This window comes from Mauremys mutica, chromosome 1 (assembly GCF_020497125.1).
Source record: "Mauremys mutica isolate MM-2020 ecotype Southern chromosome 1, ASM2049712v1, whole genome shotgun sequence".
NCBI classification, from domain to species: domain Eukaryota; kingdom Metazoa; phylum Chordata; order Testudines; family Geoemydidae; genus Mauremys; species Mauremys mutica.
The window spans coordinates 63,402,563-63,518,009 of record NC_059072.1 but is presented as its reverse complement, the minus strand read 5'-3'; the positions used below and the strand labels follow the sequence as shown (position 1 = coordinate 63,518,009).

The 115,447-nt window shown below is 44.7% G+C and overlaps 1 protein-coding gene across 2 annotated transcripts; it reads left to right on the top strand.

Annotated features, from left to right (window-relative positions):
* The first annotated feature begins 52,208 nt into the window (after nucleotides 1-52,208).
* WIF1 (WNT inhibitory factor 1) lies at nucleotides 52,209-114,754 on the top strand. 2 transcript variants are annotated; one of them, XM_045002462.1, is made up of 10 exons: nucleotides 52,213-52,550; nucleotides 52,989-53,128; nucleotides 89,240-89,348; nucleotides 97,066-97,206; nucleotides 101,743-101,838; nucleotides 103,151-103,246; nucleotides 106,031-106,126; nucleotides 109,864-109,959; nucleotides 110,964-111,059; nucleotides 113,959-114,754. In XM_045002462.1, exons 1-10 carry the CDS (start codon nucleotides 52,409-52,411, stop codon nucleotides 114,078-114,080), a joined length of 1,134 nt encoding a protein of 377 aa, XP_044858397.1. In that variant the 5' UTR covers nucleotides 52,213-52,408; the 3' UTR covers nucleotides 114,081-114,754. The 2 variants fall into 2 exon arrangements, with proteins under 2 accessions (XP_044858398.1, XP_044858397.1); XM_045002463.1 differs by lacking the exon at nucleotides 106,031-106,126 and having other exon boundaries at nucleotides 52,209-52,550.
* The last annotated feature ends 693 nt before the right edge of the window (nucleotides 114,755-115,447 follow it).

Genomic DNA, 115,447 nt, shown 5'->3' with positions numbered 1-115,447 from the left:
AAAGTGCTGCAAGTGTGGCCACACTGCAGCGCTGGTAGCTGTCAGTGTGGCCACACTCCAGCGCTGGCCCTACACAGCTGCATGACCAGCGCTGTAACTCCCAGCGCTGCAACTTGTAAGTGTAGCCAAACCCCTAGGCCAGAAGGGATCATTTTGATCATCTGTGTTATACAATCCTGTGTAACACAGGTTATAGAACTTCCCCAAAATAATTCCTAGAGCATATTTTTTAGAAAAATATCCAAGGTGGATTTAAAAATTGTCAGTGGTAGAGAATCCACCATGACCCTAGCTGAATTGTTCCAATGTTAATTACTCTGGCCATTAAATATATATTTCCAGTCTGAATTTGTCAAGCTTCAACTTTCAGGCATTGGATCCTGTTATACTTTTCTCTGCTTGATTGCAGAGCCCATTATTAACTATGTGTTCTCCCTATAGATACTTATAGGGCTTGGCTACACTTGAAAGTTGCAGCGCTGGGAGTTACAGCGCTGGTGTGTGGCCACATTTGCAGCGCTGTTGGGAGTGCTGCATTATGGGCAGCTATCCCAGCATTCAAGTGGCAACAACATGCTTTTCAAAAGAGGGGGGTGGAGGGTGGTGTACTGTGACAGGGAGCGGGGAAGATAGAGAGAGTGGATTTTTGGAGCCAACACTGTGTGTTAGCTTCCTGGATTGAAAAATCACAAAATGTTCGCGAACCCTTAGTCTTAACTCTTAATTGCAAACAGCCTGCCTCCAACACGGACTCCCCGCTGTTTCACTCACTCCCTGTGGTGTACTGTGACAGGGAGCGGGGAAGAGAGAGAGAGTGGATTTTTGGAGCCAACACTGTGTGTTAGCTTCCTGGATTGAAAAATCACAAAATGTTCGCGAACCCTTTCTGTCTTAATTGCAAACAGCCTGCATCCAACGCTGTTTCTCTGTCAAGCAAACATTCATTCCCTGCCTCTCATTTGATCATTCACAGCCAGGTACAGATAGCTCCTGTTTGCTGTGATCAGTGTTTGTTTTTTTAGATAAGCAGTTCAACGGAGCTCGATCGGAGTTCACAACAAAACAAAGAGAGGCTGCATAACAAAACAAAGATAGTAATTTAGTTAAAAGCATTCTGGGATATCTCCTTATTCCCTGGAGGCCAATAAAAGCGCTGGTGTGTGTCCAGACTTGATGAGCAGCGCTGGTGATCCAACCTGACCAGGTGTACAGCCAGCGCTGCAGCCAGGGAGTTGCAGCGCTGGATGTGCCTTGCAGGTGTGGACGGTTACTAATTGCAGCGCTGGAAAGCCTCTACCAGCGCTGCAACTTGCAAGTGTAGCCAAGCCCATAGACAGTAATCAAGTCACCCCTTAACCTTCTGTTTGTTTAGCTAAGTAGATTGAGTCTGTGAGAGGGAGGGAGGAACTGCCTGCAGGACTCTTGAGGCCTGGAGCAGGCTTGCTAAAACAGCCAACCAGAGGCACCACCTGGCACAGGGAGGGAACCTCAAGCATCTGGTTTCTTGTAAGAGAGCTCTTGTGGAAGAGCTGAGCCTGGGAAGTCTGCAATGGAGTCAGCTCTGAGTAGGACAGTGGCAAGCTGAATCCCAGAGTGGATCACCTCTTAAGAACTGAAAACAAACAAACAAAAAACCCTCTTGAAGGAATCCTTTTGCTCAACCAGGCTCTCACGTAAGAGCCATGCCTGGGACAGATTTTTGGAACTTTGAGTTTTACTTTTGAGTTTACTTTGTCTGAATAAATCCAGATCCCTAACAAGGGTGGTGACTGGTTCAGTAAGTGTGTGGAATCTGTGTAAAAAGGCCTGGAAAAGGGAGAATCAAGAGCACGGGGCAGTGCAAAGACACTGCTGGCTGTAAGGGGGTGCATGGGACAGTCAATTCATTTACAGAGGGTATGGCTATACTTGCAGCTGTACAGCACTGGGAGTTAAACCTGTCTTCGTACAGCTGTGTAGGGAAAGTACTGCAGTGTGGCCACACTGACAGCTACCCGCACACTGTCATGGCCACATTTGCAGAGGTGTTGGGAGTGGTGCATTATGGGCAGCTATCCCACAGAGCACCTCTTCCCATTCTGGCGTTGTGGGAAGGGGGCGGGGCATTCTGGTTCCTGTCCCAATGCCCCGTGATGCATCGCTTCACATCCCAGCAATCCCTGTGTTTCCGTCCACATTTGGCGCCATCTTTCCACGGTTTCTGTGCAGCGCGATTCTGTGTTCCGTTTCGGTCTGCGGGAAATGGAGCCCGAACTGCTAAGGAGCATGCTGACGAGTCTCGCCAGCACATCACGTTTGGCAGTTGAGCTATTCCTTAAGATCCAAAGTGACAGTGAGGAGTCCGACAATGATAGTGAGTCACGTAATACGTACGACACGAAATTGCTTGTGGCATTCACGGACATGCTCAGCACCGTGGAACGCCGCTTTTGGGCTCGGGAAACAAGCACTGAGTGGTGGGAAAGTCGACCGTTGGAATCATGTTGATGCAAGTTTGCAAGGCAATTAATCGCATCCTGCTAAGAAAGGCACAAGGCAAAAAGCTTTGGGACGGGGGGGGGGCTGTGGGGCAGCATGGGACTGCTCTGCCTGCATGGCTACGATAGCCTGGAGAGAGTCCGCTTGGCGTGACAGGATGTCTAGCAGCTGGTTTGTGCTTTTCCTCTTTGCCACAGCGTTTCTATGCCAATGTCTCTGGCGGATCATGCTTTCCTTTTCTCTCCACTCCTGCAAGGCTTTACTCTCTCTAGCAGAGTGAGCAATAACAGTTTTCAGCATGTCTTCCTTGCTCTTTCGGGGATTTTTTCTCAAATTCTGCAGCTTCTGTGCTGTGGTACATCTGGTCAGTCCAGCAGTCAAGGTCACTTTAGAAAGGCAGAATTGACAACATTTAACAGGGAAGCATTGTGTTCATTATCTCCAGACTGAAATTCCCACACACTGAAGGAGTTCTTAGTCCTCACTTTAGCATTCTTTTACCATACACATAACACAACAGAAGCCACAAAATGGTGAGTGAGGGGTGCTTATAGAGGGAGAAGTGGGGCTTGAGTGATAGAGGGGTGCTGGTTGCTTCGGGTAAGCTGCAGTGATAGAGGGGTTGAGTGAAGATGCAGCTGCAGGGGTGCTCTTCACTATCTCCCTATCTTTATCACTAGCTTCACTAAAGAGTCTCCCAACATTTTTCACAGGAGTTAATCCTGGAAGATATATCCCTGCTGCGAGTCACTAGGGAACAGCAGGAGGCTCTTCTACAGCAATGTGGATTCCGCCCTGGACCCTATGCGGGTTGCCTGTGTTCAGCAATGGTCCCCCCACCCCTCGCGGCACAGTGGCGCGGACGCGTTAGCCTGACTGGGACAAGGACAACAGTGGCTCTCCCTATAAACCTGCGCAGGCATATTGCCCATGCTCTGGCTGAAACATTTGCTGAGATTACTGCAGCCGATTACCGCGACGTGATAGACCACATCAATGGGCTATTCCACATCTAGGCTGGCATGCATACAGCCCTAACCCCCATTCCTCTCCAGAAACATTTCCACCCAGAAAATAAAAGCCGCTTACCGGTAACCCGCTGCTCTGCTTGTCCTTCTGCAACTGCTGGCTGCTGCGATTGGGTACTTTCCTCCTGGCTTGAGAAGAGCTCCTGGCTGCATGCCTCCTGGGACTCTGGGGTGTCTTCCCCCATCCCAGTAGCTTCACTCGCGTTTTCCTCCCACCCCCCCGCCGCCTCCGCCTCCTCCTGTCCCCCACCCGGCTCAGAAGTGTCCATCATGGTCCTGGGATTGGCAGTGGGGTCACCCCCAAGTATCGCGTCCATCTCCCTGTAAAAACGGCAGGTCGTGGGGGCAGCTCCGGATCAGCAATTACCCTCGCGGGCTTTGTAATAGGCACTCCGCAGCTCTTTAACTTTCACCCTGCATTGTAGTGCGTCCCGATCATGGCCCCTATCCAGCATGGACCTTGATACCTGCTCAAAGATATCGTAATTCCTACGGCTGGAGCGCAGCTGGGACTGCACAGCTTCCTCCCCCCAAACACTAATGAGGTCCTGCAATTCGCCAGTGCTCCATGCTGGGGCTCGTTTGCCGCGTGGAGGCATGGTCACCTGTAAAGATTAACTGATTGCACTCCACACCTGGCTGCAGCAAACAGGAAGGAGATTTTTAAAATTCCTGGGGCATTTAAAGGGCGGGTCACCTGAGGCAAGAGCAGTAGAGTGCAAACTGATGAGCAGAGTGGCTGAACAGGAATTCTGGGATAACTCCTTATTCCCTGGAGGACAATTAAAGCGCTGGTGAGTGTCCACACCTGCTGAGCAGCGCTGGACCACCAGCGCTGCACTCCTTATACCCCAACCCGGACGGGTTTTCAGCCAGCGCTGCAACCAGGGAGTTGCAGCGCTGGTTGTGCCCTGCAAGTGTGGACGGGGTGTAATTGCAGCGCTGGAAAGCCTCCACCAGCGCTGCAACTTGTAAGTGTAGCCAAGCCCTAGGAATATATGAAATTGGAGTTGTAATCTGCTGTGAATCTTACTGTCATTAAAAGTGAACAGGTCTTTTTGACCTTTTCCCAGGGTTGGCTTGGGAATTCATAAGGCTGTAGAATCTCCTTCTGTTGTTGCTCACTATAGTCTCTGCACACCTTGCATTGCCCCAGGTATGTTCTCAATTGGGCATTCATATGCGGCCGGTAAATACATTCCCTGGCTCTTCTTGGGCATGCCTTTATCCCCAGGTGTGAAGCATGTGTCAACCTCATGATGTCAATGCTTAAATCTGCTGGGCTTACTGCTCAGTCCCCTTTAAATAAAATCCTATTTTGCACTCACTGTTCTTCCTTCACCTGGTAGCAGGAGGGTAATAACCTCCTGTAGAACTTGCTCCTTGCCATCTAGCCAATTCTGGAGTCTGAATTGTTTTACTGCCTGGAGCACCCCATCCTATTTGGTGCTTTGTTGATTTGCTGGAACCCCTATCAGAGCTGTGAAGGCATTGTAGCATTTTGACAGATTCCATCTCCTGTTCCAGAGTCATTTGTGTTGTACTCTACTCTGCTCAGGGTACTGCTACCAGTAGTAACTTTCCTGGGCAGTACCTTATCCTCATACAATAGCACTGGAGTCTCAACATGTGTTGTAATCATTTGGCTGCTCCCACCAGTGTCTTCTTTATAATGCTTTCTAATGGTTTATAATCAGACTGCATGTCCACCTTGTGTCCAAAGGTGAACTGATGGAATCATTCCCTTTCAAAGAACATAGCCAGTAACACCTTTTCTATCTGAGCAGACCCCCTTTCTGTATCTGTCACGGCACTACTAGCAAATGCTATGTGTTACTGGCTTTGCATCAGTGCTGCTGCAAGGCCTCCTTCTGAGGCACCACACTGTCGCTGTAGCTGCTCTGCAGAGTTGTAGTACTTTAGGACTGGTGCCTTGATTATTATTTTCTTGACTTTTCAAATGCCTGTTCTTTGGTCTCTGATTATTCTCACACTGCATAATTGGGTGTTAAGTCTCACTAGGGTTCACAGGCTTCTGATAGTAGGGTATCTCTAAAGATTGCTGGACTTCCTTTACATCCTTTGGTCTGGGCATTTCCTTATTGGCTCTCAGTTTCTCAGGGTCCCTGAGAAGTTAACAGCTGTCCAATGTAGAGGACCTCAGCTCTAAGAACATAAGAACGGCCATACTGGGTCAGAACAAAGGTCCATTGAGCCCAATATCCTGTCTACTGACAGTGGCCAATGCCAGGTGCCCCAGAGGGAGTGAACCTAACAGGTAATGATCAAGTGATCTCTCTCCTGCCATCCATTTCCACCCTCTGACAAACAGAGGCTAGGGACACCATTCCTTACCCATCCTGGCTAATAGCCATTAATGGACTTAACCTCCATGAATTTATCTAGTTCTCTTTTAAATCCTGTTATAGTCCTAGCCTTCACAACCTCCCCAGGCAAGGAGTTCCACAGGTTCACTGTGCGCTGTGTGAAGAACTTCCTTTTATTTGTTTTAAACCTGCTGCCCATTAATTTCATTTGGTGGCCCCTAGTTCTTATATTATGGGAACAAGTAAATAACTTTTCCTTATTCACTTTCTCCACAACACTCATGATTTTATAGACCTCTATTATATCCCTCCTTAGTCTCTTCTTTTCCAAGCTGAAAAATCCTAGCCTCTTTAATCTCTCCTTATATGGGACCCGTTCCAAACCTCTAATCATTTTAGTTGCCCTTTTCTGAACTTTTTCTAATGCCAGTATATCTTTTTTGAGATGAGGAGACCACATCTGTATGCAGTATTCAAGATGTGGGTGTACCATGGATTTATACAAGGGCAATAAGATATTCTCCATCTTATTCTCTCCTCAGCTCCAACTTGTCTGCATTCAGCCGAATATTCTGTTCCCAGCATCTGTTTAGGAGTTGTAGCAGCTTGGTATCATGGTTCTGGATTGCCTCTTCCTTGACCTCTCCTTCTCCTACAATAAAAATATCATCAGCTATAATCTTGATGCCACGGAGTGCCTCTAGTACCTAGTTCCATTTACACTGGAGCACCTCTGTGGCGTAAGCATTTGTACCCAGTGGAATATGCCAGAAGGTGTGGCAAAGGTTGCCAGGTCTCTGGATGGCTTGTCTAGCTCAATATCCCAGAACCCATTATTGACATCACAAACAGTGAACACTTTTACCCTGGTGTGACAAGGTGCACAAACCCTTCACCAGGCAAGAAGGGGTTAAAGAGCAGCTTTGGGTTCAGGCAGCCCCGCCCCACTGCATCTTTGAGGTATACCAGTCTTGAAGGATGAGCCTTAAAAAGGGAAAAGCTCATTCAGAAGAGCCCAGCCTGGGGAGATGGACAGATCTCTCATCCTCAGCTCCCAGAGAGGAGCACAGCAGAGAGCAAAGCTACCTTCAGTTGCCTGTGAGTGCAAAGTAGTGGGACAGAGGGCTGGAGGATCCTGGTAGGATTAGAAAAGCTGGTGCTGCTCTTTATTTCTGTTAATTTGGTTTTCTTTCCTTTGTTACATTGAGATCTGAGACTAGGGCTTGAACCCCAGGAAGACCTCTGGTGAGAAGATGAGTCCCCTGAGGAGAAGGTGGGCTGATGTAGGAAGTAGCCCAGGGAAGAAGCAAGAGGTCTGAACAGAGAGACCTTAAACACTTGCTATAAGGGTCCCAGGGCTGGAAGCCAGGGTAGATGAAGTCCCTCCATTCCTCTACAGCCTCACAGGGAAGACCAGTGGGAATACCCTGGACTGTTCAGTCTGTACCAGGAGTGTCAACCTGTTGTGAGGTTCTGGGACTATTAGGTGAAAACCCTGGTTTACCCTGAAAGAGGTAAGGCCAAAGGTGAGCTGGCTGGAGGGTCAAGTCACAGGGCAAAAGTGGACCACCACCGGCAGAGCTGGTTGGCAGGACTATAGAGAAAATACCCTACAATGCCACACCTAGCCAGAAGGTGGCACACTAGCTGGTGAATCAGTTTGTCCTCAATTGTTGATAATGAGTATTGACTTTTTTTCAATGCTCTGTTAAATGGTTGTGGATCTGTGCAGATCCTCAGTTTACCTGAAGATTTTCCTACCACTAGTAGGTTGTTGATCCATTGTGCTAAGGTTTTTGGGGTTTTTTTAAATGAAAACTCAGATTCTCCTGTAATCACCTGACTACAGACGGTGGGCTTTAAAAAAAAATCACCAAATATCATGAGACTTCTGATAAAATCACAACAGTTGGCAACAATGGGTAAGGCTTGACAAGAGGTAAGAAAGGAATAAGGAAAAAAGAACTTTCACAAAAACACAGTTTCAGAAACAGACATTTTTATTGAGGTCAATCCTAAAATTGACCTTTGTTTGGGGGTGCTCTCCAGAAACACCTCAGCTGTAGTAGAGGCCCATGTGTGGAATTATATTTTTGTAAAATGAATGTTCTGAGAGGTGTTGGGTATAAGTCCCAACCATGAAGACATTGAGAAAGAATGGAGACACCATAAGTGAAAACCAAAATATATAATCCAAGATCTTGGTGTCCATCCTGGCCCCTCTGTGTCACTCCAGCCTAAATTGCACCTAGAAATAAATGTTGTTGCAAAAGTAGTATACAAAAGAAGAGAGACCTAGTTAAGGCTGGGTTGACAATCAGGCCCAGAATATTTTTATGGATTGGACATGAAGGGAGGTGGTTATTTAAATATAGTTGTAAGAAACAAACCGTTAAGCTTTATGGAACCAGATCGCAGCCTCCACCCCAAACACAGGCACATGTGGGCAGAAGGGTCTTGGTGGTTATTGTTTTGTGAGGGTTTGTTTGTCTGTGACAGAAATGCAGGGAAGCAGGAGAAAGCATCAGAGAAGCACAGGTAGAAAAGCCAATGCCATAGAACAAGCATGAGAAAATCTAAGAGAGCTTTTGAGCTAAGTGCTGCCTGGAAATGTGGCTTGGAACTGTAAGCAAAGGATACTGTCTCTTCTTGTTTGAGTTCTGCTGTGTTCAGGTGAACAGGACTTTGTACATTCTGTGTAAATACACAGGATTACATCAAAGAAACACCTGACTCCATCAATTCCTCCTCCAAATGGAAACAACCCGCAACACCCTGCTTTTGGCTAATTTGTCAGGTCAAAAAGGGGAAATATATATTCAAAGACACTACCACTGTAACAGATATCAATAGTACTGAATTTAAATTTGAGCATGGATAAGTGAAACTGAGCTTGGTGGTCTTTGGAGATATTTTTTCATATCACCATGTACCTGGCTTTAGCTAATGCTATTGTGTTTGGAGTACTAAAATTTATCTAATTGAAAAAGTTTAAAAGAAATGTTTTCCCATAATATAGCAGGAATAAAGTTAATATCTTTATTTTTATATTTTAAGATTTGGTGTGTAGTATACAAGCTTCTCATACCACAAAACTCAAATTTCAGTTTACTCCAAGAGTCAAGAAGCCAAATAAAAACACACAGTAAATCAAAATAAAATGAATGTTGCGGTATAAACCAATGAAAACAAGGGAATTCAGAATTAGGCCTGCCACTACACACTTGACTCATGTCAGTAGGCAAAGCAGTCCATTCAGTGTGTTGCAAGATATCATTATTATTTGTATTACAGTAGCACCTAGAGGCCCAAACCAAGGTCAGGACCCCATTATGCACGGCACTGTACAAACACATAAGACAATTCCTGCCCTGAAGAGTTATACACACCTTTGTCACCTCTCATCTGGATTACAGCAATACAATACATCTGGTCCTGAAGCCAATAAGCTCTTAGGAAATTCCAACTGCAGCACATCTCTTCAGCAACACAGGCTACCAAGAGCAGATCATACCTGTCCTCTCTCAGCTTCCCATTGAATACTGAGAGCAGAGACATACTGCATGGCAAACCAGGCTGTGAATGAACAACACACCAACTAGCAACGCACTATTAAACTGTGTGGACCCTGCTACCAGGTTTCATATGCTTGTAGCACACTTTGACATACTGCTGTTTCAAACTTAGTGTGCGGCAGGTTAATGAGCTGTACATTCACACCTTGACTTGCTGTGCAATAAGGGTATGTCTACACAGCACACTAAGCCTGGGCTCTGATGCAGGTTTAAGCCCAAGTCCCCCTTCCATCCACACAGGAATAAATCTGACTTAAGCCAGAAACCCTTCTAGACATGGGCCCGTGGACACTGCTAAGGGGTGGTCATAGCCAAAGCCCAGCTCTGACACAGTTCATAGCCCAGGTATTTTGCCATATGGATGCAGCTCATGTCCATGTTGCCAGACTCAGGTCTGGAGAGTCTGACAACACTATCCCACAATCCTCTGAGGTTGTGCTGCCCAGCCGTTCCATCCCAACACTTCCCACTTGCTTCCCAAGAACCAGAAGCAACTTCCTGGTTCAAATGTAGCTGCTCGATGTTTAACTTTTTATTTCCATGCAGACTGCTCAACCAGATACACAGTTAGCCCTTGTGTATTAGCAGGGACAGCACTGGGGGTGGGGGCTATAGCCACCCCAAAATTTGCCTTAGCCCTCCCCCCTGTAGCAGCTGCTGCTCTCCAGCCACCCATCTCTGAAGGCAGAGCAGAGAGACCAGCGGCTGCTGTCCGGGCATCCAGCAACAGCAGAGAAGTAAGCCCGGGCTGGGGGCAGGGGTGCCCAAGAGCAGGCCCCAGCCCATGTCCCGGCCCTCCAGTGCACACCACCCAGGGCAGCTGGAGGATCCAGGACTCTCCATAGAGGCCCAGACTGACCTACTCCAGCCTGGGCTCCTGGCCCCTGACACCCCACAGTCACTGCTCTCCAAGGGCTCTGCCGGCCCTGGAGCTGGGTCCCCCCCGCCCAGGTGGCTCTTACCGGCTGCAGCTTCTGGCTTCCGACCTGGCCAGGGGGCGGAGTTTCAGGGGGAGAGGAGGAGCAGGGGGCAAAATAGGATCATATGTGTCTCCATGATGCTAGCAATTAGGTAACCCCACTGACAGGCTGAGGACAGGATGTCATGATGATATGCTGATTTTCAGAACTCAGATGTGAAAAACAAAGTCATTTGAACAAGAACAAGGCTAGTCAGCCTTCTGGAAGAAAGTCTCTCGTTTGCTTCTTGAGGTCAGGGAGGATGAGATGAGATGAGCTGGGATGGGATGCAAGGTGGGACAGGAGCTGAAAGAGGGAGGGAGAAAGAATGGAGTTTTCAAAGTCTCTTTTTTTGGTCTGGATATCTTGCACTTGGTATAATGTTCATTGTGGTAAGCAACTTGTTTTTTATGTAACTTCCACATACAGTAACTGCTTGCTTAACATTGTAGTTATGTTCCTGAACCATGTGACTTTAAGTGGAACGATGTTAAGCGAATCCAATTTCCCCATAAGAATTAATGTAAATGCGGGGGTTATACACAGTATAAGTTTTAAACAAACAATTTAATATTGTACATAGCGTGGTTGAGGTGGTGGAGTCAAGTGGGATATTTCCCAGGGAATGCCTTACTGCTAAATGATGAACTAGCACTTAGCTGAGCCCTGAAGGGTTAACATGCTGCTAATGTAGCCTCACACTCTACAAGGCAGCACAAATGGAGTGAGGGGAGACAGCATGGCAGACAGAGACAGAGACACACACCCTGTGTGTGTGTGTGTGTGTGTGTGTGTGTGTGTGTGTGTGTGTGTGTGTGTGTGAGAGAGAGAGAGAGAGAGAGATGCACATTGCTCCTTTAAGTACGCTGACCACACTCTAAGTACACTTCCTTTTTAGATCAGGAAGTTGAGACAGCAGCTGCTGCCTGCAAGGTCCCTCTGTCCTGAGCCCTGTTGTGTCCCCCCTGCTCTATGGAGACCCACGCCATTCCCTTATTGTACTTCCCTAATGCCATGTAGGATTCAAAATGGACACCACAGATGAGAAAAAAAGTTAAACAAGCATAAATAACACGAAATTTATACTAGTGACTCACTGACTGTTACAAGGATGGGTTGGGTCTCCACAATTAACAGCCTCACATTTAATAATCAATCTAATAAAAAATCAACCATGCTTGCACCATCCTGGACCACTTGTAAAGTGAGTCCCAGAGAAACCTTGCTGTTCTGAGTACAAATCAAACCAGACTATGTATTTGGTCCATAGCTGGTTTAAATATGAGTCCAAATTATAGTGAGGATGGCTGTCGGTGTTATGAGTCCCCATGGCTGGCAGTCATTTGGGTCTGTGGATGGGCAACATGCTTGGAAGGAGGCTACACTGCATCTCCATGCTATATCAGCATCTTCCTAATTTTTACCATGAATTTTCACCCCTTGCTGGCTGGTGATGAAAGAGAATTTAACAGAATAGTTATTCCACATGGTCGGTTATGTTCCAATGCAGAGCATACTTATTAGGGCTACCTCCATAACTCACAAGCCCCCTCCATTCTGTTATGTGCTAGTTGGTTGCTAGACTCCTAAATATCTCCTTAGCCTACTCCTGTTCTTTTTGTGGATACAGACTAACACAGCTGCTACTCTGAAACAGCCTAGAGGGATGATCATCCTCCTACTGACCTGGAATAGAAGTTCATGCTTCACTCTTGGACCTCCTGAATATCATTATTCTCCAGAGTTTATCCTGAACAGACTAAAAAAAAAAAATAGCTAGTGAATAGACCCCTCATGAGTATTCCCTGCCTCCTGGAAAAAATGAAGGGGATCTAGAAATCATTACAATTGAATTTTGTATCTTTATCTTACCATGATGTATGCAGGGGCACCATTTGCAGGGGGCACTTGCCCCCACCCCTGGGGTTTCCTACAGGAGGTCTGCTCACAGCACATGCCCTAGTCCCAGTTTGAGTGTGATATGTGATGAGTTCTGTGCTGCTCCCTGCTTCAGTCCTTGGGGCAGGGAGTTTGTTTATAAACAAAGGCAGAGTGATTAAGGTAACAAAAGGCTTGTCATTAAATTAAATTAAGGATTGTTAGATGAGCCTGAAAGCATTTCCAGGCACTTCAGTTAAAAGATAAGAAACAAAGGCTAGGACTAAATGGTCAGTTTTCAGAATGGAGAGAGATAAATAGTGATGTCCCTGATGTCTGTACTTGGAGCAGTACTATTTAACATATTCATAAATGATCTGGAAAAAGGGGTAAACAGTGAGGTGGCAAAATTTGCAGATGATACAAAATTACTCAAGATAGTTAAGTCCAAAGCAGGCTGTGAAGAGTTACAATAGGATCTCACAAAACTGGGTGACTGGGCAACAAAATGGCAGATGAAATTCACTGTTGATAAATGCAAAGTAATGCACATGGCAAAATATAATCCCAACTATATGTACGAAACGATGGGGTCTAAATTAGCTGTTCCCCGTCAAGAAAGAGATCTTGGAGTCATTGTGGATAGTTCTCTGAAAACATCTACTCAATGTGCAGTGGCAATCAAAAAAGCTAACAAAATACTGGAAATCATTAGGAAAGGGATAGATAATAAGACAGAAAATATCATATTGACTCTATATAAATCCATGGTACACCCACATATCAAATACTGCTTGCAGATCTGGTCACTCCATCTCAAAAAAGATATATTGGATCAGAGATGTTTGACACCAATGATTAGGGATATGGAACAGCTTCCGTATGAGGAGAGATTAAAAAGACTGGGTCTTTTCAGCTTGGAAAAGAGATGACTAAGGCAGGATCTGATAGAAGTCTATAAAATCATGAATGGTGTGGAAAAATAGAATAAGGAAATTTTATTTACTACCTCACATAACACAAGAACTAGGGGTCACCCAATGAAATTATTAGGTATCAGATTCAAAACAAACATAAGAAAGTATTTCTTCATAGTCAATCTGTGGAACTCTTTGCCAGGGGATGTTGTGAAGGCCAAAACTATTACAGGGTTCAAAAAAAGAACTAGATAAGTTCATGGAGGATAGGCCCATCAATGGTTATTAGCCAGGATGGGCAGGGATGCAACACCATGTTCTGCATGTCCCTAGCCTCTGTTTGCCAGAAGCAGGGAATGGGTGACAGGATGAATCACTTGATGATTGCCTGTTTTGTTCATTCCCACAAAAGGGGGCAGGATAGCTCAGTGGTTTGAGCATTGGCCTGTTAAACCCAGAGTTGTGAGTTCAATCCTTAAGGGGGCCATTTAGGAATCTGCAGCAAAAATCTGTCTGGGGATCGGTTCCCCCTTTGAGTAGGGGGCTGGACTAGATAACCTCCTGAGGTCCCTTCCAACCCTGATATTCTATGAAGCACCTGGCATTGGCCACTATTGGAAGACAAGATACTGGGCTAGAAGGACCATTGGTCTTACTCAGTATGGCCATTCTGATGTTCTTATATAGAACCTAGATGTATCTGCTCCCTGCTGTAACCCACTAGCCCCCACTTCCCTCCTAGTGCTGAGAAAGAAGCCAGAAGTCCTGATGGGGTCTCTCTCTCTACAGAGTTAGTAACAAAGTAAGAATATACATTAAAATTTTATACTTAACCAGTGTCCCTTAAGTGACTTGCCACAAGATGTCAGAACATGTTAGTATTAGAGCTGAGTGGGTCTAATATTTATTTACTTTTCTTTCTTTTATATAGGAATTAGACACAGTAGTCCTGTCAGCTGATTGCTAAGTTATCTGCCAAAAAACTAGAGCTTTCAAGTCCATAAGTAGCCCCTGGAATCACAGTTAAAGGTCCCCTCCCCCCACCCCAATCTGAAATGGTGCCCCTGGATGCACGATGGCTTTTAGCACTGCTATAAAGGACATCTGAAGTAGCCAGTGTTTTTGTGTGAATATAATAAAGCCCATTGATTAAGTATCATATTTTGACTTTGAGTTAAAACAGCCCCTTTGATAGCATGGAAAATGTAATTTTTTTATCATGGTCAAACATGGTCAAATGCACGTTCATTTCCTTTCAAGGCCCTTCCACCTCAGCAAGGGAAACACACGGCAGCAAAGCCTGGAGAAGCAGACCTACTGACTGCAGGTAAGGAGAAAGAGAATCTGAGATGAGTTGGTGGAAGATTCTAGATAAAACAAATCAGCAGATAGAATTCCAAAAGGACCAGATTGAGTATTAGAAGGTAAAGATGCAAGAAGGGTGGAAAGAGCAAGCTAGAGAGGCTGCACAGCATAAGGAGAGATTGGCCGAGAGCGTGACTGCAGATTGAGGAAGGAAGACAGAGCTCAGAGCTCATGACTATCAGACTGCAGACTCCACTGCCACCTTCAGCTCCTGCTGCAGCCCCACACCCTAGTCCTCTCCACTCTATTGTGCCCTGCAGACTATGCAGCCTTTGTACAACTCAGGGACTGGCTGGACCATGTCATAGGCAATGAAGAGCAGCACATGGACTAGACAAGTGTACAATATGCATTCATTCCCTCCAGTGTAGTCAGGGCCCACACATGTAAAATACACCTGAAAGGCCAAAGAGAACAGAGGGGCTGGGGTCACCCAGAAACCCGTCGGTCATGCCAGGTCCGCATGAGAAAGTGATCCTACCATGTCATTTGGCAAAATATACCTTTCACTGTTTTGGCACTGAGTTTGGTGATTGTGTTGTATGTTTTGATGGCAGCTGGTCTGCCTTTCTGGTTCTTACATGGAAATACATGTGTAAAATAAAGTGTTGAATTTGCGCCACGGCTATAATAGCAAGTTTTATTGTATGCAATGTTAAAATTTATGAAAGTTTGTGCCATTTTTATCACATGCCAGTTCTCAATAAACTTCATAATAAAAATTACAAACTGTCATTGCAGTAATCCATAAGCTGTGAGTTGCCGTACATGGCCAATATTTATAATAGCATGACATCGCCGTACATTTCAGGGAAGTGTTTACAAAATTCGTAACACCAACACATTAAAAAAAATTCCTACAGTGACCTTATACACAGCACAACTTTGAATACCATTTCATATCCCCTCATGCATGGGAGTGTGCAAACCCATTTGGTGGGTGCACAAAGCAGCCCTGATTTCCATTGAGAATGTAGATCCAGCACTAATTATGAGAGGTGCACTGTCTGCCTGAGTGTACTGGTTCAGAAATCCAGCACTGTCTTGAGTCCACACCTGGCAAAATGGTTCCCCCTTCGCCTCACAGACATTGTCCAGAACATAGCAGGCCACAATAATGTGGACTGCATTGACAACATTGGCATCCACACGGTTTTTCAGGCAGTGCCAACAGGATTTCAATCTGCCAAATGCACATTCCACCACCATCCTACAGCTACTGAATGTGCAGTTGAACCTTCTTTTGCCAGGTGCTCTGAAATCAGAATATGGTTTCATAAGCCATGGCAACATGGGGTAAACAGGGTTCCCTGAAATAACAGTGGGAACAGTATATATAACATTTATAACAACATAATTCAGTGAAATAATGTCCCAGCTTCTCCATGAAGATAAAGTCTCAATCTGCGGAACTCCCTGACATCATGCATGCTGCCAGTGCAGCCCATATTAGTGTCCATGAATCTGCCCTTGGGTCAACTAGGGCCTGTATAATGGTGGAGTAATACCCTTTCAAGTTTATGTACTCATGTGCTCTTTGTAGAGGGCAAACTATAGGCAGATGAGTTGCATCAACAGCCCCAGCAAAGTTTGGAAAGCTCATCTCTCGAAGCCAGCAATTATTTCAGGAACATTTGTAATGCCCACCATCTTTGTGTACTTTACAGTCATAAACTTGCCATTACAACCCCCACAGTTGATTTGCCAACTCCAAATCATGGACCTGTAGCAGTCTAGGGTAGCAAGCTTCTAGATGGCTATAGTGACCCACTTCTAATGACACATGAGGTGTCGGGGCACTGGAGGGTTGGGTCAAGCTGATCGCAAACCTCAAAGAACGTCTGCTTCTTCGTGCAAAAGTTCTGAACCCACTGTCGGTCATGCCAGGTCCGCATGACAATGTGATCCCACCACTGTATGCTTGTGCCCCTGCTCCAGAAATGCCAGTCTACATATGGGGAATCTGTGGCTAAGGTAACAGATATGAGTGGCATCAGCTGGGTTGCACTGAAATGTCAGAACCCTCTTCTGAGAGATGCCTTTGGCAGTTCAAAAACTGCTGCTGAAATGTCTGTTTCCTGAAATAAGACTCTGAAGTGGAGAAGTTCTTCCAGCGGTTGGGAGCCATGTTGATGGCTCCAGCTGCTGGCAGTGTGAAGACGCAAAATGGCTCAGTTGGATGTATTGCAGACTAAAGCCCCTCAACACTTCTGGTCAACTCACACAGGGCAGACAGACAAGTTCTTCCACAGCCCACTATGAACCAAGCCCTAGAGTGGCAACAGCAGGCAAGGGCACTGGGAACGCTGGGAAATGATGGTATATGCAGATAGAGGCTGAAGTTTAGCTTAGGTCTGTATAGTGCAGTTGTAAGGCCCAGGTTTCTAAAGGGAGTGTGGACACTGAAGTGGAGGCTTGGGCCTTGTCTACACTACAAGACGATTTCGAATCTACTTAAGTCGAATTTGTGGATTCGACCTTATGAAGTCGAATTTGTGTATCCACAGTAAATACACTAATTCGAATTTCTGAGTCCACAGTAACGGGGCTGGCGTCGACTTTGGAAGCGGTGCACTGTGGGAAGCTATCCCACAGTTCCCGCAGTCCCCGCTGCCCATTGGAATGCTGGGTAGAGCTCCCAATGCCTCCTGGGGGAAAAATGTGTCGAGGGTGCTTTTGGGTAACTGTTGTCATTGAACCATCAATCACGCCCTCCCTCCCTGAAAGCTCCAGCGGGAAATCTGTTCGCGCCCTTCTCTTGTCGGTTACAGCACGTACGCCACAGCACTGCGAGCATGGAGCCCGCTGCGATCATCGCTGCACTTATGGCCGTTGTCAACTCCTCGCACCTTATCGTCCACCTCTTCCACAGTCAGCTGCTGAGAAATCGGGCGAGGAGGCTCCGGCAGCGCGGTGAGGACAGGAATTCACAGAGTGGCGCAGACCTCTCACAAAGCAGGGTACGCCGCTACGTGGAGATCATGGTGGCAATGGGTCAAGTTCATGGTGTGGAACGGCGATTCTGGGCCCGGGAAACAAGCACGGACTGGTGGGACCGCATAGTGCTGCAGGTCTGGGATGAATCACAGTGGCTGCGAAACTTCAGGGTGCGTAAGGGCACTTTCCTTGAACTCTGTGACTTGCTGTCCCCTGCTCTGAAGTGCCAGGACACCCGGATGCGAGCAGCCCTGAGTGTGCAGAAGCGAGTGGCCATAGCCCTCTGGAAACTTGCAATGCCAGACAGCTACCGGTCAGTAGCGAACCACTTTGGCGTGGGCAAATCTACCGTGGGGGTTGCTGTGATTGAAGTAGCCCACGCAATCGTTGAGCAACTTCTCTCAAAGGTAGTGACTCTCGGAAACGTCCAGGACATCATAGATGGCTTCGCCGCGATGGGATTCCCAAACTGCGGTGGGGCTATAGATGGGACTCACATCCCTATCCTGGCACCAGTCCACCAGGCCAGCGAGTACATTAACCGAAAGGGCTACTTTTCAATGGTGCTGCAAGCACTGGTAGACCATAGGGGACGTTTTACCAACATCTTCGTTGGGTGGGCGGGCAAGGTTCATGACGCGCGTGTGTTCAGGAACTCTGGTCTGTTTAAACGCCTCCAGGCAGGTACTTTCTTCCCGGACCACAAAATAACGGTTGGGGATGTGCAGATGCCTACAGTGATCCTCGGGGACCCAGCCTACCCGCTAATGCCCTGGCTCATGAAGCCCTATACAGGCGCCTTGGACAGAGAGAAGGAACTCTTCAACTACCAGCTGAGCAAGTGCAGAATGGTGGTGGAGTGTGCTTTCGGACGTCTCAAGGGGAGATGGCGGAGCTTACTGACTCGCTCGGACATCAGCGAAAAGAATATCCCCGTAGTTATTGCTGCTTGCTGTGTGCTACACAATCTCTGTGAGAGCAAGGGCGAGACCTTTTTGTCCGGATGGGAGGTTGAGGCAAATCGCCTGGCTGCAGTTTACGCTCAGCCAGACACCTGTGCCGAGAGAATATCCCAGCGGGAAGCGCTGTGTATCCGGGAGGCTTTGAAAGCAAGTTTCCTCGGAGAGCAGGGTAACCTATGACTCTCCACTTGCTTTCAAGAGAAACTGACCCTGGGCCTGTGTCTGTGTGTGTCGATTTCGATCTGCGGTTACATACCCCGTTCTCCAAGTTTCCCCCACTTCCAAAGCACGTTTTAAAGCAAATTAATTGTAACACTCATTATTAATAAATCTTTGTTTTACTTTGCATTTCTGTTCAGGTGTTGAAACATGGACGCATACTGTGCTGGGCACGGTGTGCACTGATGTACAGACCGCTTGTTCCATAGAGGAATGACATCCTCCTGCTCCTACATAGGTCTCTGGGGTGGGGGACGGTTGCAAGTGGTTGTGCATGAAGGGAGGGTTTGCAGGAAGGGGTGGGTTTGCTGGATGGGGTGGGTTTGCAGGAAGGGGCGAGTGGTGCCTTCTTTGGATAGGGGTTTGGATGACGGCAGTGGGCTGCGGGTTTGGGCGTAGGAAGGGGTGAGGGGTGTGGGGGAAGGGTGAGTATCTGTCCGTGGATGAGGGCTCTTGTTGGGGCTCAGGGCAGGGGAGAGGCTCGTTGCTACAGTGGAAGTGCATGGTAAGGGCAGCGTGCCTTAACATTAAGGGGGTGGCAGGCGCTAGGACCCTGGACAAGCATACACATCACAGAATGACCCGGGGCAGCATACACCACACAGAGTGACCCTGGTGCCTACTGACTGCAGTGTGTGTGTGCCCTGCAGTTGATCATGGCCCCAAGTCTGTACCCTGGTAATGTAGGCTATACCGTGCAATTATAAATCCCCTCCCCCCCCCATACACAAAAAAATCCTCTGACACGAAAGACGTGACCGAAACAGTGAATAACAGCAAACAGCTTTTAATAATCTAATACACACTGGGGGGATGAAACTTGGATTTGGGACTGGGTGAGCCTGTAAGGGAAGCACTTCTACAAATTTATAGCGTGAGAGGTGTGTGGTACATTAGCGCTATGCAGTGGTGCAGTGACAGTTCTCACGGCCCCTACTGCCCCGCCGTCTTGTACTTTTGGGTGGGGGGGGGCAGGACTTCTTGGCGGGGGAGGGCGGTTGCAGATACACTGCAGGGGGGCTCTGTCCTCCTGCCTGCGGTCCTGCATAACATCAACAAGGCGCCGGAGCGTGTCCGTTTGCTCCCTCATTAGCCCAAGCAGCGTTTGAGTCGCCTGCTGGTCTTCCTGCCGCCACCTGTCCTCCCGTTCGATGTGTGTGCGATGCTGTTGACATAGGGTCTCCCTCCACTGTCTCTGCTCTGCCGCCTCGGCTCTGGAGCAAGCCATCAGTTCCGCGAACATCTCGTCCCTAGTCTTTTTCTTTCGCCGCCTAATCTGCGCCAGCCTCTGCGAGGGGGATGCCGGGGCAGTCCGGGAAAGAGCCGAAGCTGTGTGATGGGAAAAGTAACTGATTTCCTTGAACAGATACATGTTTGCGAACAGTGAACACAGTCTAGTCAGTTTCTCTGAACAAGACCATACAGGGCAACAAGTCTCACGAGATCTCAGGACAAGTTCGAGACTTCGGAATACGCTCTCATTGGCTGCGGCATTGCACAGGAGAGCGGACAAGTGGGGAGAGACAGCTGAATCAGTCTAGCAGACAGTCCTGGTAAGCCTTACAGTACATTCTGCTTATCAGTTAATGGATAGCTGTGCCCTCCCGCTAAAGGCAATCTGGAAATCATATACTCTGACCCTTTTCCAGCCACTCCCGCCAGTGCACGGGAAAGATCAATGTATGCTTTTCCTATGTGGCCTACAACACGTGGCTGTTAAGCGAGGGTCATTGTTATGCAAAGTAAAAGTCAACCATTCACAACAGTAACAATACACTAATTGCCCTAATTAGATGCAGCATTTCATGAACGAGATCACCCTGATGCGGGTCCCTCGGAGTCACAAAGAGCGGATGCTAAGAGAAGCCCTGCAGAGACCAGGACCATATGCGGCCATGCTTGTGGAGGCGATGATTCCCATCTACATAAGGATGTCCTGGCGCGGAAGAGTGTGCTTCCACGGAGCACCCAACAAGGCACCTCTCCCCAGGAACCTCCTGCGGAGGCTTTTCGAGGACCTAAATGAGACTTTTCTTGAATTGTCCCTGGAGGATTATTGTTCAATCCCTATATGTGTGGACCTACTTTTCATAGTTTTTCATTGAAAATTTTATATATAGTATTTCTATTTTTTATACCTGTTTTATAAAAAATAAATGTTTACATGTTTATAGCACTTACCGCCTGATCCTTCCCCTGATTCAGAGTCCGGGTTAACGGCCGGGGAGGGTTGGTAGGGGATCTCTGTGAGGGTGATGAAGAGATCCTGGCTGTCAGGGAAAGTGGTATTGTGTTGGCTGTCGCCTGCGCCGTCCTCCACAGACCCTTCCTCATCTTCCCCATCAGCGAACATCGAGGAGGAACTGTCCAGGTTCACTATGCCATCCACTGAGTCCACGGTCACTGGTGGGGCAGTGGTGGCAGACCCACCTAGAATGGCATGCAGTGTCTTGTAGAAGCGGCATGTCTGGGGCAGGGCTCCGGAGTGTCCGTTTGCCGCTCTGACTTTTTGGTAGCCTTGTCTCAGGTCCTTGATTTTCACGCGGCACTGCATTGCATCCCGGCTGTATCCTTTCTCTATCATTGCTTTGGAGACCTTCTCGAAGGTCTTTGCATTCCGCTTGCTGGAGCGCAGCTCCGACAGCACAGACTCCTCGCCCCACACACCGATCAGATCCATGACTTCCCGGTCAGTCCATGCTGGGGACCTCTTTCTATTCTTGGATTGGCCGGACTCCTCTGCTGGAGAGCTCTGCATCGTTGCAGGTGCTGCGGAGCTCGCCCCGATGTCCAGCCAGGACGTCAGATTCAAAGTGCCCAGACAGGAAAATGAATTCAAATTTTCCCGGGTCATTTCCTGTATGGCTGGTCAGAGAATCCAAGCTCCGACTGCTGTCCAGAGCGTCAACAGAGTGGTGCACTGTGGGATAGCTCCCGGAGCTACTAAGTTCGATTTGCATCCACACCTAGCCTAATTCGAGCTAGCCATGTCGAATTTAGCGTTACTCCACCTGTCGGGGTGGAGTACCAAATTCGAACTAAAGAGCCCTCTAGTTCAAATTAAATGGCTTCCTGGTGTGGACGGTTGAGCGGTTAGTTCGAATTAACGCTGCTAAATTCGAATTAAAGTCCTAGTGTAGACCAGGCCTTGGAAACAACAGGTCTGCACAGGTGCATGTCACACAGATCCAGGCTTACTATGCTGGGTGGGCATATCCTTTGTCTCCAGGTAGACAAGCCACGAGTTAAATTCAAAGTCTTGGTCCTTATCTTGAAGATGCTCAATGGTCTGAGCCTCTCTAAAAGATCAACTAAAGCTCTCTGATGAAGACTATGGGCGATAACTCCGCTCCTCAGGCACAATGGAACTGTCTACTATAAAGACAGACAGAACCCTTTCTTGCCAGCCGATCAGAGACCGTGGAACAAAGTACCACAGAAATTTAGGACCATCACAGACTTTACCACCTTCCACTCCAGACGCAAGGTGCACTTCTTCAGCTTTGCCATCTCTAACACAAACCTGTGGGCTCATGTACATTAAAAAACAACCAAACCAACCCCAAAATAAAACACTAAATTACAGACAAAACACATGACAGATGTTAATCATTTTTTACCAAATTTATTTCTAAAGTGACTTCAAGCCTCTGCTGTGGCACTGATAATGTTGAGCAATATCAATAAAACAAAGATACAATACAATAAAAAGCACAAACACTAAACTAGACCAAAACATGTCTTGATTTTGAACATATCTTTATCAATGCCCTTCCTCTGTGCACCTGTGACGGAGTTTACCGCCCCTTCAAGGTTCAGCCAGGAGGTCATAATCTGAACAGTCTGGAGATAATCAAACAGTCTCCCTACTATGCCCTAAGACTGAACTATTCAAACAGGAACAGGCAAGCTGAGTATGAGAGAGGAGACTGAAGCCAGCCATCCTGATAAAGGCGGTGATCTCTCTCCAGCAATACGAGGCTAGCCTGTTCATCCACAGAGACTTTGAGTTTGGGAGCACTGAACCCAGGTCCTGAGGTAAAGGGCCTTAGAACTGTTACTCCACATGTTCCTTCCCCAGGGTGCCATTAAAGAAGATATACTTCTATTGATTAGCTTATTGTGCTTCTCATTGCTCTGATCTGTGCAAGTGGATTTTTCACACCCAGTTGAGGGAAAGCAAGGTGGAGCTCCCCTGCAGTGCTACAGCTGGCCACAAAGAGGTGCATAGGGTGGCCCACCTGTTTCTAGCCCCAGTTTTGTGCTCCTTTAATCCATCTTTAGATTCATCTGTAGCTATTCTAGCTTTTTAAAGGACCACATATGCTGCACACACTTGTTCTTTAACCCCTGTGCTCCTGTGGCTTCCATGCCTCATGAGGCAGAACCCATGACCACTCAATTATTTTGTGTTAATGCCCCAACAGGAACTCTTGTAGCTGCCAGACTAGGTACTAACTTGTCCCTATAATATTTCATTGACTCTTTGGCTCTAATCCACTGGCTTTGAGCACTTCCTGTAGTAGCTGCATTTTACGTAAGCCAGGCTCTAGCACCCATTACCTTTGTCTTCTCTCCCTACAAAGTTGTTTACTATGCAGCAAATCAGCATTTCTTCCTGTTGACTCCCATTTCCAGGGCTGGTGCCATGTTAATGGAAGGTATTGTCTCAGATCACCACATCAGCAGTGGAAATTTGGACCCCTCTAAATTTGCAGTTGCTTGGTGGAATTTTCTGGAGAGGAGCACATCCCAAACAAACAGTGCCAAAGATGTGTCAAATGTATACATCTGAGCACTTTCATTAGCTAGCTATAACTTCCATGTGATACATCAACTCTGCTGCCATCTCATATTGTTTCTTCCCCTCTTGGCATCTGGTAGTGATCTGGTATTATAGTTTTTTAATGGATGAATCTCTGGGGGTCTATACATATTCTGAATACCCCATCACTTCCCTCCACTGAATCCACTTAGTCTATGAGCTTCTTACTGGGTTTATTACACTTTGTTTAACCACCCTTTTTAATTCTTTCTGTAATTACTGTCAAGGCCACCAGTATTCACTTTACAGACAGCATGTTGTTAACTTAAACAGCATGGTTTATGCAGTATTACCTGCCCCAAAGGACAACATTAAAACATGACCAGAAGTGCCAAGAAATTGCAGTTCTCATTCTGCTGCCTCTGTGGTTTAATTTGATTGCAAAGCGGAGAGCTCTTGTATGCGCTCTGTCTGGCACTTCTCTGTTGTTGTTTGTTTTGGTTTCTTAGCAAAGAGTCCTTCTCCAAGTGATAGTATTACAAAGAGTTAATGTTAATCCCTTTTTAAGCAATGTAGTCTTTGCATTGCAATCAGCTGCCTGTTATAGGCAGTACTCTAATCCTAAATTGTTCAGTAAAGTGCCTGATTTCTATAGCAAACCCGTACTGAATTCTGTGGTGATTCTGCAGCCCTGTTGACTGATTGCAAATTAATCTTCCCAGGATTTTCAGTTTTACTGACACAATTCTAAGATGTACCATTCAGTGAACATGTAACAATAGTAATACTATACATTCTATAATGTATAGTACACTTAATGCTATGCACCTCACTGCCTTCTGCTGCTCAGATCCCCCATGATCCCTGAATGTACTACTCACTTTCCACCTCATCCTAGTAACCCTGCATGCTTGGCATCTTTTCCTTCAACCCTGATTCTCCACATGTGCCCTGTATGAGTCAGTTCCTTCTCCCTCTGTCTGCACCTGCTCTAATTCTCTGCATCCACCTCCAAGTGCAGGACAAACCCATACTGGTGGCCTTGACAGTAATCACTGATCCTTAGTAAAAGGTGCTAGGGCAGCTGGAGGTTGTACAATGAAAACATTTAATTCCCTCTTATGGGGAATTGAAGTTTAGCACACACAAGATAAGCTGGAGGCAGAAAACAAAAGATGACACCCAACAGCAGGACAAGTGATCAGAAAAATTGGATTTTCTATAGCAGGAAATCACTTGTAGCTGGAAGCATAGCACTCAAATGGCTGGGATTGTAGGTTTCATTATTTCTTTGTGAAGTTTGGTATAGTTTCGTTCTTCCTGATTCCCCCAATGTGTTCAGTTTTGCTTCTCTATCCAGCTGTACTATGACTCTTGTGCCTGTTACAGCATGGTTGCTATAGCATGTCCTTACTAGAGTGCCACCTTGCAGCACTGTGTGGTGCAGCAGCCACTCACACCCAGTTTTCTCCAAGTGCCTTTCTGCTGCTCTGCCCAGCCTCCGCTTCTGGATAGCAGAGACTTAACCCTCCAGCTAGGTCACTTACAGTTCTACCCCTTCTGAGGCCTAAGAGTCCACATCAAGTATGAAACAAACACTCCCATTCCTCCAGGAGATCTGCTAGGTGCCAGTCCTTCCCCAGTTCCTGGCTATAGACAGACTTCTCTCCCAGAGTGAGAGCACCATATCTACTCTGTCTGCCTGCTCCCTTTCAACTGAGCCCATCTGTCTCCTGCTCCAGGTGTCTCATTTTGGGAGGCTTGTGGGTCCCTTTCTAGTGGTATAGTCCTTTTGTTTCTGATTGATCTGTTTTGTGTGGCTTCTCATATATGCTGCTTTATCTACTTCCCATATAACATCACCTATGTGTCATCAGCATTGTCTATAAAATGTACCTCAGATGCGTCTCCTAAAAGACATCTTCCCTATATCTTTGGGCTTGGCTACACTTGAAAGTTGCAGCGCTGGTGGAGGCTTTCCAGCGCTGCAATTAGTAACTGTCCACACCTGCAAGGCACATCCAGCGCTGCAACTCCCTGGCTGCAGCGCTGGCTGAACACCTGGTCTGCTTGGGGTGTAGCGAGTGCAGCGCTAGTGATCCAGCTCTGCTCATCAAGTGTGGACACACACCAGCGCTGTTATTGGCCTCCAGGGTATTAGCAGATATCCCAGAATGCTTTTAACTAAAAAACTCTTTGTTTTGTTATGCAGCCTCTTTGTTTTGTTGTGAACTTGGAGCTTCGGCTCGGGTGCTCTGGGAGCTGCTTATCAAACACCTCCTGTTTGCTGTAATCAATCTATACCTGACTGAACAATCACAAAATGAGATAACCCCTGTGAATGAGGCAGGCAGGGAGTGAGTGTTTGCTTGACAGAAACAGCGGGGGCAGAGGGGAGAGAGGGAGTCCATTGGATGCAGGCTGTTTGCAGTTAAGGGTAAGGGATCGGGAACATTTTCTGATTTTGCAAGGCAGGAAGCTAAACACACAGTGTTGGCTCCAAAAATCCACTCTCTCTCTCCCCCGCTCCCTGTCACACTACAGCCCCACCCCACCCCCCTCTTTTGAAAAGCACGTTGCTGCCACTTGAATGCTGGGATAGCTGCCCATAATGCATCACTCCCAACAGCGCTGCAAATGTGGCCACACACACCAGCGCTGTTCCTACACAGCTGGATGACCAGCGCTGTAAACTCCCAGCGCTGCAACTCTCAAGTATAGCCAATGTCCACATGGTGGGGAGAGTAGAAAACCCAGAGAAATAACTAAAGGAGACTCACATCAAGCAGAAAGACTGGAAAAATGTGACCATTAAATTATGTGGGAAAAGGAGGATTAGCCAGGAATGGGAAGGGAGGAGCCGACAGCCAGTCACTACTCAGCATGCCACCCCTCAGACAGGCTAATGGCTATGTAAAACCAGAAATTAATCAGACTTGCTGGAAGCAGCAATAATTGCTCTTCCACATTTTCTGACTTCCACTGGAGGAATTACAAAACACAATCTATGGCCTAGAAGACAATGACAGCATTCTAATAGCTATCTGTGCTGTCATTTTGAGAGATGGGAAGCCTGGAAGATGCACAATGAGAAACTCCATGGAGGGAATCCTGGCCCCCTCAGAAGTCAATGGGAGTTTTGCCACTGATTTCAGTGAGGTTAGGATTTCATCCCATGTGTCTGGCCTGGATTCATAGGAAACCCTGGATTTAATTGCATGAATCCCTGGCCTCTACTCATGTTCATGGCCCTGCACCCGGGCTGTTCTGCATCCCCACTGCTTCCACAGGAAAGTGGGGAGGAGAATGCAGCCCAGCAGCTGCACTTCAAAAGCCACATGATGTTTGGATTATTTTGTTCTCCTCCATGCAGTTTTATGCCAGAGCGGAACATATGGTCCAAAGTGATTTTTTTTCCTTTGCCGTTAGCATACCCTTTACCATAGTTAAGTATTGTTTCCTGACATAGCAGCTGCAATCTTTTCCCTGTCCATTCTTTTCCACCTTTCTCGCTGCTGGGCGTGCAGCCTGAACTCAACTTTTCTGCTCCTATGGCAGAGTCCCTACAATTGGCTTTTGAAGCATCGGCTACACTCTTGCAGCACCTTTGTAAAATACTATGATGCATTCTTTCTATTACTTCAAGGGATTTTAATTATATTTTGAAGTTTTAATTTTCACTCTAAGTACTGAAAGTATTCCCAAACCTTATTGCTGTGTGTGATGGGGTGACTACCCTACAGTCACCCTGCAGGGTTGAATGCAGGCTAGATGCAGGGCCGGCTCCAGGCACCAACTTATCAAGCAGGTGCTTGGGGCAGCAACTCCAGAGAGGGGCGGCACTTTCAAGTATTCGGCGGCAATTCGGCGGAGGGTCCCTCACTCCCGCTCAGAGCGAAGGACCTCCCGCTGAATTGCCGCAGATTGTGATTGCGGCTTTTTTTTTTTTTGCTGCTTGGGGCGGCTAAACCCCTGGAGCTGGCCCTGGCTAGATGGGCCAATTAACCCAATAGGCAGCTGATTAAGGACCGTCAGCTTAGCAGGAATAGGCCAGGCTTATAAAGCCCAGGAGCTGAAAGATGAAGGGGCTGCTTGGAAAAGGCAGACACTCCCAGGAGAAAGGAAGGAGTGGGCACTGCACTGCACTGCCCTGCAGGCAGAAGCGCCACCAGCTTTTTTGGCGCCCTAGCCAGCAGAAGGTCCTGCCCCCGAAATGGCACCCCTGACAGAGGCAGCAGAAGGTCCCGCCCTCAAAATACCGCCAACGACTGCAGCAGCCAAAGATCCGACCACCACGGTCGCCGCCCCCCAAATGTTAGTGCCCTAGGTGACCGCCTAGGTCACCTAATGGGTTGCGCCGGCCCTGCTTGCAGGCACTCCCTGGAAGGAGGCTTTGGGAACTGGTAGGCCCAGGAAGACAAGGGGAACCTGTAGTAGGAAGCAGCCCAGGGATAGATCAGTGAGGCCAGAGAGAAAAGGCCCAGACTGCTGAGCTGAGGGTCCCTGGGCAGAGGTGAAAGTAAGCCGGTACTGGCAGGTACGGAGAACCGGTAAGAAAAGGAGACTGGTTGAGTGGGGGAGAAGCCTGCCCCCTGCATAAGAATAGTTTAAACTCAGCTGTTCCCTGAGTGGTTCAGCCCTTGGGGGTTAGGAGCGGATTCTGGCATCCTTGTTAATTTCACTCACAGTAGCTGGGGGGAGTGGGGAGGGTGTGTTTGACTATGGCAGGGGCAGTCCTTGTCTGCCTCCCGGGATGAGGGGATCTCTCTCCAATACTAATATACACAACAAATACAAGCATTTGGCTGCACAGCTTAAATCTAGAGCTAATAAAAGCAGGTGGAAGGGGAAAACTCACTGTCACATTGGTTTCTCATCTCCTCTCTCCCCCTCCTCCAGACAGGCTGCAGACAAGGCTCTGCATTCCTCCCCCACCCCAGCAGGGGTTCTCCTCTAGGCTCTAGCGTGCAGTAGGGACACTGGCTGAGATTCCTGCTGCTGCCCGCATAAGAACAGTTTAAACTCAGCTGTTCCCTGCACAGTTCAGCCCCCAGGGTTAGAAGCCGTTTCTGGCATCCTTGTTAATTTCACTCCCAGTTGTTGTTGGGGGGAAGAGGGGGGAAGGGTGTGTGTGACAATGGCAGGGGCAGTTCTTTTCTGCCCCCAGGATGAGGGGATCTCCTATACACAAAAAACACAATCAAAATCAGGAACCATTTCCAAGTTCAAATATATCTCATTCCCTCCCCAGCAGAGGATCATGGTTGTGATGTCCAAACTGCTTGCAGATCCTCTTTGAAATGTTATTGAACCGCACAGGGAACAGCTGAGTTTAAACTGTTCTTATGCAGGAGGCAGGCTTCTCTCTCCCTCAGCCAGTCTCCCTGTTCCCTGCTGCAAGCTAGAGGGAAGCCCCTGCAGCTGCTGCTCAGTGCCAGGCAGGGAGAAAGCATGGAGCCTAGTGTCCGCAGCCTGGCTGGAGGAGGAGGGAAGACACGGAGAAAAATGTGACAGTGAGTTTTCACTTTTTTAGGCTTATTCCAATAGTAAAGTTTTATTACAGACAGTCCTGGTAGTAGTAATAGCAGCTTTATTTTCTCTATCTATGTCATGCAATGGGAGGGATCCATGAAGTACGTAGGAGAGGTGGGTTGCTTGCGATTGGACCATATGGGTAAGAAATGTAAATTACTTTCACCCCTGCCCAAACCCCAGGGCTCCCAGCCACCTCTGCAGCTAGTAGCTCTGGGGGTAATTTAAAGGGCCCAGCCCCTAGCTTCAGATGAATCCCCAAGCCCTTTAAATCCTGATTTAAAAGCCCTGGGATTTAAAGGCCCCACCTCTTTCTGGTTGAGGCCCCGCCTCTTCCAGTTGAGGCCCTGCCCCCTTCGCAGGACTCTGGAGTACTGGCAAGTCCTTTAAGTTACTTTCACCCCTGCCTGGGCTGGAATCCAGAGAAGAGGGTGGGTATGGGTTCCCCTACTAGCCATTGGGTCAGTGGCACAACAGAGGCATTGCCTAGGACTACTGAAGAGCTAAACCTCCTCTGGAAGAGCGGGAACACGGATAGTGACACAGCCAGAGGGCTGAGCCACGAAGAGGATGCTGTGGTTCCTGAGGCTGTGAGAAGGGCTGCAAGTGGACAGCGGAGACAGAAAGATGTGCCCCATGACACTGTGCAAGTCAGAGACTTTGATTTGTTATCAAAGAAGCTTGCATGACCCCATAATTACAGTACTGAGCTTTTAATCTTGTGTGTGATTATAATAATCAAATGCCTTTGTGAGCTGCTACATTCAGCAGCAAATTACCCAACATATTTCCTTTATTTCCAGTGAGCAATATGTATCAAATTTGCTCACTATGATGTTGAAATTAGGTCACAGTCATCTCCCCAGTTAATTTAAATGCAGGGTATATTTCAATTGCCCAAACCTTTGCTATGTTACAGTCTGTTGGTACTGGTTCATTGTTAACAAATGCACAGTGATGAACATTGGAGTGAAAAAGTTAAATTACATGTGCAACATACAGGGTTCTAAGTTAGCTATATTAATTCAAGCAAGAGACTTTGACATCACTGTAGATAGCTCAATGAAAACCTCTGCTCAATATGCAGCTGCAATCAAAAAAGCAAACAAGATATTAGATTGAACAGGAATGGGATGGAGAAAAATACTGAAAGTATTACAATCTCATGATACAAGCTGACAGAGTGACTTCATCTAGAATACTATGTGTAGTACTGGTTACCTCCATCTCAATAAGGACATCGCAGAACTAGAGGGTGTCCAGAAAAGGACAACAAGAATGATTAAAGACTTGGAAAAACTCTCATATGAAGAAAGATTGAAAAGACTGGAACTGTTTGCCTTAGAAGGGAGACAAGGCAGAGGGGACACAATAAACATACATGCAATGAATGAGCTAGAGAAGAGAACAAGAGATATTCAATTAAAATATAGCTGGGAAATTAAAAACCCATAAAAGGAAACACTTTTCCACACAATGTGCAATTGAACTGTGGAAGTCATTGCCAAAAAAAGTCACTGAGACCAAGTACTTAAGATTCAAAAAGAGTCTGGACTCATGGATTTGAAGAATATCCAGCATTATAATTAATGACAATTTTTGGAAGGGATATTACACATGCGTCCAGATTTAAGCCCAACTCCAAATGATAGATAGCAGAACAAGACCTAATATAGGAGCTGGGGTAGATAAACCCGCATCTCCCCACTCTGGGGTTCTTACATCTTCCTCTGAACTTCTAATTCTGGCCACTGTGAGAGACAGGACACTGGACTGAATGGACCATGGTTCTGAAACAGTATTACAATTCTTATGTTCCTGTCTAATGTTGTGACACTCTGTACCTCAGAGTGGCACCCTGGAACTCCCATATTCACCACTGTCATATAATTAGGATATGTTTTGTACAAAGTATGTCTTGTGAGGTATCATTTAAAAAGTCTTGATCTGTTGAACATTACTGCCCTCTTTGATTGTATATGCTATCATTGTATGTGAAGTTATGAAATTTTGCTATGTGTGTGTTACTGAAATATATTGTGAAGTTGGGATCACCCACAACCAGCCTTTCAGGTACAACAATGGAGTAGCCAGACAGAGATTAGTGGCTATCAACAACCATCAAGGAAAGAATCCACTATCCCAGAAACTGGAGACTTCTCAGAGAGAACATGTAGACAATGAAGATTGCTAGACCAGTGGGGCCAGACCATCACATTACAAACATAGATCTTTCCATCAAGCTGGAAGAAACTATAAAAGAGGGGAAGTGACATCACCACTTGACCTCACTCTCCCCACAACTCAACACCTGAAAACACATCTGGAGGATAAAGATTTTGAATTGGAGGAGGGTGGACCCAGGCTGGAAGGCAGTTCCAGCCTGTGTATTGAGGATCTGTGACCTGTTTGTACCATCTGTCAGGGTGAGACACTTCTTCATTCAAATCCTGTTTAGTTTGTAGAACTCAGACTGTGAATTTATTTTTGTTTCTTAAGTAACCAACTCTGATTTCCATGCTTGCTACTTATAATCACTTAAAATCTATCTTTCCATAGTTAATAAATCTGCTTTATATTTTACCTAAAACCGTGTGTTTTGGTTGAAGTGCTTGGGAAATCTCAGCTCAGTTTACAAAGGATAGTGCGTGTCCTCTCCACATCAAGGGAGGGGGCGAACTGGGTAATAAACGTATACTGGGCAGGCTTCTGACCAGTGCAAGATGGTACAATTCTGAGGTGTAGGGCTGCAGCTGGGTGGAATTGGCTGGAGCCTCCCTATTGATGGGCCAGTTAACCGTCATGAGTGGCTGAGAGATCATTCATATAACTCAGCTGGGTGTGTCCTGCCTGTAGATGTCTGTGTAGGTGCAGTACCTGCCAGAGGTTTGTGTCTTGACACATCATCACAGTGTGAGAGGGATACCCCAGCTTGGTGGAACGGAGGGCTCAGTGGTCCCACAGTCCAGGATGGATGTGCAGTCTGCTGTTAAACACTGCAGTAGCAAAATGAGCCCAGAGGAAATGACATTGTTTCCCATATTAACTACAAAACAGCCTGCAGCACTATGGAAGCTTCATAAATTCAAACTTCAAATTCTCTCATAAGAATTATTTTATCCTTGCCCCTATATTTTCAAGTATGAATAATTAAATTTATGACTCCTCCAGGAACTGTGTAGTTAAATCCCTGCATTCAAGTTTGAAAAAGTATGGATAAATTTGCTAGTCTGATTGTAAAGATAAGTAAACCTAGCTGTAGTAAATTACATTCAAAGTAGTACTATATTAAGTTAATTTTAGCTATTTAAAGAATAGAATTATAGTTTCTGCTTGTTTTATTTGGGATTTACTTTTCATACAGTCTGATGAACTGAAAATTTGAAAATCAAATTCTGAGAAAGTTGAAACAAACAAGTTTTCTATATTTGTGTAAAAATAGCCTATTGCACTGAAGATTAGTACAGATTAAGGTCCATAATCCTTTAGAAAAGCATTACACTAACAATACTGAAAATAAAAGTTCTCTGTATAATGGAGAAGGCCCTGTATATTCCACAATTATGCAGCTGAGGAATTTGCAGTGCATTCACTCTCTGCCACAGAACTGTGCTCCAGAATCTAAGATTTCTCAATATTTTAAAATTAGGTTGATAACCTGTAATGGGTCAGACTCACCCCTGCAGCGCCTCCTACTGGTTGCTCTGGGAATTAGCTCTGTTCAGCACCAGAGCGCCCTCTGCAGGCTGGTGATCCACCTGTTCTCAGGCCCCCGTGTCCCTCCCTGGACCCAGTGCCCCTTTTCTCCGGGGTGCTGCCCCCTGGCAGTAACCCCTTTTCGCTCTGGGCTTCCCCTTTTGTCTCAGGGAACCCCCACCCTCTATCCCCACCTTGCCTCACTATTTGGCTACTGCCAGTCATTGTCTAGCCCCACACTCTGGGGCAGACTGCAGTATCAGCCTACTCATCACTGGCAAGGAGGGTTTGGACCTGCTGCCTTGGCCTACCCCTGGGCTGCCCTCTGCAACCCCTAGTACCAGTTGCCCTATGCTAGGCCGCAGCCTGGGGCTTTCTAGGCTGGAGCTTCCCCAGCTCCTCAGCCTTCCCCAGCCCTGGGCTTCACCCTAGGTACCTTGTCTCAGCTCCTAAGCAGCCAGGCTCTTCTTCCTCTTCAGGCAGAGGAAGACTGTGTGAGCTTCTGGCTTCCCTGGCCTTTTATAGGGGCCAGCTGTGGCCTGATTGGGGTGTGGCCCAGCTGCAGCCACTTCCTCAATCAGCCCAGCTTTTAGAGCCACCGCTCTGGAGCCCTGCCAGGCTGCTTTTAAACCCCTCACAGCAGGCGCAAGGGTTCACCCTGCTACATAACCCCTAGGATTGTAAAGAACACCTACTCTAAATGTGAAATGAGTATAAACCATTATATTCCTGAGGTTGCAAGACAGCCTGAACGATAGTTCTATAAGAGGTGTGAACTGTGCTATTTATCTTGATGGGTTGTTAAATCTGAAACCTAAATATGGTGCTGTTACCGCCCTTCTTCCCAGGGTGAGTTTAGGGACGCAATGTGGCAAGGTGCACATTGACCAAGGGGAGTTCCAGGTTCGATGACTGGGATCAGAGCTGGAGAAATCAGGTGTAAGGAGATCACTTACAGGATGAAGAACAAATTAGCTTTTATTATCTACAGCTGTCTGGCACCTCGGGACAAGCCCTGGAAGCAGCATCAAAACAAAAGAAAAGGGGCTGCTCACCCACTGTTACAACTGTTGGCTCACTTCACCAAACTGCAGCCAGCCTCCCCGGGAGCCTGCTATCTTGCAGCCTTTCCCTCAGGATTACCACTGCTAACAGCCATAGCCCCCACCCCCTTCCCCTGCTTTGACCCTCCGGAGCCAGCAGCTGAAAAACCCTTCAATTTGGCCAAGAAGGGCCAATGCCTCTGGAGCGGGAAACCATGCCCACTCTGACTGCCATAGAGACAATCACTCTGTGTCTGCTCCAGACCTTTCTTGAATAAGCTGGTGGTCTTCCTGCAGACTCTGTCTCCATACTACACAGTTCAAGCTTGTTACACCCATTTAAATATCAACACTGTCGGCCATTTCTCTTTGAATTGTTTCAGTAGAAACATCCAGCTAATGTTCTTATTCTATAATCCTGAACTGTCTTCTATGCCTTCCTGTGTGCCAAAAGCTCCAAATGTCAGCATCCTAGCTGCCAAAATTCTGATTTTCCCCTGACACTTTCCACAATTCAGTTATGTGTCATCAATAGAAAGATCTGCAGAAGAAAAATAAACAATTAAATACCAGTGTACGGTATTGTATTAGAGATTGTATTATCCATTTTCATATTTCATTCAATAGAAATGTCCTTTTCTGAGTCTACCTGAAGCAGTTGCAGAATTTCCAGTTGGTGGCACCAGAGTGAACAGCAACTAGGGAGCCTCGTTGCAGGTTTACTCCAGCTAGCTGCAAAAGCCAAAGGACCTTGATTGCAGCCACGGCTCTTGCAAAATTCAAGATATCACAACCTACTATGCCTCAAGTTTGTTTTGGAAGAGTCACCGTAAATGGTATAGAACTGTATTTCTGAACAACCGGTCTGTGGACCAGTGCCAGTCCCTGAGATCCCCCTGAAGTGTAGGGAGGCAGCAAGCCAGTCCCTGGTATCAAAAAGATGGAGAAACACTAGTATAGAAGATAAATTAATCTCCATTCTCATTCCGTTCTTGGTCCCTCTACTGAGACTATTAATATAGGTGATAATGTAAATCACGACTTTGATTTTTGAGATGTGGACGCTTGTCCACTAAGAAGGGGATCGAAACCACCAACCCCTTTCACACTGGCACTGAATAGTTCAGTATTTTACATAGAGAAATGTAGTATAACTGTTGTATTTAATGTCCCTATTCACAACAAAATTAAAAACATATTTAGTTCACATAGATTCTATAATTTAGTCCATGTGACTTGTCCCACACATCCTGTACATAATTACTATGTAATTACATTACAGTAGTGCCCAGAGGTTCTGATTAGGATTAAGGGCTCAATATGATAGGTCCTGAGTAAATGGGGCTCCATCATGCAACGTGTTGAGTAGAACTGGGCAAAGGATGGAAATTCCATTTTGCAAAGAATTTTGAAATTTGACTTCTTTTTGAATCAGGAAGAACCCACACATTTCAAAATTCTCCGCAAAAGAATTCTGAAAAATGTCTGTTTTAGATCAATCAAAACATTTTGTTTAGATTTTGAATGTTTTTATTTTATGCTATAATACATAATAAAACAGAATTTAAAAGATTCAAAATGACAAATTGTTTCAAAACAAAATTGAAAGGTTATGTTGAAATGGGATGTTCTGACATTGTTGAAACTTTTTTTAGTTTTTCTCCAAAGCCTCTTGATTTTGACATAATTGCATTTTCCAATGGAAAAACTTTAGTGGAACCATTTTCCAATCAGCTCTAGTGCTGAATACTCTGGTCCCAGTCCAGTGAAGCACTTAAGCATGTGCTTAACTTTAATCACTTGAGTAATCCTATTGAAACTGGCCTACCTCTGTTCCCAGTGAAGTCAACAGGAGTGTTACTCTTGACTCAAATTTAGGCCACTGCTGAGTGCTTTTAAATATGCCACCCTCAAATCAGAAGACTCCACCTTAATTAAGTCAGGGACAGCAATTACTTTATTAGCCACCAAACTTTACTTACAGAGCACAAAGCAAAGAACGATCAGCAGCAACTAACAACCTGTGTGCCTGAAAGGCAATATCAGGTGAAAGCAGCGAGATCCAAATTAAGCATCTCAGTCCAGGATTGTGCCTATTGTATACTCTTTTCTTGCCTCCTCTCCTCCTATGATACTGATCAGGGCCGGCTCCAGGCACCAGCCAACCAAGCACATGCTTGGGGTGGAACCTTGTAAGGGGCGGCCAATCTTGGGATGGCAGGGGGCGCTTGGGGTTTTTTGGGGGTTTTTTTTGGTTCAGCGGGGCGGCGCTCAAGGTTTTTTTGTTGTTGTTTTTGTTTCGGCCGGGCGGTGCTCGGGGGGGGGGTGGGTTGTTTCTGTTTCGGCGGCGCGGCGCTGGGGGTGTGGTGTTTCGGCAGCATGGTGCTGGGGGGGTGTTTTGGCGGGGCGGCACAGCTTGGCACTCAGGAGGGTGTTTCGGCAGTGCGGCGCTGAGGGGGGTGTTTCGGTGGCGCGGCACTGGGGGGGGGGGTGTTTTGGCAGGGTGGAGCTATTTTTTTGGCTTGAGGTGGCAAAAAAGTTAGAGCCGGCCCTGACACTGACCAAGGGGACCCAGCAACCAGTCACCTCCTGGGTTACCATATCCCCAGCTGGATGTAGTGTTGTTCAAATTTTTCAGACATCCCAGGGTGGTCATCAAAGAGATTTAGTCAGCACAGCTAGTAACCTCCAGTGCAGTCTCATTCCAACACCACTATACTGAGGAACTCAGACCTGGTCTACACCTAAAACTTTGGTCAACTTAGCTACATCGTTCAGGGGTGTGAAAGATTCACACCCCTGAGAGACGTAGTTAAGCTGACCTAAACCCTGATAAGAATTCTTCCATTTACCTAGCTACTGCCCCTCGAGAGGGGTGGATTTACTACAGCAACAGAGAAACCCAAGTGTCTACACTACAGCAGTGTTGCTGCAGCTGTGTCTCTGTGGCTCATGGAGTGTAGACATACCTTCAGCTAACCAAAGGACTCTGCAGTGGAGCAGGGCAATCTCTACACTAATATTAGTCACATCTTAATCCCAGTGGAATTCAAATACACAGTAAGCATACCCATTCAGGTCTCATACAGCTAGTACAGGTCAAGTGTATATGGACACACTTTCTCTCTAGATAGACAAACACAGAGAGAGTACTCTATAGAATGGAAATATCCTTGGTAGACACTATCTGATTTTATTAATACCTGCAGAGAGAAATCTTGTTACTGTATTCCTTATTCAGAGGTTATAAAGGTATGGCTTTTGGTTCTGATCCTATCAGTTTTAATAATTAGTTAGGTAAAGTTATAGGAACTGATGATCTACTATACAGCATTCCTGCACGCTCAGAATGATACCTGCCATTTACAAACACTAAGAAAACCATTTCAGTGATAATGACAGAGAAATGCGTCTCATTTTATAACATCTCTGGGCTGGGTGCCTTTTTTACCATCTCTTGAACTATTTAATAAAGTAAATTTTATTCCCTCACTCAATTTTTAATTCCTTTTCAGGTATAAAATTGTCTGCATTTTTATATGTGTGATAGAGCCTTCAGTGGGCTCTTTCTCTGGGCTACTTCCTACTAAAGTTTCATTTGTTTAGGGAGTGGCCCCTCTAGTTTAGTTACCCTGCAGTTGGGGCTTATCTGCGAGTTCCCCTGGGCAACGGGAAGGCTTACTTGTCTCCAGTGGCTGCATTGGCTGGCAGGTTGCTGCTCTGTCCCTTTAGGCAGGCAAACAGTGAGCTCCTGCCTCCTCGCCCGTCAGCACCTGACTAAGCCAGGCTCTCTTCATGGCCTGCAGCCAGCGGAGAGGGACATGGTCAGTGATAGGGTGAAGTTTGTGCCCAGAAGATAATAATGGAGTGAGTCCATAGCCCATTTTACCGACAAGGCTTCTCCCTCAGAACAGCTTTCTGCTAATGTATAGGATGGGGTGTTCATTGCCTCCCACTACCTGGGATAGAACAGCTCTTAGGCCGATGTCCGAGGTGTCCGTCTGTAACAAGAACTCCTTGGTAAAGTCAGGGCTATACAATCTGGGTTCCTGACAGAGCTGGGCTTTCAGAATTTGAAAAACCTCCTCACAATCTTTGGTACACTGGATCCTTTCAGCACTCTTATTCTTGAGGAGATCAGAAAGGAGGGCCACATTGGATGAGAACCCTGGGATAAAGCAGCGGTAGTAACCAGCCAGTCCTAGAAACCAGTGTACTTGCTTTTTTGAGGAAGGAGGAGGGCACAGCTGGAGAGCCTGGACTTTGCTAATCAAGGGTCGGACTTTGCCCTTTCCCAACGTGTACCCAAGGTAGATGGTCTCATCCTTCTTGAGGTGACATTTAGCAGGGTTTGCCATCAGGCCGGCCTCCTTGAGGGACTATAGCACTGTGGTCACATGTTTTAAATGGTTCTGCCAGTCGTGACTATAAATCACCATGTCCTTTTGGTAGGCAGCTGAATACTGGCTATAGGGGTGGAGAATGCAGTCCATTAGTTGCTGAAATGTGGCAGGGGCCCATGCAAACTGAAGGGCATGGTCTGGAACTGGAAAAGCCCGAAGGGAGTGGAGAAAGCTGTCTTTTTCCTGGACTCAGGTGTGAGGGGGATCTGCCAATATCCCTTTGTTAAGTCCACGGTGGTGAAGTACTCTGCCTTTCCTAGCTGGTCAAGCAGCTCATCCACACGTGGCATCAGGTATGCATCAAATTTTGATACGGCGTTGACCTTGCAGAAGTCAATGCAAAAGCAGGTACTTGATTGGGCTTAGGGACCAGTACCATGGGGCTTTCCAGTCACTGAAAGACTCCTCAGTCACCCCTAACACTAGCATTGACTGGAATTCCTGTTTCATAGTCTCTCAGTTCCTGGGGAAGGGACCAAGGGTTTTCTCTGACCTTAACTCCCGGTTCCATCTGAATATGATGGGTTATCAGGTGAGTCCGCCCTGGTCGAGTCAAAAAAATGGAAGAGAAGGCAGTGATTAGTTGCTGCACCTGACTTCTCTGTTCTGGGGTAAGGTTGTCACCAACCTTGACCACTCCTGCAGTTGAAGCCTCCACAACCTGTGGGCTTAGTTCAGGCTCTGGTAGGTAGGGAGCTATTAGTAAGCCTTCCTGGGCTTTCCATCATTTTAAAAGGTCCACATGGTAGATTTGTTGTACTTAACGTTTGTCGGGTTGCTAGATTTCATAGTTCACGAGTTCTCACATGTCAGATTACCCTTACCAGCAGGCTAGGAGCTTCGACTCCAAGCTGGGCAGCAACAACAGTACCTGACCACCAGGCTGAAACTCCCAGAAACAGGCCCATTTATTGTAGGCAGCTTCTTGGGTTTCTTGGGCATGTAGGAGGTTCTCCCTGGCAAATGAGCCTATAGCCTCAAGTTTCTCCCGCAGGCTCAAGACATACTGTACCACATTGATGGCTTGGGATGGTTGCTCCTCCCACATTTCTCAAACTAGGTCCAAAATCCCTCAGGGTTGCCTCCCATATAAAACCTCAAATGGCAAGAAGCCAGAGGAAGACTGAGGAACCTTCCTGACTACGAACAGGAGAGGAGGGAGTAGCTGGTCCCAATGTCGGACATCTGTCAGGACAAATCTTCAGAGCATAGCTTTTAGGGTTCTGTTAAAGTGTTCTACCAGACTGTCTGTTTGGGGGTGGTCTACAGCTGTTCGTAGAGTCTTGATTTTTAGTAGACGGCAGAATTGCTTGATCGTCTGGAACGTAAAATTTATTCCTTGATCTGTCAAGATTTCCCAGGGCATTGTGACTCGGGCAAAGATATTCATAAGTTCCATTGCCATCCCTTTTGGCATTCATGGAACGTAAGGGCACGGTTTCGGAGTACCAGGTCCACTACAGTAAGAATGAACCAATATCCAGTAGCACACCTCTTCAGAGGGCCAACTATGTCAACTCCAATCCGCTCAAAGTGGATAAGCCCATAAGCGGGAGGGAGATGAAGGGGGCTTTCTCAGCTGGCAAAGGTGCAGTGAGCTGGCACCCTGGGCAGGAGGCACAGAAATCCGCCACCTCTCTGTAGATCCCTGGCCAAAAGAACTGGGCCAGAATCCAAGCTAATGTCTTTTCCCTCACAAGGTGCCCAGTGGTTTGTATAGCATGGGGGAGTTGCATAAACTCCTTCCAGTAGAGGCAGTGCACCAAGAGCTGATGTTGGCCCTCTTCCATCTGCAGGTCTTTCTCTACATGGTATAGATCAGGGGTCGGCAACCGGTGGCTCGCGGCTCGCCAGGGTAAGCACCCTGGCGGGCCGGCCCGGTTTGTTTATCTGCCGCGTCAGCAAGTTCGGCCGATCGCGGCTCCCACTGGCCGCGGTTCGCGGTCCCAGGCCAATGCGGGAGGCAGGAAGCGGCGCGAGCCGAGGGATGTTCTGGCCGCGGCTTCCTGCCTCCTGCATTGGCCTGGGACCGCGAACCGCGGCCAGTGGGAGCCGCGATCGGCCGAACTTGCCGACGCGGCAAATAAACAAACCGGGCCGGCCCGCCAGGGTCCTTACCCTGGCGAGCCGCGAGCCACCGGTTGCCGACCCCTGGTATAGATGGTCACTCTGAATCTCAAAATGTGAGAACCATCCCGCTTGATGGGGTTCAACGATCTCCTCATTTACCACTGCCACCTGGGCATATGCTCGACTCAGTGTCATCAGCCCGTTGCTCTCCCACAAAGTCCAAGAGGAGAGTCAAAATCTCTGATTCAGGTCATGGGGAGGGTTCCTATTCCAGTTGGGAGGAGGTCTGATCTGGCTGGGTTGGAGCTGAAGACTAGGATGTCCCTTCACCAGGGTCTCCAACCTTCTGCACACCTGCGAGGATTGCCGCTTCAGGTCAGCCTGTGGCTGGAGCTAGGGGCCCCTGGCCATCGGAGGGGGTTCCCACCAGCTTGGTTAACAATTCTCTAAAGTAGCTCCAGTCCCTGCCTAAAATAACTGGGTAGGCAAGTGTCGGGGTGAGACCAACCATCAGGGGCTCTTCCTGTCTCCCCACCGTTAAAGTCACTTCTGTGTGGGGGTAGGCCCTCACGTCTCCATGCACACACTGTAACATGACAGTGCCCTGAGTTGGGCCTGGATTAGGAACAACTGCACTTTGTACAAGGGTCTAGGCACACCCCAAATCTACCAGCCCCATCAGTTTGGCTGGGTCCCCTTGGTGTGCTCGTGTCTGCAGAGTCCAGATCTTCCCAAAGCTACATTCCACATAAGGACAGTTTCTGGACCAGTGCCCAGAACGGCCACACATGACACAGTGATCTGATCTTGGATGGTGCATGGGGTTTTCTGTTTCGGTACTTGGTTGGTCTGGTCCCCATGGGCCTCCCTGAGTTCCAAGCCAGGGATGTTCCCTTGATGTGCCACTGGTGGGCCTGTGGTGTCTCGAACTGAAGTATGAGTAAACAGCTCTAGGCTTCTGGGGTGGGGAACCCTGGCACCTCCTGATCCTCAAGCCCTCTGGGGCTCTGGTAAGGGGGGAACATGTCTACATTCCTCAAGGACCCGGGGTTCGCAAGTGGTTCCGTCCTTTGGCAGCACAGGGCTCTTGGTCCCAGATGATCCCTGTGATGGGTGTCATCACAGGAGACTTGGCAGCTAGGTAATTCTCAGTGAGCTGGATGGCATCCATCACTGTTTCAGGATGGTGCTGCAATACACATTCTCTTCCCCCAGGGGGCAGGATCTGAACAAACTGCTTTAGTAGGATCAGCTCAGCGACCTGCACTCCCATCTTTGCTTCAGGTTTGAGCCATCTTCAGCACGAGTCCTGCAGCTTCTGAGCGACCAGGTGTGGTCAGGCTCCCGGAGGGCAGTGTTCTCTCTAATTTTTCCCACCCATCTGTGGAATCACCTCCATATTGGTGCACATAACAAATTACATGTGGCGAGGTGGGGCCGAGGGGTTTGGAGTGTGGGAGGGAGCTCCAGGGCAGAGGGTTGGGTTGCGGGGTGGTGAGGGCTCTGGCTGTGGCTGCAGGCTCTGGGATGGAGCCAGGGATGATGGACTCAGGGCTGGGGCAGAGGGTTGGGTGCAGGGGGGTGAGGGCTCTGGCTGGGGGTGCGGGCTCTGGGGTGGGGTTGGGGATGAGGGGTTTGGGGTGTGAGAGGGGCTCAGGGCTGGATCAGAGAGTTGGGGGGCAGGGAGGTGGGGGGGTGCAGGCTCTGGGGTGGGGCCAGGGAAGAGAGGTTTGGGGTGTGGGAGGGAGCTCAGGGCTAGGGCAGAGGGATGGAAGGTGAGGGGGGTGAGGGCTCTGGCTGGGGGTGTGGGCTCCAGGGTGGGGCCAGGTATGAGGGGTTGGGGGTGCAGGATGCCCCAGGGCTATGGCGGGGAGAGAGGACTCCCCCAAGTTCTCTCTCCCTGCAGTAGCACCTGGGCTGGGGTGGAGGGGCACCTCTCCCCAGACGCGGCAGCACCAATGGGGCTGGGCCAGACTGGGTCAGAGGAAGGGCTCCTCTCCCTGGCAGCTCTGGAGGGGCCAGGCCGGGGGATCTGCATGGCCCTAAATAGCCTGCTGCGCGGCCGCACAGCTTACAGGGAACCTAGCTAGTGGGTACTGCTCCCTCCGGAAGCATTGATGAAACGTCTCCTCAGAGATTTCTAGGGTGTCAAGGATCACTGCCTTAACTCAGGCACATTCCTGGGTGGTGGCGGGGTCTAACGCATGATGTGTGGTCTGTACTACCCCAATTAAATACAGGGCCAACACTGCAGCCCATTGGTCTCGGTGCCACCAGGCTACCATGGCCACCCGCTCAAAAATTTCTAAAAAAGGCTCAGGATCATCATCAGGCCCCATCTTGGGAAGTGTGATGGGGCAGGGTTAGTCAACTCTGTTGGAGCACTGGCTCACAAAATGGAGGCCACTTGCTGAACCAGCTGCTGCTGCCAGGCTGCCAATTCGTGAACTAGCTGTTGCTGCTGCATCACCATCTGCTGCAGGAGTTGCTGCTGTTGCTGTTTATAGTGGGCATTTTGTTTGGTCATCCACTTCAGCAGCTCTTCCATCTCCATTCAAGGTTATTTTCTTCTGTTGTTTTGGGCTCTCTCTCTTTTTAAAAAAAAAATCCCCTTCAGCAGGGACTAGGGCATTGCTCACATTCTACACCACTTGTGATAGAGCCTTCAATGGGCTCTTTCCCTGGCTACGTCTTACTAAAATCTCATTATTTTGTGGCATGGCCCCTCTAGTTACCCCACAGTTGGGGCTTATCTGCAGGATCGCCTGGGCAAGAGAAAGGCTTACTTTTCTCCATTGGCTGCGTTGGCTGGCAGGTTGCTGCTCCATCCCTTCAGGCAGGCAAACAGGGAGCTCCTGTCTCCTCATCAGTCAGTGTCTGACTGAGGCCTGGTCTACACTACGCGTTTATACCAAATTTAGCAGCGTTAAACCGATTTTACGCTGCACCCGTCCACACAACAAAGCCCTTTATATTGATATAAAGGGCTCTTATAACCGATATCTGTACTCCTCCCCGACGAGGGGAGTAGCGCTCAAATCGGTATTGCCATGTCGGATTAGGGTTAGTGTGGCCGCAATTCGACGGTATTGGCCTCCGGGAGCTATCCCACAGTGCACCATTGTGACCGCTCTGGAAAGCCATCTGAACTCGGATGCACTGGCCAGGTGGACAGGAAAAGCCCCATGAACTTTTGAATTTCATTTCCTGTTTAGCCAGCGTGGAGAGCTCACCAGCACAGGTGACCACGCAGAGCTCATCAGCACAGGTAACAATGCAGTCTCCTGAGAATCGAAAAAGAGCTCCAGCATGGACTGCATGGGAGGTACTGGATCTGATCGCTGTATGGGGAGAGGATTCCATGCTAACAGAACTCAGTTCCAAAAGACGAAATGAAAAAACATTTGAAAAAATTTCCAAGGCCATGATGCAGAGAGGCCACACCAGGGACTCAGTACAGTGCCGTGTGAAAGTTAAGGAGCTCAGACAAGCCTACCAGAAAACCAAAGAAGCAACCGGAAAGTCCGGGGCAGGGCCAAAAACATGCCGCTTCTATGCTGAGCTGCATGCAATTCTAGGGGGGTCCGCCACCACTACCCCACCCCGTCCATGGATTCCGAGGTGGGGGTGGTAATCGCAGCCATGGCTGAGGATTCTGCGGATGGGGAAGATGAGGAGGAAGAAGAGGAGGACGAGCTCGTAGAGAGCACACAGCACTCCGTTCTCCCCAACAGCCAGGAGCTTTTTCTCACCCTGACGGAATTACCCTCCCAGCCCTCCCAAGCAACTATCCCAGACAATGAAGCCATGGAAGGGACCTCTGGTGAGTGTACCTTGTAAATATAAGACATGGTTTAAAAGCAAGCGTTTTTTAATGATTAATTTGCCCTGAGGACTTGGGATGCATTCGCGGCCAGTACAGTTACTGGAAAAGTCTGTTAACATGTCTGGGGATGGAGCAGAAATCCTCCAGGGACATCTCCATGAAGCTCTCCTGGAGGTACTCCAAAAGCCTTTGCAGAAGGTTTCTGGGCAGCGCTGCTTTATTCCGTCCTCCATGGTAGGACACTTGACCACGCCATGCATGTAGCAAGTAATCTGGTATCATTGCATGACAAAGCCTAGCTGCGTATGGTCCCAGTGATTGCTGGCATTCAAGCAACATCCATTCTTTATCTCGCTGTGTTATCCTCAGGAGAGTGATATCGTTCATGGTAACCTGGTTGAAATTCAGGAATTTAAGTAAGGGGACAGAGATGGCCATTCCTACTGGGCTGTTTGCCTGTGCCTTAAAAGAAATCCTTCCCTGCAGGTAGCCAAGCGGGGGGAAGGTCGGGGGGAGGGGGGGGCGATTGGCACTAAGTTTTTCCACGTTTGGCTAGCAGGGATCTTTCCTGCTACTAGCCATGCGGTTGGGGGGGAGGAAAGGGGGGTGTTTAGCAGTGATCTTCCATGATGCCAGCCACGGGGTGGTTTATGCTGCTGCACGTTAAAAGGAAAGAAGCAGCACTCAACGGTAACACCAAAGCTGCAGGCACTCAATATTAAGATGCAAAATGCGACCTTGTAGTGAAGACACATGTGCTATGTAAGGTGAATAGTGTTGTTCACCGTGAAAGAGTATGATCATTGTTCTCTAAAATGTATCTTTTTAAATACTTCTCTCCCTTTTTTCCCTCCCTCATGCAGCTGCAAATTTTTCAAGCCCCCCTACTCCATCCCGAAGGCTATCTCAGATAAGGCAGCGGAAAAAAAAGACGCGAGAAGAAATGTTTTCAGAAATCATAGAAATGACCCGCAATGAAAGAGCTCATCTGAATGAGTGGAAGGACGTGGTAGCAAAGTACAGGAAAGATGCCAGTGACCGTGAGGACAGGAGGGACCAATGTGAGGACAGGAGGGACGCTCGAGATGAGAGGAGAGATGCTCGAGGTGAGAGGTGGCAGCAGGAAGATCAGCGGTGGCGGGATGCAACTCTGGGGCTGCTGCGTGATCAAACTGACATGCTCCGGCGTATGGTGGAGCTTCAGGAACAGCAGCAGGATCAGAGAGTGCCGCTGCAGCCCCTGTATAACCCCCCTCCCCCCATACCATGTTCCTTAGCCTCCTCACCCACCAGACGAGTAAGAACTCGTGGGGGTAGGCTCCGTGCACCCTCCCACTCCACCCCAGTGGACAGCCCAACCAAAAGGCTCTCATTATTATGAAATTTTTTTAGTGGCCTTTTCCTTCCCTACTATTCTCCTCCCAAACCCTACCCGGGCTACCTTGTCAGTTCTCTCCCTCTTTTTATAATTAAGTAATAAAGAATACATGATTTTTAAACGAGAGTGACTTTATTTCCTTAGAAAGCAAGCTGTGATCGAAGGGGGGGCATGACTTACAGGGAATGAGTCAATCAAGGGGGGAGGGTTTCATCAAGGAGAAACAAACACAACAGTCACACTGTACCCTGGCCAGTGATGAAACTGGTTTTCAAAGCTTCTCTAATGCGCACCGCTTCCTGGTGTGCTCTTCTAATCGCCCTGGTGTCTAGCTGTGCGTAATCAGCGGCCAGGTGATTTGCCTCAGCCTCCCATCCCGCCATAAAGGTCTCCCCCTTACTCTCACAGAGATTGTGGAGCACACAGCAAGCAGCAATAACAATGGGGACATTGGTTTGGCTGAGGTCTGAGCGAGTCAGTAATGTGTGCCAGCGCGCCTTTAAACGGCCAAATGCACATTCTACCACCATTCTGCACTTGCTCAGCCTGTAATTGAACAGCTCCTGACTACAGTCCAGGCTGCCTGTGTATGGCTTCATGAGCCATGGCATCAAGGGGTAGGCTGGGTCCCCCATGATAACGACAGGCATTTCAACATCCCCAACTGTTATTTTCTGGTCTGGGAAGTAATTCCCTTGCGGCAGCCGTTTAAACAGAGTAGTGTTCCTGAAGATGCGAGCGTCATGAACCCTTCCCGGCCATCCCACGTGGATGTTGGTGAAACGTCCCTTGTGATCCACCAGTGCTTGCAGCACCATGGAAAAGTACCCCTTGCAGTTTATGTAGTGGGTGCCCTGGTGCTCCGGTACCAAGATAGGGATATGGGTTCCATCTATCGCCCCACCACAGTTAGGGAATCCCATTGCAGCAAAGCCATCCACTATGACCTGCACATTTCCCAGAGTCACAACCTTTCATAGCAGCAGCTTAGTGATTACTTTGGCTACTTGCATCACAGCAGCCCCCACAGTAGATTTGCCCACTCCAAATTGATTCCCGACTGACCAGTAGCTGTCTGGCGTTATAAGCTTCCACAGGGCTATCGCCACTCGCTTCTCAACTGTGAGGGCTGCTCTCATCTTTGTATTCTGGCACTTCAGGGCAGGGGAAAGCAAGTCACAAAGTTCCATGAAAGTGCCCTTACGCATGCGAAAGTTTTGCAGCCACTGGGAATCGTCCCACACCTGCAACACTATGTGGTCCCACCAGTCTGTGCTTGTTTCCCAGGCCCAAACTCGGTGTTCAATGCCTAGAACCTGCCCCATTACCAGCAAGAACTCCAAAGCGCAGGGGCCCATAGTTTGACAGAATTCTGTGTCCATGTCCTCATCACTCTCGTCGCCGCGCTGCCGTAGCCGCCGCCGCCTCGCCTGGCTTTGCAGGTCCCGGTTCAGCATTGACTGCACGAGAATGCGCGAGGTGTTTAAAACGTCCATGATTACTATCTTGAGCTCAGCAGGCTCCATGCTTGCCGTGGAATGGCATCTGCACAGTTCACCCAGGAAAAAAGGCGTGAAACGGTTGGTTGCTGCTGCTTTCACGGACGGAGGGGTGAGGCTGTACCCAGAAGCACCCGCGACAATGTTTTTTGCCCCATCAGGCACTGGGATCTCAACCCAGCGTTCCAATGGGCGGGGGAGACTGTGGGAACTATGGGATAGCTATGGGATAGCTACCCACAGTGCAACGCTCAGGAAATCGACGCTAGCCTCGGTACATGGACGCACACCGCCGAATTAATGTGCTTAGTGTGGCCGCGTGCACTCGACTTTATACAATCTGTTTTAAAAAACTGGTTTCTGTAAAATCAGAATAATCCCATAGTGTAGACGTACCTGAGCTAGGCTCCCTTCTTTTCTACCCCCTCCAGGCATGGCATGGGGCAGAGCTACAGGTTTTCTTTAACTCCTGATGTGCAAGGCAGCAGTTTCTCTGCTCCTTCACACGGTGTTAAAACCAGCTTAGCAGGTAAATAGGAAAGAATTTTCGATCACGGTTTGGCTGCTAAAGCTTAGTACTTTTTTAACTCTTGTGTCCACCTTCTTCCACAGATGCCTGACTATTGGACAACCCCACAGCATATGCATAAGAGTTCTTTTTTCTTTGGTACAGGGCCAACAAACATCAGAGGATAAGGCCTTTAATTCTGTGCAACCTGATGTCCAATGCATTTTGAATAAAATAACTTCAGATGTACAGAAGCATTGTTAATATTATGTAATATGCTCTGCCACTGGGATTCTTTAAAGGGCTTTGATAAATCCTATCCCATGCTTTCACAGAGAACTCCAGACTTGGGGCTGGTCTACACGGGGGTGTGTGTGGGGGGGGAAATTGAGCTAAGATATGCAACTTCAGCTATGCTAGTCGCATAGCTGAAGTCGAAGTATCTTAGTTCGACTTACCTGGCCGTCCTCATGGCGGCAAGTCGACTGCTGCGGCTCTCCCATCAACGCTGCTTACTCCTCCTGCAGAGGTGGAGTACGGGCGTCAATTTGCGGATTGATTTATCGTGTCTAGACGAGACGCGATAAATCAATTCCCGATAGATCGATTACTACCCGCCAATCCGGCGGGTAGTATAGACGTACCTTAAGTAGACATAGTGGACATGGGCCTGAAGAGTTTATGAAACATGTCTAAGGTCCCAGTAGTTCTGGGGCTTCTCACAGACCAAATTGCCATATTAGCAAGTGTCTAAGGGCATATCCAAGTGTTTAAATTCAGTTGGAGCTGTCTGGAGCAGAACTCGGGTAAATATTTTCAACTGCCCTACAGTTTTCATGGCATGTTGTTGTGGGGGAGGATAATAGAGGGGCTCTGGGAAATACTCTATGAGAATTTAAACCCTAGGAATGTCTACATTGTCCCGTAGTTCGGACCTACTGGGTGTGAATAGCAATGTGCACCAAAGAGCTGAACTGTAACTCCCCCATGTGGGCACCTTGGGTGTGACCTAAACTGTGGGGCTGCATAGACATGCCTTCAGTTGTATGTACTGCCACTTCACTGACAGCTGCAGGTCAGAACATTACTTTAGTGTTAGAAAAGGGCCAAAATTCTCACCACTGACTAATTAGGAAATCCATATGATCCCCCTGCTCAGCCAGTCCTCCAAATTATAGGTTTGTTCTCACTCTGCAAGTCTGAATTGCTTCAAATAGATGCTCTTGCATGATGGCAAGGATGAAATTGATACCTCTTTGCTAGGGTAGCCCAGACCCTTCATGCAGTCTACTTGTTTTTCTCCACTGGAGAAAAAGAGCAGCTGAGTGGAAAATTGGTTACATTAATACACATTCAATTTCCACCAGTGTGTGTATAAAGATATTAGCATGCTGGAAATGGTTTGATATCTCTGACATCATGAGCACATAATAACAATTTTGTAGGTCTGGGAGCCCAAACCTCTCCTTGGGGATTTGGAGTCTTTTAAATGATTGTCATGGCATTGACTAGAGACCCATGGGAAGGATCCAATAATATTATTATATTTTCTAAAATGGAGGGATTATACAGCTAGACTGTTTGGAATATAGAGGAGCCCAGGCAGAATATTGATTTTTATTGAGTTAACTCTTCCCCACAGGCTCAGGGAGAGAGCATGCCACACATTGTATCACTATTTGAGAGTATAGAATCTAAGTTTATCTTCAATCGGCCTATATCCTTAACTGATTTGTTAATAGAACTCATCATAGATTTAGGCTTTTGCGAGTGCTGTAATGCCTCCTGAATTATAATTGCTTACTTTGTCAAATTCACATGACACCTACAATATTCTATAGAAAGCTTGTCTCCCTAAATCCAACAGTTCTTGCTCCACACGTGTTGAAAGATATTTATAGGGTTATCTGTTGGAATTAGGTCCTATTTGATCATTGAAGGAGTGATCCATAAAGTACCAGGTCTCGTGTTTTAACTAATGTTTTACGGGGAATAATTAGATTCTTGCTGGAGAAGCATAACTAGTATAGTGCTTAGAACTATGCCATAACAAAAATACTGAATTGGCATCTATTCACTGTCTTTTTGGACAGTGTCATGTAACATATATCAACAGATGGAAGAACTGGCAAAACTTATATTGGTACCCCCACCAACTGAATGTACCCACCATTTGTAACACTGATAAGCAACTTAGTTGTGCTGTTACATCCTGGGCTGCTCTTGGGTGCTGTAGCTAAGGGCACTTTTTTCACCTGCCTGTGGTGAGAATTGTTTTTGTTTGTTTGTTTCTTTTTGGGTTTTTTTTGCTTTTTATGTATATCTTACCACAATTTTCCATGCCTTTGTCATCTCAAGACTGTAGATCAGTGGTTCTCAACCAGGGGTATGCAGAGGTCTTCCAACATCAACTCACCTAGATATTTGCCTAGTTTTATAGCAGGCTACATAGAAAGCACTAGCAAAGTCAGTACAAACTAACATTTCATACAGACAACGACTTGTTTATAGTGCTCTATATACTATACACTGAAATGTAAGTACAATATTTATATTCTAATTGACTGATTTTATAATTATATGGTAAAAATGAGAAAGTCAGCAATTTTTCAGTAATAGCGTGCTGTGACACTTTTGTATTTTTATGTCTGATTTTTGTAAGCAAGTAGTTTTTAAGTGAGGTGAAACTTGGGGTACACAAGACATATCAGCCACCTGAAAGGGGTACAGTAGTCTGGAAAGGTTGAGAGCCACTGCTGTAGATTACTGTAAGGAACTCAATACCTTGAGACTACTGAGAAACTTAAACTAGTGCAGTATGCAGCTATCTGCTCACTAATCGTTCATGTTGGGAGCACATTATACCACTGTTTTAGGACCTGCAATGTCTTTCAGTAAGTTTCTGGGTGCAATTCAAGATGTTGGTGTTAACCTATAGAAGACTCAAAGGATTTGTGTGACATGGTTATGTGGGGGATTTGGAGGGGTGCTGCTCTAACTTGTGGCAGCTGGCCCTTTCTTCTGGTCCCCCCAGAAACACTTACTGTCCCCCAATATAGTCAAATAATGGCTGTGTGTGTATCACCATGGTGACTGTGGAAAAGATTCCTGAAAAACCACAGCCATGGTAGGGTTATTTCTTTTGCTGTCTGATTTGGCGTTTACAGAAAAATGACGGCTGTTTTTTGCATGAACACCTTCTTCAAAGAATGCTATTGGCACTGGGATTAGGGAAGACAGATTTTCAGCTTTCCAGGCCAAAGGAGTAGGATGGTAACATAGCTGTGTACAAGGAAAATAAACAGAAAAAAATAGAACAGGAACTTCTGGGGCTGATGTCTCGCTGGGGTCAGGCACAAAAAGGAGAAGCCATGCTCAGATGCCAGTGGGCTACAGTCACCATTGTTAGAAAAAATGGTCTGAAAAGGTTCTGCTGCTGAAGAGAATATAATCATCCTCCAGAAAGCCCCAATAAAAATGATTTTTGTTTTGTTTGATCATAATTTGATGCGTTATCCTTCACTAAACTTTTGGAAGAAGATTCAGTTCTTCAGCAATTTGCTATTGATCAAATCAGCCTGTAGAGGGCCTCCTTGCACTGAGAGCTTTTGTTATTACAAAATCCTGTTAAAATGATAGGTGCAGAAGGAGGGGAGTGGAATACTATCCATGCTTTGGTTATTTTACAAAATCCTTGGATGTCAATGGCCATCATTTGTGAAAATTAAGATTAAATACTTTAAAAACATATAGTTTATCATAATTTTAATGTTCACCTGCTTTAAAACTATAATGCTGCATTTAGTTTATTCACCTTTATTCTGAAAGCATCTTCAAGCAAAAATGTAAAACCATGGAAAATTCAGAGTAAGAGTACATCTATTAGTTTCGGCTTTTAAAAACCAAATATACTTGTAATTCCAAGATGTAATAGATACTATACTAAATATATTCTGACAAATTTAAAAGACATTCAGTCAAAATAACAGAAATAAGGCAGGAAATAAACATTGGAACTACCATACTGGATTAGAGCAGTGGTCTTTCTATTCGAGGATCAAATGCTCCACAAATGATGAAAGAAACACCACAGTAGGCACTTATGGGATAATCTTCCCCCAGAGAGAGTTTCCTCCTAGTCTTGTATAAATTACAGGTTGGTTTCCAGCCTGAAGCAAAACTCTTTTAAAAAATTACTATTATAAATCCAGATATCAATATACATATTCCACACATAAAGACAAATGAATGTGTCTTTTTTTTTTTGCTCAGGGTATTTGCACCAGCTGATACACAACATGCCATTCTTATAAAACTCATGTCTTGAGGCACATCTGATTTGTCATTGATTTCCATGACATTAAGAACTGAGTTTTGAAAGTATGTTTAATCATCATTATAAACCTGGATGGAAAATAGTATTTTCCAAGAATATTTTTTGTGCCACTGGCACCGCCCAACTGCACACTCATGCCCTCTGTCTCTCTCACCCCACAACGCTCCATTACCTTTATGCCCCCAAGCACTCAATACACCCCCATTAGCCCCGTACTCACCCCTCCCAGGTGTCTCCCTGCCATTTATGCCCCACCTAACGCCACCCCAGTTCCTCCCACCCCCACCTGCGCCTCCACACCCGCTCCCCCTCCCTTCCCCCCTCGCCTCCCCGCCGGCCGAGCACCGGGAAGTGCGGGCGAGCAAGGGAAGGACTCGGCGGGCTTCTCCGGCCCCCTCTGGCGGAGCCGCGCTGCCAGCCCGGCCTCGCTTCCCTGCTCCAGGCGCCTCCTAGCGGGGCTCAGCGGCAGCGCGGGGCGCCGGTGCCTTTCCCAGGCACGTCCCCGCTCAGCCGCGCTCAGCCCGACTCCCAGCCCCGCTCGCTGCTGCCAGGGGGCGAACCCACCGACCCACCCCCCGCGGCCAGCGCGCCCGCCCGCCCGCCCGGCGCTGCCCAGAGCCAGTCGGCGCGGAGACACGCGGCGTGTGCGCGCGGGACGGGGCGAGGGGAAGGCAGCGCCCGGCGCCTTTCGGAGCAGCAGCAGCAGCATGGCCGGTCCGAGCGCCCTCTGCTCCGCGCTCGGGCTCTGCAGCATCCTGAGCCTCTGGGCTCTGCCGGCGCGGGCAGCGCAGCGGCAAGAGGACACTCTCTACATGTGGATTGATGCTCATCAAGCCAGAGTCCTGATAGGTAAGCTGGGGCTCTACCCCCCTCGCCTTAGCACCGGCTCTTTGCTCCCGTTAGCGTCTCCCTGGAGGTGCTTCAGCGACGTGTTTGCCAGCCCCATGAAATCGCCCTGCCTAGAGGCTTCAGTGAGTTACTCCTCCAAGCAGTTTGGTAACCTGCCCTAGTGGGGCTCCTGCTGAAAGGCGTAGCCCTCCAGAAAGACTAACCGGTGCACTTCAGCTCTGTCTTTTATCCGTGAAAACCGAAGTGCCAGTGGAAACTTTAGGTGGTTCAAACATTGTTGTTGTTTGTAGCATAGGAAAGGGAAAGTTTATCCCAGTGGTTAGTCTTCCCAAGAACTAGCTGGTAGCGATAATAAGCATTCTCCACAGTAAATGTTCATCATACATGAGAATCCTGCTTCATTTCCCTCTTTCTAGGCTGTATATTTTTGTTTTACAGGCTTTGAAGAGGATATTCTGATTGTTTCAGAGGGGAAAATGGCCCCATTCACTCATGATTTCAGAAAAGCCCAGCAGAGGATGCCAGCTATTCCAGTCAATATCCACTCTATGAATTTTACCTGGCAAGCAACAGGAAGGGTAGGTACAGATTGAGATTGGAAGAAGAAAAAAACCCCTCTTTAAATATGTTCAGTGGAGGCAAATATTTAGTTTTTAGAATATTTTAGGAAACTATTTCTGATATGTGCCAAAAAGACACTAAACAATGAGCCCTTGATCTAGAATCACCTGTTATAGGAATTATTTATCTAGCATGGAAAATATATAGTGCTTTTAAAAAAGTCAGAATGAAACACTGTCCCTAACCCAACGAGTTTATAATTTAATTCAGACAACACAAAATATGGGGTAACATGGAAGGCTGTGGACACATTATTGATGTGGAAATTATCATAAGGAAAATACTTGGAAGAACTAAATTTTAAAATGGGATTTTAAGAAGGAGGGTATGCTTTCTTTGCTGATAAACTAAGGATAAAAGAACCAACAAGATTAGACAACACAAACTCATGAGGAAGACATTAGCTAGCCTTAAATGAAATTTTACAGGCCAACAGTCCATAATGTGGATACAATTTTGTTATTTTTTTTTTAAACCATAAGGTTTTAGCATATGGAGCTCTACTATGACTCATTTATTAAATACACACATGCTGTTTCAATATGCATAGTTGTGTTAAAATAGGAGCTGTATTGCCTAGATCTATTTCTACAAAATATAATGGCAAAACTATGCAGCGTTGCAATCTATTGAGCCCACAATTCTCTAGTCAACTTTTTTTTACTGAAAAGATAAGAAGGTATGGCACACTTTCATGCACAATTTGACAGACTGATAAATATGTTAAATTTGAATAACACTGCATCATGTTGGTCGAAAGTTATCATGGATACGGAGACATATTCAGCTCAACAGAAAAGAATTCTAAATAAAACATTAAAAAAAATGCAGTCCATGCATTTGATACAAGAGAATGTTCAGTAAAAAAAATCATGTACTTTTCAAAATATTCAGTGAATATTTTGGTTATAGTTTGGTCAACTTTATAACTATGCGAGTTTTCAATTGTTTAGAAACATTTTTTGCAAAATGATCATTTATGATTCAGGAAATCTCTTACAGCAATTGTTATACCCTTCTATCTATATTAGGTACTTATATGGCTCCATTACCATAGTATCTGAATGCTTTGCACTCTAATATATTCATCATCACAACACCCCTCTGAGGTAGGGAAGTGCTCTCATCCCCATTTTACAGATGAGGACTGAGGCACAGAGTGCTATTTAAGTAACTACCCATAGTTAACATGTCCCAGGACAGGCATGGTTGTACTGCTGTCCATGAGGAAAAAATATCTTATTGGGGAGTGGGATTGAGACATCAGAGAGAACCCAATTCCTTTTCCCTATCCCTTTTTTCTTTTCTGCTCTAAGTCCCCTCTACTGCAACCCAGTGAACAGTTTGTTGGGAAGCTGTGATTGTAACATCTGAAATGCATGGCACTGCTCAAACGCTTAAAGTAAAGCATGTGTTTAACATCTCTACTGGATTGGGGTCAGAGTATTCAGCCCCTTGCAGGATCAAATCCCATTTGAACTGTGAAACAAATCATTCTTCTCTTTAATTTATTTACTGAAATCATATTAGTTAAAACGGCCTTGACATGCTTAAATATTTTAAAATTTAAAAAGTAATTAATCTACAGTTTCAATGGCTGTACATCTACACAGAATGCTATTTGAATATCTCCCATGTCAAAATCAGATCAGAACTAGTTTTATTTCTACAGAAACCGATTGGCATAATTGATTATTACATACTTCAGGTAAAAAAATTAAGATGAAGTGAAGGATTTAGTTAAGCATAAGACATAGCAATTATTTAAGGATACAAATGTTGACATTTTAAAAACACAAACCTTAATTCTGGAATTTTTAAGGTAAGGTAAAACAAAAATGATTGGAACAAATAATATATGGAGATAAAATACTATAAATAACCTTAACTCTGTCTCACTCCTCCTGTTTCTAAAGTAGTGTTAGCTTTCAGTCATGAGTCAAATAAATGCTAAAAATAACATAGGCTATTCATTTGGTGGAAAACATATAATCCTGTTTAGTTAGCACTTACTGCCCCATCCACCTCCATCCTGTGCGTACAGAGTATGTATACCAGAGCAGTTTGTTCCAATGGCTGCGGATATTTAAACATGATGTGTCAGTGCAGATTAGGTGAGGAGTTCTAACTCACAGCCCAGATGGGGTGACTGTGGTGACTTTAAACCAGCTTCATGTCTTCCCAATCCTGGGCTGTTCCAGGGGCTGGTGAGCCCCCCTGGTATAACTGCCTGGGGAGCCTAAGTTCTGGCAGCCTCTCTGGGTTGCCCTCTGGGCTGCAGTGCTCCCTGGAATCTCCTCAGTAGTGTGTACTGTGGCCCACCCCCAACATGCCCTTCCTGTCCCAGTAGGTTCTCAGAGGCCAGCCTTACATCTGTCTTCCACAGTTTCTGTGCCAAGGATATCTTCCCCTGGTGGGAACCAGGGCTTTTTGACAGTGTCTGTATATTGTTCCTGCCCTTTTTCCTGGTGTAAAGGGGTTGGAGCCAGAATAAGGGTCTTGCCCTAGATCTTGACAGTCCATAGTCAAAGCAAAAAGATTAATTAGCACTGTACTGCATCTAGCACACTGGGGTCCTGGTCCATGACTACAGTTCTTACGCGCTATGGTAAAACCAATAAATAAGAATGATAATTTTGAAATAACATGCACCTAATTTAACTTAGTGGCAGTGCTAAGAGGACCGAATTAAGGTTGTCTGTGGTAACAGAACTCCATTTTTCCAATATTTCCAACATTTGAAAAATTTTTACTTTAAATTCACATTTTCAAATGCTTTCTTTTAATTTTAAATGTAAGGGCTTTTACAAATATCCCTTGCACACTCCAAGTAAGTACTATGTGTTTGAAACCTTTACTCAGCCTTAGTTTTTGTCTGAGAATTTCCTTAGCTTTTTGATAACGCTGTCAAGAAAAAAAATACCAGTACTCTTGCTATACAGAAAAATATATTAACCATAAATAGTAGACTGCCTCTTATCTAATAGCTGTTAATTAGCACATCATGGTCCTCTACTTGCCTGAACTGCAGCCACATGTGTTCCATGATGTGTCTTTGGACTTCTCATGGTCCTTATGCCCGGATGGTTTTGCCTCAGAGCTATGCAGGAGTTCTTTGGGAGTTCTAGAGTTCCTGGGACATATGAACTACACAGCAGCATATGCATGGTTTCTAATACATGCTAGTCCCTCTGCAGATCCAGCAGATATTAGAAACCATGCATACACTATTGTACAGCTCCTATGTCCCAGGAGCTCCAACAGTTTGGGCAAATTTTCTGCTACCATGCAGCTTGCATTCCAATTTACATCTATGCAATGTGGGTGTAAAGCACTAACGCATTAGAATGGAAGTGTTTTATGTCTACTTTGCACAGCTGTAATGATGACACAAGGTGCAGGGCAGTGGAGAATCTGCCCCAGAGTCTGGAAACCCCTCATGGTCCTGCTGGGTAGGTCAGCTCCCAGTCAGATCTTAAATTCTTATTGAAATGAACAATTAACATTTTAAGAACCGGATTATTCTTGTATTTTGTGTAAATTGGTTTAGAAGTGATTAACAAAGATAATAAATGTAAATATCCTAGTTCTAATATTGTGATCTTTGCAGTTGGACATTTTTGTTGTTTCTGTAGGGGGAAAAAAAATCTCTGATGTAGGAACTGTTAAAGCCATTTTCATTAGTAAATGAAAAATGTTTGTTTATTTTAATTCTTGAGCAACTCACTGCGAATAAGGGACTTCAAAAATTATGGCAAATTGTGTGGGAGGGAGAACTAAATTAAGAGTCTGATACTTCAAGGTTGTGAGTACCCTCAATACCCAGTGAGGTCAAGAGGAGCCACGGGTACTAAGCTGCTTAGTCCACCTTATTTATTGGGACCTTACTTATTAAAATTCCACCCAGTATTACCTATCCTGTGTAAACTTCATAACAGCTGTAGTTTTATGTTTAGAAAAATTGTACTTCAGAATGTTGTACAGATGTTCTGTGTTTAAAAAAAGTTCCCACTGGATAATATTGTACATTGCATACATCTGTGTAACCACTAGAAGTCACTGGTGTTGCTTCATTTTTATATCCTGCAGATTCTTGCAAAAGAAGGTATAAGTGACTTGTGGGTCTATTCTATTTTCTTCTCGATGCTGGGGGATGTGTGTGCAGAGCCTTCCTAATTTGGAGAAAAATAGTCCCTTGTGCGCTAACTTATGCTGCAACATGTTTTACTTTGCCCACTGGAGGAAAGTCCTACAGCATGCAGCTGGTAATAGCACTTCAGCAGTATTTAGCAATATATGAGGGGGATAGAGGCTCCAAACCTTCAGACACATATGTATATGCTTAACTTTACTAATGGGAGTAGTCTCCCTGATTTCAGTTGGACTCTTTTGGTAGTAAAATGAAGCATAGATGTGAGTGTTTGCAGGATCAGAGTCAACATAAAGCAAAGGCTTTGTCAGTGAATAGGAGGTAAGTACTGGAGCATAAAGACAAAATAAGTGTCTGATTAATTCAGTGGGCAGAAGAAGAGTCAAGATCAAAACCAAGTTGGGTTTTTTTGCTCCAACAGTTACCAGTAACTGTAAATAATGCAGCGGCAGTGTCCAGTCTGTATGGTGAGTTGGGGAGCATGTGTCACTCTATGATGTTTTTCAGCATACCTTCTGTTTTGCAAAAGGAGGGTTAAGAAAGGAGATAAAATTACAACTCAGAGAGGCAGATTCTGATCTCATCCACATGGGGGTAAATCCAAAATAATCCACTTAAGTGTAAATATAAAGTAATTCCAATTATGTGACTGAGATCAGAATCTGGCTCAGAATGAAGGAATAAGAAAACATCTGACTATGTTAAAAGATTTATGTGCTTCCTCCCTCAGGAAGGTGAATAGACTACTTGTTATATACTATTATTGGCATAATGGGAGAAACACATTTAAATATTACAACACCACTGATAAAATAAAGGGAAAAAAAAAAGATGGTGGATTTCAGTTCAAATATTTCAGAGGAATCGCTGAACATACATAAACACCTCATTTATACATAGCAATTACAGCAGCAATTTTTATTATTTCTAAAATTGCCTAATGTGTACAGGCCACATTTTTTTCTAATGGAATTATGACTGTTTTGGAAGCTATGATAAATGCGGTTGCATAACTTTGGACTCTTGGGATTTACAGTAGTACCTTCACTGTGGTTTCATGTCAGCAAACCGAGGAAATACTTTGTTTTCTGACCTCTGTACCACAATTTCAATGTGAAATGTGAATATGTTTACATACTGTGGGCATGATTTTAAAAAAGGGGGTTCTTGTATCAAAAGCATAGCTCCAAACCTTTAATATTTAGATTCTATTCTGCTGTGGTATTTTGCATCTTGGTGTTGTAGACATGCCACCAGGGATCAAAGAGTAATGCTATAGAGATCCCACTTCATTTAGTAAAGCAGGCATGTGCCAGCCATCTGTTCTATCTGCTGATAGAAAACAGCAGTAAGTTTCTCAAAGTTTTGCCAAAAAAAAAAAAAGGCTTTATTGCTCAGTAGAAATGACTTACAAGGCACCTTATAAGCTACATCTGGTTTCCATAGTAATTTACATGGCATATATGTAAACTACACAATTACACTTTTTACACAGCAGTGTAGATGTGGAAAATAAACCCTTCAATAGAATTTTCAGTGCTTATTCTTTTCTTTAAAAACATTTCTAAAAACAAAACAGAGATGTGCTTTGAATAAAAAAGCGGAAGTAATAAAACTTTCCATGTTTTTACAGAACTAGCTGTTGACAAACACTGGAATTAAAGGTACATCAAACTTTAAAATGATATACTGGAAAAAACAGATCTCTCCCTATGTTACTAACCACACCTTTGAATTTTAGACCTCAATTTACTTTTCACTACTTATTGGGTTTATTTACTTTTACAGTGCTCTCAACTTGGAAAACAAATTACATCAAAAGTTACGGTTGCAAACAGTGCAATGGAATGATTTGTATAATAAGAACTATTTCCAGTAAAAACAATTAATGCATTAAAACATTTGTTTTGGCCCTAGGCATTGTGCAAATCTTATTTTTGTAATATCTAAATTTTGGATCAAATTTATGTTTACAGTATTCCTATCAAAGCATCTTATGTGCATTTAAACACATACCTGGGACCCCATTCTCACATAGGCTATGCATAGACCTGTTATTTGACCTACATTTTCTGAAATGGTAAAATATTAGGTCATATTTACAATATTTACATTACATTTGGTCAGTTTTATTTCTAATGTTGTGTCTACCTTAGTTAGGAGTAATGCGTTTTCAAAACCACCTGTGTTTTCTTTTTACAGTAGTTTGAAAAATGTTTTCACCATATGGAAGTGGTAGATAATAGTTGAGTAGAATACTCAGAATAGATGCTTTTAAGTTGATTTGAAAGATCACATAAAGTCTGTTACATTTCCTGCCTGTTATACCAATCAGGGTGAGAATACAAATTTCATATAGACATTTTTTTTTGGAGGTGGAAAATCCCACTGAGTTAGTAAAGGATGCCTTATTTTATTTCTGTAGTTAGTTTGGGGAAGATCTATTGATGTTAATTTTTTGGGTGATGCTTTTATAGGGCCCAATTCTGCAATGTGCAGAGTGTCTCCTATGAAATGCTGAATACTCTCCTCCTCCACAGAATGTACACTGCCGGCATCAATGGGAGTTAAGGGCAGCCAGGTCCTTATAGGATCAAGCTCATATTTTCTGATTCTCTTCAGGGAAACCATAATCATACTGATGTTCTTTTTTAAGTTTATCCTTTTAGATTGACAGCCCTGGAGCATGAATCTTGTGTTTAGCCACATAATAGTACAGTACTGTGTACACAATATAATAGTGTGAGCTTCCTCACATTCTCCTTCTGACCTGCTTCAGCTATGTCCTAGAGGGAGTACCTCTTGCAATTCATTCTTTATGCCCCTTCAGTCCTTGGCTTTGTTTCTAAGACTACCAACAAGGGGAAGGGGAAGTAATGCCAGTACAATGATGGTTTTTGTGAAGTGCCTATGCTAGAGCTGGTCTGTAAACCACTGGGATATTCTGGAGATGACCTCAGGAGTTGCTGGTTACTCCCTGCAGAGCATTCCTGTATAGCTAGACTTTGAGGAGTGAAGTTCTGGAATGGGTATCTGGCTGAAGACAGGAAAAATGGTTTTTGGGGCAACTGGAAATGGATCTGAGGCAAAGGAAGTTGGGTTTCAGTTCCAGCTCAGAGAGTAAGCCAAGCTTGAAAGAAGGGCCCTACTGAAGTGGGGCCTAACTTTTGTGGGGCCTTACACCGATGTGAAAACAGCTTGAAGACGACCTGGGGCCTGATTCTGATCTTGCCTATGTAACTCACACACCTCCTGGGTGTGGTGTTCAGTCCCATCTAGTGGCACTGAGATCACTTAGAGAAAGATAAAATGAGTTTGCTCTACAGCCTTCACTAACAGCCAGTTGGCTTTTAGCTCATGCAGTAGAGGCTCATGCACTAAGCTCCAGAGGCCCCAGGTTCAATCCTGCCCGCCTATCACAAGTGTAGGTGTAACTATTGAAGCGAATGCAGTTATACTGATGTAAAAACAATGAGGGTGAGAGGAGAATCAAGCCCATGGTTTGGAGATCTACTGGCTCTGGAAAGTCTAAGTTACTGAAGACACCAACATCAGGGGCCTGGTTCTCTGTTGCATTATACCACCTTTACAGCAGTGTACCTCCACTGGTTTCAAAACACATATGCCCTCTAACACAATTTGGACAGATTCTTTGGTCCACTAAGTTCACTTTGTGCCACATATGCAGCACAGAGTGAACTTAAACCAGGGGAGGAGAGGAGACATTGGATATGGAGTTGGGATGTAGTGGATCCAAGCTCTTCTATGCCTGATCCTCTGCTGGTGTAAGGGCTGCTAGTTTCAGAAATCACTGTAGGGCCTTTGCTGCACTAACTTCCGCTGGTACTGGCTCACCAACCAAGGTCCAGGGAACTACAGTTGGCTTCCTACACCAACCGCTCACCCTTACGTCTGAGTACAGCCCAGACATAGTAGAGAATCAGAACCCGTAAGTTCAAGCATACTATTGCACTCAAAGTACTGAAAATCACATTGCATTTCCCAACCTTACCTCAGACCTCTAAATGTGTTTTGTTATATGACATTATAAATAGACATCTGAAACAGTGTGTATGTGTACATTTCACCAGTATTAGGGGATGGTTTGGCTTGGTGCTGCATATTACACCGTTGATCTGACTTTTTTGAAAGTCATAGGGTAAATAGAAGTTTATTATGTTTTTAATAAGTTATTCTGAGTATGTGATCAGCAGCTTTGTATTTTTTCTCCATTTGGTTTGTGCAGCTGCCAAGGTTGTCATTCTGAGAAGATAATTTGTCCTGGGAACTGGAATGGTGATTACATTACTTAATGATGTAGTACTAGAAAGTGGTGCATTGCAGTGTTCACTTCCTTGATGCGTGCACCAAAGTAATAGTACTGTTGTACTGAAAGTGAGTATGTTAGAGTGGGTAATGGGCTAATAATTGAAGACTGGTTTCAGGATTGGATGCAGTTGTTACCTTAACTTACAACTTCCTTACTTTTAGTGTTTGCATTTTTGTGAGAAATTGCACTTGAGCCAATTTAGTGTACATAAATATGTGGACTGAGGACCCACGGCTGGTGACTGGATGGGAGTGCTGGAGAGAGGGACTGGCCATGGTGAGCCGGGCTTAGCTAGTTTCATAAAGCAATAGAAGTCTGACTCTATAAATCCATGTGGTTTGAGATCCTTCTCTCTTCATGCAGTACCTTGTTAGCTGAGGTGCTTGAACTGACAGTGCCCTGGTTTAAAGAGGATGCTGCTGGCAGGATGTTCTCTCTGAAGGGCCTCTGACACTCAAACTGGGTCTCGCAATTGATCAGACAGAACCTGAATCTGTTAGTCTTCAGAGCACACAGCAAGATCTGTCCCTTCCCCCACACTAGGAGGCTGGAGTAGGCTAAGAAAGGGGATAACAGGGTAAAAGTGTGTGTAGGGGCGGTTAATCCTGGATGGGTGAATATTCTGTTCTTTAGCTAGAGATTTATAAATATGTCTAGTGTACACTTGCAGAGAGCAAATGGATAGGAATTCGCTTGGCTTTTTTAAAACACTGAAGTAAATACAGTTATAAGGCAGCCCTACCTGCAGAAGGCTGCAGCATGACAAGTGTGCCCAGCCTCAGTTTCCCTTTTTGTCTATTGTTGAAAGGGACAGTGTCTTTCAGTGTCCAATACAAAACCTGCCTTTGGGCATAATTTATTCATATACACCAGTGCAGTAATTTCTTATAGTAAAACCATTCTCCAGTTCTCACAGTAAATACATAAGGACACAAAAGTTTTTCCATTCCCTTCTCAAGGGACATCATCTCCTAGTCACCCATGTGAGAGTCAATAGCAGCACATTGTTCCCAGTTCCTTTTGCCCCTGATCCAGGACCCCAGTCTCCAGGCCTCCCTGTCTCAGAATGACCAGTGTCATGACTCTTACCACAGCCCTTCAAGGTCCACTACTGAGGCTTCTCTGCCTCTGAGTCCTACCACTGTTCAAGGAACCCCTCGATAGGGCCAACCCCTTGTTATGGGCCTCCTCCTCTCAGGTCTTCACCCCAAGTCTCCCTGTGGTGTTCCACCCCAAAGGCCTCCCCACAATCAGGGGTCCTAGCTTTGGTCAGTTCTCACCAGCAGTTCTGTTCCAGCTCTCCTCAGGACTCAGCTCTTTCTGCTGGGTCTCCTGTAGCTCTCTCCCAAGCCACTCTTGCCAGCTCTCACCAGCTGCTTCCTGTCTCTGGCTCCTCTCAGTCTCTTGGTCTCTCATCTGCCAGTCTCATTCTTCTAGGACCCAGATGCCTTCCCATAAATCTAACTGGGGTCAGCTTCTGAAAGGGCTAGTATCACCTTGTGACAAGTACATAATTTATATTTCGTTTTGTAAAGTGCTTTTAGATCCTTCAAAATGGAAGTCACACTGTTATATAAAGATATACAGGCAGTGAAAGGAATATGAAAAGAATATAAAAAAAGAGGAACTGATAAGGAAGTGTTGGGTCTGAGACAGAGAGGACCAGAGGTGTGGACTGAACAACACTGAAGTAGGCCCCTGCAAGCAGCCAAGCCTGAAAAGAAGACTTGGACTGGACTTTTATCATCTTACAGTTTTGTTTGTTAATGAGTCAGACCCCAAGGAAAAAGGTAACTTTTGACACACCCTGGGACATGTGGACTGTGTCTTAAAGCAGACAGGAAATTCACCTGCCAACCAGTCTGTACATTGAACTGCAATCATAGAATCATAGAAATGTAGGACTGGAAGGGATCTCAATAGATCATCTAGTCTAGTCCCCTGCACTGAAGCAGCTCTAAGTATGTAAGTGGATAACTAGACCATCTCTGACAGGTGTTTGATTCACCTGTCCTTAAAAACCTCCAACAACAGAGATTCTACAATCTCTCTAGGTAATTTGTTCCAGTGCTTAACTACCATTACAGTTTGGAGGTTTTTCCTAATGTCTAACCTAAATCTCCCTTGCTTCAATTTAAGCTCATTGCTTCTTGTCCTGTCTTCAGTGGTTAAGAACAATTTATCACCCTCCTCTTTATAACAACCTTTTACATACTTGAAGACTGTTATGTCCCTCCTCAGTCTTCTCTTCTCCAGACTAAACAAACCCAATTTTTTCAATCTTTCCTCATAGGTCTGGGGTGGCCAACCTAAGCCTGAGAAGGAGCCAGAATTTACCAATGTGCATTGCCAAAGAGCCACAGTAATATGTCAGCAACCCCTCATTAGCTCCCAGTCCCCCGCTCACAGCGCCTCCCACCCACCGGCAGCCCTGTCAATCAGTGCCTCCTCCTCCCTCCCTGCACCTCCCAACCAGCTGTTTCGTGGCATGCAGGAGGCTCTGGGGTGAAGAGGGAGGAGTGAGGGCACGGCAGGTTCAGGGGAGGGGGTGGGAAGGGGTGGAGTAGGGGCAGGGCTTGTGGCAGAGCCAGGGGTTGAGCAGTGAGCACCCCCCCCCCCACACATTAGAAAGTTGGTGCCTCTAGCTTCAGACCCGGAGTCGGTGCCTATACAAGGAGCCGCATATTAACTTCTGAAGAGCCGCATGTGGCTCCAGAGCCACAGGTTGGCCACCTATTTCATAGGTATGTTTTCTAGACCTTTAATCATTTTTGTTTCTCTCCTCTGGACTTTCTCCAATTTGTCCACATCCTTCTGGTGCCCATAACTGGACACAGTACTCCAGTTAAGGCCTCATCAGTTCTGAGGAGAGTGGAAGAGTTACTTCTCATGTTTTGCTTACAATATTCTGGGATGTACTAGCAGGAATGTTTGCCCCCTGTTTTTTGTTTTGTTTTTTTTAAAAACCACAGTATTTAGTTTGTGATCCACTATAATTCCCAGATCCTTTTCTACAGTGCTCCTTCCTAGGCAGTCATTTCCCATTTTGTATTTATGCAATTGCTTAGTCCTTCCTAAGTATAGTACTTTGCATTTGTCCTTATTGAATTTCATCCTGTTTAATTCAGACCATCTCTCCAGATTGTCAGGATCATTTTGAATTCTAATCCTGTCCTCCAAACTGCTTGCAACCCCTCCCATCTTGGTATCATCCACAAACTTTACAAGTGTATTCTCAAGGCCATTATCCAAATCACCGATGAAGATATTGAATAGAACCATTCGATATGCCCTTCCAGTTAGATTGTGAAATATTGCTAACTACTCTCTGAGTATAGTTTTCGAGCCAGGTTGGACCCACATTATATATGCCATCAGTGAAAAACTTAAGGATTCAAGTTATCAGTAGTATGAAGATAGAAATGCTTCATTCATTTGCAGCAAAGAAGCTAATTGAAGGATGCATCTGAAGGAGTATCATAAACAAAATAAGCGAAGTTATGCCATTGTATAATTCCATGCTAAGAGGGTCTCACTAACATTACCATTAGGAAGTTTTTCCTAATATCTAGCCTAAATCTCCCTTGCTGCAATTTAAGCCTAAAACTGCTGCACCCAATTTTGGATATTGTAACAAAGTTCCTGCTCTGCCTTGGTGGGTTCTGCGCTTTCTGGCGAATTTGCTCGCTTCAGAGGTTCACGGCAGTCCTCAGTTTGGCTCCTTTTGTTAGTGGCACAAACCTGCTGTTCACTTGGCTAACCTCATCACTGGCTAGAATGGGGAAAAGGAGGAGAACAATCCCCCGCAGTCTCTGCTGGCCCACCTAATGGGTCGGGGGACTGGCCAGATACCTTCCCCTCTGGTGGGACCCACAGTCCAGATCAACTCCCCTTATATCAAATAGGGAGGTCAGGGGATGTGGGGAACCTGGGCCCGCCCTCTACTCCAGGTTCCAGCCCAGGGCCCTGTGGATCGCAGCTGTCTATAGTGTCTCCTGTAACAGCTGCGTGACAGCTACAACTCCCTGGGCTACTTCCCCATGGCCTCCTCCTCCAAACACCTTCTTTATCCTCACCACAGGACCTTCCTCCTGATGTCTGGTAACGCTTGTACTTTGCAGTCCTCCAACAGTATGCCTCTCAGTTTCTTGTGCCTCTTACTCCCAGCTCCTCACATGTGCTCCTCACTAACTGAAGTGAGGTCCTTTTTAAACTAGGTGCCCTGATTAGCCTGCCTGTCTTAATTGATTCTAGCAGCTTCTTAATTGGCTCCAGGTGTCCTAATTAGCTTGTCTGTCTTAATTTGTTCCAGCAAGTTCCTGATTGTCCTTGAACTGCCCCTGTTACCTTACCCAGGGAAAAGGGACCTGCTTTTCTATCTGCCTTCTATCACTCTCCTGTAGCCATCTGACCCGACCTGTCATAGTATATATGTAATTCCATAGTATATACTTTCTGGAGATGTTTCAGAGAAAAGCTACTAAGCTCATCAAAAGATAGTTGTGGGAGTTAAATTTCTGCAGTCTGTCTAGCTTGGAGAAGAGGCTGTTGTACACAGAAAATGGGATCATAAAGACTTGGATAAGGACCTGTTTCAACTGAGCAACAAGCAAACATGTGGACACTTCTGATCTCTCCCCTCACCCTACCCCAAGCATAGGTTAAATGTGAAAGTTTGCTTTGTTTTGTTTGCTTGTTTTTAAACCCATATGATACTCACCATTTGGACTTTTGTCCCTGGAGGTACTGGTAGAATCCAATGGTAGAATATGTGGGGGAGAAGAGGAACGGATAGTTATTTATTGATTTCTCTAGCACTTACTGCCATAGCTGCTGAGCACTCTAATTAGAAAAAAACATATTAAAAAAGATAAAATTATGTATGCTACCCATAATAAATTATAACATTAAAACTAAAAATACCACTTTCCTGATTGTTTCTAGCAAACATTCGCAGAATAACCATTAGCTGAGATAAACAACTAACTAAAGTTTAAAAAAAACCAACCAAATGCTAAAGAAAATAAATAAGCCTGACATCAAGCCTGGAAGCCTGACAGATTCAAATTCTGGCCAAAGGCAACACATTCCCTAAATAGGGGCTCTCTAAGGAGACGACCTGCCACCAGGCCTGAGAGTTCAACCACAGAAACCATTCGCTACAGAATTCCAACCACCCTCAAGTACTACAGTTGGCTATGAGGTGAGAAGCAGTCTGTTGTACTATTAGTTTGTAGACTATTCAAGGCTTTAAAAGAGAACAGGGAGCCAATTCAGAGATTTGAGCTCTGGCATTATCTGCTTATAATGACCCGCTTATCTCTGGAAGTAGGCAGGTACATTCTGGACCAGATGACAATTTTGAGTGACCTTCAAAAGTAGCTCTAACTAGAGTGCACAACAGTAGTCTGTCTAGAGGTGACAAAGGCATAGGTAATGGGAGAGGTCACACAAACTTTTGGTCAGTTGTAGAAGATGAAATGCACCATGGACCACCATCACTACCTGCAAATCTAGGAGCAGTGACATATCCAATAGGAATCTTAGACTGTAAACCATTTAGGCAAAATTCAAACATGCTGGACACTTTCAGTAACTGGTACAGACACCACCTGAGCCAATTTCTTTTAAAGGTTCGGTAAATGTTGGTCTGATCTTTTCAAGTTTGATTCTCGGTTAGTTCATATTCATTCAGGTCTCTTGCTGAGCCAGGCACTGGTAAATAAAGGAAACTGTAAAAATTATGTTTGGTGAAAAACAGAGATTCATCTGAGTGTGATCGGTATGCTGATGTCACTTCCCCCTAAAGTCTGTTTCCCCATATGGTCTCACATTGAATAGACATGACGACATGTGCAAGATCCTACATGAGGGCCCTCAAGGAGGATGAGCAGTTGCCCGGCCTCACACTCTGGGATCTCTTTGAGGATGGAAAGAATTCACTTATGCCTGCAAGGTGTTTACCTATGGATGCTCTGTGCTCACAAGCTCCAGATAGCCAAATTTGGAACGGGGAAAGAATTTTCCACCAGGGTGTATTGGCAGGCACTCTGGGTTTTGGTTTGTGCAGGGCCGTGTTTTGTGTGTGTTTGTTTTTTGAGAGTGTTTTTTGGCCTTCTCCTAGATTTGCCTAGAGCACATCTGTTAGGATTAGGTGAGCATGATCAAATTTCTGTGATTGCAGTCTGTGAGCCTTCCTTTATGTACCTTTCATCGCTAGAGTCCTCCCTTTTTGGTTAGGGTTGTGACAGAATACTGAAGCTTACACAGCACTACCTGTCTTGTGGATATAAATTATAGGACTTCATGACATCACAAACCACTCAAGCTTCACTCCCTTGGTTACCATGCCAACAGAACCCCTTTGAGTCTGAGCATTGTTACCCCTTGATATAACTCACAATTGTGTTGTATCTATGTGAATACCTTGTTTAGTTAACTGACCATTTTTACTTGCCCTGCCAATCATTTGCAATCATGTATATCTTAGACCTGATGTCAACTCAGGCACTCATATTATGGTATGCCTACACAGATAAAGTTACATTTTTATTCATTTCTAAAACTCCAATTTTTAAAGCATTTAAAGTGTTGAACTTTGAAAAGAGACCTTTGAAAGGAAATGCTGACAGCTCTTTTTTTGGACAGCGAAATAGTTTCTCCGGTAAAATATAACCAAATTCCGTAAATTAATTAAATTAATTAAATGGAAAATTATGAAATAGTCATAAATGCACTGTGAGACACTTCTGACAACATGAGCAGTTATTTAACAGCTTGGTAATAAAGTGAAATAATGAAATACTGAGGAGGTATTTTACATGAGTCAAAGAACAGTTTGTTCCCATTCATCTTTCTTTTTGAAGAGAGCGTTTTGGGGTCAGATTCAGCACAGTTACAATGGGAGTTGTACCTACTTATCCCAGAGCACAATTTGATCTCTACATCTGAAAGCCGAATAACAAAATGAAACATAATTATCTCTTCACATCTGCTCTCGAAGTTACTTTGTAAGACTATAAGAAACTACCTTAAGCTAAAAAGGTCCACATTCCCATAACTACAGTGTGGTGTTATTGTAGATGTGCTAGTTATCCATGTTGTGTGATTAACTCCATATTTGAAATGTGGGAACTGGTAGTGGCAAGAGTATTTTCAACACTGAAAATGTGTCCTGTATCAGTAGATGTACCATCCTCTACATGAGCCTTATAAATCTCTGGCTTAGTTTATTAGATTGCAGACTTTCAATCAAGAAAACACCCTCCAACCTGAAACATGCAAAGATGTGTCCCACCTTTTCCTGAGGGGAGAAAGGCATTATACTTGAGTAACTGTATTCTTAATTTCAGAGTAGCAGCCGTGTTAGTCTGTATCAGCAAAAAGAACGAGGAGTGCTTGTGGCATCTTAGGGCTTGGCTACACTTACAAATTTGCAGCGCTGCAGCAGGGTGTGAAAACATACCCTCTCCAGCACTGCAAATTGCAGCGCTGCAAAGCGCCAGTGTGGTCAAAGCCCCAGCGCTGGGAGCGCGGCTCCCAGCACTGTCCGTTATTCCCCACAGGGAGGTGGAGTACGGACAGCGCTGGGAGACCTCTCTCCCAGCGCTGGTGCTTTGACTACACTTAGCGCTTCAAAGCACTGCCACGGCAGCGCTACCGCGGCAGCGCTTTGAAGTGCTAAGTGTAGCCACAGCCTCAGAGACTAACAGATTTATTTGGGCATAAGCTTTTGTGAGCTAAAACCCACATCATCAGATGCATGCAGTGGAAAATACAGTAGTATATATACACAGAGAACATGAAAAAATGGGGGTTGTCATATCAACTCTAACGAGACTAATCAATTAAGGTGGGATATTATCAGCAGGAGAAAAAAAATTGTAGTGATAATCAGGATGGCCCATTTCCAACAGTTGACAAGAAGGTGTGAGTAACAACAGGGGGAAAATTAGCATGGGGAAACAGTTTTTACTTTGTGTAATGACCCATCCACTCCCAGTCTTTATTCAAGCCTAATTTAATGGTGTCCAGTTTGCAAATTAATTCCAGTTCTTCAGTTTCTCGTTGGAGTCTGTTTTTTAAGTTTTTTTGTTGAAGAAGTTTGACTTTTAGGTTACTTTTTTGCTTACAGACAGCCCCCCAACCTGAAGCAAATACTCACCAGCCACCGCCCAACAAAAACACTAACCCAGGAACCTATTCTTGCAACAAAGCCCGTTGCCAACTTTGTCCACATATCTATTCTGGGGACACCATCATAGGACCTAATCACATAAGCCACGCTATCAGAGGCTCATTCACCTGCACATCTACCAATGTGATATGTGCCATCATGTGCCAGCAATGCCCCTCTGCCATGTACATTGGCCAAACCAGACAGTCTCTACACAAAAGAATAAATGGACACAAATCAGACGTCAAGAATTATAACATTCAAAAACAAAATCGGAGAACACTTCAGTCTCCCTGGTCACTCAATTACAGCTCTCAAAGTCGCAATACTCCAACAAAAAAACTTCAAAAACAGACTCCAACAGGAAAGTGCAGAATTGGAATTAATTTGCAAACTGGACACCATTAAATTAGGCTTGAATAAAGACTGGGAGTGGATGGGTCATTACACAAAGTAAAAACTGTTTCCCCATGCTAATTTTTCCCCCTGCTGTTACTCGCACCTTCTTGTCAACTGTTGGAAATGGGCCATCCTGATTATCACTACAAAAGTTTTTTTCTCCTGCTGATAATATCCCACCTTAATTGATTAGTCTTGTTAGAGTTGGTATGGCAACCCCCATTTTTTCATGTTCTCTGTATATATATATCTTCCTACTGTATTTTCCACAGCATGCATCCGATGAAGTGGGTTTTAGCTCACAAAAGCTTATGCCCAAATAAATTTGTTAGTCTCTAAGGTGCCACAAGTACTTCTCGTTCTTTGTATTGTTAATGCTGCACTGTGCAACTCTGGGCATGTTTATTAATTGGGCCTAATGTACATCAATATTGGATGCAACATTTGGTGTCCAATACTGATACAGATACAGATTTTTTTTGCAAATTTCAAAGTACTGATCTCACATGGTTGAGGTGGGTTTTTTTTTAGCACTATACATGGTATTAAGAGATTTTCTGTCATCCTATTCAGTTAACTTGGATTGTAGGCTTTTCATTATGGTGTGTACAATGCCTAGCATAATGGTGCCCTGCTTCCTGATTGGGGCCTCAGGGCGCTACCAAAATAGAGATAATTAACTAATGACTTTTATAGTGCCCAAAGTGTTCTAGACACTTGGCAGAACAAGCAGAAAGGCCAGGCCCCTGGAATTCACAGCTTACAATCGTATTTCAGACTTTCTCCGTTGAGGGTGAGTAATACACAGTAGACATGCATGGGCTAAGGAGGACAAAGATGTGTGTGTGTATTTGGGGGTGCAGCATATGTGTGGATTTTGGCAGCCCTGAAGCAGCAGGAGTGACTGCAAAAAGGCAGCACCACAGATCATCTATGTACTAGGGTTTGGACTACAGAGTGCTCTTCTCCCACCCACATTAGGAAGTCCACAGGAGGGAGCCCATTTTCTGCACACTTTGGAAGGTCTTCAGGAGAGTCCTGCACAACTTTACAATAAACTAGACTAGAGTAAAGTATATAGTACCCTTCTCAACTGTAGAGCTCCTAACGTGTACTCGAATGGTCCATTCCTCTGGTACATTTTACGGAATCCACATGAGGGAGCCACTTTACTGCATGCACCATTTTAAATGATGCTTAAGGCACATTGGACTTACTAGTGCACACGTTCCTCGGATCAAATGCACAAGAGAGAGATCCTCTCCTATGCACCGTAGCAGCTTCACAGTTCAGAAAGGCCATAGCCTGACTGGTGGATTTCCTCACTGCACAGCTCCTGCTATAACTTTTACAGTCTCCAAATACGTGTAACCCAGTAATATAGTATATCTGTCCAATCTGTACTGCAACACTTTGCAACAAAGGATTACACAGCACATGGCATGATTGTCAGCTAAACCACCACCATGTAACATACCTTTCAGTTCAGTGTCATGCACATACAATTCATAGCACAGGTGGCATGCCACAGGAAAAAAGTAGGTGCTTGAAAGGTTTCTTATTTTGTTGAGAGATATGTCACACTCCTTTAAATGATGCAGCCTCCCACCCCACATTGTGTGTAAGTAATTGGTATCCTTTGATGTTCTGAAGCACTTTGAGGAATAATATTTCTGAGACTTTTAAAAAATGGTATTTATGAATCAGTGTAATCCCTTCAGTCAAGTCTTACTGCTAAACGTTCCTTATGGTAGGCCTGGTTCTACTCTCACTTATACCTTCTATACACAAGTGGAACCCTATTGACTTCATTGAAGTTATTCTCAATCTATAGTGCTCTAAACAAGTGACGAATCAGATCCCATATGTCTGGGTGCTAGATTATGGATTTGGATTTTTCATTTAGCTGAAAAATAAGCCTAATATATGGTAGCTACGTGGCTACACAACTGAGGAAGCTCAAGGGTAGGAGTTGTTCTTATGCTGCCTGGAATATGGAATGTACATTTCCTAAACAGGCTCAAGTTCTGCCTGCTTCAAGGAATGCCATCTGAGGAGCCAGCATCTTGCATATAACTCTGAGCCTGATTCCTCTCTCAGACACCAGGGTAAATCAGTGAAGTTACATAGGTGCAAAGGACAAGAGAATCAGGTCATTTGTTTTTACCTATGCCACAAGACTCTCTTTGGAGATCCTACATCACAAATGTGGATCTAAAGAGCTGTGCTTCATGGAAGATGACAAAATAAAAAAATACCTGGCACGTAAAAATTTAAAAAGGACCAAAAAACTATCCTTAATCCACACATCCACTCCTATTGACATCAAAGTGAATCCCATTGCAGATCAAGGGCAGTATGTGACTCAAAGTTTGCTGTCAGCTTCTCAACTGCTTAATTATTGCACTGTGTAAAGATTCACAGTGCATATTTGAAGGTATATCTAAGATCCCCAGAGATCCTTGCATTCTGGTGCTATCTTTAGGGATTGTGCTGCTCCAGGCATATTGGAAAACGGGCCTCATTCAGCAGTTGCTCACACACTTGTCCTTAAGGACCGATTTTTCAGAGACTCTGAGAATGTCCATCTCCCTTTGACTTCACCTGGAGTTGTGGGTGCTCAGCACCTTTGGGAAGCTGTGGGTAAACGAGGAGAATTTGGTTCCAAAATGCAATAGTAAGCCAGATTCACTAAGGGTACTGCATGGAGGAGTAAATTACAGCTAATAGGCTCAGCCAGACTCTTTAATCCCAGAAGGGCATTTATCTTGGTGGAAAGCTTGGAGTGTTGCTGTCACTACCCTCCTTTGGGATTTCCATCAGGGGAAATTTAACCCTTGCTTGAGGATCCATAGGAATGCCACAGTTGGGAGCCACTGGAACATTATGCTCCTGGCTTCTCAGACCACGCCTCCTTGCTGGTCAACAAAACCATGTTTTGAGGTGTACTGACTCCCTATGGTTCCCCTTTGTGCAAGAGCAGTTACGGCCCCTGCAACCTCCTCTCACAATGAACTTTCTGCTACTGGGGCTCTCCAGTAGGGTGTATGGTGGTAGAATCTAGCTCCCAGAATCCAGAGCAGTTACTGTCCAGAGAGATGTACATTTCAGCCCCTCCCCCCCCCCCCCCAAAAAAAACAACAACAACACATCTTGTGCATTTGCTAGTGGTGCACTCATTCATGCATGTTTGGAGGGCTCAGTTGCCAAAATCTGACAGGCCAGATGCAGGAGCCACTTCACAATCACCTCTAAAGAAAGAGAGTGCCAGAAAGAGAAGGAAGTGAAAAAAAAAACAGGACACAGATATAAAGCAGCATCAGAACAGAAGCAGCTGCTGGGGACAAAAAGAAAGAATTGACGAGAGATTGTCCAAAAAAAACCCAACAAAAAACTTTGCAGTAACCATTGCAAAATCAAAATACAATAATACACACTGAGAGAAGCGATTCTCCTACCTGCTCTCAGACACACTCCACATGCCTCAAGTAAAGTTCAAAATTCACCTCTTCCTGGGCCTTGACTTCATTAGCCAGCCACTGAATAATAAGGGTATGTTTATACTGCAATTTAAGACCAGCTTGGGACTTGAGTTAGCAGACCCTGTGTTTGTTAACCTAGGGCTTGAGCATCTATCCTCATTTGTAACCCCAGGTTAGGAATTGTTAAAAACTGGCTCCCAACCTGGGTCTCCAGTATCTACATTGCACTATCCAGGCCCAAGTCCACACCCGGGAGTCCTGGGACCCCAGGCCTGAGTGCTTGGTTAGCATGATTTGTGTGTAGACAGAAGGGGGATTAGGTTTGAGCCTGAGTTTGAACTATGGGCTTACATTGCAGTTTAGACATGCCATAAGGGTATGTCTGCATTTCAATTAAAAACCCACGACTGGCCCATGCCAGCTGACTTGGGCTCGTGGGTGGCTCTGGCTAAAGGGCTGTTTAATTGCACTGTAGATGTTCGGGCTTGGGCAGAGAAAATGTAGAAGGGTTGGGCTGAGCAGCCCAGTGCTAGGAACCCTAAGAGAAGCCACGCTTCAGACTGGACTTTGTTGTCTTAGAGTATGTCTGCACCGCAATTAAATAGCCCCTAAACCCGAGCCCAAGTCAGCTGGCATGGGCCAGTTGCGGGTGTTTAACTGCAGTGTAGACATACCCTAAGACAACAAAGCTTGGCTTCTCCTAGGGTTCCTAGCCCTGGGCTGCTCAGCCCTGGGCTGCTCAGCCCAACTCTCCTACATTTTCTCTGCCTCAAACCCAAGATCTCTGTGCCAGGGCAACCCAACTCAAATCTCTTTCAGAGCTTTCTTTCTTCCCCACTGGAGGGTCCTGGTATTATTGGCTGATAGTTGCACAGTAGGATGCCTTCAGTCTCTCTGTCCAGGAGAAGCCATTAATCCATTCAAGCAACTTAATTACGGTCTGTCAAATATTTGTTCTCTCATCCTTGCTGCAGGAAGAAAGGTGTGAACAATGGAATATTTTGTTTTGGATTTTTTTAAATATACATAAATATACACACATTGCTATAGACTGATGTTGGAGACGGAAATCCTGTTCTGATACCGAGGCATCTGGCTGCAGCAGTTTCCAGTGCAGCACATCTCCCTGGCAGAAACTCCCCACAGGCATCCAGAAGAATCGAGAAGCTGGCAGAAAAGGGCACAAAATGCTGGGGCTTATCAGACTCTGCTTGCCATGGGTCAGCTATGCCACACTTGCTGAGCTAACTGAGCTCTGCTTCTTGCAGGTCCATCATGCACCACCATTTTTCTCACTCTCCTCCAAACAGCTAGCCATGGAGGGAGAATTGCCCAGACATTGAGGAACAAGCTGGCAGTAAGGGGCCTTTTGACCCTCCCCCCTTTATTTCTTAGGCCATTTGCCCTAGTCCCCCCCACTATGTTCTGGGCCCATCGGCAGCTTCTGTGGAGACACTGGAACATCACACTTACTCTGATGCTGCAGATCTACAGAACTACGGTTGTACCAGCTCTGCTGCAGAACAGTGAAACTGGGCTCTGAGGAAGGCTAAAGAATGTGAGATTGATGGTTTAAATTCTTGCCGCCTTCCTCAGCTGCTCCATATTAAGTGTCAGGACAAGAATAGCAATGATCATATCTGTAGAAAAACCCAGTTGGCACATGACCAGGATTTATCACTGAATTTGGTCCGCTGTTTGGATCATTAGCTTCCCAGGCTGGGTCCTGACAGGGAGTGCAGTGTGAATGCTGATCCAGGCCCCCCGCCAAATCCAGTAACTGCGTCCATCGGCAGTGGTTTGGTTTCAATGGCTTTCTTGGTATGGATATACCACTAGGATGGCAGACTAATGCATTTACCAAGGAATGCTGCTAGCTGGCTGGTGATTATGTGGGTGTCAAAATTTTGGGTGGCGCGATCAGATTGCCAATGACTGACACAGACTGGCTATCCTGCCAGACCACCTTAAGGACCTAGCTAGAGATCAATCAGGGTGGTGCTGATCAGCAAGGAACTACCTCCCTTTGGGATTTGCCCTCATTGATGATGATGGGTTAGCCCTTATGTAACCCTTCCTTGCTCACTGTAGCTTTCAGTGAGACAATCTGGCTGTTATGTAACCCCACTGAGCTCACTATGGGATCCAGTGAGACAAAAGGGCTGCAAGCCATGTGAAGGCTTCCCCTGCCCATCCCTCAAATAAGGGCTTAGAGAGCACCATTAAAGTTCAGGGAGCATCTGCAGAGTTCAAAGAGCCCACTTAGGGATCATTTCAAAAGAGTGAACATTTCAAGTGTTACACTTATTCCTGTAGCATAGCAGTAGGTGCAGTTCTCCCTTCAGATCTCTGGTTCAGTGATAATCTATTATCTCAGGCCATGGAGGCCACTTTCCCCATTGCCTACAAATAAGGGAAGAAAACCCAGTAAGCTCGGGTTACATTCCCTGTCTCAGTCCTGAAAGATTCATTTCTCCTTCCTTACCCCTCACCCCTCTGTAAATCTGAGAAATGGGAAGAAAAGTGAAAACACTACAGATTTTTACCACAGGGGTCACTCCACCACAGAGGAAATTTCTAAAAGCTCATTTTTTCTAGTAAAACAAGAGGCGCAGGGACCCTCCTCCTCCTTCTCTTCCTATTACAGTTCACCATAATACAAACCTTCCCAGTGTAAAGACTGTAAAAGGGACAAAAAGGGGCCCAAAAGTGCAGAGGGGTCCTCATATTCATCTTCCTAGGAGCAAGGGCAGGTTGTTAGGGTTGTTTTGGACTTGGGGCCAGAGCCCACAGAGGAGGCACCAGAGAACTCGTTTGTCTTTTGAAGAGGAGGAGTATTTTGAAGCCATTCTCAGGAGTACAGTGGACTCTGTAAAAGGAAACATGGGAGGAAGTGGGACAGAAGTGGAGCAAGTCCACCCACAAGTAAATCTGTCCTGATTTATACTCCCCAAAAGTTCATGCAACCTTCATGTCAGGATAAAGAAATGGCAAATCTTCACTTAAAATAATACAAAAATGTGAAGCCACCGTAGCAGCTTTTCATTCATCTGCTACCTCCTTGTCTTGGCTACAGTCATATGTCCATGGTCAGACTCCCACTGTGCCATTCAAGATCAGAAGATCCTCTGGACTGGGAGCTTTCTTTGAGAAGGAGCTCCTTATCAGTGTGTAGTGTGGGACATTTCTCTTACTGTAAATCACAGGTTGTTGGTGGAGTGGGCATTAAGGGAGGAGAAGGTCAAATGAGCTATAACTCTGTCACAACACCACCTCAGGCTGGGGCCCCAGGAAAGTCAATCCTCAGGAAAAGCAGGTACTGGTTACTACTACATATCCTATGGGGCAGGCTCTTCAGTGACTATAAACAGAGAAACCTCCTGGAAATAAAAATAAATGTAAAATAAAATAAATCTGAGGAGACTTTGTAACTGAAGAAGAAATATAGACCCCACATATTTTTGATCCTCCTAAGATTTATAGGAGGGATATCCATCTAGTTGATTGAATACGCCAAGTGTCATATGAGAGAGAGAAAGAGAGAGAGAGAGAGAGGAGATGCAGGAGGTTTTCCTGTAGTATCCTTCAAGCAAGCATAACTTACAGGCTAATGATGTGGTTTCCCAAATATGGGGCAAGTGGCAGGAAATTTTGAAATGCTGGATCAATATTCCATTTAAAAATAAAACTTAGGCAGACAGATCCAGCCAGTCTTATGCCTTAGAATTAAATACAACTCCAAAACCAAAGTTATTGACATGCTCTTCTTCCTGAACCAGTTAAAATACCAGAGTATGAAGACTGCAATATATCATCTGCTTCACACTGGGGTAAGGGATCTTCCAGGGAACAAGAAGGCTTAGGGACTCTGTTCCATCCTCTTGTTAGTGCCAAAGTGTTCCACAACAGAGGAGCACTCAGCCTGAAGTTCTTGAACAGATTCCTATGGAAGCCACAGTTCAGGATGGAAACCCAAATTCCACCGTACCATCAATTCCCACAAGGAAAATTTTAATTTGTCTATCTTCAGTTGATCTGAAGAACACCTGTCTACACATGGTAGGCACACCTATTTGAGGAGCCTCTGAAAGGAGGTAGTATAATTACACAGACCTCTATGTACTGTTTTGAAGGACTGCAAGTCCCATGATGCAGTGGAGGGCACCCTCTGGGACTGGAATGAGCTTCCTGGGTCAGAGACTGCTGCAGGGAGTGAGGGGCCTCATTTTGGGATGGAGAAGTAGCACATGGTGGACTCCATTTTGGTGAGGAGATGAGATCCTGGTCATGAGTTGGAAGTGCTTTGTGGATTGTCTAAATTAAACCAGCTAAGCTGCTTCAAGAAAGCCAGAAGTTGCTGCTGAGAGACTGCTGGGGCTTTGACCAAGCAGGGAGCCAAGGAGGCTGTTGCTGAGCTTCATTGGAGCCAGGCCAGAGACTGTTTCTGTGCCCAGAACTGACTGAGGTGGGCCTACAATAAAGACAGTGTGAATAACCGCTACCTGTGTTGTTTGGAAAGTGCTTTCAGCAACAGGAGGATAGTGAAAGAGACTTTAAGGGATTTCTCTGAATCTGAGAAAGACAAAGTATTGGCTAACCAGGATGCAGAGCTACATCCTGGTTACAGCAGCTCCCATCTTCAGAGGGGTTGTACAGCTTGGAATGATCTCAAGTTAGAATTGCTTTGCCCCGTGTTGCCTTGGCTGGGCTGTTTTACTGGACCGACAGAGTGCTGTCCCCAACTTCAAGATCTTCAAGTGCACCCACACAAGCAAGCGTCTAGAACTCTGAAATTAAGAAGAGTGTAAACTCAGGGGAGGCGTAAATGGGGCCAGTGTAAATGCAAGTGGTTACGTTTCATTTACTACTGTAAACTGCATTTATTTATTGATTTATTGAAACACCCCCTGTTGATTTAAAGTGGCTGTGACATTTTAATTAATCTCAATCTTATATCATGTTCTACGAAATTGTTAAATAAAGGAGTGTTTAATCTAAGAGTATTCTGGTTGTATGTTGTTTATAAGTGGTACCTTTGAGTTAGCACCACTACATAGATTAGCTCAGGTTTACTCCTGGAGACTCCCAAGGCACACCAGTGAGTGTTTTCAGGGCCCAGCCAGGTGGAGGCACCGCCAAGATTAATTTCCTTTATAAGTAAAAGGACTAGAGCGGTGGATAGAGGATTCCCACCTATCCAACATCACAACTGGGACACTCAGGATCTCCTTTACTGTCGATTACATTAGGTGCCTGGGCACACAAGAGAGTGTTGCCTGCTTCCGAGTAACCCAGGAAGGAATGGGGGAGGAGAGCTGTACGTCACTATGAGAACCTTCCATAGGGGTGTATCTTAGGGCTGGTCCACACTAAGAAGGGGGGTCGAACTAGGGTACACAAATTCAGCTACGTGAATAGCGTAGCTGAATTCGAAGTACCCTAGTTCGAACCACTCACCCGTCCAGACGCCGCGGAATCAAAGTCCGCGGCTCCAAGGTCGACTCCGCCACCGCCTTTTGCAGTGGTGGACTACCGGAGTCGACCGCGGCGCTTCCGGAGTTCGAACTATCGCGTCCAGATTAGACGCGATAGTTCGAACTCCGAGAAGTCGAACTCACCGCGTCGACCCGGCTGGTAAGTGTAGACTAGCCCTTAGCTTCACATGCAAAAGACAGTGTTACCGATACGTTGCTTCACCTTTTGGACCACCTGCCTCTCTCTCCCTGGGGCAATAAAAGGTTAATCTCTGCTCTAAAACAACCTGCTTATCAGAACAGGATAAGACCCAAAAAGCAGCCCTCCCATGGCCCAGATTGTGTTCTGGAACAACCTGGATTTGTCTACACCACCAGGAGCCCATGTAGTCAATATTACTTCTCTGAGTCGTCTTAGAGTATGTCTACACTGGCAGAGTTACAGCGCCGCTCAGACAGTGCTGAAGGGAAACCGCCATTGTGTGTTCACACTATCAGCTGCCTGCGCAATAGCATGTTCACACTTACGGCACTTGCAGCGGTATTTGGAATGGTGCACTCTGGGCAGCTATCCCACAGAGCATCTCTTTCTCTTCTGCCACTAAGAGTTGTGCAAAGGCAAAGGGGGTCGTGGGGCATCCTGGGTCCTGTCCCAGTGCCCGATGATGCATTGCTTTGCATCCCAGCAATCCCTGTGCTTCCATCTGCATTTGGCACCATCTTCCAATGGTTTGTGTACTGCATGCTCTGCTCTGCCTCTTCGGTCTTCAGGAATGGATCTGTGCTGTTGATCAATATGCTGCTCACTCTCATTAACACATTACGAGTGGCAGGGGAGTTATTCCTTAAACTACAAAGGCACGAGCAGTCTGACATTGATCTTGCCACATGTAGCAGCTACAACACGAGATTGCTTGTGGCATTCATGGAAGTGCTGACCACAGTGGAAGGCTGCTTTTGGGCTTGGGAAACAAGCACTGAGTGGTGGGATCACATCATCATGCACGTCTGGGATGACGAGCAGTGGCTGCAGAACTTTCGGAAGACGAAAGCCACATTCATGGGACTGTGTGATGAGCTTGCCCCAGCCCTGCGGCATAAGGACACAAGAATGAGAGCTGCCCTGTTGTTGGAGAAGCGTGTGGCAATTACACTGTGGAAACTGGCTACTCCAGACTGCTACCGATCGGTCGCTAACCAGTTCAGAGTAGGAAAGTTGACCATTGGACTCATGTTGACAGAAGTGTGCAGGGCCATTAATTGCATTCTGTTCTAAAAGACTGACTCTGGGCAATGTGTGTGACATTGTGGATGGCTTTGCACAAATGGGCTTCCCTAACTGCGGAGGGGCGATAGATGGCACGCACATTCCAATTCTGGCACCAGACCACCTAGCCACTGAGTACATTAATCACAAGGGGTATTTCTCAATGATTCTCCAGGCACTTGTGTATCACCGTGGTTGTTTCACAGACACTAACGCAGGCTGGTTCAGAAAGGTGCATGACGCACGCATCTTTCGGAATACTGGCCTGTGCAGGAAGCTGCAAGCAGGGACTTCCTTTCTGGTGCACCGCGTTCTCCTTTCGGTCCCTCTTCTTGCTGTCTTGCCACTCCTTCAATTCTTGTTTTTTGGCTGTGGAGTGCATCATGACATCATGCAGAAAGTCCTCTTTAGTTCTTCGTGGCCGCTTTCTAATTCTGCGCAGCCATTCAGCTGGCAATAACAAAGAGGGAGGCTGGGCTCCTAAGGTCATATCTGTGAAGCCAAAATGCAACATTTTACAGAAGCAGTATTGTTTGCAACACACACACCACTGATTCAGTCATTTAAAACACAGCCCCTATTCACATACCTGTCACTAACTGGCTGACCCCAGGCAAGCACACAGGAGCTCCAAGACCCCCAAAATGGTAAGTAACCGCAGGGGCTGGGGAAAGCAGTGTTCCAGAACTGTACTGTACACTGGGCACGTGGCTCTTGGGGAGAGCCAGCACTGTAGTGGGGGGCCTTATAATTATTCCTGTCCCCACATTTTCCACAGGCTGTGTTCATTATGGAAGATATCTTGTTGCTGAGGGTGAGCAGGGAATCAAGGGAGGGTCTTCTCCAAAACTGAGGCTTCTGCCCTGTCCCTTATGTGGCTCGCCTATGAGCAGCAATGGTCTCTCCCCCCATGACGACAGAGTGGCGCGGGAAAGTTACCCTTAATGGGACAAGAAACAAAGCAGCTCTGCCAATGAACCTGCGGCAGCGGATTGCCCAGTATCTCCATGAGAGTTTCATGGAGATCTCTGAGGCAGATTGCCATGAAGTGAGGGAGTCAATCAACACCCCATTCCGCCACCACGCTCAGACTAGACATGTGGTGGTACGCACATCATACAGACACAAGCCTGCTTTCTGCAACCCTCCTGCCCCCAACAACTTGCTTCAGCGATTCCCAAAATCAGAGACACTTACCAGGGGCCTCCTCTCCTGTTTGCGCTTCGCCAAGCTCAGAGAGCTGTGACTGGCTAGCCTCCGGAGTAGAGAAGAGCTCCTGGCTACATGCATCTCTGACCTCTGAGTCGTCCTCTGCCTCTGGATCCCCTCCCACTCCACATCCTCATCCAAGATTTCCTCCTCCTGGCTTGGTCCACTCTCGACTGGCACGCAAGCCACCGAAGTATCCACCGTGGCCTTCACAGTGGAGGCGGGGTTGCCACCAAGTATTGCATGCAGCTCTTTGTAGAACTGACAGCTCGTGGGCGCAGCACCAGAGCGGCGGTTTGCCTCCCACACCTCATGGTTGGTGTTCCGCAGCTCCTTCATGTTGACCCTGCACTGCAGTGTGTCCTGGTCATGGCCCCTTTCTGTCATGCAATGTGAAATCTGTCCGTAGGTATCATAATTCCTACGGCTAGAGCACAGCTAGGACTGGATAGCCTCCTCTCCCCAAATGCTGATAAGGTCCAGCAGCTCGGCATTGCTCCAAGTGGGGGATCGCCTGGTGTGTGGAGCAGTCATGGTCACCTGGAAAGATGTGCTGAGACCACTGCACACGTCACCGAGCAAACAGGAAGGGGACTTTCAAAATTCCCAAGGAATTTAAGGGATAGGACTCACGGTTGGTCACCTGAGGGCAGGGTAGTAGAGTTCAAACCGATGACTAGAGTGGCGAGAATAGGCATTGTGGGACACCTCCCAGAGGCCAATCACAGCACTGTAATCGACCAGGGTGTCTACACTGGCACCGTGGCGCTGTAGCCCCAGTGCAGAAAGCTGTATGCCTCTCATCAGGGTGGTTTTTTTACAGCGCTGCAACTGCGCAGTTTCTGCACACTAAGTGGCCTGGCGGTGTGTACACCTCGGGAGTTACAATGCAGAAAGCTGCTTTACTGCGCAGAAACTTGCCAGTGTAGCCAAGGCCTTAGATATCAACCTCCACAGAAGCCTGTCTCTCTCAAAGGACAGGGTTCAAAAGTCTTTGGCCATAAGAAACAGTGTCATTCATTTCCCAGTCATATCCATCAGGGCTCTGATGTCTCAGATCAGAACAGTTCTCTTGCACCAGCTCTCTGTTGTAAGTGACATTCCTTCTGTTCTCTCTAGAAATTTCTTAATTTCTTTCCAAAATGTATTATTTTCCAGGACACACCATCCTGGCCCTCCCTCATCCCATTGTCAAAGGGCATTCAGAGGGACATAGCATGTCAGAATCAGGTAGGCTTAGTGGGAAAAAAAATCTGTGCAATCTCCAAGAGGAAAGAAGCTCATTCAGGGAACAATTTCATCTAAGCTTAATGGAAGAATGGACTTCCAAAATAGTATCAATTGGATCAAGTCAGACCAATCAGATATGTTCTAAGAGCTATGACTCCAGCCCTGATCAGCCAAGATATACCAATCATGTGTTACAATACTTAGGCAGTAAATTTTATCAACAAGGAAGGAGGTACCAGATACTCAGTTGTACTGTGAACATCTAGACTTCTCTCTTTCTGGTCAAAGAGGAGAAATATATATATATTCTGTACTCCCAAGCACTGCACCAAGTGGAAATAAACATCACAGCAGCTGGTTAAGCAGGAAAATAATAGATCCACACTAGTGAAGTGTGCAGTCCAAGGTCTTCCAGCAGAGAGTCGGGCCCTTCAGGTTATAGAGATGAAGTTGCATAGGCTTTGTCTACTCCAAGGGGAGTCTGGGAGCTAAGAAATCTGAGTTCCATTCCCAGCTGTGTCACAAACTCCTCCTTGAGACCTTGGGCAAATCATATAATCTCTGTGCCTCAGTTTCCTACCCATAAAATACTTCCCTACTTCTCAGGGCTGTTGTAAAGAGGAATTTATTACTATCTGAGGTGTTCAAATTATGGTGGTGGGGACAGATAAGTAATTAAAAACACTGATAGGAGCCCATTGCTGGAGCTTGTATGTTGTGTAAAAGTACTTTTAAATACATGGAGGTCTCCTCTGACATTTGAATCTTCAATAGACAAATTAGTTAATTTTTCAGCGGTAGCATCTACTGTACATGTTTCTTCTCAGTTACTCTTCTTGGTAAAATGCTTCATTTCAGTAGTGTATGTAATTCTTCCTCAGTAAACCCACAAAATTAAAGCAAGCGCAATAAATCTTTGGATATGCACATAAGGCCGTTTGAGCTCAATGAAGCTGACAGTAAGAGGGAGTGAGGTCAGCAGAAAATCATTGTGACAACTGGCCAGCAAAGTGCTGTATCCTTTTTTGTTTTTGAAGTAAGAATTCTTGCTTCAAAATCCTTTTACAATCATTTTTAAACACCAATTACCGGTAATTAAAATGGAGTGCAACACTAATTTTGCTAATGTTTGTCATTTACTGTGCAGTATATTTAAAAAATACTCTATCATTCTCAGAGATGTTAAAAGCTCTCTTTCCCTGTGCTACACTCAAGTGAAAACCTCAGCTTGTGAGAGCCTGAAAGGACTCCAGACTGAGGATACGTCTACACTACTGGATTATTCCGAATTTACATAAACCGGTTTAGCAAAACAGATTGTATAAAATCGAGTGTGCGCGGCCACACTAAACACATTAAATCGGTGGTGTGCGTCCACGGTCCGAGGCTAGCGTCAATTTCTGGAGCATTGCACTGTGGGTAGCTATTCTGTAACTATCCCATAGTTCCCGCAGCCTCCCCCGCCCCTTGGAATTTCCGGGTTGAGATCCCAGTGCCTGATGGGGCAAAAATCATTGTCGCGGGTGGTTCTGGGTAAATGTCGTCAGTCACTCCTTCCGCTGGGAAAGCAACGGCAGACAAGCATTTCGTGCCTTTTTCCCCTGGATTGCCCTGGCAGATGCCATAGCATGGCAATCATGGAGCCTGTTTTGCCTTTTGTGACTGTCACCGTATGTGTACTAGATGCCGCTCACAGAGGCGATTCAGCAGCGCTACACAGCAGCATGCTTTTGCTTTTGCATGACAGCAGAGATGGTTACCAGCCATATTGCACCATCTACCATACCATAAATTGGTAATAAAATGATCGTGGCTACCAGTCCTTTTGCACTGCACCATTTGCTGCTGTCATATGTGCCCCTGGCTGAGATCAGCCAGGGGCGCAAAAGCCAAAATTGGGAATGACTCCCTGAGTCAATCCCTCCTTTTTGGTATCTAAAAATAGAATCAGTCCTGCCTAGAATATGGGCAAGTGTACTAGAGAACCACTGTATATCATAACCAGAGAGCACAGCTGCTCTGTGTCAGATCCTGCAGAAATTATGAGCTGTATGCTATTCACAGGGGGTGCTCCTGCAACAACCCCACCTGTTCATTCTGTTCTTCCCCCAGCCTTCCTGGGCTACCATAGCATTGTCCCCCCACTTGTGTGATGACACAGTGACTTGTTAGTGAGAAATGAGTGGAAGGCAGCCTCCAGCTGCTATGATAGTCCAGACAGGACATTAAGCAGTGTGTAGGAGAGGAGCCCAGCATCCCACTGCTAGTCCAGGGGCAACTGAATCTTTTCTTTACACATGAAGGGTGGGGGCTGATGGAGCTCAGCCCCCTGTTGCTATGATGAAGACGGTTACCAGCCATATTGCACCATCTACCAGGAAAAATTAGGGGTAGGCACCCTTGATCGACCTAACTGATGCTAGTCGGCATGGTTACCAGTCCTTTTGCACTGCCCCATGTGCCAATAGGCTGATGATGACAATGGATATCAGTCTTATTGCACCATCAGCCACCCATGGCAGGGGGGGAGCAAGGATGTTGGTGTTGAGTGCTGCAGCATCGTGTCTATCTGCAGCATTCAGTAAAGATAGGGTGACATATAAAAGAGTCAAGAGAGGATTGTTTTCCCTTTCACTTCTGGGGGTCGGTGGGGGGGTGCGTAAATTGCCGAGCTATGCCCTGACCCACCGCGGACACTGTGTTTGACCCTAGAAGCATTTGGAGCTCAGCCAAGAATGCAAATACTTTTCGGAGACTGCAAGAACTGTGGGATAGCTTGAGTCCTCCAGGCCATGAGCGTCCATTTGATTCTTTGGCTTTCCGTTACGCTTGTCACGCAGCAGTGAGCTGAGTCCCTGCTATGGCGTCTCTCTGGAGATTTTTTAAAAATGATTTTGAATTTCGTCTTCTGTAACAGAGCGCTGATAGAACAGATTTGCCTGCCCTTACAGCAATCACATCCGCATGGTCCATGCTGGAGCTCTTTCTTTATTTTGATTTTTAACTGCCTCGCCACACGTGCTGATCGGAGCTCCACGCTGGGCAAACAGGAAATATTCAAAAGTTCGTGGGGCTTTTCCTGTCTACCTGGCCACTGCATCCGAGTTCAGATTGCTGTCCAGAGCGGTCAGTGGTGCACTGTGGGATACCACCCGGAGGCCAATACCGTCGATCTGCGGCCACACTAACCCTAATCCGATATGGTAATACTGATACTAGCGCTACTCCTCTCGTTAGGGAGGAGTACAGAAACCGGTTTAAAGAGCCCTTTATATCGATATAAAGGGCCTCTTAGTGTGGACGGGTGTGGCGTTAAAATCGGTTTTACGCTCCTTAAACCGGTTTAAACACGTAGTGTAGACCAGGCCTGACATTAGCAACTGTGTTGTTTCAGAGCTTTTGAACAAGTGCACCATTTACAATTTGAGGAGACATATTTAGTACACAGGAGTGCCATTTGAGGCCAAGAGTGAAACACACAGAATCAATAAGGGTCCAGTGACAGAACGGTTGGTGTTTGCCACACTTTTAACTTATGGAAGTTGTTGATTATACTTTCCTGACATCATAATCAAAAGGTTGTTGTTTGGTAATGATGTGTTAGACAGGGCCATCCAGAGGATTCAGGGGGCCTGGGGTCCTCGGCGGCGGGGAGCCCCCGCTTCAGCAGCGGGGGGGTCCTTCTGCTCCGGGACCCACCGCTGAAGTGCCCCAAAGACCCGCAGCAGGGGCCCCCCGCTGCCGAATTGCCGCCGAAGACCCCGCTCTTCGGCAGCGGTTCCTGGGGCGGAAGGACCCCTCGCCACGGGTCTTCGGGGCACTTCTGCGGTGGGTCCTGGAGCAGAAGGACCCCCTGCCGCCGCCGAATTGCTGCCGAAGACCCGGAGCAGAAGAAGCTCCGGGGGCCTGGGCCCTGCGAGAGTTTTCCAGGGCCCCCGGAGCGAGTGAAGGACTCCGCTCCAGGGACCCTGAAAAACTCTCTTGGGGGCCCCTGTGGGGCCTGGGGCAAATTGCCCCACTTGCCCCCCCCCCTCCCGGGCGGCCCTGGTGTTAGAGGAATAAGGATGCCTGTGCATTTGTTGCAGTAGTTGGAGGGATTTAGTGAATGAGGGAGGGGACTTCAGGGAGAGAAAGGACAGTCTCGTGGTAAGGCAATTGAATGGTGCCCTGAAGAATTGGATTCTGTCCCTCCCCTCTGCCACAGTGGAACAGATTTTTCTAAACCTGAATCCAAAAAGGGACTAATTACATTGTCACACTCAGTCTGTCAGGTTAGCGCATTAACCACTGGACTCCAGGATATTCTGATGTGTGTCTCCTTCAATCTCTCCTAGTGAAATTGTTCCCTTTTAAATAATAATTGAATAATTAAATATTAATTGGACCAGAGAAAGAGTGAGTGATTGTATAGCACAGTGGTTAGGACACTCACTTGAGAGATGGCAGATCCCTACTCAAATCCCTTCTCATCATCAGGGAGAGGGGGGACTTGAAGTGGTGAGCTCCCACATCCCTTGTGAGTACCCTAACCTTCAGCCCAATGGTTATCAGGGAGTTCTTCCCCCCCACCCCCTCTCATTTTGTGTAGAGTTAGATGACCTCTAAGCACGCCTACCCGATTGGGTCCTGCAGGCAAGTTAGGCAGAAGAATGCCTATCTTCCTCCAGTTTGTGAATTGCACTGGGGCAATGTGTGGGAGAGGTGTCCAGATACCTGGAGGGAGGCAACAGTGTGTGTACCCAGATGCAGAAATGTAGGTGCCTAGTGAGCTCTTCTGGGAAAAGTTGGGTGTTGAGGAAGAGTAGGCACCTACAGGCTTCATTGGCAGCCAAGCAGAAATTTTGTGAATCAGTGATGCCTAAAAAGGGTACTTAGGTCCCTAAGTACCTTTGTAGATCCCTGCCTAGGTACCTAAAGATGCAAACAGGTGCCTAGCTGGATATTCAAAAACATCTAAACAGGTTAGGTGTCGAATTACCAACAATTGGCCCAGAGTTCTTGTGTGGTGCTGGGATTTTCTGGGTGCCCAACGTGAGACACCTGGGGCAAGAGTTGCAGAATGGTTGAGCATTCACAGGTGCCACTGAAGTCAATGGAAGCTGTGCTTTGAACACGTAGAGCGCTATATCGTGTTATCTACTTTGAAAAATCAGGTTTTAGGCCTCACAAATTAGGCACCCAAAATTAGTGGGCACTTTTGACACCTTTGCGTTAATCTCTCTGTGCCTCAGTTCGCTAGCTGCGAAATATTGATAATACCACTGCCTCTCACAGGAATGGCATATGAAGATAAATTCATTAATGTTTAAAGCACTCACATACTGTGGTGAGGGCACCACTGAAACACCCAGGAGGAAATGACTAATTCTGGGTTCAGTGCAAGGCTTGAATGGTGTACTGTAAATAAGGGTTGGGGTCACACATTGAATGAGGAGGATATAAATAAATATTGAATGGTTGCCCCTTCACTGAATGAGGCTGGGGTCCTGTAGAGATAATAGCATGTGATCATATAATTAAAAACACCATCATAATGCATATGCACAAGGGAGCGAATTAAGGTGGCATGGACAGTAGTGCAGAGCAGTGCTCCATCCATGCTAGCTCCTGCTGGGCACACCTACCGTCTATACTGTGGAGGCCAGTAGACTATGGGGGGGAATCCCCAGCTGTCCAGTTAGGGCACGTTTATGGCCTCTTTGTGCTGCCCTAGTGGAGCTAAGTGGCTATATCAGGACTTCAGTGAGAGTTTTACTTGAGAAAGGACTTCAAGAATTAGCCCATCGTTTGTACAGCACTTTGTGATCTCTTGGAATAAAAGGTGCTAGTTATGTAAAATGTGATTACCATGGCCAGGTCAACACCGTAAAGTTTTGTCAGCATTGCTATGAAGTGTGTGTAAAAAACCCACCCCCAGCTGACATAGCTATGCCAGCAAAAGCACCAGTATAGATGCAGTAACAACTTCTGTCAGCATATGCTCTGTGATCTAAACTAGGGGGCTCTGCCAATACAGATATACCACTGTAGCTATATCGGCTTAGCCCGCATAATGTAGGTTAGTCCCCCTAGGATATTTATTCACTTTCTTTCAAAGTGCAGCACAAGGAAGCATGCAACTTTCCTTGCAATTAGGCTGCCTCAAGCTTAATGGTCTATCACATGCCAACATTCAACAGGACAAATGTTCATCTGAAAATTATGTTTAAACAAAGACGCATTTAAAAAAAATGAAAAATAGATGGTGTGAAAGTTGAAAGTGTACTATTGTTCCACTTTGGACTATATGCTGAATAGTTGCTCCAGTGACTGCAATTAACAAACATTTACTTTCAATTCATTTTGTTGTAGGCTGAGTACTTTTATGAGTTCCTGTCCTTGCGCTCACTGGATAAAGGCATAATGGCTGATCCAACCATAAATATCCCCCTGCTTGGAACAGTTCCTCACAAAGCATCAGGTTTGTGTTGTTCATGTTATAAATATAATGTTTCTGGAAAAAATACATTCTAAAGTAGTTAAAAGGGTAAATACCTCCCATAAATTGCACTGTAAATTTTAGCATCAAGGAAATGTTTGTTATAATGCTGAACACTTGTTCCATGTAAATAATATGAAATCACTTTACCTTACTCCATTACTAAAAATCTAATGAACAGCCCCTTTTAGTTATTTTTCTTCTTTGAGCCAACTCTTGTTACTCTTATTCATGGAAGTAAGCCAGCAGGAGTTGGTCCAAAGTTTGATGCCTAAAATTCATTTATATGAAGCATTACTGCAGTTCAGAATTTATACAAAGCCATTATTATTTTGTTTTAGTTGATAACAGCTGGGTAATAGTAGTAGTAGTTAAATAATTGTCAATGGTTAAAGTATGTGGACATTATAAGGGCATATCAGAACTAATTTTACTGCAGTTTACTTCATATAGTCATTTAGATATGTGCAAAGTGAGTGTAAAGTAGGCAAAAACATTAAGACAGACTGACTTTGTTTTTCAGAATTTCATGATTATCAAAATTGAGCAGAATTTTTGTTTTTTAATTTTCAAAAATGATTTTAAATTTTGGTTTTGTTTAATTCACTAAAGGACTAAGATGACCAATTAAAAGTTATACAGTAGCAAAAACAAAAAGTCAGGCAAATGGGAAAGTGGAGGAGAAAAAAGGGATTTTCCCCTTTTTTCAACTTAGTCACTTTGTGGAATTTTTGTAAAAAGAAAGAAAACATTAAAATTGTAAAAAATGTTTTTAATTTGCCTATTTTGAAAATGAAAGGCAATAAAGGAAACATTTTGATGGCATTGTCAATTCAATATTAATAAAAAAATCATTTAAATTTTAAGATTGGAAAAGTGCATTTTTTGATCAATTCTTTTAGACTGAAAATATTCACCAGCTTTAGTGGTAAATTAGGTTCATTGTGTCTGTGCAGAGGTACATGGAACAAACATGATATTCCAAAGTTCTTGTAGGATGAGGTGCATCTTAAAACACCAGCAAAACTGGAAGAGCCTTCCAGTAAGTGGGCAGTGTGATTGAGATAAGTCAGCCTATCATCCTATAGTTGACTTACTTCACTTGCTTACTGCAGTGCTGTTAAATTGTATTAAGTTAATATTTCTTTGCTAACCCCAATCTAACCTCTTTTTCTGATCTACAGACCAAAGAGATTACGCCTTTTCCCCCCTAGCTCCAGCAAGTATATGCCAGATTTGACCACTTATAGTCAGATTCTGATATCCTTACTCATGCTGAATAGTACCTCTCCCAATGATAGTACCGTTGAAATCAATAGGAATACTTTTAGAATAAGGTATTGCTCACACTATGTCTTCACTGCAAAAAATAACTGTGTTTTTAAATTGAGATTGCTGTCCTGAGGTTAGCTATCTCAACGTAAAATCCTAGTGGAGGCTGGCACTGAAAGTTCTTACCTTGAGGTAGCTAGTTCCATCCACCCATGGTGGCTTGTCTACACAAAAAAGTTGTGCTGTTTAACTATACTGGTATAGTTAAAGCCTTACTGTCCTCCTAATGTGGACATAGTTTTGCCAGTATAGTTAATTCAAGCTAAACTGATGTAAGCACCTTCATACTGGTATAACTGCATCCACACTAAAAAAAAATCACAACCCTCACCAACATAGCTACAGTAGTACAAAAACGGTGGCTAGATCATGCCACAATCTTGCCCACAATGATCTCCTTTACAGCCCTATTAATTGAAGCTACTATTAGGCAACTAACATAATTGGACCATACATCAGTGATGGTCTAAAAACTGTTCAGGGACCTCTGAATGCTCTGAAAGATTAGCCCAAAATCTATATTTCAGTGTATGGAAAAGGCAGAGCCTGAAGAAACAAATACGGGAAACATATAAAGTAGTGCTTTCGGATAAACCAATTCCTTTCTGGGGAAGGAGAAAGAGAAACTAAACAAAATCATTAATGCACATTTAAAAAAATATTTTTTAAAACTGACAACACTCATGGGTAATTTAAGATTTTACTTCTGAATAAAACACAGCTTTTTCTTGGTTAAAACAACATTATTATAACTGGGGGTAATAAACTCCCAAAATTTAACTTGTAATATGAATTGAGTGTGGAAAGGCTCATTTATAATAAGGGATGGTTAAAAACAGTCTTAACTACAAGAGAAAAGAATTGTGCAGCATGAGTGAGAAGTTTTTACACCACACATACACCGTGTGTGTGTGTGTGTGTGTGTGTGTGTGTGTGTGTGTGAGAGAGAGAGAGAGAAAGGAAAAATCATATGAAATTAAATTGCAAGTGTTAATCTGCATACTCTTCCAGAGGACCAGTAGGAAAACTTAAATAGACCTATGATGTAGAAGAGATCTGTAATGTAATTAAAAAGATACCTGTAGGTAAGTCACCAGGCCCTGATGAAGTCTCATCTGAATAGTGTAAAGCTTTAGTAAAGGGTTGGTGCCCAAGCCTGTCAATTTATTTAAGTTTCCTAGAATCTTTTCAGACTCCAGATTCTACATGAGAAGCCCATGTTTTATTGATTTTGAAGCCCAACAGAGATAAAATTGATTGTGCATCTTATAGACCTATTTTTCTATTAAACATTGATGTCAAAATATTAACCAAAGTGCTTGTTAATAGGCTTGATTCTCTGCTGCCACAACTGAGACCAGACAGAGTTTAACTGAGGCCACTAACTAAGAAATATAGTGTGCTGGGAGTGATCCATTTGGCCCAGTCCTTGACGCATGAAAGGCCTTTAATTAGGTAGAGTAGAATAGCTTTAAGAAGAGTGATGGATAGTGTATAGATGCTTTTCTGATGGCCAGTCCTTCCTGTTCTCCCTCCCAGGCACAGGCTGAGCTCCTACTCTCCAAACAGTTTAGCAGCAGGAATTGTCCCTCCCAGCTCATTCTTGGTTTAGGAGCTAAGGCTCAGATCCTCAAAGGTATTTAGGCACGTAACTCCCATTGACTCCTACAATACCTTTGAGGATCTGGGACTAAGTAGCTGCCTGTTTAAAGGAGCAGAACTTTTGACATCTCCCATCAGCAGAGTGCGCTAAGCAGAGCGGAGAAAGGGAGAAGGGATTGGGTAAGAGGAGACAAATCTCAGAAAAAGGAGGGAAAGAAATGGGGAAAGTGGAGAGGGAGGGCCCCATCCTGGCAGGGGTATAGTAAGAAATGGAGCCAAAAGATTGTGAGAGAGAATGGCCTGAGGGTTTGTGGCAGGACATAAGGCACACACTGAAGTTTACATAGGGCAGCAAAATGCTTTTGACTGGTTCTGGCTATTTTTTGTAGTATATGTTTAGAATATTTACAGTTAATCTTCAATTTATAGTATTTTGAAAACGATAGTAGTGTTGAAGTGATGTCATGTTGACAGCAATATGGCCTTTCCATGGCATCTAGAACTTAAGATAAATAACTTATATCAGCATGTGCTATGTATGGAGTGAGCTATATTGAAAATTATATTTTGATGAACAGCAGAGTGTTGTAATCTACTGTAGTATAATGACTGCAATATAATCACTTGAAAAACAAAGCGATTACACTCGAGTTTAACACACATGTAAGTAAAGAAACTGATATAAAAAGTAGCAAAATAAGCATAAGTGCTGTCATGTTCTTATTAAACATTAAGGTAATTTTTGATTTGTATGTATCTGTGACATGCATTTTTGTATGGCCTTATACTGAGCTCTTTTGTATCAGGTTATCAAATGGTCTGATAACACAAAAGCTCCTGATCTTTAATGATTATTAAAGTATTTGTCTCAAAAGTACAAATAAAGTACAAACTGCAGGGCTGTTTCTGTAAAATTACTTTGTGTAATAAACATTTTTACATTAAAAATGAAGTGAGATATGCAGAAGACTCTGCCGGTCTGCATCATTGATACATAGACTGGGTTGCCTCACTGATTTTTAAACATTTTGAAAGGCTGAATCAAATGATCAGCTCTGACTATCTTCATGAAGAGCTGTGCTGCACTGTTGTAAGGTTAACAGGAATGAGCTTTCATAGTTCAACAAGTTAGCACTAGTAACTATCATGATGGGAGGACTGACTAATATGAACATGGTCTTAACGTATTTGTAGTTCGGGTAAGTGAGTTCCAAGACTAATATGGACCTGTAAACTATGTTTATATATGATGAGCATGTGCAGACACATAATTGGACTTAGTATATGCCCTGTATAGTAAGCCCTAGTTAAGTCATGCTTGCTGTTACAATGCACGTGATATTTAACAGTGATTGGTAATCAGTTTGGCAGCATGCACATTAGTTAACAGTGAGCTGCTAGTATGAAGGTTCTTTTTTAAATGAAGTCTGCAAGCAGATCTAAATTAGCTAAGCATGGCTAAATAAATGCATCCTATAAACTAATGTTCAGTTGTCTGCATTTAATTTGTGTCTGTTGTGTGTCTTGTGAATTACTTCTACAAATCTGGTGCAAATTAGGTGTCACTGAATCAGTCTTCTGTAGATGTATGTGTCAACAATGAAATTATTAAAAAACAAATTAATAATATTTTTAAAGTAAAATTTTTACAGCAGTTCAGCCAAAAAGGATTGTAATAGATTTTGTTAAGGAGGAGGAGGAGAAAAGGGCACTACAGACGGGCTAGCTTCTCTCCGGTACCAAGAGAGGGGGGAAGAGCAGAGAGAAGTAGCAGAGCAGAAGGAGGCAGGTGAGAAGGAAGTAGAGTAGGTGAAGATTAGCTGGTACTTCAGCAAAACAGGGTGGGAGTTTAGCAAGATAATTTTTGTTGAAATCAATTGAGGCCAAGATTTTCAAAGGAGTGTAAGGGAGTTATCTGCCCAAATCTCATTGAACTTCAAAGGAGTTGAGGCCTAATTCCCTTAGGCTGTTTTGAAAATCCCAGCCCAAAATCTCATGGCTACTACACATTCAACTCCTAGGATGTTGGCATCATTACGCACAGTCTCCCACAAAATAAAATGATTCAAGAGTTGGAGAAAATGCCTCACAGTGAGAGACTTAAAGAGCTCCATTTCTTTAGTTTATCAACAAGAAGATTGAGAGGTGACTTGATTACAGTGCATAAGTATCTTCACAGAGAGATAATACCGAGTACTAAAGGGCTCTTTAAACTAGCAGAGAAAGTCATAACAAGAACTAGTAGCTTCAAGGTGAAGCCAGACACATTCATATTAGGAACTAGGAACACATTTTTAACAGTGAGGGTAGTTAGCTATAGGAACAAACTACCAAGGGGAGTGGCGGATTCTCCATCTCTTGATACCTTCAAATAAAACTGGAGCCTTTCTGGAAAATACGCTTTAGCCAAACACAAGTTATGTTTTAATCAAACCAGTTAAGAGGCGGTAACTGGGTGAAATGTAATGTGATGTGATAAATGGGAGGTCAGACTAGATAGTCCAATGCTCCTTTCTGGCATTAAACTCTATGAATCTGTTTATTTAAATCCACAGGCTGAAGTAATTTAGGATCAAATCTTGATTCCATTAAGCTCAACAGGAGATTTGTCATTAATAATGGATCCAAGTTTTGGCCCATAGTGGCATCACCAAATTTCACCTGTATTTCCTCTAAGCTATTACTTAAGACAAAACATTGTGACATTTTTCCTAATACACCTCTATCCCGATAACGCGACCCAATATAACACGAATTCGGATATAATACAGTACAGCAGTACTCCGGGGGGGCGGGGCTGCGCACTCAGGTGGATCAAAGCAGGTTCGATAGAACGCGGTTTCACCTATATAGGTTAGGGGTTTGTTATAGAAGTGGATGGGTGAGATTCTGTGGCCTACATTGTGCAGAGGGTCAGACTAAATGATCATAATGGTCCCTTCTGTCCTTAAAGTCTATGAGTCTATGACACGGTAAGATTTTTTGGCTCCTGAGGACAGCGTTATATAGGGGTAGAGGTGTACCATTCTCTTGAGCACTGCATTATTTACTATACTTTGCACTGAGAAGAGCAAATGTTCACTAAAATTTAAATTATTCACTACATTTAAACTGTTTTTAATCCACACCAAGACTTTTTCACTTACTGCAGGGATATCTATTTTTTTAAATAGTCTTTTAAAGAGGTCAATATAAAAGTAAAAACAGATTTTATAACAGTCCCTTAGCTATGTTGGAGCTGTCAGGTGCAGAATAAGTTTTAGTAATAAACTGTGTTGTATTTTTATATTATATACACAACTTGCATTTGAGACTCTTTATGGTATATAGAAGTAACACAATGAACAACAAAAATTGCCCACCTATTACTTACAGAAAATGTTTATAGCAACCAATTTAAAACAAACAAAATACAAGGCTCTTAGCTCAGTATTTTGCTCTGAAGTCTCAGACCAAATTTAGGGGAAATGAGTGAATAATCACAGATAGCTGGATCCAATTTATAAAGGAGCAAGGAGGAGCCAGTCATGAAGAGAGGAGATAATTGTTTCATCTGAAGATTATTTAAGATTGGTTGTGACAATCACATAACTTCATTCTTAGGCTCTGGGATACCAGGCCTTCCTCCTCATTAAAATACTCCAGATTTACTGCCTTTAATTACTTAGTAAGACTCTTTGTAGTTCAAAAATGTTGGCTCTCCAAGAAGAGTGTGCAAATCTCCAGCTATCCATCACATTTAGGACACTCAAGGAGTTCTGTCAAAGTGGTGTCTCTCTGTTCTTTAAAATATTCTCATCAATTATCTTATTTACTAAGTGTGCTATCCTGCCATCACTTCACATAACAAGCTTTTATTAAAGACAGTTATTTAAATATTATTTATTTAAATATCAATGGCTGTGTCCATAAGAACAGACTATATCTAGGATAAAATTTTCAAAAGAGAGTAAGTCCCATTTAAAAAAGTAACTTAGGAGCCTGAGTCTCAATACGTCTTAGGGTACATCTACACTGCAGCTGAGAGCGAGCCTCCCAGCTCTGGGAGACAGACTCGCACCAGTGGGACTAGAGCTAGCCCACTAAAAATAGTAGTGTGGAGGTTGCAGGTTGGGCAGCAGTTCGGATTCTCGAGCTCACCTTACCCCCTGTTCTGAGCTCAGGTGCCTAGACTGGCAATGTTTACATGGCTATTTTTAGTGCACTAGTTCAAGCCCTGCTAGTGCGAGTCTGTCTACCTGAGCTGGGAGACTTGATCCCAGCTTCCGTGTAGACATAGCCTTAGGTATTTAGGCACTTAACTCCCATTTAAATCAATGGGAATTAGGCACCTAAATACTTCTGAGGATCTGTGCCTACGTCACTTCTGAAAAATGAGAGTTAGTTAGGCACATCAGTCAGTTAGGTACTGTTGAAAATGTTACCCCTAGTTTGCTTTACAAGACTAACTACTTTGGGGTACAAGTAGAAGTGGTTTTGTCTGAGTGTTAACAACATAGTCTGTACCTGCTAGTTTTCACAAATAACAGATATCAGAGAGATGTAATGTTTTAGACTCATAGACTTTAGAGCCATAGGGGACCATCAGGATCATCTAGTCTGCCTTTCTGCACATTGCAAGCTACAGAATCTCGCCCACTCACTCCCGTAATAGACCCCTAACCTCTGGCTGAGTTACTGGAGTCCTCAAATCATGGTTTGAAAACTATCGTGGGGTTACAATATATTAAGATTTAAATATTTATACATATTTTTTTCTTTTTAGTCGTTCAGGTTGGATTTCCATGCCTTGGAAAACAAGATGGAGTAGCGGCATTTGAAGTTACTGTAATCATAATGAATTCAGAAGGCAATGTAATTCTCCAAACACCCCAGAATGCCATCTTCTTTAAAACATGTCAGCAAGGTAAGACATGGTGACCTGATATCATTAGTCTGTGCTGGTTAAATTGCTCAAGTCTCATTCCCAATACAGACAGACAGCGATGTCGGGGTTACACAGATTGACGCGAGAGTCACCATTCATAGATTGTTGTTCTGGCTCTGCCACGGATTTGCTGGCAGCTTAGGCCAAGAGTTCTTAAACTTTTTTCATAGTTTGAACTACATCTCACTAGAAAGATCATCTTGATGACCAGGGGCAGCTCTAGACATTTCGCTGCCCCAAGCACGGCGGCATGCCGCAGGGGGCGCTCTGCCAGTCGCTGGTCCCGTGGCTCTGGTGGACCTCCCACAGGCGTGCCTACGGAGGGTCCACCGGAGCCGCGGGACCAGCGGACCCTCCGCAGGCATGCCGCCGAAGGCTGCCTGCCTGCCGCCCTCCTGGCGACCGGCAGAGCGCCCCCCATGGCATGCCACCCCAAGCACGCGCTTGGCATGCTGTGGCCTGGAGCCGTCTCTGTTGATGACACATCTCTTCCCATTCATAATCACACAGCATCTCTGTGTGACTATAGAAATGGCTCCCATGGGAAACAAATATTAGTAAAGTTTTAAGTTTCTTATTAATGTGATTCAGCAGTTGGAAACATGGAGAATTAGCAGCATGTCACCAACCTGCTCTCCACACACCACTGATCTAGATAGGCTAATGTTTTCAAAAGTGGCTGCTAAGTTGGGGTCCCCCAACTTTTGGGTCTCCGACTTGGGCCTCATTTTCAGAAGTGCTGAGCACCTTCAACTCCATTTGAAGTCAGTGAGAGCTGCAGTTGCTCAGAACCTCTGGAAATCCCGAACTGGGCACCCAAAAGTTGATATAGCTGAAGTCAGTGGCCACTTTCAAAAATGTTGTCTGGCACCTCTCTGTTTCTCAGTACAGCTGTCTATAAAATGGAAATAACACAACTTACCTACGTCTCCGCGGTGCCATGAGGCTTAGTTAATATTTGTAAAGTACACAGAGATATTTGAAGGGACATCACTGAGGTGCAAATTCTCCCACCCTTACTCATGTTGAGTAAGTACTGTACTATGTAGGTCATACATTTCATTTTACTAGGGTCATTTGCATAGTAAAATACTATTATGTGAATAAGGGAGGCAGAATTGAGCCGTTTCTGAGTTCAAGGCTTATCAGCCAATATACACACACCTGGGGTGTGCTGACAACAGAGCACCAAGGAGTGTATTACCCTTAGAAATGGTTTATTTGGAGGGGTCGGGGGCAATGTAAATATACTTATGTAACATTCTCCCAAAGTTAATAGTTTTTTTGCAGAGTGTTTTTGACATAAATTTTGAGGCTACAGAAAATGTTTAAAAGATTAGCTTCCAAGATAATGCAGTTATCAGATATTGTCTGCAGTTGTATCAAATTAATACGACACAGTTTGTATACAGCGAGTGTGATTGTTATTAATTCCCTTCAGTCTTCTTTCCTCGTCTCCCATTTACTTCCCCACCCCTTTTTCTCCTAACTAATTGGCAATGGCAGGGCTTCAAAGAACAAGCAGCAGGAGCAAAAGCTGTTTATTCTTTGAAACCCCACTGTTGCTTAATAGCGGAGAGGAGCTGGCCTTCTCCTTTGAAGACTCACTTCTGCCAATTAGCTGAGAGAAAATGGGGGCAGGGATGGGCAAGAACTAGACAGAGAGGAAGATGGGAAGCAAATCTAATACACACGGCAGCGTGTGTGTTTGATGCAAATACAGCAGTGTTCAAAACCATTTTAGAACTTTTAATTTTTATTTCTACTTAAAGCTATTAAGTTTAATAAAGTTTGGATGAAGTGTATCTGTAACCTGGCTGATAGAGACTGTAATGCTCCAACCTATATGTATTTGGGGGAAAATACGTCTTTCTATGAGTTTGGAACTTTCTCTAGCCCATCCAGCTTTCATCCAAGCCATATTTTATGTGCTATCATTTACTGTTATCATCATCAATTTGCAGAGATGCAGTTTTAGCTTTAGGGTGGCCCAGTGGACTGAGGTTGAATGGTCATTTTGGTCCTTCACTCACTGAGCCTATGAGACAAGAGCACATTGCAGGGGCGTCTCCAAACTCCAGGGGCATGCAAGAAAGGAGATCTATCATGCCAATGTCTTTCAGCCCATATACAGTTATCTGAGGGTGAGCCTCTCATTTTTGTGCTTAATTTAGGGACATAGACACAGCAGCATTTTGTGATGGCTATAGGGAGAGATGGGGATGTTCTCACTGGTAGGTTGGTTCAGAAAAGTTTTTTGGTTTGGTTGTGTTTTTAAAGTCCTCCATGGAAAGAAGAGAGGAAACAATGAAGCTTGTCATACAGCCATGGAGCTCATATTCCCTGTTGCCTGGCCCTCGATCATAGTTTCCAGTTATTCCTGGCCAGCCAGGAAGGTGCCCGTGCTAGAGGAAATAGGGAAAGCCAAGGAGCAATTTTGTGGGAAAGAGGAGGCTTTGTAGTGGCTAAGAGGTGGCCACACAAAAAATAATATTTTTCCATTTTTCTATTTAAAATGGCATTTATTTAAGCATGCATTTTCTGTAATGAATAGCAGCTCTGCATTTGGGCACAGGAAAGTACATTTCCAGAATGGATCCTAGAGTACAGCGTTGGAACAAAATAAAACAAAATGTCTTTATGTTTATTACTACTGTTTCAGAGAGCTTTACTTTTATAGCAATACATTTTGCTTCCTGTATCTACAGCTTATATATAATGACTCTCAGTCTTCACCTTTTCGTCTTCTCCAGTTCCAGTTCACTCGCTTTTGTCTAGTGGTCTAGAGCTTCACTTCTGCACAACATACAGAGCCTTTTAAAGCAGAATTTGTTCTATTGTCTCTGTTCTCAGGTTTACCCATGGTACCTTATTGACTTCAAAGGGATTGTAGAGATGTAACCCAGGACAGAAAATGATTAATAATCATGACAGCTTGCCATATTTGCCTGTAGTTCTGTTTAGCCATCTCTTATGATTTCCATAGGGAAATTTGTTTAAGAGTTAATCCATATTCTTTCAGATGATTACACATACCAGCTGACTAAAACTGTGGGTGAGGGAATTAGTGTGAATTACAGTTTATAATAGCTGTGGCCTGCAGAAGTGCCCCATGCAAGCTGGCGCATCTAAATTTACAAACATTCTACAGTTTGCAGCAAAAGTAAAATATTATCTGTAAACTCTGCAAATATTTAAACTTTGGACTCCACTTAATTCCATTCAGGAATTGGATTGTGCCAATGGTTGGTGGTACATCTTTCCAGCATCAGCGTGATGGATTGTACCACTTTCTGGTAAAGATAAAAATAGAGAAGAATTGGGACCATTGCTGACAGACACTGTCAATTAAGGAAGCTGTATTATGATCATTACACACAAACAATTCACTTGATACTAACAATCTAGCCAATTACCATCAAGAAACTCATCTAATTTTGATTAAAAATATTGAGGAGGTTCTGGCAAGGCGATTCTCAGATTATCTGTCTACCTCAGAGCTCTTTGAACTTTGCCATTTAGGTTACAGAACAAGGTTTGGCAAAGAGTTTGGTAGATAATTCCCTCCTGGTGATGGATAAATAGCAGATGACCATGCTGGTACTGTTAGAGCTATATGCTGATTTTGGTACCACTGCTCATAAGGTGCTATTGGCTTGCTCCAGTGGAAGTAGACATGGCTGCCACTCAGTAGCTTTGTTTTTGTCTGAGAGATCTCAGCAGGTATTTTGGACGAATTGCTCTTTTGCCCTGAGGGTTCATTTTGGGGGAGGGGTTCCGTAGGGTTCCAGTTTCTCCCACCTCTTGTTCAATGTGGATATGGGGCAGTTGATAGTGAAGAGGCATGGGCTGTGATGTTTTTTAGAAAGCTGATGATGCCCAAATGTGTTTCTCTTCCACTGTTGGGTAGAGATTTGGGATGTGACTAACAGTTGAATGATGATATGGGATCAGTGGGCAGGTATGCTTCCTCCCCATCATCTTTGCCCAGTGTGAAGATTGAGTCTTTCATTTCATACAGATCCAACACTAGAGTAATGTAATGCACTCTGCCTTGGGTCACACCTTAAATCAAGCCAAAAAACTGAAGCCGAGCCTGCTAGATAAGCAGGCTCCTAACTAGGAGCATGACACCAGTGCTCCAGGATCTGTATTGGCTACCTATTCATTTCCAGGCAGTTTAAGGTGGTGATTTTTTCAAACAGGCCACATTATTCGTTAGTTTATTGACTAGCACAGAGTGGCAGAACACTATCACATGTACTTTCAAGAGTGCAATCGATTATATGATGCAACCTGTATTTGTAGATTAACAAAGAGATTGATTTTTAGCTGAGCTTCCATCTCAGTCAGCATTTATGGCTCTGGTCGATAAATCTTGATACTCACCTCAACAAAAGTTGCTATCCAGTTATTTTTGCTCTTCTGTCAATAGACGGTATCAACGCTGTTCAAAGTGGAGTGCTAACTGAAGTATGTAATATCCGATTAACAATGTTTTTGTTTTTCATGAAGCTGAATGTCCAGGAGGGTGCAGAAATGGAGGTGTTTGCAATGAAAGGCATGTCTGTGAATGTCCAGATGGATTTTACGGACCTCATTGTGAGAAAGGTAACTTTAAAAATTCCCTCAATTGTTTTCTTTACTATAGTCCTACTGAAAAAGAGCAGTCACAGCACTGAAATCTCTCTCTCTCAATAGTGTAAATGGCCTTTCCTGGAGGCTCTCTCATGTTGCTAGATATCTGTAAATATTAAATCCAAACACAAGAAAATTATCGTTATGACCCCAGAGCTAATGAAAACATCAATTGCTTAATGAAAATGCCAACTTCTAAAGAAAAATATCTGCTCTCTAAAGGATATATTAAACATGAAATTGACCAACAATTAAGAGACCCTTAATCACAAACAATCCATCTGGCAAGAGATTAAATGGAATTTTTCTGCTAATGAAGACTAGCTGGAAAATCAAGTATAGTGTTCTTGTTGTTTTGCATTTGTTATTTGAAGATAGTATCTAATTTGGATGCCACAGCTGTGTCTCAAGCAGACTGACAATGGAGAGGGGAAACGTTTTGGGTAGATTCTCCCTTCTCTTTCCATAAGTGAAGGGGAGCCAATAACCGCGCATTTGGACGGTGAGAGGGATGGGATTATGGATTAGGTGACGAGTACACTAGCTCTTGTACATGCTTCCTCCTCCTTCCCAACCCTGGGGAAGGCCCTTGCATGGGTGCTCTGTAGAGTCAGGAGAGGGCAGAAGCCAGTCACAAGACATCTCTCACTCAGCCTTGCAGGCATTCCCTGGTAAGTAAAACTCTGCTCCCTGACATTCCTCCTCAAGGGCTGGGTAGGGTAGCAACAATAGCTGGGGAGGAGGCTGTACAAGAGCACAGCACCTGAAAAAGCCATGCTGCTGTGGGAGCTTTGAGGCAATGTGGAGGCACAGGACTGCTGTACCGATGGTCCTGGCCTTGACAGATGTCCCAAGGTCCATAGGTACAAAGGACTGAACCCTGACCAATTCCATACCCACACAACTGAAATATTTCAATGAGTCCAAATTTGCTATTTTCAGTTCTCAGTTTGGGAATAATCTGTGTAAGGGACAATTTTTGCTCTCGGTGTTCAGATTAAGTAGGACGAACACTAAAGTCAATCTTCAGTTTCTTACAGTGTTACTTCAACCACTATAATCTATATGCATAGATATGAAACATCTTTCTGCATTAGCTATTTTATATTGCAAAGCTGACTTGTTATACTAAGCAGAAGGAGGAAAAGTGTTGTCTGAAAACTACTATTCCTGCTTATTATTGATTTTTTTGAATGTTTGTTATATAAAATCCAGTATCAAATTTTGGCATGTTCATCTCTCCCTCATGCCAGCATTTTGTTCTCTTTCACTCTCATCAAATTAGCTCTGTGTACGTCCCGCTGCATGAATGGTGGGCTCTGTGTCACACCTGGTTTGTGCATCTGCCCTCCTGGATTCTATGGCGTCAACTGTGATAAAGGTAACAGTATAGAATAAAAAGCAGTTGAATTGTAAGCCACCAGCCACTTTTGTGCTCCCTATCCCACCTTCTTGCATGCTGATTTCCTCACAGTGGTGGTAGTGGATCATAATTAGGGCCCTACCAAATTCATGGTCCATTTTGGTCAATTTCACAGCTATAGGATTTAAAAAATCATAAATGTCAAGATTTCAGTTATTTAAATCTGAAATGTTTCGGTATTGTAATTGTAGGGATCCTGACCCAAAAAGGAGTTGGGGTGGTCACAAGGTTATTGTCGGGGGGTTGCAGTACTGCTACAGTACTGCTACCCTTACTTCTTAACTGCTGCTGGCGGTGGTGTTGCCTTCAGAGCTCTGCAGCTGTAGAGCGGTGGCTGCTGGCCGGGAGCCCAGCTCTGAAGGCAGAGCCATCGCCAGCAGCAGCGCAGAAGTAAGGATAGCATGGTATGATATCGCCACCCTTACTTCTGTGCTGCTGACTGCAGAGCTGGGCCCTCAGTCAGCAGCCACCACTCTCCAGCCATCCAGGAGGCAGCAGTGCAGAAGTAAGGGTGGCATGGTATGGTATTGCTATCTTTACTTCTGCGCTGCTGCTGGCAGGGCACTGTCTTCAGAGCTGGGGGTGCTCAGCCATCAGCTGCCGCTCTCCAGCTGCCCAGCTCTGAAGGCAGTGCAGAAGTAAGGGTAGCAATACCGCAACCCCCCTAAAATAACCTTGTGACCCTCCCCTACACACAACTCCCTTTTGGGTCAGGATCCCCAATTTGAGAAACACTGGTCTCCCCCATAAAATCTGTATAGTATAGAGTAAAAGCATGGGTGGCGTGTGGCAGTCCCCTTTGTGGAGGCTAGCCCCAGCTCCGCCCCTTCCACCTGCCAGCACCCCCACCCCCCCGCGCCCTGCGGCTGGAGCCCCAAGACACACACATGCCCCACCACGGCCAGAGCCATGGGCCAGCCAAAGCCCGGAGTCCCCCTTCCCAGAAGAGTCCTGTGCCAGCTGCAGCCATGCCGCACCTCCCCTCCCAGATTCCAAGCCGCCTACTCATCTTGCTGGGTTCATCAGTAATCTCCCTGGAGTCTAGGGAGATTACTGATGAACCTGGGAAGCTGAATAGCACATACCACCTCCTCAGCCACCCAGAACCTGCCTGGGGCATAATAAATAAAAGACTTCCACCCAAACCCCACACTCGGGGGTCCGGCAGCCACAGCAGTGCCAGGGGAGGCACTAACCATAACCCTCCCCTGGCCTATTATACCCGCTACCCATGGGTAAAAGAACACAAAAGACCAATTTTCATGGGGGGAGGCCAGATTTCACAGTCTATGATGCGTTTTTCATGGCTGTGAATTTGGTAGGGCCCTAGTCATAAGGTATTCTGGCTGTATGGTACAGTGCTGCAGAGATCCTGACAAGAGGACTATGTGTGATTAGTGTCCCCTCAGACATTCGTTTATATTGTCTGACCTTATATGTACACCTATGATACTTTCTGTGTCTATCTACATCCTTCACATCACAATATTTAACAGAATTTCATGACTACAGCACTTTATATCCAGCCTAGTACATCTCTGCTACTTCATTCCTGGGCCTCTTCACACAATGGCACTAACGTTAAGATATGAACAAACATGGCCAAAACTCAGAGGTGACTTTCATTGTAGTGAAAATTACACATGTATAAGCCAGCAAATGATAGGTGCAATTTACATTCACTTTTGAACACTCGTACACAAAATTAATAATATATAATGTACACAACCAGTACCTCCTTAGCTGGCTCACTGAGGACTGTAGGAGTGGCCAGCAAATTCATTTCCATTTGTGGCTTGGTGAAGGTGGGAATAAAGATTTGGACCTTGGTTTCCTTAGATGAAAGGTTGGTGCATTAACTTATTTTTTAATCTGTCTGGTTGCAACAAGTAACTTACTCCATTTAATATTTTTTGATATAATGACCTTAGTGCATCAATAAAAAACAGTAAAGGAAGTATGACATTCACCGTCCCAGAAGTGCTAGATATTTAAAAAATGCAAAGTTTCCTACTGAAATATATCTGAATAGTCCATCACACAGAAGGTGTAAGAATACAAAACTATACAAAACATTTGGTTAGTAAATTCAATAGGTCTTCAGCGAGCTTTGTAACAAAGTCGTGTTTTAAAGGAAGTATTTTAGACCCACATTCTGCAGATAGATATGCAATTATAGTCCCTTGTGCTTACAGAATCCATTTGGCTTAGTATGTATTTAGTCCTCAGTAAAGGAGTTTGGCCCAGATCCCCAAAGGCTCTTAGACGTCCTAGATTTAGGTACCACTGTGATCCACAAACTGCTGCTCAACTGCCTCCTAGCCCTGTAGACACCCAGACTCACCAGACATCTAAACATTTGCTGTAAAAGTTCCCTAGGTGTCTAGGTTTCTGCGACTGAGTGTGCGCACTGCTGCCTTGGGCAGGCATCCAAATGCCTCTCTCATGCCAAGCACTACCTAAGCATTCCCCACCTATCTCACCTGCAGGGCCCTGTCAGGCAGGCATGATCTGAGCACACCTACCTCTGCACAAAACACAGATGACCTCAGTTATAATCCTTAGCCTAGTGTTTAGGATACTCACTTGGGATGTGAGACACTCTGGTTCATTTCCCCCTCTGCCTGATGAGAAGGGATTTGAACGGGGGTCTCCAACCTCTGAGCTGAGTGCCAAAGTGGTTAGAGTAGAAATAATTTTACATTAGCCATATAATTTAATCTTTTGGTTTATGTCCTTCAGCTAACTGCACAACAACCTGTTTCAATGGAGGAACCTGCTTCTATCTAGGAAAATGCATTTGTCCTTCAGGACTCGAGGGAAACCATTGTGAAATTAGTGAGTCTCAGCTTTACATTGTTTCACTTAAACCAAGGTTATTCTGGTTACAGTAGCTGGAAGATCAAGTAACACATTTCTGTGCTGCCTGACAGCTGGGGTTCTCAAACGGCAGGTTGGGACCCTCTGAGAGTGAGCCAGGCCTGTGTTTGCGATCTTCACAGCTGATGAGTATCAATTCATTGTTTGATCATCTCATTTTCTGTTTATTTTTTTTTAAACAAATCCATGGGTTTAGTAGCAACCCTAGCTACATGAGCGCTCAGTCAACACCATATGCATGTGCCAGGTCTGCAGCAATTTACACTCCTGCATGTGAGAGTAGAACTGAGCCTCTAGATTCTAAAAGTAGAGTATGGAGCTTGAAATATTAATTGGTATTGGGGGAAAGGGACCTAGGACCATAAGGGTTGACAGCTTCAGTTGAAAGTATTAAGTTACATTCACATGGCAGCTTGAAAACTTCTTGTCACAAACATCAATAGACTTGCTATTTTCAGATGTTTAGCATCAAAGCCATTCAAAATATTTCAGTCTATAGTCAATCTAACTGTTCTGCGTAAAGGTGCAGGTGGAAAGCAGCTAGCCTGGGACAAAACTGGGACGCCAGCGGTCAAACATTAGCTTAGCCTAAGATAAGAGTTTTCTCACAGCTCTGTTAAATTGGATTAATTTAGTAGCTGGGATGGAGTGCCAGTGTTTTGGTTTTGAAAACATACACACAGCTTATGCCTTTTGCATTGTATCCCTCTAACAACATTCAGTGCTGCATCTTTCTTGCCTTACTCATGCAGGTAATTACAGTGACTTCATTGGAACTATGCACATGAGTTAGGCAAACAGAGTTTGGCCTTATATTTGTAATATTTTTTTCTTTGAATGCTTAACATCAGTATAGACAGACAAGCAGATTAGTACATCTCCTACAGACATGAAACTTAACTCACCATCTCAATATACAGATGGAAATAAGGGCCAGCAATCAGTGCAGTAACAGAAGATGGTAGTAAGTCAATTACTATACAATGAAAAAAGAATCAGAATGTGTTAAGACTTAAATTTGGCACAGTATTCGCATGTAGATAGAAGAATGTTTTGTAGATTACCCCTGTCTATCTTTATATGCTGCAGTTTGTTTTCTAGCAGTTTTTTATCTTATCAAAATCAAAGTCAGTGGGAAGCATCAAGGTTTTATTATAGTTACGCAAATGAACCAGTGGTGTTTCAACATTGTTATGGTATAAGTGTCTTTCCTCTCATTCTAGTTCTATGGGCCAAACTCAGAGCTGTGTAAGCAGGTACAACTCCATTGATTTCCATTGCATTTGCATCTGCTTACATCAAGTCTGAATGTGAAAGCTTGGCACTCTCCCCTTCCTTCCCTCATTTGAGAAAAGATTGATGTTGATGGAATTTATCACATGAATTTGATCAGGGTTTGACCCAAAGTGTGAGCAGTTCGTACTTTTTGTCAGTGGTTTCTGTATTTTTTTTAATTCATATACTGACCCATATTATAGAACATTTAAATAAGGCTATTCCATTTAAACCGACACTAACATGGGTATAAAAACGAAACTCCTCTGTATTCTAAAACCTCCTGCTTGTAGGCTGGAAATCAAATCTCATGTAATCAGCCATTGCTGTGGCAACATCTTAAAAAATACGTCTTTCTAAAAGCACAGTATTCAGTTATATAGCCAGCCAAATCCGGATCTACCTGAAACATGAATCACAAGTAGGACACTCCTCAGTCTTCATTCCTTTTTTTGTTATAAAAGTGTATCTTGCTTGCTCCTTTAAGGTTGTGACAAAACTAGCACTTCTCTTAATCTCCTTCTGGTGCACTATCGCTAGTCCATCTGGACCACCGGTAGCAGCAGCAGCCACTCTAGTGTAGCTCTGGAATTTTTAACCATAGTGTCATTTAACCTTACCCAGGGCAGGTGTGGGTGAGATGGGCCCTAATCCTGCAGAGACTTAGGTACACATGCAGGTTTACTCACATGAGTAGTCCCGTTGATTTAGATGGAAATCCAGGTAGTAAATCAATTCCTATATGAAGAAAAAAGGATCAAAACATGTTAAGAACTAACATGAAAATTAATTGACTTCAGTAGGAGCAAGAAGAGTTATGCACATGCCTGGGTCTTTCTGGGATCAGGGCCATGGTCGTTGAAAAGCTGATGGCTGCTGCCAGCCTGGCTGCACTGCACCCGTACTTGTGCAACAGTGGGAGACTAAAAAAAAAATGCTAGACCAGGCTTATAACATCAGAGGAGAAACAAATCTCATTCTATTTCCTTAGATCCAGAGCCAGCTACATTCAGTCATGGAGGTTTCAGAATAAACAGGGGAAGAAAACCTTTGCATTAGGCAGAAAGCCATCTTCAGAGGATTGCAAAGAGGGTTCCCCTTTATATTGTTTAAACATTTTGCAAGATCCTTTAATAGCTGAGTCCCTCTCTAAAACTCCTGGGAAATGTACTAACCGTAATTTGCAATACTAACAAGCATTCTCCAAGTCCTTCAGGTTTCTTCTTACTGTAGTTATACATTGTCTCTAATTACTGTTTCAGTTTGAGACTGGCGAGTAGTAATTTTCTTTTTTATTTCTTTTCCTCCTTTCACCAACTGAGCTGTTCCTTTTTCCATTTCCCAGTCTTAGTTTCTTTTCCACTAACAGATATGTACATAGCACAGCACATAGCATTTAGCTTTTGTTCCATTCCAAGAAGACATTTTAGCTCACAGTTAATGTGCGGGTATGTCTACACTGCAAAAAACGGTGTGTTCTTAACTTGGGTTAGCTAACCCGTGCTAGCTAACTTGGGTTAAGATAGCAATGAAAACATGGCAACTCAGCTTTTAACTTAGGTTAACAACTCAAGTGCAACCCAGGCTGCCTGATGGGTTAGCAGCTTGAGTTAAAGCCTAAGTTAAAAGTCAAGGTGCAATGTCTTCGTGGCTATTTTAACTCAAGTTTCAGGCTGTCTGCAGACTCAGGTAGACATCACTGCCTTGGTCACATTTTCAAGGTTTTCTTCACAACCACTGAAGCTAGAAACATTTTAAAATGAAAGCTTGATTTCTGGAGCAGTAAATTGCAGCATGGAATGGATCCTGTAGCAAATTCTACAGCGTCTACAGAGCACACATGGTTCTGAGTGTAAGGTGACAGGCCAAGCCAACCTGTTTTTTTCCTGCAAATACTTGCAACATTTGTTCAGTTCTTGAGCATCCTGTTGTTAAGGAAAGCCCTAATATCCCTCCCCTGTTTTTTCCATTTGTGCCCAGCTGCCTGGACCCTGAGCTCATATTCCTTGCAGCTAGCTGCAAAATGATGACACAGTGACACTATGCTGCAGCTGCCTTAGGAGGGTACGGAGAAGTGGGCAGTACTCAGAGGGCACACTGAATTCCCTCTTCAAAATCCCAGTGCTATGAGTGTAGCCAAAGTCTGTGTGGACACTCAGAGGCCATGCCCAGTTCTAGCCCAATTTTCAAGCTGTTTAAGCATGCATATAAATCTTTGGAAAACTAGATTCCCATGCCTATAAGAGAGTGCCCCCCTACAGAATCTACTGCATACACACAAGACTTTTTAACAATATGATCCAATGAATATTTCAAACACAAAGTGTGTTTTTAAAACAGTTATCTTCCTCCCTCTCCCTGTAATTATTTTTGTATAAGTGGAGTACTAAGACCATTGTTTTCATGTTTCCTATTTCTAGGCAAATGTCAACAGCCATGTAGAAATGGAGGTAAATGTACTGGTAAAAATAAATGTAAGTGCTCCAAAGGTTACCAAGGAGATCTTTGTTCAAAGCGTAAGTACTAACTCTACTCAATCAATCCTTGTTATAAGATCATTGTGATAGCAATACAGTATCTTATTACTCAACATCAGCACTAACTGTGTGTTGCCAGGGTAGCTCAGGTTAATTTACTTCATGGACATGCTTCATTTATTGAAGTTAAGGGATGGTTGTAAAACAAAGAACTTGTAAAAAACAACAACCAAACTTTTCAATAATATGAGTTTCTTTAAAGCAGTAACACATCAGTATAATAAGCAAGTGTTTCTGGATAATAACATTTCAATACTCTGGTATTTCAAAATACCACTGAAATCTACCTTTTTATGAATGTAAATATGATGGGCCTGATTCTCCTCTCCCTTACTGACTTCATTGACTTCAGTAGAGTTAGTCCTGATTTGCACCCAGGGGCAGCTCTACGTTTTTGGCCGCCCCAAGCAGTCATGCCCGGGAGGCGCCCCGGAGCCGCGGGAGCCGCGGACCTCCCGCGGGCATGACTGCGGAGGGTCCGCTGGTCGCACGGCTCGGCTGGACCTCCCGCAGCTGCGGACGGTTCGCAGGTCCAGCGGCTCCGCTGGAGCTGCCGCAGTCATGCTTGCGGGAGGTCCAGCCGAGCCGTGGGACGAGCGCCCCCTCCGCAGTCATGCCTGCGGCAGGTCCGGTCGTCCCGGAGCTCCGGTGGACCTCCCGCAGGCATGACTGCGGCAGGTCCGCCGGCCTAGCCTGCCGCCCCCCCGGGAAAGGGCTGCCCCACGCGCGTGCTTGCCGCGCTGGGGTCTAGAGCCGGCCCTGTTTGCACCAACATAAGAGAGTTAAATAAGGCCTTATTTCAGTAGTGGGGCAAGTTATTTTCAGAATTCTACACACAGTCAATTTAAAATTATAGATTTACTGCTAGCGCCCTTGGCCATGCCAAAACTAACATTCTAAAGAATAGCAGGGATAGCAACTATGTAACTTTATCTCTGAGTGAAATGTAAGGAAGTTGAATTCATGTTCTCACTTGATTACAGCTGTCTGTGAACCTGGTTGTGGATCATATGGAACCTGTGTGGAACCTAACAAATGTCAATGCAAAGAAGGCTGGCATGGAAGACATTGCAACAAAAGTAAGTGAGAACAAAGCTCCGAGAATCCATACTGGAGCTTTTCAGAGATCATCTTCCATCTATAAATGGCTTGCTCAAAGCTACTACATAATCACTAGAAACAAAACACTCTCCTCAGTTAATAATCCTTTCATTTTTTTAAAATGTATGCATGCAAATAATTATCCCAAACATTTTCAATACTTACTTTTTGTCAAGTGTATATTAATTAAAAAAAAGGAATAAAACAATTCAAAACTACTCTACAGTGATTACCTCACTTTTTTGCCTATTGGGAATTCTAAAATTTGGTACAGAGAAAATTTCTACATGACCTAATTTATGTTCTGCCCATGCGGTGAGACTGATCCAAACCCCACTGAGGTCAATGAGAATCTTGGAAAGTGCGCCCTACTGTATCTGCTGTGCACCCACTATTCTAACAGCATGATTCCCATTGACTTCAGTGGGGCTTTCAGAACACTGGATAGACATTTCTGTAAATACAAATATATTACATAGGGGTTTAGAGCTGACTGGGTTTTTTCAAAATTTCAGAGAAATAGATAAAGTTGTTGCAAAATCTTCCCTCCAATTTTCAACCAACTTTAAAGCAGGTTAAATTTAGGTGTGTGTAGGGGTGTTAATTGACTTTTATTTAAAACAGACTTAAAGGTTCCAAAATTTGTTGATCTCAATGTTACCTTTGTTGATCTATTTGACACCTAGTGCAATGTGTAGGCAACTGACGACTTCAGTGGAGTTAAACCAGGAATGAATTTATCCTTAAGATCTCCATATTTAATATAATCTCTGTTCCCAATAACAAGAAGTTATAAAATGACTTGAAATAGAACCAGGTGACAAATTCCAATTCAGCCTTACATGTCATAACATACAGTACTATAACAACAACAAATTGAAGTATTGAGACCTTTTTGATAAAACCATTCATAAGATATATGTTTGCTGTAAACATTATTAGTCTGCTATCAGTAGTTAATTTGAAAAGTGGCAGTGAAAAAATTAGCATATTTGTTACTGGTATAAGCTGCTCCAGTTTGTTAGATAGTAAAAATGAAAATTTCAGAACAATTTATTTTTAATGCCATTTGCTTAATAAATCCACCAGACATGAACCTACATGATAGTATAAATTGAACTAAAATAATTTTAAATGATGTTGATGTCCATGATCCATTGGGTAGAGAAAGGTGTGCATCTTAAAATGTATCAGAGAATAACTACGAGTGTTTTTATAAAGCCAAAACATACTCTGACAGGAATGAGTTATGGTTTAAAATTAAGGCTTTGGGAATCAGTTTAGAAGATGTTGGATTGTATATTTGTTTGCCTAACTATGCCATTCACTGACAAAAGAATAAATTCTTTAACACGTACAACAGACACAGTATAGCTAAAAATAAAGTATCTGGAAATTAATATCAATTTTAATGCCATCTTTTTGTAACACATCTGTAAAGTTAACCTACCAGATAGCAAGTGAGCATTTTTTCATTGTGAATACACGTACATTTTACTGCCCCCAGAGAAGCACAAAATGTGTAGCATGCATGCCATGGTACAAGGATTCTGTCTTCGCACATTAGTGTCTGCCCCAAGGGCTTTGAAGCCCTCGTTAATAAATACGTTGGTTTAAAGACTGGCTATAGGCCTGCAGTTCTTAGTTAGGCAAAACACCTTTTGCCATCATCAGGTTGGGGCCACCCTGAGTAGAATTCACCTCTGTGTTAAGAGCCTAAGTAGAATTTACTGAAGCTATGCATAGGGCCCTTTGTGCTTGAGTTCATTTTACTCTGCAAATAAAACCAAGTATCTCTCAGTCAGAATCATGATTAATTTCAAGGAAAGAAAAACTGTAGCTACTTTAGGGGTGACTTCATTTGGCTATGAAAGCCAATGGCTATAAAACAAAGATTAAAATAATCCCCACAATTTAAAACAGTTGTCCCTAAACTGTGGGGCAAACCCCCAGGGGGTGCTGAGGCAGGGCCTAAGCCAGCCCCCGCAGAGGGCACCAGCCCTGCTCTGCCACCAGCCACCACCCCCAGCCCAGCTCAGTCCTCATTCCCTCTCTGCCCCCAGGCCAGCTCCACCTCCTCCCTCCTCCCCAGTTCAGCCCCAAGCTATGGCTTCAGCCCAAGCTCCTCTGCTGAGCCAACTGCTGTAACAGAGGAGGGGGCATGAACAGATTCCATTACTGGCAGGGGGGGGAGGTTCACACCAGGAAAAGTTTTGGCACCACTGATTTAAAAGTTGAATGGCTTCTCAGTACAACAGAATTCTTAAAGAGAAGTGGTAAAAAAATAAAGCAAACCTGAAATTCAGTTTTTAAGTCATGTCCTTTTGAGGTTTTGTAATTAGGTTTGTAAATGAAACGGTAAACAGACAGGTACATCACTGATACTTGTTATCCCATTTGCAGTTTCAGTAACAAAGTATCTCAGATCCTTAATTTATTTTTCTGGGTGTTTGTTGCTGCCATTCTTGTTTTCTTTGTATTTGGCTTTAAAACGAAGTAAAATGCACATAATTAACACACATTCTCCAGTGGGATTTTTATGCCCAGCAAACCAATAATACCATTTTAAAGCTCATCTCTAAGGGCTGCCTTTGACTCTCTGTCCATCAAACATTGTTGTGAATCCAGTTGAGTATTATAGCCCTAACTATACTTGTAGTGCAGTGATTCTGTGATAAGGCAGCCTTACGGTAAAAGCCAGAGAGACGGCCTCCTGTCATGATTAACTTTTTGTCTTATGGCACCCATTTTTTCCTGTGGGCACCTGTGTGATGTGTATTAAAATTCCCTACGTTCCCATGGGAAAAACTGTTTCAATTTGAAATGTTAACAATGAACCAGGAGTCTGCTTTTGTAGTTTCTTTCTCAATTTTTCAGGGTATGGAGCCAGCATTATGAGTGCCCTGAGGCCAACAGACCCCAAGCACAGACAGCACACGCCTTCACCTAAAAAGGCTGAAGAGAGGCATGTTCCACCCGAATCCAATTATATCTGGTGAACTCAAACATCTGAAACGTTTTATGTTACACAAAGTTCATAGCCTTCATTAACCTTTCATGTGTTGAATGTTAAAATGCTGTTCATTACAGTTAAGATTACTGGCCTGAATTTTATTAGCTTCATTATAAACCACTGAGCTGATATTTACTATTCCTTTTAAGTTTTATAAATCCTTCTTTAGCACGATTATATAGGCTTCTTGTTTCAGTGCTTTGGACAGTGTTTTGTACTATATTTCAGTAATGTTTAAACTTTCCTTTTTGATTATGTAGCTGCAAATGTTTTCCAAAAATGAAACAATATCCAAGTGAAGCATTTTGTAGAAGTTGCCCTGGGTTGATCTGATGACTAGAGAGTTTGCCTAAGCAACAGTCGGGGTTGTTTTTGCATTGTTACTATCATGTACTTAGAACAATTATAAAAAAAGTTTCCTAATTTTAAAAAAACTCAATACAACAATATTGTTGGTCATAAATTTGCAGAGTGCTCTGTATTAAATATACACTATGGCATTTGAACAATATAATATATTGTAAACAAAGTAGAACTATAATGTATGAACTTTTTGCATTGGCTTGAAGCAATATAATATATTGTAAACAAAACAGCTCTTATGTAATAAACTTTTTATACTGATTGTTATGTATAAAATAAAGATGCTGCTTTAGTTTTTTGAGGGCTGAAGTGTGTGGTCTGTTATAATTTCACTAGTGACATGTTGAAGGGATGTGAGGTCTAGGGCAGTTAGATCCCACTTCTAAAAAATAGGGAAATCACCCCAACTCTCCTATTTTCTCTGATTTCCCCCTCCCCAGATATTGGTACATCATCCCTGACAGATAGTATTTAACCCTGGGGCTTATAAAAATACTTCAAAAGAGCACATTTTTGCCTTTGGAAAGAAGGAGGTGGCAACAAATGGCAGATTCCACAATAAATTTCACAGGATCTCTCATAGAATCATAGAATCTCAGGGTTGGAAGGGACCTCAGGAGGTCATCTAGTCCAACACCCTGCTCAAAGCAGGACCAAACCCAACTAAATCATCCCAGCCAGGGCTTTGTCAAGCCTGACCTTAAAAACCTCTAAGGAAAGAGCTTCCACCACCTCCCTAGGTAACCCATTCCAGTTCTTCACCACCCTACTAGTGAAAAAGTTTTTCCTAATGTCCAACCTAAACCTCCCCCTCTGCAACTTGAGACCATTACTCCTTGTTCTGTCATCTTCTACCACTGAGAACAGTCTAGATCCATCCTCTTTGGAACCCCCTTTCAGGTAGTTGAAAGCAGCTATCAAATCCCCCCTCATTCTTCTCTTCTCAAGAGAATGTTCATGTTATCCCGCTGCACTGCAAACTATGCATGC

Excerpts from the sequence above, each read along its gene's own strand:
- WIF1 (XM_045002462.1), top strand. The coding sequence starts at position 52,409 with ATGGCCGGTCCGAGCGCCCTCTGCTCCGCGCTCGGGCTCTGCAGCATC. Across the intron at positions 89,349-97,065 it reads AGTTCCTCACAAAGCATCAG|TCGTTCAGGTTGGATTTCCA; the intron begins GTTTGTGTTGTT and ends TTTTCTTTTTAG. Across the intron at positions 101,839-103,150 it reads CGGACCTCATTGTGAGAAAG|CTCTGTGTACGTCCCGCTGC; the intron begins GTAACTTTAAAA and ends TCATCAAATTAG.